This window comes from Saccopteryx bilineata, chromosome 1, assembly GCF_036850765.1.
Source record: "Saccopteryx bilineata isolate mSacBil1 chromosome 1, mSacBil1_pri_phased_curated, whole genome shotgun sequence".
Taxonomy (NCBI): domain Eukaryota; kingdom Metazoa; phylum Chordata; class Mammalia; order Chiroptera; family Emballonuridae; genus Saccopteryx; species Saccopteryx bilineata.
The window spans coordinates 297,928,428-298,072,208 of record NC_089490.1 but is presented as its reverse complement, the minus strand read 5'-3'; the positions used below and the strand labels follow the sequence as shown (position 1 = coordinate 298,072,208).

Sequence of the window (143,781 nt, the reverse complement as noted above, 5' to 3'; positions counted from 1 at the left end):
TTTCCTCTTCTCTCCGGTAGCAGGTCTGGGGCAGCCTCTGCCAGCTTCTGCCATGTACCCACCCAGTCCCTGCAGCACACTCCTCCTCAATGTCTTTGCTCTTTCTTGATGTCAACATCTGCTTTGCCTGTCCAATCGCCCTGACCTCAGCCCCAATGCCAGAGTGGCCCCCAAACAATGATTGCTCCTGCCCCTTTGTGAGTAAATCTGGTATGAGGTCTACATTGCTTCAGAGCATCTTCAACAGGAAGAGGCCCCATTATCCCGTCAGTAAGAAGTACCCTCTATGGGCACCCTTTCCTGGCTGCATGTTCCAAACTCCCCTCGGTCTGCTTCCTAAGATCACCCTCCAAACGACAACTTGCCCTGGCATCCTCATCTCAAGGTCTTCTTTTAACCTGATCCAAGGACTTGCCTTCTATGGTTGAGACGAAGATGAATGGAGTTAGTGTGAGCAGTGCTTGGCACACAATACAAGAGTGAGTGATCTGTATTGTGATTGGCACCTGAGCACTGAGCTCGCAGTCCCAACACTTGATCTGCTTGTCTGCAGTCCACTATTGATGGGAGCCTGAGAACCCCGTGAGCACGCCGGTATTGGCTGAAGCCCTCCTAGGGCTGTTTGCAGAGTAAAATAGGAGAGCTCTGCTGGCACTCTGCCAACTGTGCCGGATTATAGCAGAGTGAGCTCACATCCAGATCGGACAGTTGGAACCAACTTCTCTGGCCCGGCCGCCACCAGGCCCACAGCCCCTGCTGCCCTGGGAGGGTACAGGCATGAGTGGGGGCTTCTCGGCTTGTTAGTTTCACACAACAGTTTTGAGCCTAGCTGAAATTGAGCCCACTATCCGTCCAGCGCGCTGCGCTGTTGAGGCCAAGCATCTTAGAAGTCACAAGGCTTTTATTTCCAGGTGTTTAAATAGATGACTATTAGAGTGGGAACAGTGCCAGGACAGGCTTATAACTACAATGTCCCCGTTGAAGTATTTCTCTTTTATGAATTATATAACAGAAGAGGTGCACTGCACCATAACTGTGCTGCTAGTATTATAATCAAACTAGTCATACGTCATTACTTCATAGCACAGAACCAGTGAAGTGGTTCAGGGCAAGGTTCAAAGTCTTACGAGAATGCGGGATGTTATATTGAAGAGTGAACCACCTTGATTAGCCCTGGGTCTGAGGTCTCAGGCCCGGGTGGCTGTCCCCACCTGCGTGGGGAAGGCCGTTTGTAAAGCAGAGTGTGGGAAGGGCCTTCCCTGGGCCTGTGGGATGTGGGATGTGATGGAGAGAGATGTGGAATTTACTTGAAGACAAAAGCAGCTGTCTGGAATCAAGGGCCTGGAGGCCTGCGGAAAGCCACCGAGACGCTGCTAGGGAGGCGAGACAGACACTCTGAAGGTTTCTCAGCCTCTGATTTTTGGGTTTTCAGCTCTGTGAAATAAAAGAAGTGCAGATAGAATCAACAGGGGGTCATTTTTAAAAATTGAGCATAAGGAATTAATCTAGGCTTCTAGAAGCTTCCAGTAATGGGTGACTTCCCTCAGGGTACTGCTCTGCTCTTCTCTGGAGAGGAAGCTTTTGATTCAGGAAGACAGTTTGCCAAGAACTAGTCCCTGGTAATGCACATTTGTGTATATTTTTCCCCTGAGACATATTTTTCTTCAAAACGTTGAGGCAAGAGTCAGTGAAAGACCATGTGTCCCAAAGTAGCAGATGTTGCTGACAAATGTCATTTTCCTTCCTGTGTCCCATCAGACTGTACCGGATAGTGGGGTGTCAGGCAAATAAGTTTGTAAAATGTGATTTTTTACGTTTGCTCACTTTTATTGTTAAAAATGGCTGTGCTGCCCATGTGAATGGCTCTGCCCAGGTGAGGCTGCAGATTGCCTTCCTGCTTGGGAAGGGCCATTGTTATGCTAATGTGTACTGGAGGAAGGGTTTCCTGCAAAAAAGTTTTAAGGAGAGGAAGGAAGAAGGAGGAGGAAGAAGAAGCAGCCACGATGGAGGGAAAGGAGAGAGAAGCCAGTTTGTGCAGAGAGTAAAAAGCCATGTTGGGAGATGGGTAACCAGAGGTGACTAAGACTGGTGGGGGCCTTTGATTTTAGGAAAACCTGAATGTGTGAGTGGCTTTGGGAGCCCTGAATGGAAAGGGAAGTGTTTTCCCTCTGTGTGTTTCTCGCCGGCTGGGTGCAAGGCTAGAATAAAGGAATGGCTCACAGTTCTCGGTTCCACTGTTTCTTTACCATCTCTCCAAATCTAGTGGGATCTGCATGGCCTGGCTGTGATGGCTGCGACTACTGGGCATACATGGGGACTCTGAAGTGTCGCAGCTTCAACATTTCCATGACTCCTGTGTTGCACAGGGTGGGGGGATTTGTCCGGAAAAGGAAGGGAGAGTGGGCCCCTGCTCTTCAGGTTTAAAGGGCTAGTGGCGGGGCGGAGTCCTTGCTGGGGTGAGGCCCCTACGAGGCTGGCTGGGGCCCTGCCCTCAGACTCTGAGCTCCGCTCCCAGCAGAGGTGGGGCCAGGCTGCTTAATTCTCATCCAAGGCCAGCTACTTGACCTCAAGAACCTCAGTGTCACCAGCAGACACTGAGGACAGTTGTCACTGGATTTAGAACCCACCTGGATAATCCAGGATGACTTCATCCCTAAATCCTTAATTTGTAATTATACCTGCAAAGACCCCTTTTCCAAATAGTGTAACATCCACAGGTTCTGGGGATTAGAACATGAATATATTTGGGGGGGGGCATATCTTAACATTAAATTTTTATTAAATAACTGCCTGACATACTCCAAATACTTTTTTCTACAATTTTTGGTTGCATACTCTTGTTGCTACTCCCTATGACAATAATTTTGTAATTTCATGTTCAATAGAAAGTCAACATTAATCTGTCATGATTGATTTCAATGTGCATATTATGATTTCTAGTCGGGCTGCATATATTTACTGCTTTTAGTGCTGCTATGAATTTCTGCCTTACAAACACAAGAATCAGGTGAATTCTATTTCATGTGATTTATATAAAAAAAAAAAGAAAAGAAAAAGTAAGGTAGTAAATTTGTTTCCTAGGGCTGCCTACAAACTGAGTGGCTTAAAATGACAGATGTGTCTTCTCTCACAGTTCTGGAGGCTAGAAGTTCAAAATCAAGGTGTTGGCAAGGCTGTGCTTCTTCTGTGACCGGGAAGAATCCTTCTTCCCCTCTTCTTCGCTTCTGGTATTGCTGTCAGTCCTGGGCAATTCTTGGCATTCCTTGGCTTCCAGCTGCTTCATTCCAATCTCAGCGTCTGTTGTCACACGGTATTCTCCAGGTGTGCCTGTGTCCAAATTTCCTTCCTCTTACAAGGCCATCAATCATAGGATTAGGGCCCACCCTACTCCAATAGGAGAAAGTATGTAAGTATGACTTGAATTTAACTGACATCTTAATTATATCTGCAGACTCTATTTCTAAATAAGGTCACATTCATAGGTACAGGGAGTTAGGACTTCATCCTGTTTTTTTTTGTGGGGGGGGGGACACAACTCAGGTGCATTTATAATTGTTTATGACATGATTCAATATACACCAGGATAGAGCCTTTATTTCAAACTCAACACCAACAAGAACTTAATCTTCCACTTAGAGTTAAACCCATCTGATGATTGCAAAATTCCCCACAGACTAGCTTCCAGCTCGGGACGTTTATTCTAGTCGTGATTACTCTCTGGAGGGATGGACATGTATGATAAAATTTAGAAGCTCCAAACGAACCCCTCCCCAGAGAAGGACCAAAGAAGAAGACTGTGATGTCAAAATGAGTATCTTAGGTGGACTAATGTTGCCCCTCAGCGGAGGACAAAGAGTGGGTCCTTCATTCTTGAAGAAGTGAAGGGACACGATCTTATCACCCTCCTAACTTGTGTCCAACAGGCACAGACTGTTCTGTTTGCTCGCCCTTAAATCCCTCCATTTGCCAAGATGGGACCTGGCCAGACAGCCCAGCCTCTTGTCCCGGTTTGGCTGCAGGGCCTCCAGCTGCGAATGACTTCATTTACATTGCTATTCAGGAACAAATGGCCTGGCTCAATGGAAAGTCTTTCAGTTCTGACAAGCAAGCCAATCTGTGGCATTTTGCTTTTCTTGACTCCCGCAGATGTTCCTACAATACCAGCAGAATCAGATTCACAGATGAGCTGCTGAAGAGTGGCTGGGCTTCGCTCCTGGGTTAGTCAGTTGCCATGTGGCCTGTGGTCAAGGCGGGGGCAGCAGCTGGGAATTGCATCTGGGAACTGACTTCATGGCTGTGGTCAGAGTCAGAAAGTCCATTTGTACAGCGTCTTCCCTCACCAACTGCAATGAGGGCTCCCCCTGACACAGGGGCTACAGCGGAGGGTCTTGGATAGGAACATCTTATTGTCCTAAGAAGGGTGTGGGTGGCTTGGCTTTCTCTGATTCTGGCGGGGTGATGGGGCAGTGGTGGTTAATGGATGCTCGTTCCCTGGACGAACAACTGCTGATTTCACTGAGGAAGAGGAAGGCAGGGTCCCCTGACCATTAAGTACTCAATGAGGGGGATCTGGACAAATAAAAGAGCTATACAGAATGGGCCCATGATGACTCTGGGAATAGCCATCACCTTGACAAACAGAGACAGATAGAAGCTGGAATTGTAGTTTCATGGCAGACCCATTTTACCAAACCATGACCAGAGAAACTTTCAAACCAGCCAATCAGCTGCTGACTGTAACCACTGAGGTGTGGTCAGATCAACCCCAGGCTCCAGACCTCACATAGACCAAAAGCTCACCCATGACCAACAGTATGCATTTTAGGACAGAAATTCCCACTTTCAAATATGAGTCTCTTTAAGAAAGAGTCTAGTTTACAAATAATGATTAGATCTCTTTGGAGCCCAGGGCAGACCACCCCCAAATTTCCCACAATGGCTGACTGGTTATTTTGAATTAACGTTACTTGAGAAGCAGCCATGTAACAAGGGCACATTGACCCTCTCTCGTCTCCTTGCATGCAGGAAACAAATCTCCCCTGTGACAGGTGCCTCCTTGTTTCAGGGGGACTAAGAGAGAGACGCCCCCCACCTTATCACTCGAGTTAAGGAATCCAGAACTGAAAAACTTTCATAAATAAGCCTTGTCACCCCTTCACTAACTTACTACCCAAACCCAAACTTCATTTAGCTTTCTCACTAATGAGCACCCAAACCCGAATGCCTTTGTCCTATCAGTGCTTCAGAAATGTGTTGTTTCTTTGTCAAAAAAATATAAAAAGCTGGCTGGTTTATCACTTCTGAGCATCATTTATAACCTCCCAAGCACGTGTATTAAATTAGCTTTCATTAATCTGGTCTTGTGCAAATTTTCCTTTTAGTCCAGCCATAAGAACTCAAGAAGGGTAGTGGGGGGAACTTCCCCATCCCCATCAGCTCTACAGAGCAAAACTTTTCTCAAAAAGGACTCAGGGAGCAAGGGACAGCCCTCCCTCTCAGTGGTCTAGCCCACCCTGACCCTTTCTTCATTTTCCCGTGCTCACTCTCGCCCTTGTTGAACTGTAAGGGTGGGGGGAAACCTCTTATATTCCCTTAGGTTCTACACTTGGGGCCTCGGAGGTTAAACTGGCAAAAGAAGGATTAACAGGAGAAAAGGCGTACACATTTTATTTGGTGTTAATATTTTTAGGTGTATGTGGAAGCCTTTGTAGAAAGGAAACGAAGACCCAAAGCAATGCTCAGGCCTGAGAGCCCACATGGCATTGTACCAAAGAGCAATAAACTGGAGATGCAACAGAGGAAAAGGACTTGGAGCTTCTCCAGGCAATAAATTGTTAAAAGGTAAATCTTTGGGAGACACTAATGGAAGATAAAGGTACTTGAGTAAGTTTTCTTATGCGGATCCCTGTCTGTGAGTCTCTGGACTGATAAGAGTCTAGATTCATCTCTGGAGATTCAGGCGGTTCCCACTCAATCTGCTTTTCCTGGTAGGAGAGAGGGGAGGGGACCACCTCCATAAAGGGAGCTCCCGCCCTGCTTTTAGGCAAACAGAAAGGGGCAAATAGAGGGCTTCTCTGTGCCCTATCAAGGAAAAATCAGAGCTGGACAACAATTAAAGTGGTAAAAACAGACTTTATTCAGGACGCTTGCAATAGGGGAGAAGAGAGACCTCAGTCTAGAATAGAGCGGGATTCCACCACAGCACGGGCAGGTGGGGCTGGGTAGCGGAGAAGCAGGGTGGGGCCAGTGGGTGGGAAATTCCCAAAGAGGAAACATCAGTGGTGAAGAGGATTCGTGCAGTAAGCCATGAGTCACCCCAGGAGGTGGAGGAGGACGAGGAACCCGATTAGATACCAAGAGTGACCAGCTATTGAAGTGGGGGGGGGGGTGGAATCTGATGAACTGGACTTGGCATTCTATGTTAAAATCGCGCAACGTGGTGATGAACGTGGAAGTATGATAGTCTAGGTCCGTGCGAGCAGGGGGCTCAGATGCGCTAACTAAAGTTAGGTTAGGGAGAGAGACTCTGTCAGTCTGCTGTTTCCATCGCCTGCAGCCCAAAATAGTCCTTACGCCAAAGTAGCGCATTTGGAGCAGCACGTTCAGGTCCCCTTCGTTACCGTCAGGGAAGTCAGCCTTGCCGGTGGTGGTCACGAGAAAGCTAATGTCTGAGCTGGGCAACGGACACCTTTTAAAGAGTGTCCCCCGCCACCGAGGCATTTGATTGTCATCATTGCCAGAACTCTTAATTACAGAGACAAAAATTCACCACGATTGAAAGAATTCAATAGAAGAACGTATGGAGAGTGACTAATACAGGACCCCAATTATGTATCTTAAAAACGAGTATGCATGCACATGTTATAAATATATTTGCAACTATGCGTTTGATGATGATTAATATCTGTCTCCCCACCTAAGGGTAAACTCTTTGATTGCAAGGGATAGTGTCAGCTGGGACCTGGAGAACAGGAATGATTTTCTGACCAAATGAATAAAAGAGGGGTTTCAGCAACCAAATGTATTGCATTTCTAAGCTATAAAGGGCTTTCTCAAAAACTCCTGACCTCTCAATCTAGATGATGCAGTGCTTTGGAAATATTTCTGATCTTGTTATTTATAACTGACCAACACCCCAGCTGCTTGGAAATCTCCACCATTGGGTTGCCATGGAGACCAGTCTTTCTCTGGACTGCACCCAGCAGATGAGTGAGTGTGGCAGGGAGACTAAGCAGGCCTGATGGGTGACTTTGGCTTGAGAACTCCCCATCGGCCTTGCCAAATTTCCCTTGAAATGAACTGCAGGCTTGAACTCTCCCAGCCAAAGTTCTCTCCTCCCTTCACTCCTTTTGAAAGCAGAGCGACCGTCTGTCTGGCTTCCAGGGTGAAGCACATGGGATCAGCAAACTAAGCGAGAAGAATCAGTGGGTAGACATGGAAATGGCTGTCAGGCACGTGCACGCAACAGAGCCTGTTAGAGTCTCCTGAGCCTCCCCTGGCCCCGGAGGAGCATGGAACCCCCAAGTGTATTCTGTGTCCCTAAGGGCACATGTCAGCGATACCCTTCAGGTGTAAACTTTCTCCCAAGAACTTGTCATCCACCCTGGAAAAAAAAAAGATGGGGAAAGACAGCCTCCTGAAATTGAATTTTTTTTTTGCATAAACGATGCAATTATTGTGATATTAACCAAACATGTCTCATATTGGCAATCTTGCTTCCAGTTCTAAGGGGAATGCAATACAGCCAAGATATGAATTCAGTTTAGGTTTGGAATGAATTTAAAAAGGGAGGTTTTTTTTTTTTTTTTTTTAATTTTTTTTTTTTATTTCTTCCTTTTTTTAGAGAGGAGAGGGAGAGGCAGAGAGAGAAAGAGGAGAGACAGAGAGAGAGGAGGGGGAGGAGCTGGAAGCATCAACTCCCATATGTGCCTTGACCAGGCAAGCCCAGGGTTTCGAACCGGCGACCTCAGCATTTCCAGGTCGACGCTTTATCCACTGCGCCACCACAGGTCAGGCTAAAAAGGGAGGTTTTACAGATAAGTTTTGTGACTTTGAAAAAATAATTTATAATGTAGACACATTTATACTTCTTGTATAAGTCCTTTTTTCATTGAACATTTAACACAATATATTATAAGCATTTTTCGATGTCAATAAAAACGCTTCTCATTTTTAATGGTCATACAGTATTTTGTTGAATGGCTGCACCATCATTTATTTACTCAACCAGTCCTTCTCCTTGCTGGCTGTCATCCAGAGCCTCTCTTTGCTGGGAGCCTTCTCAGCTCCTGAAGTCTCCCTGAAGTCCTTGGTACATTGCCCCCTCCAGCTTTAAACCAGCAATGATGTGTTAAGTCCTTCACACACTTGGAATTTTTCTGACTTCCCCTTCTGCTGCATTTCTCCTGCCTGCACCAACTGAAAGGTCCTCCCTATCCCACATCCATAATCTAAAAAGTGCCTTTTCCACAGAACGTAGCATCTATCTCCTCAGGTTCCAAGGACTAGTGTGTGGACGTCTTTGGGGGCTGTTCTGCCTGCCACTGTGCTTTGCATCATGTGTGCACATTGTCAGGTGCTTTATGAATGTTAATTGCCCTACTTTTCTAGTCATTCAGGTAATGTCACTCTTACTTTAACTGTAGATAACATTATCATAAATCTGCTGGGTTTTTGTTTGTTTGTTTGTTTTTTAACCTGGGTCTCATCTCACCTATTCCAGATTTCCTCCATTTTAGGGTTAATTTTTGTGGGGGAAAAGGGCCACCATTCTAATCTCCATTTTGAAATGGCAGTTACTTCTCCCTGTGCACAAGAATGCAGAATTGAGGGCCAAGAGGAATAACATACCTGGGAAAATCTTGTATCGGGTAGGATTAGGTTCAGCCAGAAAATTTAACTTTTAAGGAGGTAAAGTGGCTTGAACAAGATTGAAGTTTACTTCTTTTACATAAATGAAACTCAGAATTATTCAGGAGCTAGTGCATTAGCTCCACAATAGTCATGAACCCAGCCTAATTGTTTCACTTTTCCCATATGGCTTCCATCTCATGGTACAAAGTAGCTACTTGAGCTCCAGCAATTACACCCACATTCTAGTCAGCCATAAAAGGGGAAAATAAAGACATCAAACATAAGACTCCCTCTTATATCACATTGGCCAGAAGTTGATTACAAGGTTGCCCCTAACTACAAGGGAACCTGAGAAACATAATCTATATCTAAATAATGGTTAGAGTTTTGTGTGTTCCTATTACTAAGGAAGTAGGGAAGAACGAATATTGTGTGTGTGTGTGTGTGTGGGGGGGGTACTATCAGTCTACTGTAGATCTAAATCTAAAATTATTTTCTGGTTTCCTTCCGAGTCCTACCTATTGGCTAGTAGTGATAACCAAAGTGGTCCATGGTAAGCTGCATATGTGCCTAGGGAGGTGTGAAAAACCACAGCGGGGTGTTATTATCCAAATGTTCATTATATAGATCCCCAAATAAGAAACTGGAGGTCACCGATGAACTGACCACAGGTAAACTTTGTCCCCATCCATCTCTCCTGACTCACTATTCTAGCATCTGTCACTGCTCATTCCTTACAACCATTTCCTGCAGCCTCTCCCCGAGTTTTAGGTGATACAACAGAGGGCAAAAACCAGGCAAACCGATTGCAAAGGGACATTGCAAATACTACAACAGGTCCGGGGGTTCATGAGCTCATAAAATGATCTGAGGAAACGTATCACAGTGAAGCCAGAGACAAATGAGTACCTATAATCAGTGAAATGAATTAGCAGTTAAACGGGCCATCAGTAAGGCACTTCAGAAGGGTGTAATTGAATATTTAAAGATTAGGAAAGCATTTGATGAAGTCTGTGAAAATCACCCCTTTTGGATTGTTTTTGTTGAAAACATGGAGGATACTATGTTATGCAATGTTTTTAGAAAGACATACCAAAAATGACAATCCCAATCCTAAGGATTATTTATGTAAAGGATAACACCAGGTCATAGTAACAACCTAAGTAAGTTTGTTTTAAGTGGCATTATTCCAAGATGATTGCCTAATGATTATTCTGAATATTTTCCTCTAAATATTCATTATTTTTAAGGCACAAAGAAAAAAGAATTTTATTAATTGCTTGCATCATAACTTGCAATGGTCCTGGGGACGGGAGAAGAGAGAGTATGACCCGAAAGAGGGGACATCCAACCCACTGTGTGGGATGAGCAAGAGGAACGGGGCTGGTTTCCTGTGGGTGAGGGGACAACAGGCACTCTGGTCAAGGATGGCACTAGGCACATAGAGGGTGCAGACAGAGGCGTGGGACCTGTCTGGTAAGGCGAACACATGGTGGCAGAACTGTCCGTGCAATGTGGTGAATGCTGCTCGCCAGAGGTAAGCTCTTTGGGAGGAGAGGCTCTTGCCTGTTGTTGACTTTGGTGTCCCCAGTGCCTAAGAGAGTGCCTGGTGTATTGAAGGTGCTGAAAAGGACCTTCAACTGAACTGGTTGAAGGAATGGATGCTTTATGAAGGTAAGATTGCCAGCAGGCTGGGGGTCGGCCTCACTAGAGCATGCGATGACAGGTAGAGGTAATGGACATGGGGCCGGGACACAGACAGATCAGCAGGGGACAGCATTTTCATGCTGCAGGAGAAGCTGAAAGACTTGGAGCAGGGAAACATCCTGAACAAGCTTAGATTTTTAGAATGGTAGACTCCTCTGGCACTGTGGAGGGCTGTAGCTATCAACAGGATCAGACTGGGGGCAGGGAACAGAACTGAGAGACCATGGCATAGTCATGGTAACAGATCAGGCAAGGGAGCATTTCTTCATTCTGCAACTATTTATTCAGCATTTACTATGCATGGGGCATTCACGAATGATACTGAGTTCAAAAATCACCTTGTCCTTTCCTCCTTATAAATGTGACCATCATGGGAAAGTTAACGCCTCAGTGCTTGAGTTCCCAGTAAACACAGTGTCCTCACCTCTCCTGTCAGATAGAGGAAGGGGCTGTGTGGGAACACCAGGCCTTTGTGGGGAAGAGGGAAATGGAAGGGTCTGCCTAAGGCCAGATGAGAAGTACTTTGTCCTCCTTGTCATGCTGCTGCAGCAAAGCCTGCCCACAGAGCCAGAGAGTGATGTCATTTAAATGAGGAAATGTGTACATGAGAGGCCTCTGTGGGCAAGCTCATATGAATAGTCACATTCTACATGCTATGGTGTCTTCGAAGGGTATTATTTAATGACATGCCTGACACTCTGATCAGGCACCAAAGAAGGTGGCCACTCCTCATCATGGAATAAGACCCCTGAGAGGCCCAGGGGAGGCAGAGGAGCAGAGCCCAGGGGCTGTGGCAGTTGTGGTAGACCCAGCACATGTCAGAGGCTGGGATGCTGGGGTCTGCGCTGTGTCCAGGCTCACTTCTCATGGGTTGTGGTCTCTGTCATAGGCTGAACTCTGTTCCCCAAAGTTCATATGTTGAAGCTCTAATCCCCAGTACTTCAGAAGTTGACTGTTTGGAGAAAGGGCCTTTAAAGAGGTAATTAAAGAAAAATGAGGCCTCTTGTGTGGGCCCTAATCTACCCTGACTGGTATGCTTGTAGAAGAGGACATTTGGACGTGCACAGATGACTGTGAGAGGACACAAAACGGTGGCCTCCCACAAGCCAGGGAGTACAGCCTCGGGAATAACCACACCTGCGGACGCCTTGACCTCAGACTTCCAGCCTCCGGAACTGTGAGAAAATCAATTCCTGTGTTTTAAGCCACCCAGCCTGTGGTGCCTTGACTTGGTGGCCCAAGCAGACCAATGCAGCTACTAAGAGGGGACCTGGTTAGCATTTCCTGCTTCCCTTCTGCTTTCTTGCACCCAGTCCCAACTTTCATTGTCACCTCCATGTAGCTATAATTCTTTGTTCTCCTGTTGGCCTTCTTCTCTTGACCATGATTCCTTCAGGGGAGGGACTAGGTTTTAGCTAACTTGTGTTTTCAATGCCTGGAACTTACTTCAATGCCATTGTAAATGTTTGGGGGCAGGGTAACATTGGGCACTTTTGTGGCTATCTTGCTGAAGGAATGATCATTCACTCATTTGTTCCGTCATTCAAAATACATTTCTTAAAAGACTGCTTTGTGCTAATAATTATTTGTTCATTTAAAGAATAACACAGTAATGATTTCAACCTCAATTACAGTCACAAGCTACATTTCAGGGACACAAAATGCATAGCATGAAGCTCCTGGCCTAAATGAATGTACAAATTCAGAGTAGCAAATATATATATGTGGTCATGCTATCATGGATGGAACAAACAACTGTGGCCATGCAGGAAAGGAGAACACATTGTGTGCGTCTTCCGCCCCCAGGAGAGAGGGAAGACTCCTATGTGTGCCACCAGGGGCTGTCAGATTTACCGGTGGAACTAGACAGGGCAGCTGACTGTGTCTCATGCACTGTGGCAGGCTGCATGTCAGGGCACTTGTGATTCCAACAGAGGGCTTTGGAAGTCTGCTTTCTGTGACTTAGCACATTGCCTGTGCCTTTGAACTGGACCAACTGCTGGAGAGAGGCAAAACGCCGAGCTAGCCTGCTGATGACATTTCCGTCTCCCCCTTGCTCCGGCATGCTCTGATAGCCAGCCAAACCTCTCTTCCCAACCCATCATTTGTCTTACTTAGGCTTTTGCCTGGGCTGAAGGCTATCGTATTCCGATGAGGGCAGCATTTCTCTGAGAACTCTGGGCTGTCGGAAGGTGTGCAGAGTGGCTGCCCAGGGAGCCAGGGAAACAGGGTGTGGCTACATATAGAGACTTGAGCAGAAAAGCGACTAAGCAGGTCTTCACCTCGCTACTAGTTCCTTCCTCTCTCTCCCTTCCTCCTTTGCTTGCCTGCCACCCTCTGCCCCAAATCAGCAACTTTCAGCTTTTGGTGACAGAATCAGAATTCAAAAAAGACACATAGTCTTTTTTTTTTTTAATATTTTATTTATTGATTTTTTAGAGAGAGAGGAGTGAGAGAGAGAGAGACAGAGAGAGAGAGAAGGGGGAGGAGCAGGAAGCATCAACTCCCATATGTGCCTTGACCAGGCAAGCCCAAGGTTTCGAACCGGCGACCTCAGTGTTCCAGGTCGACACTTTATCCCACTGCGCCACCACAGGTCAGGCCAAGACACATAGTCTTTACAGGGTTCAGGGAAGGTGGGGTAGTAGGTGGAATCAGGCCAGAAAGAAAGAAGCCTCGTGTGACAGCCTCCATTCTTCTCGCTGTAGGAGTAGCTGGAAGCTCCCAGACCTGCTTGGAGCAGACAGGGCCTCTCAGAGGACAGCCAGGGGGCCCTCGTCATTCTCACTACAAAGCTCATTAGCACATACTCCTGCTCACCTTTCTCCTCTGCTTGACTCAGCTTCACACACCCATCATTAGTGATTGTACTAGGGTTCTCTACAGAAATAGAACCAATACATATATAGAGAGAGACATTTTAAGAAATTGGCTCACACAGTTATGGAAGCTGACACACCCAAAATCTGTACAGTAGGTTGTCATGCTAGAGACCCAGCAGAGTCCGTGTTGTGGCTCAAGTCCAAAGGCTGTCCCCCGGCAGAATTCCTTCTTCCTGGGGGGAGGCCAGATTTTGTTCTAGTATGGCTTCAACTGACCGGAGCAACATGCTTTACTCAAAGTCCTCCGATTTAAATGTTAATCTGATACAGAAAACACAGTCACAGATATATCCAGAGTAATGCTTGACCGTGTATCTGGGTACCACCGCCCAGACAAACTGGTACATAAAATTAACCAGTCACATTGCCCACAAGCTTGAAAAGGACTGTAGATGATGCCTATAGTTGCTTTTAGGTAAAAAGACAGTGATTTTAAGGCTCTTGACATAAAGGCTAAGTACTTTTCAAAGTGTGATCTTTGGATCACTGCTTATCACAAGTCAACCAAGTGGTTAGGAGGTGGTATGACAGTTTCAGAAGAAAATAAGTTGATGTACTTAAGTTTCACAAGCTTTGATATGTAAGATAAGATATAATTCCAGAAACACTTGACTTTCTTAATTAGTGTTATACGTTTTAAGGGAACTCAAGATCTACATTGGTCAATTGGGTTCATATTCAGTTAAGTATGTGGTTGAAGTCAGCTGATGGCATTAGTAAGTTATTTCCTGTGCTTGTTAAATTCTGCATTTTTTCATTGTTACTTTTTTGTCTGCCTTATATCCCAATTCATAAAATGCATTTAACTACGTGGACTGGTTCATTAGACTATAAAGGTCATGAATATAAAAATTAATAAGGGAAATTCTACAACCCAGAATAATGTCAAAAATGACAAAAGGTGAACTCCAGTGCAAGCAGTGGATATAAATATGTATGTTCTGGGACAGGTAAAACCATGAGTGTGATAAACATGTACAAGCAACTGTAAGAGAAAATGCGAAGAGGATGCACCATGACAAATACCTAAAACTGTACTTGATTGATTCTGAATTAGTTCAGTTTCCTCTTTCTCCCCTTTCTCGAATTGTTTGTTGTCTGTTGTGAAACCAAATACAAATGGTTTAGAATTCATCAAAGCCTTGCATAACCTTCGATCAAAACAGAAGACCTTTCATGGTAAACTAATTACATTTTCTAGAACAAGTGTGAAATCATGCATTTCCGAGGAAAATGGATGGATAGCGCTCCAAAATTGCAGAGAGGTCTCTGAAGTTCTAGTGACAGTGACCAGGTTAAGTGATATACCCCGGAGTATATTGTTACTTAGAACTGCAACCGTTTGAACAGAACGACCAGATTATGAGGAATGGATATCAGGGGGCAATGAACTCTCTGATTCCAGGGCTGAGCAGCTGTCCCTCAGCTGCTGTGTGTTTCCAGCTGAAGACAGACATGTGCAGATTTTCCCTGCGTATTGGAAAATGTGAGACTTTCATGGGCATAGTTGTCAGAATATTGCATCTGTCTCTGGAGCTTCAATTTAATGGTAAAGCCCCCTTGACTTAGAAAGCAGATCGCAGATGACCCAGCACCAGCTAGAGTCAGTGATTGGTCTGAAGGCTTTGTTCCCTTCTGTGAATTGAAAATCTGTCTATGGCTGGAGAAGGTGAGTCTGAGTATGTTGACAATTTGGACCTCCTTCCCATGCCTGAGCATATAGGCAGAACACATGTAGCAATACTGTGGTCAACTTAGAATCTACCCCTCAGTCCTTAGATGTGAATATGCCAGTCCTCAGATGTGAATTAGGTGTTTCATACAGGGGTCAGCTTCAGCCTTGAATTCCTCATCTTCTCCATCTTTGTGTTGGCTGCCTGGTGTCTCTATCCAGTCTATATGGTGAGAATTTCCAAAGGGAAACTCATGTAGTACCGGCGGGACTCAATGACCTGTTGTTCGCTATAGGACTTGAAGTATAGAGACTTCCTCTTCTACCTTTCCTCTGCCAGCCACAGCACGGGTGTGTGGTTCAGTATGAAGCAATCAGATACTCCCAACCAGGACCTGAATAGGGAATAAATGATAAAAAACAAACAGTCAGTTAAGATTTAGTCACAGTGGGTTTAGGGGTGTCCAGGAGTAGGGTCTGACTCCAGGACAGTGACATTATAGCCTGACAGATCCTCGTGCAAGATAATTGATTAACTTCCCATGTGGAACCCATGCCTTTCTTGCATGTTTTTCAAGTCTGCTTCTCTAGCAGCCAGTCAATTCTACGAGCATCTCGCAACTTTCCAGTGCAACCAATGCAAGCCTTTTCTGCCCAGGACATCCTGAAGTGGCTTCTATTGCTGAATATCCACACCCCTAATCACTACACACACCTTCTGTCTATGTGGGAGCAGTGATGGTGATAATGAAACAGGAGGAGGAGATGATAAAAATGTCATGAAGACATAGACAAAAACAAAAAGAAAACAAATAGAAAGGTTACAAAGTAGATAAAAAATGCAGATTCCCACAGCTGTTTTTAGAGCATCACCTGTTGTCATTGTTTATTTTATCTTTCCACTCTTTTTAAAAATTATTAACTTTGGAGAGAGAAGAAGGGGGGAGATAGAGAGAGAGACATCAATTTACTATTCCACTTATTTATGTATTTATTGGTTGATTCTTATATGTGCCCTGACTGGGGAACCAACCCACAACCTTGGCAACCTTGGCATATCAGGATGACACTCTAACCAACTGGGATACCCAGCCAGGGCTGAATCCTTCCAATTTTATTTTCCTTAAGAGTTATAGAACAGCCTGACCTGTGGTGGCGCAGTGGATAAAGCGTCGACCTGGAAATGCTGAGGTCGCCGGTTCGAAACCCTGGGCTTGCCTGGTCAAGGCACATATGGGAGTTGATGCTTTCCAGCTCCTCCCCCCTCCTCTCTCTCTCCCTCTCTGTTTCTCTCTCTCCCTCTCTCTCTCTCTTCTCTAAAAATGAATAAATAAAATTAAAAAAAAAAAGATTTAAAAAAAAATTTAAAAAAAAGAAAAAAAAAAAAAAAAAGAGTTATAGAACAACAATGACTTTCCTGACAATTTCTTTCTTAACTTGATCAAGAAGACCCTGGAGAGATTTGGCTTAAAATAGATTAAGGATCTGCAGCCTAAGGCAACCATCTGTTTTTATAAATAAAGTTTTATTGAAACACAGCATGCTCATTCATTCTATATTGTCTATGGCTGCTTTCGAGCCGCACTGGCAGAGCTGAATAGTTGACAGAGATTGTATGGCCTGCTAAGCCTAAAATATTTGCTATATCGCTCTTTATGGAAAAGATCTCTGACTGACCTAGAATAGGACATTTGGATCTCTAAGGACTGAGGCACAGAAATATATTTTTCTCTTAGTTTTCACTCCTCACCTAGAAGCCCTTCCTTTCCCAGCTAAACTTTCCACACGTTGAGGGTTAATACCAGAGGCGTGGGTCCATTTGCACCTATTCCAGATGGCTGGGATCGTTTTCCCAGAGGGTAAGAACAAACCAGAGAGAGAGGATGGAAGCAGCTCACCCCCTTTCTCCCTCCCTGGGGGCCCTGCTCTGGGACTCAGAGGCCTGTGTGGGGAAAACATGTGCTCAAGGCCACTCAGCTATTCAAGGATTGCTGAGACCCCAAGCTAGGTCTTCCCAGACTGGGCCTGGTACTCTCTCTGCTGTCACTCTACCTCATCGGGAAGTCCTAATGGAGGTGGTGGGATTCGAGTCTGCTCAGGGGCCTGAGTGAGCTCTAGCCAACCAAAGGCCATTAACCACTCTTCCTTCTGTGCCTAAATGCCACAGAGCAGCATTTCAGGCACTAGGTACACACTGCAGCGTTCATTATGAAGCGTGAATACCACGGTCTAGATGTCAGTAGACCTGTGCTTTAGTTCTGGTGCTGCCACTACCTCACGGTGCTACCTTGGGCATGTTACTTCCCCTTTCTGAGACCCTCTTTGCTCAAACACAGCAGGGTGGAGAAGTGAGATTAAATGGGCTTCAGTCAGCTCTGCTTTTCTTAAAATTGTGGGATGCTCTTGTTGCTCATAAAATATAGGAATTCTGATATACATTCCAGTTAAGTGCCTGAAATCTGGCTGATTTTGCACCCAAATCAATCCCAAATGGGGCCAGCCAAAGAGGCACTCAGCATTTGGCCAGATTTGTGAAAAGGCATGCAGACAAATGAGGCACAGGGCTGTGAGAGATGGAACACCATGTCACACCAACTGACAACAACCAATGGGATGCAAGAACTCATTAGGGGCCACGCCCGGCTCGACTCCTGGTTTGGAATTCAAGAATGCCTTTGGTGTATGGCCTAGTGGAAGGCTTGGAATAAAGAAGTATATTCGGGATGCCAATCCCGGATCGGCTCTCTCTGTGGTTCGGGTGGAGCGTCTGGAAGCAGCATTACTCATGCGGAAACATTCTGCCCTTTGAGACCTCCAGGAGATCCTGGAACAGGCTGTGGTGAACCATGACAGCAGGCAAGACAGAGCTGCCCTATTATTTGCTGAAACAAATGATTAATTTTCAAGGTGGATCAAAAGTTTTATCTGTGTTATTCATAAGTCTGTAGAGCTGCATTCCTTCCAGAGGTTTTTCTGTTTCTGCATAGAAAAGAAATCCGTCTTTATTTTCTCAACTGCATCTTTGGGATGTAAAAGAAATTAATGAAGAATCTTTTTCAGTTACACAAGGTTCCCAGACTATTGACTGAACACCAACACCCTGTAGTACCTGAAGCTGAATTCAGTGGAGGAAAAATTTCTTCTGGCACTTAAAAAGAGAAACTGATATTTTTATTGATCTAAAACCTCTTTGAATACATTTAATGATTCAAATGTATTTTAATTGATTAATCACTAGCAGAAAGCATAATAAACTTTACATTGACCTGAGGTTTTTGTTCTAATGCTTTTTTTTTTTCAGCTCTACCCTTTTTTTTCCCACCCCTGCAGTCTGATTGGCAGTGCACACCAGGTACTCACTATGCTGGGAAGAGACTGCCTTCCCATAGAGCTCTCTCTCTTAATCATCAGGGCTACCCTGTGAAATAGATAGCATTCACCTCATTTTACTGAGGCCTAGAATGTTGAGGTAACATAGCTAGAAAGTTGAGGAGTTGGGATTCAAACTGAGGTTGGATCTGAAGGTCAAAGTTAAAGTTCATCTGTCCATCTGCCCATCCTTGTACCTGCCATCCCATCCATCTGACAGCCAGCCGGTCAGTCTCCCATTCTTCCATTTATTGTGGGAGATTGCAAGCTGACAAAGTCCTTGCAGTTTGAGGCTTAAGGTAAAAGCTAAACCAGGCATGGCCAACAGTTTTTGCCCCCGGGCCAGATCAGAAAGAAAACTTTATTCATGGGCTAGACAAAATATTAAAATTAAAAAATGTTAAATACAAAAACAATTCGTTTAAGTAAACAAAATTTTATTATGTAATTTGTTTATGAATAAATGTAAGTGAGTGAAAAAAATTTTAATATACAGTATTATTTTAATAAAGTATATTTTAATAAAAATATAATTACATATCATATAAATATCCAAACTGTATTGCAATCAATCAAAACAATATTCAATTAATAGAATGAGCTTGAAGGGATTATATCACATATAAAACAATTATTTCATTTTACAAACAGCCTGGACACGTTTTCAGTTATCAACTGCAGCTATTGTCTATGCTACACTGCCACTTGATTCAGCACACTTGACCACAACAATAACGAATTTTTTACCTTGGGTGAGCACTGGCAAACTCTGCCTAAAAGAATGTGGGTTTCATAGCCACTAAACGTCAAACAGTTCATATCAAATACAGACGATTAAAAAAGTTGTAAATCTTTATAATAGAATTTTTTTAAAAAATAAAGAAGTATCGCAAATCCATTTGACCACTGGGGAACAAAATTTTTGTTGCAGTCACAAAAACACTTATTCTTACCTAATTCGAGTGTGCTGATCTCAAATCTGACATTAGTTTTTCTCTGTAAGCTACAAAGTTTTTTTGCAATTCAAGATTTTAGGTTTTCATCTTATTGTAAAATTTTCAACATTTAGTTTAACATAATGAAGTAGAATGTCTTCTTGGGCATCATCTTTGTGAAAATATAATAATTTATATAATGCAGTAAATACACTAATACACTAAAAGATATGATTGCATCAGAATTGGTCTACAATTTTGAAATAGAACATATTAAAACACTTATTTTAATCATAAAATTTGCACAAAACTTATATAAATTCTATTCAGGCAAAAATTTGCGTTTGTAGCTCTTGCATTTGTGTACTTGTTGAGGACAATCTCATTTGACGCTCCAGCAGTAGTCTGCTCATCACTAACAGCTCCAAGATTTTCGGGAACTTACCAAGGTTACTATTCAGGAAGTGAATCTTAATACTCATGTTATATTCAATGTCCCAGAAAGCCAACAGCATCCTTTGAACCAGAAGTTCATAGTTTTCTGCTTTTTTGTTGCCAAGGAAGATATTTGTAACTGCCACAAAAGACTGCCATGCTGTTTTCTCCCCCATATTCATCTTCCTGGCAAATTCTTTGTCACATATGAGGGTTTGAATTTGAGGTCCTTCGAATACATCTGCTTTTTTTTTTTTTTTTTGAATCCATCTGCTTTTATCTTCTCGAAAAACAAGGCAGAAAAAGTATAAATAATATGTTAAAAGCATTCACTTTCTCTATTCAAAGCCTGAATAAACTGCTTCATTAAGCCAAGTTTGATGTGAAGTGGGGGAAAAATGATCCTGTCTCGATTAACTATAGGTTCATTCACAATATTTTGCATCCCTACTTCCAGAGCTTCACGTTTTGGCCACTCCTTCTGTGTCCAGTGTTTCTCCTTAGCTTGGCTGTCCCACAAACACAGAAAACAAGGATACTTCGTGAAATCTCTCTGTTGTTCTAGCAGGAAATTTACCATTTTAAGATCCACACAAATGATCCAGTTATACTCTTCATACTTCAGAAATATGAGGACAATTTTTATGTCATTACAATGTTTTCGCAGATGAGTTGAATAACCAATTGGAACCGCTGCATAAACATTATCATTGTGTAAAACACATTTCAGACTCTGTTTAGAGCTGTCAAGAGATAGCCACCATTCTGTTGGACTGTAAGTGGTAACACCTAGCTGGCTGAGAAGACTACTGATATCATGACAGTAAGCAAAGTGTTTGTCTTTGGAAAATAAGTCCACAAAAATTTGTTCACGCTTCTTGAAATGGGATACTTTAGCTGACTGGTGAAGTACATTCTTTTCTTGAAGCCTGGATGCTAATAACTCAGCTGCTTTCTTTGATAGGCCCAAATCTCTTACTAAGTCATTCAATTTGGGTTGGCTAAACTGCTGAGGGGTTAATGACTGGCCTCAGAAGACGACTCTTCAGATTCTACAACCATTTCCTTATGCATCTTATCAAAACATGCTTGATCACCATGTTCACTTTCTTTGTCCTTAGAAGAAATAAAACCATTGAAAACTGGAACTGGGAGTGTCTCAGAGTGTGGGATAGATCGTATTGCTGAAGGATTATTAGGATATACGATCATATGCCATTTTTTCTTGCTGATGCCCTTTGTATTGATCAGACAGAAATAGCAGTCACTGCTGTGGTCCTTAGGTTCACGCCAAACCATGGGAATACCAAAAGGCATTCCTTTGTGTTTTCCTTTTGTCCAGTCATGAAGCATTTCCTCACAATTATGACACACAATATGAGGAGCCCAATTCTTGTCTTGATTGCCAAGGGGAACTTGAAAATAGGCAATATATGCACGTGTCACAAATGATGAAAGATTGCGCCTTTGACGTTGAAGTGTGTAGCAGCCACATATATAACAGAAGGTTTCAGGACTATTCTTACATTTACGCCTACTCGAAGAAGCCATGATTCAATCTTAAAACAAAATAAGAGGGTGTTTTTATCAGATAATAATTTTTTACATTTAAAAACAAATACAATTATGTAAAAGTGATGTTTGTAAAACATTAATTGCCTAGTGATTATGTTCAATCCAAGAGTCATTGCCCTTTAACTCCAATTTAAAAACCAATGCATGCCATTAACTGTAACAAAAAGAAATTAAAATTGCATAAAAACTAAAGCATGCACCAAAAAACAATTTCAGTGGAATCAGTGATGCAGAAATATATAGAAACAGTTCTAAAACCTCATGCAACAGAAAATGAAAATACATTTGTTGCCCAGTGTTTGGAAATTAACCTTAGATTAGTCACATGTGGAATTCTTTTCTGCATATCACTATCTTCTTAAATATCTTGATTTCCAATACAAAGACGCTTCTGCTTCTGAGTAGCTGAGATTTTAAAGTAGTGGAGAATATTAAAAATTTAATCGCGGGCCGCATAAACTCATTACGCCGGCCGCTCTGGCCCATGGGCCGTATGTCAGCCATGTCTGGGCTAAGCTCTTCCGCCATACCTCCATGTTAGCAAGTTAAAGGCTAAGCTCTTCCCCCACACCTCCATGTTAGCTGTGAAGCTGAGTGTTTCCACTTGTCCAATCCCCCTACCTCACTTGCTTAAGTTGCTAAAGGCTAAGCTCTTCCTCACAACCTCTGATTATTTGATTAAGTAGCTAGAGGCAATTTATACACCCTTTGTTTTTTTTGTTTTTGTTTTTTGTATTTTTTTGAAGTGAGAAGCAGGGAGGCAGAGACAGACTCCTGCATGCACCGGACCAGGATCCACCCGGCATGCCCATTAGGGGGCGATGCTCTGCCCATCTAGGGCATTGCTCCATTGCCACCAGAGCCATTCTAGCACCTGAGGTGGAGGCCATGGAGCCATCCTCAGCACCAGGGCCAACTTTGCTCCAATGGAGTCTTGGCTGCAGGAGAAGAGAGAGATAGAGAGGAAGGAGAAGGGGAAGGGTGGAGAAGCAAATGGGTGCTTCTCCTGTGTGCCTTGGCCAGTAATCGAACTCAGGACTTCCACATGCCAGGCTGATGGTCTACCACTGAGCCAACCGGTCAGGGGCACCCTTTGTTTGTTTTGATGTTGGTTGATTTCAGTTATGCATGGTGGACGGATTCCTGTTTACGCCTTAAGAAAATTCCTGTTTATGTCTCAGATGTATGACTATGTATTTGCATACACTGTGTGAGACTTCCTTATTTGCATACACTATATAATAAAGCAGACCTGAGGCTTTGCCTTGCTCTGGCTTGCTATCAGCTTGCAGAGACTTCCCAATCCCATACTTCTTTTCTCTGAGTTTATTTCTTCATTCCACACCGTTCTCACTCAGGACCTGGATGACTACTAGTCACACTGGTTCGTGGCAACTTATCACCCATCTATCTGTCCACCTAGCCCCAACTGAATTGCAGAGGAAGCTGGGAAATGTCTAGGAAGAGACCAATGCAACAGAAATACAAGGTGCTAGTTCCGCTGTGACAAGTCATGGGAGGCTTTCCTGGGGACAGAGTGGCTGCCATGTGGAGGAGGGTATAGGGATACCTTGGTTTTTATCGATAATCCATCCAAAAACAATTGGCAAAATCCAAAACTGATAAAAACTGAGGCAATTATTTCCATATAAATCAATGTAAATCCAATTAATTCATTCTAAACACTCCAAAATATATACCAAAAACACATTTTATGGAGAAAAAATGTAGTGTTTAATACTAAAAACAATAAGAAATTGCACTGAATACTGCATATCAGTAATCACTTACATGTATTTGTAGTATTAGCCCTCACAATTAAAAAAAGCACGAAAACACTGGAAAGCAATGGAATTGTTTGGCTATGCGTATGAGGTGATGCTCACACAATGAGAAACAACGTCACACTGAGCAGAGTGTGTGGGTCACCCTTTGTTGTCGCAAAGTTAGCAGCGAGGTCACGTGGGCATGCTGACAAAATCTGAGGCCACCCACAAAAACTGAGAAATTTTTTGCGGAAAAAATCGATGAAAACAGAAACCAACGATAACCGAAGTCAACGAAAACCAAGGCATTACTGTACTGCCTCCACAGGAAGTACTGAGGATACCCAAGTGGGGGAAGGGTTTCTGGCCCTCTAAATTCCTGAGCTCAGGCAGACTCTAACTAGCTAGTCTGTATTAATTTGGTGTGCCTTTTTCATTTGTTTATTCTACTACTGGAAGGCCTCTGTGGAGCATTTACTATGTGAAAGTTGCAGAATAAGGCTCTGTACAATAATACACAGCATTGTTTCGCTCAAGGGCCTTCAAATTGATTGAAAAGATAATACAAATATGTAGAGAGTATTAAGTAAAAACATAATAAAGGTGGTGTTGTTTATCAAAGGCACAAACTGTACATACCTATCATCTCACATAGCGAGACAGCTCAGTGGTTTGAAATCAGATGCTCAGTGGCTCAGGGATGCCAATCAAGGAGCAGGTTCTTTACACCTTTCTGTTCTGCCATCTGCAAGTGTAAGAGGGGCAATATTAAGTGGAAGACCAAACAGAACAAGTACATTACCTCTTTTGTATGTCACTTTTTTTAAGTATGAGAAATCCTTCTTCCAAGGACTGCAGAATATAATATTTCTTTTACATTGTGTTATGGCAGTGTCCGTGCCCAAAATAATCACTGGCAAAGGACGACACCACACATGACTTAATCCCCGCAGTGGGGGCTTGCTTCCTTGGAAAGAAGAGCCAAATCAAATTCTCTCACAAGGAAGGAAGGGCCCCAAACAGTGTCTGCCGTGGAGGTGATGCTAAACACTCCACAAGTAGTTCAGACGTGTATTACAACAGCAGGACAATCCACAGTGCTGTTATCTGACTAAGGCTGGCAAAATTTTATGAAGAAGGACGTTCAGCCTTAGAAGGAGCTTTACAGAAAGGAGGCAGTGACCAAGAGAGAGAAACAAACGGGGATTAGTGGGCAGTGGAGGAAGTGTCTGACTGGAGCGGGGACATCTACGGGAGCCTAAGGCAGGCTGCGCTTAGGGAAAGCAGGGTACGCACAGTGAGGTGACCCCCACAGGCCCATCCCAAAGTGCTTATGCCATCCTCCCTGAGGCATCTCAGGATGAGAAAATTATCATCTGGTCGCCAGTCTTACTGAATTGTTCTTTGTGGTTACCAAGTGTGTTCAGCTTTCCTGGGATATTTACTCACTTTTCACAATGAGACCTGTGAGGGTTAATTTCATGTGTCAACTTGGTCAGGCTCTGGTGCCCAGCTGTTTGGCCAAACACCAGTCTAGGTGTTGCTGTGAAGAAATTGTTAAAGGTGCGGTTAACAATGAAATCAGTAGACTTTGGGTCAAGCAGATTATCCTCCATAATGTGGGTGGGCCCCATCCAGTCCGTTGAGAAGACCGAGGTCCCCGAAGAAGAAAGAACTCTGCCTCCACACTGCCTTCAGACTCATGACTGTAACACTGACCCTTGCTGGGATTTCCAGCCTGCTGGTTTACCTTGTCGGGTTCAGACTTGTCAGCCTGTGCAATCTCATGAGGGAATTCCTTCGAGTAACTCCCTCTCTGTGTAGATACACATCCTTTTGGTTCTGTTTCCCTGGAGAGGTCTGACTATTAATGAATCCCTGATTAACAACAACCTCCCATTTCGAGGATTAGCTTGGATTTTAGGATTTTGCTCTATAGCTCAACAAGATCTTTGAGGAAACAACACTTGTGTCGCCTTCACTGTGTGAATGTGGTTTGCCTTGTCAAATGACCAGGAGGCCAGCATGGAGACAGGGTCCTGAGTGTCAGAGCACACGTCTGCCTCGGGCTTCTTCAGGGTCTGGATCAAGCTCTTTTGTCCTCCATTGTCAGGAGTGAGCCTCAGTTTCTGAATGAGGACAATGGGGTAGGGCAGACCGGTCCCAGGGAAGGCCATTAGGTTAGTGTCCAATGTGTAGTGGGCGAGTCACATGAAAGGGAAGGACTCAGAAGGTCGTCTATGAATACTCTAACTCTAATCCTGGTGTAATGGCTGCAATCCTCGGGGAGAGTAAGAAAGCTTTTGTGTAATTGCATTGTTCTCTGACTGAAGAAAGAAGTTATTAGGAAAAATGGAGATGAACTGCACACAATTTATCGAAGGAGAATTCGGACAGACCCCCCTGGATGCAGCCTCTCAGGCCCCGCCCCCGGAACCCGAGTGCCACTCCCAGTGTGTGGGAACAGACCGCTGCCCCAGGTTATAAAAGCTGTGGCAGTGGCCGTAGTCCATCAGCGCAGCCCCAGCCCTCACACTTCACAGCCTTGTGATTCTGGAATGGGGAATCCGCAAATCACTTTTCCCTGTTGTCACCCCGGAGGGGGTGCTGGAAGGGTGGAGGATCTCAGAAGACACTCATTTTGCTCGCTGTTTTTGTGTCATCTGAGCCATGGCCCTTCCCCTCTGGAGCTGTAGTTGGGTCTAGGGTTGGTGTCTTTCTGTATTCCCAGAATTAGGTCATTGCCATCCTGACAGAGGTGCCAGCTTTAGCTGGGCAGTGATCCATCCTTAGTCTCCTGAGCTTCGGCTCTGCCAGGCCCCTTCTTCCAGCTCCAAGATTCTAATAACACCAAGTCTTTCCCTCTCAAGTCTCAGCGTGCTTCCTGCAGTTACTATCTCAGTGCTCGACCCATTCCTTACATTAAATGCCCTCTGTTGGAATACCTGGGGTAGTTTCTGTTTGGACCCTGATTACTGACTCAAATGCTGGTTGATACCAGCCATTAACACTGTTGCCTGACAAATTCCATCACACACGCACACACACACGCACACACACACGCGCACACTTCGTGTTTATCACACATCTCTCTGATTAGAATTGTCTTCTCATGTAGAATTCCTACAGGGAGCATGTGTTGTTCAGTAAACATATAAAACATCTGTAGTCCACTTGAGAGTTAATTTGTCATTTGAACGCTGCTTTTATACCTGAGGCTCTGATAGCCTTCTTGGACCGTGGTCACAGATCCATTCCTGGGACTCTGGCATTGTGTTTCCTGCGCTTGCCTAATAAGGGGCAGACCCTAACCTGTATGACTCCACCAGGGCGATGGCACCCTAACTAGCCAACCAACTCCTCTTGTGTTCTTCCTCCGATTTTGCCTCATATTGGTGCCAAGCATGAAAATATTTTTCTTTAGATGGCAAAGGAAATATTGAAAGACAAGGTTCCCTTTCTGTAAAACAAACAAACAAACAAACAAAGAACACATGTTCCTTTATTCTAATTCTTATCCAAATAAAACTTATCTGGAAAGGATCTGCAAAAAGCTTCAACATCAAGATATAAATGACCCAAACAGCTAAACGTCCTCATCTCAAGGAGTATTTTCATTTTGTTTGCGTTTTAATAAACCTCTAATGTGTTTAGATCAAATGGATGAAGCCTTGATTTTTAGAATCTGACTGAGCTGAGAACAGGGAAGGTTTCTCAGTGGGAAGGGGCAAAAAGAGGCGGGTCATGCTCCGCTACGGAAAATCATGCAAACAGGCAGCCTCCTTTGGCTACCCTTGAAGCTGGCACTGATATAAAGGCATGTTCACTCTCACACAGTTCTTCACTGTCCCTTGCCTGACCATAGCTGATCTCTTTTCTGCCAAAGCCACAGAGGAGCACCCTGGGGGAGGCCACAGGGCACCTACACATCTCATAACAGCTGTCTTTTATGAAGCTAAACAAATATTTGCCTCCGGCTGGCAGAGCTAATTCACAGAGCTGGCTCTGCACACGTTTTCATGTGCACCTCTGCTGCTCACGGTGGGGGCGATGCCAACATTCTGTCTGGACCTTGGGGGCGGCTGAACAAGCAAGAGTCAGGGACAGTTCCAGTGCATCTTAGCAGGCGAGTGTGTCCAGGCATCTTTTGGGAGCTTTCACAGTCAGAGACAGGTGTGCAGAAGTGAGACTTCCCGATTCTAGATGTCTCCAAGGCCCAGCCCATGGGCAAGAAATTATGCCCAAGTCTTACTCACTTCTTTAAACAACAAACGTTGCCAGAGCATGCACAAATGACAAACACAAGTAAGATTTAATAATAAGCCAAACTTTAAAAGGCATTTATTTGGAAGGCCCTGGAGGAAATGAAAAAGGTGTGTCCCGAGCGCCGGGGCATCCTCTCTGGGCCCGTTTGCTACTCACCGTTCGTGAACTTGAACGAGTGGCCAAGTCTTTTCAGCCTGCCATCTCCGTGGAGGCTGGTTTTTCAAGCTTCCCTACATGCTCTCTGTATCGGTTTGCTGGGGCTGCCATAACAGAGTGGCACAAGTGAGGTGACTTCAATAAAGGAATGTATTGTCTCATAGTTCTGGAGGCTAGCCGTCTGAGATCGAGTTGTCAGCAGAACTGAGTCCCTCTGAAGACTGTAAGGGAAGCTGCTCCATGCCCTCCTCCTGGCTTCTGCTGGTTTGCTGGCACACTTTGGCATTCCTTAACTTGTAAAAGCATCCACCCACCCCCTCACCCCCCAATCTCTGCCTTCATCTTCACATGGCATCTTCCCTGTGTGCCTGTCTGTCTCTGTGTCCAAAGTTTTTTCTTTCTACAAACAAAGCCATATCTGATTAGGGCTCACCCTGATGACCTCATCTTAACATGGTCATCTGCAAAGACGTCATTTCCAAACAAAGTCATTCTCACGGGTGCTGGGGGGTTAGGATTGCAATATTTTTTTGGGTGCTACATGTCAACTCACAACTCTCTGACCTCAGATGCCTGTGGGCAGGCCTCTTGAGCGATGACTGGCCTTCTATCTGTGGTCGGCCTGTCATTGGTCTTCCCCTGCCTCTCTGGAGAGGGCAGGGGGACAGATGGAGGCAAAGCCTGATGACCCCTTCCAGCTGTGTTGCACCAGGCAAGTCATTTCCCTTCTCGGATCCTCTGTGTCCTCACCTGTAAGATGGGGGTAACAGATTTACTGAGAGAAGTCAGTGAGCTGAAGCAAGAAAGTACTTGGCTGTCACATGGTAGGTACTCAAAAAATTGTGAATATTATTATTATTTATTCTCACTGAGTCAAGGAGACGATGGGTCAGTAATTTCCAACCTTGACTGCATGTCTTCTTGGTGAACTTTTTAAAAGCTGTTGGTGCCTAGCCCTCACTAGAGAAGCTAACTCAATCAGCCTGGGGCGGGACCAGGCACTGATATATTTAGCAGTTCCCTGGTTGATTTTATCATGCAGCCAGGATTGTGAACCACTAGAACAGATGAAAGGATTGAAGACACCAGTGGAAAGTCTCAGTGAGGTGGAAAGTCAGAGGAGGTTGACTTGCAGCCACTTAGCCAGATGGTCCGGCTATGGAAGCTGCCAGGACAGCTCTTGGAAAACTTATGAATTAGGTGACCTAGATTTCAGAGCCATTCCTTGCTTGATGGTCTCCCTGTGAATTTGTTCCCAGGCCTCCCTGATGAGGGAGCATTCCCACTGAGACCTTGCGACGGGCCTTTACTCACCCGGCAGTGTTCCATCCGCCTGTCAGTGCACAGGACCTCAGCCCTGCCCTTCCCGTCTCCAGCTCCTAGTCTGTCTAAAAATCCCCAGTAACAGTTAAAGCCAGACAACAGCTTGATCGCTGCTCTCCCCCGGGGTATTTGCCTGGAGTGCTCAGCGCAGAATACAAAGAACCCTCCAGTGAGGAAATTTTGGAAAACAAAAGGTAGACGTGTGGAATGGGGCTGGCACGGGCGTCTTACACCCTTACACCCCACCGGATGGAAACAGCCTGCTTCTAATGAGTGTGACTTCCAGGGTCCCTGCATTTGTGAACGGAGACCTTCTATTTTTTTTTTTTTTTTTGTATTTTTCTGAAGCTGGAAACGGGAAGAGACAGTCAGACAGACTTCCACAGGCACCCGACTGGGATCCACCTGGGACGCCCACCAGGGGGCGATGCTCTGCCCCTCCGGGGCGTCGCTCTGTTGCGACCAGAGCCACTCTAGTGCCTGGGGCAGAGGCCAAGGAGCCATCCCCAGCGCCCGGGCCATCTTTGCTCCAATGGAGCCTCGCTGTGGGAGGGGAAGAGAGAGACAGAGAGGAAGGAGAGGGGGAGGGGTGGAGAAGCAGATGGGCGCTTCTCCTGTGTGCCCTGGCCGGGAATCGAACCCGGGACTTCTGAACGCCAGGCCGACACTCTACCACTGAGCCAACTGGCCAGGGCGAGACCTTCTATTTTATAGAATGACTCTCACTCTCTCATTCCATGCCCAGCGTCAAGTCCTCTCAATGCCTAAATGTGACTCTAGACGCAGCTGCTTGGGCAATGGCAGGCGCGATACAGTTTGCATCCAGAGATGGCTTTGGCTGAGTATGGAGGCAGCTGGGAGCAGCCTCCCCACCCCTACCCCCAGCTGCTCGGTCACATCGTCAGGCCCGGCTTCCGCGAGCGCGGGCTTTCTGACAGCGTCCCCTGTCCACTTGGCATCCGGTTCCTGCCATTCACACATCCCCTGTTAAGTCCCTGGGTTTCTTCAGTCCTCCTGGAGGAGGACCGGTGACTTCCTATTATGTGAGTGAACAAAAAATATCAACAAAATATGTAAATAAAAGCAATTTTTAATGACAAATCTATGTAAGTTCTCTTAATTTTATTATTGCAAAGAGGTGAGGACTGAACACTTGCCCTTCGACCAAATGACTACAAGTGTAGCAAACAGAATAAAGAAAATGAGAGCTCTCTCCACCCTGACCACTGGGAGTGGCGTGCCTGGTTTGGCACTTCCCATTCGTTCGATCTCAATCAAGAATATGTCAGAAGGAAGGGTGGCCAGAGACGATCTCCTTTTAACACAAAACTGGGTGTTCTACGTTCATCTGACAAAAAGCCACTCTTGATTAACTTTGATTTACTTTTGGCTTTTGGAAACTCAGGGAAATGCGTTTGCAAACTTCTGGGGAAAATGCATTTGCTAGGACGGGGAAATGCATTGGTTAACCCCAGAGACTGCGTCTGAATCCAGCCCAGTGTTCTGAAATCTCCAACTGCCTGCCTCCTGCTACTGGTGTCCGGAAGGGGAAATAAGTTTCTTTAAGCCAACCACAGGGGGAAATATTAACTTTTCAGAGAAAGTAAAGGAGCTTTCTCTTGATTGCCCTGAATGAGTTTCCACTGTCATTTCAGACAGGATCGGTGCAGTTAAGTCCGGATTTCCTGGCAAGCCCGAGGGATGGCTTTTCCAAAAGGCATCTTAGTCTGCAGAGGCACAGCCTTTCCACGTTCTCCTCACGGCAGCAAACCGCTGGACACACGCTCCCAGTTTCCAGCTGGTCTCATGTTTTCTTCACACTTTAACAAAGAAACGTGCCAAGGTGTGACATTTACGAACCCCAGCAACTGGGAGCTGTGTGTACAACTCCGCTTTGCCTGTGATGTGTGGAAGTGATGAATGGGCCGTTCTGCTCCCCCTCTGGCACGCCTGCAGCCTTATTTATTACACACCAAAGTATAAAACCGCACGGCTGGCTGCAGCTCGCGTCTCCAGCCCTGGCATCTGCCCGAGGAGACCACGGCGCCGGGAGCCCCGGCCGTCTTCTCCTGGAGGCTCCGTGGCTCTGTTGAGAACCATGTTGGGGCAGCTCATCTGTTGGCACCTGCTGGCTTTGCTTTTCCTCCCATTTTGCCTGTGTCAAGATGAATACATGGAGGTGAGCGGAAGAGCTAATAAAGTGGTGGCGAGAATAGTGCAGAGCCACCAGCAGACCGGCCATAGTGGCTCCCGGAGGGAGAAAGTGAGAGAGCGGAGCCATCCTAAAACTGGGACTGTGGATAATAACACTTCTACAGACCTAAACCCCCTGAGGCCAGATGAGCTACCGCACCCCGAGGTAGATGACCTAGCCCAGATCACTCCATTCTGGGGCCAGGTACTCAGAATTCTCTTCTAAGGATTTACTGTGGATGCGGCATGAGTTTTGCTGTTCTTGCTCCTTTTTCTTTTCTTTTTTTCTTTCCAGCTGGGATTCTGAGATGAATGCTTTTGAGCCATTTGCTGAGCTGCTTGTGGGTCTCTTTCTGGGTTGCTCTGTGCCACGGGAGGGATGGTGGGTCTCCGTTAGAAAACCAGCAGAGCCAGCACCGATGTGCTGCGATCAAGGGAGGCTGCAGTGTCGCCCCGCAAAAAGGACAGAGGGGCCGCCAGCTCCCTGCCGTGCTGTGACTCGGTTTCCTTCTTCCACGCTGTGGGAAGGAGAACGGCTGACCTGTGCGGAGAGCCAGAGGGCGATCGGTAATCAGGTGATCATTTGCAGATCATAAGGGAACAAGCCTTTCTTAATCCTTCCCAGCCGGGAGATGCTGCTCTTTGAGTTTTTCGCTTTGATTTAAGAGTTTACTGTGATGTTTCTGCGCCAGACCTCTCGCTCTGATTTACAGCATTCTAGATGGCTAAGTTGCTATGGTCAGCCTGTTTTAAAAAGGACCAGACAGTTAAAACAAATAACAGCCACAAAAAAAGACTGTGTAGATTTAACATACAAACCTTATTGTGTAATTTAATTCCTGATAGCCACAGAGCGTGTGATTCATTTCTCAAGAGTATAAGCTCAGCATTAAGGAAGCATCTTTAACTCTTTTAGGGTCGTATGGGAGTGAGTTAAATTTTCAGTGTGATGAATAGCAAATTGGTAAAACTCAATTTATTTTAAACATTAAGAACAGAAAGAAACGTTTTAATGTCTTTTAAAAATTATTTTCCATTTTTTTTAAATTGAAGTATAATTGACATGTAACATTTTATTGGCTTCAGGTGAGCAACATAAGGAAGAAACAGATTTTGATTTAACTGTTAGATATCAAGCGTGCTGAAGTTAGGTGATAGGGCAGGGGGAGTTACTTTGAATTTTACGATCTTTGAACAAATAGGTTTTACTACAAGAATTCGCTGCTTTGATGCATTTAAATACGCCCTGAAAAAGCACATGCCAGTTGAAATCGAAAACCCTTCTACCGCAGATAGCGACTTTTGCGTTGAGACTGGTTATCTGATCAAGATCACACACAGAGTCACCTGTATATGTGGGAATAACCCGGGACTTCTGACCGCACAAGGCTGTGGGCACTGCCAAGGAAAGGGTTGCTTTAAGGAGCCGCAGAAGAGATGATAACCTTTAAGTGCAACCTCTTTCCCGAAAGCCACTTTCAGAGATGGCCCTTTCACCTGACAATCTTTTGGCTCAAAGGATGATTGATGGATGATACTAAATTGTATTTTCCATAGTGGTGAAGATAATTTCACTTTCGTCCAAGCCTTGGTCTGGACTTTCTATTTCAGTAAACGGGATCTTTGCTGGCCGTGGCAGAATGAGCCCCTAGAAGCCGCAGAAAGCAGATGTAGACTCATCGGTCATTATTTCTTGGCAACCCACATCCCGCAGGCACTGAAATTCGCATTAATTTTCACTCTGCCCCGCATTCTAGTCCCCCTAGGCGTCTAGCATGCTGAAATCAGATGAGCCAGGGAAGAAACCACTTTCAGACTGTTTTTGAAGTCAGGGAGGCTTCCAAATTCCCCTGGTTTCCTAAAGTATTTCCAAACAAATCCCCACCAGGGGATACTGAGGAGATTCAGTCATTGATATCCTAGACATTTTCCAGACAACTCTTCTGCCTGTGGATATGGAGATCCACAATGGATTCAGGATTGTACTGTGATCTTCTTCTTTTCCCCACTTCCTCTACACCTCTTATTTTAATTTTCTTTTCTCCTCATTCATTCTCTCGCCAATTATTTCCTGTGCTTCTACTATGTGCCAAGCTTTAGGGTGGGCATAAATCTACCCAAGCTCCTATGTCTGGTCAGCTCTCAAGATTCTAGTGAGGATAAATGAACAGGTAATGAACTACCATGTGACCAAGTCAATGCACAAAAGGCAGTTGGGGAAAAGTGTTGGAGTGGTGGCTATCCCTAGGGAAAAAAAAATTTTTTTTAATGTGCTGCAGTGAACAGCCTGAGAGAGCTCACGAGGAGTGGGTGTGGCTAGAGCCCCTGGTCTGTGGGAGGAAGATATGGGATTTTAGGGCCAGGCTGGAGGACGCTTTTGACCCATTAAGGAGCTTAGAACTTACTTTGCCAGTAAGTCTTGTTTGTTTCTTTGTTTGTTCATAGCAGGGCAGTGAGGTGATCAGGTTTGTGTTCTAGAAGGATGACTCTGCCTCTAGGGTCCATGATAAACTCAAGTATGCAGAGATCATAGGTGAGCAGACCCAGATTCTCTTTTCCTGCTGTTTTCTTCTCTATAGCTCTTCTATAGCACAGTGGATAGAGCACTGGCCTGCCTGGTATGCTGAGGACCCAGGTTCAAAATCCTGAGGTCACCAGTTTGAGCACGGGCTCATCTGGCTTGAGTGTGGGCTCACCAGCTTGAACCGTGGGTCGCTGGCTTAAGGGTGGGATTATAGACATGACCCTTTGTCAGTGTCCTCTTTTCATTCTGAACACTTGTTTCTCTCTCTTCCTACTTTCCCTTCCTTCCTTTCTCTTCCCTCTTACTTAGGTTAAAAAAGGAGCTATGGACGGCCTTACCTAGAAGTTACTTAAAGGCAGAGTTGAATTCTGAGTAGCTGTTCCTAAGCATCCATCTACAAAATGGACAGGACGTATCTTAGAGACACCTTCCTCCTCCCATATTGCCTATTTGCGTGTCCTTGGTGTTCAGATTTGACTTAATTTTGGGAAAGGAGTTGATAAACTTAAGTGACACACAGTAGCTACCTAATTCCTCCTTACCTAGGAGAAAATGTCTTAATTAACACATCCTGTCCATCTTATTCTAAGAATCCATCAAAAGACTCACAAACATTTGTGCCATTTGACTGAACTTTGAAAACTAGGCCAAAGGGAGGACCATGTGAAATGCTGCAGGAAGGTTCTCAGGAGGTACCCAACTCATAGTAAGCATAAGTCCCTCCCTGTTTCAGTGGCAGCTCTATGCTCTTGGAGTACCCCAAGCAGCTTGGGCAGGCACCCAGTCTTAGTCAACTCTGGTACTGAGCAACCCCATCTCCTGGACTTAATGTCTTGTGCTCAGATACCAGACTTTAAAAACAAAATCTTCCTACCTGACCAGGTGGTTCCACAGTGGATAGAGCATTGGCCTGGTATGCTAAGGACGCATGTTCAAAATCCTGAGGTTGCTGGTTTGATTACAAGCTCATCAGGCTTGAACATGGGCTCACTGGCTTCAACACGGGGTCACTGGCTTACGGGTGGGATTATAGACATGACCTCATGGTCACTGGCTTGAGCCCAAAGGTCTCTGGCTTGAAGCCCAAGGTCACTGGCTTGAGCAAGGGGTCACTGGCTCAGCTGGAGGCGCCCCCTTACCCTCGGTCAAGGCACATATGAGAAAGCAATCTATGAACAACTAAGGTGCCACACTGTTAGTTGATGCTTCTCATCTCTCCCTTCCTGTCTTTCTGTTCCTATCTGTTCCTCTCCCTTTTCCTCTCTATCTCTCTCAAAAAAAGACCAAAAAAAAAAAAAAAAAAACAAACCAAAAACCAAAATCCTTCCTAAGTCATTATTTAAGGCTTTGGAAAAGACTTTAGAATCTTTTTTTGCATCTTAGAGCTGGAAAAAAAAAAATCCATGACCATCTTACACAATCTTCTAATTTAGTGGACAAGATAAAAATGATGTCTGGGAGGAAATGACTTCCCTTAGGTCACACAGAACAGAGATGGGAGTTCATCTTCCAGTCCAGTCATCTTTCTGACATTCTTAACGTCTCAGTATTTCTGTTCTATTCTTAAACAAATGGTCCCCCATCAGGATAATACCTCCTTCCACTCCCTTCTTCTCTAAAATCTATTATTGGCACTGGATTTACTGGAGTTTAAAGGGCTGCATTTTCACATCAGCGAGACCATACCAGGAAATTATGGAATACTTACTTCTCATATTATATCTTTGGATGAGAAGGCGGAGCGATGCTGTGGAGTCTGACTTTCCAAGTGTCTGAAAGCTCTCACCTCAGACCAATTCCTTTGGCTGACTTTCTTTCCTTCCACTTGTTTTACAAAAGCTTTTCATAGAGTCTATTACCCGTGCATAGTTGGGGCTGGCAGACTGCAGACTGGACTAAATCTGAGCTCCACACGGGAGCCCCTGATCCGTCAGGACTTGGGGCTCTGAGCTGGGGCCAGGGAATGCCTAGGCAGCAGACACTCTTTGGCCTTTTCTGGGAATAGATTTGTGGAAACCTTTAGGGAAAATGAATGAGAGAGTAAGGGGAAAGTCCAAGCCCATTTTTGATATAAAAAAGTGAAGCCTAAATGGATGGCAATGTGGAACCTTGACCCATTTTCTGCTTGAATTTCTGATTGATAGAGAAAATGTGAATTTTGCCTTGTTTCTTCCTCCTTCCTTTTCTCTCTCTTTATCTTTCCTACCCTCTTTTTCTCCCTATCTCTTCTTTCTTCATTCCCTCCCTTTTTTAAGCCATTACTTAGCAACAATATGCTGTTTTCAAGAAACCATTGAATTATAGTTGGTGTCTAGGAAAGTTTCCATAAATATGAAGTATTTTTTATGGTATAATTAAAAGTCTAGTTGCCAATTTAGAGGAGATTTCAAATTTTATAAGCAACTCTAACCCTTCTGTGAATCAACTTCCACTAGATCTCTGGCTCCTTGAAGTGAAAGCTCAAATTTTAGAAATTTATCTTCAAATAAGTAAGTGTTTAACTCAGTGTTTATTTGAATGCATTTAGTGTCCATTAAGTATTCATTAAATATTTTTTGATCAGTGTGATAATCACTTTAAATTTCAAAGTGGAGTCATGTTAAATACTTATTAAGAGGAAGTTAAAGTTGTTTCAGAACAACTTCTCTGATTTACGGCTGTTGATGTATCAAATGAAGTTTAATTTTTTAAAATGCTTTTGAGGGGCTCTCAAATAAAATCAAACTTAAAACGAGACAATGTATAAAAATCATTTCCTTGATTTCAAACCTAAGGCAATTAGGTACATTGTGGCTGTTGGAAAAGCTAGAGTTATAGTTGAGAACTTCTAAGAACTCTTAACCCAATATCATGAACACAATCTTAATAACTATGTTTGAAGTTGATAATTCTTATTTGAGTGTCATCCATTCAATCTATTGACATGGAGGCTTCTAGAATTTGGGAAAGAAGAGGCTGTCCCTGCATTTTCCTCTTTTGCTTCATCAGTAGCAACATAAAAGTACTTCTTAGGAATACAGAAATACTGCCCCCCCCCCTCCACTCATAGCCTTGCCTAAGAGTATGTTTTTCTGTTGACCCTCCTATTTCCTTTTCCTTTGACCTTTGGTTCACCTCAGCTACCCCTGACTCCTTTGCCATTGACATCCCCACCCCACACCCGTTTTTCTGATTACCTTCCTCTGAAGCTTCTCTTTGTATCTTTTTAAAGTCTCCACCTTCGGGAGGACTACCCCCAGACTGCAGCAAGTGTTGCCATGGAGATTACAGCTTCCGAGGCTACCAAGGGCCCCCTGGACCCCCTGGGCCCCCTGGCATTCCAGGTAAGCATGGGAGAGATGCACTGTCACTTGCCTAATAGCAGACAGTACCAAAATAGAACCAGGGCTGAACGCAAATGATCTGAGATCACTTGTGTGTGCGTGGAAAAGCCAAAAGAGAGTGGGGGGTAGATGGGTTTATAGAGACAGTAGAGGTGGAACTGTCTACAATAGTAACTATCTATTCCTCTCGAAGGATCCCACAGGCCTGAGACACCCTGGGGCACCAGCTTCCCAGGCTGGAGTCTTCAGCTACGTGGAGGATGGAACTCCCTGACGGCAAGGGGGCCATACTTTTTTTGTGTTTCTGCCACATCATGGTCCCTGTGAGACACCATATCTGACTTTCAGGGAATTTATGAAAAGAGGATGTGAAGGAGAGGAGACTTTACTGGTCTGGGTTGCAGGTATCCCCACCGGGCATTCACTGAGCTACCATCCTTCTGTCAGATTCTCGGGTCAGCTCAATTACTCTTCCCCTGGCTGGAAGGTTTTCTCATTCAGCTATCTCTCAGTTGACTTTTATGCCTCTCTCAGGCTCAAGGGAACATTTTTGCTCTCCCACACCATGAGGTGGCATGGGGAATGCTGTAGAGCTCCACAGTGCCCCTCTAGACCTACCACGGAGCTATCCCCACTCTATTGAGTGGTGTCCTGGGCATATGGACTTTGGATAATTTGCTAGTATCCTGGGTCAGCCAAGGACAGAGTAACCCAGGTCACTTCTACCCTAGAACTTTCAAATCTACCTTGGGGGTGGGGTTAATTGTCTTCTTTCTCCCTATGTCAATTCCTACGGGTTGGTTGGAACTTTTCTTAACATTTGGCAAAAGTCCTCTTGCTCTTCCCTAATTTATACCATTGATGCTAACCTTTATTAAATGAGACTTAATTTATTGACTAAATACATTTGAGTGGCTTCTCGAATATAACCAAATTTAAAATGAGAGAATGTGGCCCTAACCGGTTGGCTCAGTGGTAGAGCATCGGCCCGGTGTGTGGAAGTCCTAGGTTCGATTCCTGGCCAAGGCACACAGGAGAAGTGCCCATCTGCTTCTCCACCCCCCTTCTTTCTCTCTATCTCTCTCTTCCCCTCTCACAGCCAAGACTCTACCCATAGAAGCAAAGTTGGCCTGGGCACTGAGGATGGCTCCATGGCCTCTGCCTCAGGCACTAGAATGGCTCTGGTTGCAAAGGAGCAATGCCCCAGATGGGCAGAGCATCGCCCTCTGGTGGGCTTGCCGGGTGGATCCCAATCGGGCACATGTGGAAGTCTGTCTCTCTGCCTCCCTGCTTCTCACTTCAGAAAAATACAGAAAAAAAGAGAGAGAAAATACCCCTTTATAGTACTGGCTTAGAATTGATGTCATTGGCCATCAAGGATAGCAGGCAACAGGTGCAGTGGTTAGAGGTCAGAGATATTCAGACTATTCTAAAACCTCAACCTCAGATCTAAACTATTCTGAGTTAATGGACATGCTGTCCTTGACTAAATGTTTGCCATCAGGAACAGTTTTGTCACTAGCTCATTAACCTTTAAACACAGTGAAAGTTCATCCATCTGGAAGGATTTCAAGCCTCATATGACACCCTGCCAAAGGTAGCAGGCAAAAAAAAAAAAAAAAAAAACCCCAAAACAACAAAAGAACCTGAAATTCAACAAATATAAATAGAAAAGAGGTGTAGAAATTGTCTCAGTGGCAAAATAAAGTGAAGAGTTGAAATTGTTATCCAAATCTTGCTTTCAAAATTATTCTAACTTTTTCATCCATGATTTTACTTTTTCCCCCATTATAAAAGCGGAACATATCCTTGGTAGACAACTTCAAAAAAACATAAAAGTATGTTGAATGATACAAAAATCATTCATGTTCCATCCATTCAGAAAAAATCACTGTAAACATATTTATGTGATTCGTGCACATACTGTGTGTGTGTGTGTGTTTTCAAGCATAGCATCATGCTATCTCTATTGATTTATAACCTTTTTATCTAAAAATATAATGAATATTATTAATGTTAATTAAACATTTTTGTTCAATATTCTTTTTTGTGACTCTATAACATCATTTCCTGATTGTATCATTTTTAAAAAAATTTAGCCCTTCCAGTACTAGTGGACATTTAGGTGGTTTCTAATCTTTGTTATTGTAAATGATACTTTGATAATCAGTCTTCTACACAATTTTTCATCCAAGTCTTGCTTTATAAGAAAAACAGGTTTTGGATCCTTAAGAGCAGGGGTCCCCAAACTATGGCACGCGGGCCGCATGCGGCCCCCTGAGGCCATTTATCCGGCCCCCGCCGCACTTCTGGAAGGGGCACCTCTTTCATTGGTGGTCAGTGAGAGGAGCATAGTTCCCATTGAAATAATGGTCAGTTTGTTGATTTAAATTTACTTGTTCTTTATTTTAAATATTGTATTTGTTCCCATTTTGTTTTTTTTACTTTAAAATAAGATATGTGCAGTGTGCATAGGGATTTGTTCATAGCTTTTTTTTTTTTTTTTTACAGGGACAGAGAGAGAGTCAGACAGAGGGATAGGTAGGGACAGGCAGACAGGAACGGAGAGAGATGAGAAGCATCAATCATCAGTTTTTCGTTGCAACACCTTAGTTATTCATTGATTGCTTTCTCATATGTGCCTTGAACGCGGGCCTTCAGCAGACCGAGTAACCCCTTGCTTGAGTCAGCGACTTTGAGTCCAAGCTAGTGAGCTTTGCTCAAACCAGATGAGCCCGCGTTCAAGCTGGCGACTGCGGGGTCTCGAACCTGGGTTCTTCCGCATCCCAGTCCGATGCTCTATCCACTGCGCCACCAACTGGTCAGGCCATAGTTTTTTTTATAGTATGGCCCTCCAACAGTCTGAGGGACAGTGAACTGGCCCCCTGTGTAAAAAGTTTGAGGACCCCTGCTTAAGAGTATGTAGGGCTGTTTTCAGTGTCTCATTGAAAAGAGATCCCGTTTGATGGTGTCTCGATGGCTGTATTAGAGATTGTTTCAAACGGTCCCCTTTTACAATTGAGATTGTACATTTTGGGGCTACATTTGTATAAAGCTAGATGGTGAGTGTGAGTGACAGGTTTTCTCACGTGATACTATCTGGTTGTTTTAGGAAACCATGGAAACAATGGCAATAATGGAGCTACTGGTCATGAAGGGGCCAAAGGTGAGAAAGGAGACAAAGGTGACCTGGGGCCACGAGGAGAGCGGGGGCAGCATGGCCCCAAAGGAGAAAAGGGCTACCCAGGGATTCCACCAGAACTGCAGGTAAATCGCCATTGGCACAGGTCCAGGTGACCTCTAAATTGTCCTGAGCGTCAGGGGCCAGGAATCAGAAGGCTGGAATGCATCTTGGGTTCTCACTGGTATTGCATGAATCTGAGTCCCAGTGTGTTTATCAATGATCCAGGATGTGGGCATAAGGTCCTGCTCAGTGTGTTTTGCAATCATTCATGTGGAGAAGAGAAATGTTTAAAGGGCGAAATTCAACTCCCTCAGAAGACCAAATACAAGGCAACCCTGACTGTCAGCTCATCTCCTGTTTTCCAAATTTGAAGATATGCTAAATATCATAAAAATGTTTTTGGCAATGCAAATATATAAACTTCTGGACACATAAAATATTATAAGTGCTCATTTGAACATTCCATTTATTTATTAATTTTGTTACATTTACAAATTTAAATCACATATTGATGTACAATATTGTGTTTTTATCAACTCACATTTTATAGCACAATTTTCCTTTAACATTTCTCAGGATTATCTTCTTTATCACTTACAGATGTACAGATTTCCAGATCAGACTGTGTCTATTTAGATTAAAGTTTTAAAATCCATTTATGAGGCTATAATTGAACATTTTGTCCTAAGTTCAAGTGCCCATTTATCTATTTTTTTTATTTCTCTTTTAAGTGATCTTCAAATTCTTTTGTTGCCAATAACATTTAAAACATGAAAATATGAAGTTAGGTTACCAAGAAAATTAGTAACTCTGAGTTAATTTTTTTTTAGCTAATATTTTTTAACTTGATTCTTCAAGGGATTCCTGTGAACATTGAAAGTTAGCATTTTTTTAAATTAAATGTATTATTGACCTGGTATGTCTTTTTTATTTATTTTTTATTTTTTTATTTTTTTCCATTTTTCTGAAGCTGGAAACAGGGAGAGACAGTCAGACAGACTCCCACATGCGCCCCACCGGGATCCACCCGGCAGGCCCACCAGGGGGCGGCGCTCTGCCCACCAGGGGGTGATGCTCTGCCCCTCTGGGGCTTCGCTCTTTTGTGACCAGAGCCACTCTAGTGCCTGGGGAAGAGGCCAAGGAGCCATCCCCAGCGCCCGGGCCATCTTTGCTCCAATGGAGCCTTGGCTGCGGGAGGGGAAGAGAGAGACAGAGAGGAAAGCGCGACGGAGGGGTGGAGAAGCAAATGGGAGCTTCTCCTATGTGCCCTGGCCGGGAATCGAACCCGGGTCCTTCGCACGCTAGGCCGACGCTCTACCGCTGAGCCAACCGGCCAGGGCCAGTATGTCTTTTTTAAACAGTAACTTTTGCTTAAAGTAATTGAGGGAACATACTATCATATGAGAGATTTTAAAAGAATTAGAATATAAAGCAACTCTTGTCTGAAAGACTAAAGAGGGAAAACTTTACCTTTTATTTGGACATAGATAGTAGTTGTTTGACCCTGGATAAATTACATCATTTCTCTGGACCTTGTAAACTAAGAGGTCCTGTGTGTTACTCTAACTGCTTTTGCAGTTTTGTAACTTTTTAATGAATGCTGGTTCATAATTTTAGCAACCTGACAACCGTGTGCCAGTATTAATTAGTAATAAAGAAAAGGAGACAGATGCCACTTGGCCCTGGTTAGAGGTACCTGATAAGATGGATGTTAAATGTTCTCAAAGTAGAATCTCTTAACTCTAAACTTGTGAATGGATATACCCTGGCTAAGGGCTTCTCAGATCTTTAAAATGCTGATGTGTATTTAATAGGTATAAGTAGAAGATTTCACCAGTATAATTTGACAACAGAATGTTAATATTTCAAAAGGCATTTTAAAATCTAACGTTCCTTGAAACACCTGATCGGCTTAACGGCTACATAGCATGAAAATGTTAGAAATAACTATGATTTATTCAGTTCACTCTCCATAGATTATGTAAGTGATTTCCCATCTTGCTGTTACAAATAATGTTGAAATAAACTTACTCGTATAAAAACCTTACTTTTTAAAAATAAATGAGCTATTATTCAACCTCCAACTCTTTCCTTAGATTGCATTCATGGCCTCTCTGGCCACTCACTTCAGCAATCAGAACAGCGGGATCATCTTCAGCAGTGTGGAGACCAACATCGGAAACTTCTTTGATGTCATGACTGGTAGATTTGGGGCCCCAGTATCAGGTGAGATGTAAAAATAAATGAATTACTGAACTAATCAATCTAGCAATCAAGAAGGAAGGCAGGAAGGGAGATAGGTAGAGAGGAAGGGAAGGAGGCAGGGAGGAAGGGAGGGAGGGAGAGAGAGAACAAAGAGAGGAAGACATTGAGGAATTTGCAAAATGTTTCTAATTCTGCTTAAAACAAACCGCTCATATAAAGACTTCTGTTGAATTTCAAAGTATAGTAAGTGAATTAGAATTTGCAAAGACAAAAATACTTTAAAAATTGATGGCCATGGTCACTAAGATTACTACCTGTCATTTGAACTGAATCAAATAATGCCTAAGAGGGCATAGTTACCTCTGACTCTTAAAGTCCTTAAATCAGGGGTCCCCAAACTGCGGCCCCCTGAGGCCATTTATCTGCCCCCCACTCTGCACTTCCGGAAGGGGCACCTCTTTCATTGGTGGAAGCAAAGTACGGCGTCGCTCACGTACAGTACTACTTCCGGTGACACAGGGTGCACGCGTCACGGCTCCGGAAGCACGTCATATCACTTGTTATGGCTAGCAGTGACAAATATGGAACCGGACATTGACCATCTCATTAGCCAAAAGCAGGCCCATAGTTCCCATTGAAATATTGGTCAGTTTGTTGATTTAAATTTACTTGTTCTTTATTTTAAATATTGTATTTGTTCCCGTTTTGTTTTTTTACTTTAAAATAAGATATGTGCAGTGTGCATAGGGATTTGTTCATAGTTTTTTTTATAGTCTGGCCCTCCAATGGTCTGAGGGACAGTGAACTGGCCCCTTGTGTAAAAAAGTTTGGGGACCCCTGCCTTAGATCATAATTCTCACAGTTTAAATGTGTCAGAACACTATTCTTTCCTGGCTGCCACCCAAGGCAGGTCTGATCCTTTAAAAAATTTTTAAACATTTCAAAAAAGTTTAAGCACTTCTGTATCATTTTCCATTGTTACTTCAACAAATACAATTTAAGAAGCTTAAAACAACACAAAATTACTCTCTTTTTATTTTTGTGAAGAGACAGAGAGAGACAGAGAGAGGGACAAATAGGGATAGACAGACAGGAAGGGAGAGAAATAAGCATCAATTCTTCATTGCGGCACTTTAGTTGTTCATTGATTGCTTTCTCGTATGTGCCTTGACCAGGGGGCTACAGCAGAACGTGTGACCCCTTGCATAAGCCAGCGATTTTGGGCTCAAGCTGGTGAACCTTGCTCAAACCAGATGATCCTGTGCTCAAGTTGGTGACCCCGGGGCCTTGAACCTGGGTCCTCCGCGTCCCAGTTTGATGCTCTATACACTGCACCACTGCCTGGTCAGGCAAAAATTATTCTCTTACATTGCTGGATGTCAGAAGTCCAAAATTAGTTCAGCTGAGCTAAACTCAAGGTAGAGGCAGTGCTGGTTCTTCTGGAAGCTCCAGGGACTTTATTCCACTTTGTAGAGGCTGCCAACATTCCCTGTCTCTTGGCCAAATCATTTCAGTCTCCATATCCATTGTCCCATCACCTTCTCCTCTCAGATTCTGACCCTCTTGACTCTCTTGTAAGGACAGCATGATTGCCTTGGAAGCACCTGGATAATCTAGGATAATCTCCCCATCTCAAGATTCTGAAGTAACAATACCTGCAACGTCCCTTTTGTCACATAAAATAATATTCACAGATGCTGAGGATTCTAGGACATGGGCATATTTGGGGGTCATTAATCAGTCCCCTACTATTTTCCATACTTTCTAGTACCACAAGCTGCTTCAGGCTCAAGTGGCATTGTCCCCTATCCCAGCTTTGGAAATACCACTTTCCCATGGAGCCCTTTTCCTTTCATTGGAGAGTAGTATTTAGAAACCAAGATCTGGGTATGAGATGTGCTCATTGCTACCATGATGTCACTGCTTCTAGATCCTATCAATAGACAGAACTAAGAAATATGTATACTAACCCATGTATACACAGTATCTATATTTATTTCCTTCTCTATAAATCAGTAGTGTGTATTAGAAAACAAACAAACAAGTTCATTCTGATTCATCTGACTTAAATTTAGCACCACTGGGTTCATTCTAGCATTCCCTTTAATTAGCAGTAACTCCTTTCTTTGACAATGAGAAACCTGGCTTTGGTAATCTATAGTGTATTTAATTATTTTTTGAGCCTTAGTATTCAAATACAGTGGTCCCTTGTCCATCGTGGGGATTGGGTTCTAAAATCCCCTGCAATAGGCAAAAATCTGTGAAGTAGCGACCTTATATTTATTTTATTATTTATGTATATTTTAAGGCTTTATAAACTCTCCCCACACTCTTATAAACCTTTCCCACATTGTTATTAACCTTTCCCACACTTATTTTGCTTATTTTATCACAAAAATAATTAAAATAATAAATATATAAAAATACCTATATACCACAAAAATCCCATGATATAGCGAAAAATCTGTAATACAAAATTAGATATATACAATTTAAAAATCTGCGATACAGGGAGACAGTAAAAAGTGAACTGTGATATGGCAAGGGATGACTGTTAAGTAGGTATAAAGTTGCTAACCTGCTTCCCATGAGAAACAAATTTACCAACTAGAGTATAAAGTTTTATGTACAATTCTCTTTATCTTTCCAGTCTTCCTTCACCACACTGTCATACCCTTTCTTCTTCATGCCCTTTACTTCGATCACTTCATTCATTTATAATACAGCTACATTTGTTTGGCAGAGTCTCACAGTGAGTTTCCCTACATTCGAATTGAGTTAAATTCTGTGTACAAACCCTAGTTGGTTGGCTCAGTGGTAGCGCATTGGCCTAGCATGTGGAAGTCCCAGGTTTGATTCCTGGCCAAGACACACAGGAGAAGCGCCCATCTGCTTCTCCACCCTTCCCCCTCTCCTTTCTCTCTATCTCTCTCTTCCCCTTCCACAACCAAGGCTCCATTGGAGCAAAGTTGGCCTTGGAGCTGAGGATGGCTCCATGGCCTCCACCTCAGGGACTAGAATGGCTCCTGCCGCAACAGAGCAACACCCGAGATGGGCAGAGCATCGCCCCCTGGTGGGCATGCCGGGTGGATCCTGGTCAGGCACATGCAGGAGTCTCTCTTTCTACCTCCCTGCTTCTCACTTCAGAAAAATTAAAAAAAAAAATTCTGTGTTCAGAAAAATGGATTTTTTGTGCTGTACATTTATATTGGTTTTGAGAAGTGGATAGACAAGGGTCTCTACCACCACCATATCAGATACTCCATCATCCCAGAGACTCCCTTGTGTCCTTTGTAGTCAACAGCTGTGAACCCTGACAACTACTGATTTGTTTTTCATTTCTATAGTTCAGGAATATTATATAAATGGAATTATTTAATACATAGTCTTTTGGATCCAGCTTCTTTTACTTAGCACAATGTGTTTAAGATTCATCTATGTCCATGCGTGAATCAGTAGCTTGTTTCTTTCTTTTTTCTATATAGCAGGGGTCCCCAAACTATGGCCTGAGGGCCACATGCAGGCCACATGCAGCTTCCTGAGGCCATTTATCCGGCCCCCGCCGCACTTCTGGAAGGGGCACCTCTTTCATTGGTGGTCAGTGAGAGGAGCATAGTTCCCATTGAAATATTGGTCAGTTTGTTGATTTAAATTTACTTGTTCTTTATTTTAAATATTGTATTTGTTCCCATTTTGGCTTTTTACTTTAAAATAAGATATGTGCAGTGTGCATAGGAATTTGTTCATAGTTTTTTTTATAGTCCGGCCCTCCAACGGTCTGAGGGACAGTGAACTGCCCCCTGTGTAAAAAGTTTGGGGACCCCTGCTATATAGTATTCATTAAATAGATGTATTAAAGTTTGTTTATTCATTCATGATTTAAGAAACATAGATTGTTGATTAATTGACCCTTTATCATCATGTAAACTTTCTCTTTATCCTTGAAAATATTTCTGAGGTCTGCTTTGTTTAATATATTATAGCTATTTCACTTTTTTTTATAGTGTTTTCAGGGGTATATTTTCCATCTTTCTACTTGAAGTAACATATATCTTTACATTTAAAGTGGTTGTCTTGTAGATAACATATAGTTTTAATTTTTTTTAATATAATCTGACAATCTCTGTCATTTAACTGGAGAGTTTAGATCATTCACACTTATGTGATTATTGGATATGTTTGGATTAAAATTATCCTCTTGCAATTTCTTATTTTCCCTGCTTGTTGTTTCTATTTTCTCTTTTCCCCCCATCTCTTGGCCACATTTTTATTCCAGCTTAGTGTTATTGACTTGCTTTTAAAACTCTTTTTAGAATTTTGTTTTAGTTGTTGTGGCATTTCCAACATTATATCTAATTAATCACAATCTACTTTCAAATAATATGATTACTTAATGCATAGTATAATGATCTTGCAACAGTATCTTCCTAATTCTTTCCTCGCATCTTTTGCATTATTGTTATTTTGTTTTTAATTTATTTACATGCTCTAAGCATACAATAAATTACTAACATTTTTGCTTTAGACAGTTATGTTTTAGAGTAGTGCTTTTCATTTTTTTTTATTCATTTTTTTTAGAGAGGAGAGAGAGAGAGAGAGACAGAGAGAGACAGAGAGAGAGAAGGGGGGAGGAGCTGGAAGCATCAACTCCCATATGTGCCTTGACCAGGCAAGCCCAAGGTTTCGAACCGGCGACCTCAGCATTTCCAGGTCGACGCTTTATCCACTGTGCCACCACAGGTCAGGCTAGAGTAGTGCTTCTCAATCAGATGTTATTGGTTTAGACTTAACATATTCAATGTTCACCATTAGTCATTTCACCATAGTTTCCCAGACATCTTTTTATTAGCTAAACTTTAACCTCTATTTTCTTAACACTTACAACATTGGTATTCCCCGATACTTCACATTCCATACTTTTTGTGGTAACTTTAGCTGAGTATGAAAACCTTGACTTATATCCCTTTTTTCCCTGTCTTCTGGCATTTGGCCTGGAGAACTCTGAAATTTTTCTTAGCTAAATAACTTAATCATTTTGCTTGACTTCTCAAAGAATTTTTCTTTAACTTTAATTCCAATCATTTTTCTAGGACAAGTGCTGGTCATCCTGGGTTAACTGTTTCTGATATGCAGTGTGTCCTATTAATATACGTGTATAAGCCTTTTTTTTTTTTTTTGTCCAGGAAAGTTTCTATGAGCTGCATTTTAAAATGTAAATATAAATACTGGTTTTTCTTCTCATTGTTGTACTATGGTGGAGTGGCAGCGGGAGCAGTCTGACTTGTGTTAAGAAGCCAGGCAGTGAGGGGTACATTGTCTATATACAATATTTTAAGACTCTAATGAAACCAATTAAAAGTCAGACTTTTATTATTATCACAGGCCAGCAATTCTAAAAAATGTTAGTGATAAAATACTTCCCTGTAGGGTGGGCCACTTACAAGCAACCCTCAAACCCCAAACCCTTCCCAGGGTACCTTAGCACACCTGCTGGTTCACTTCTTTAAGGGTTCCAATCAATTATGCCTTGTTTGCTTTTTTTTTTTTTTTTTTTTTTTTTTAAAGAGACAGAGTCAGAGAGAGGGATAGTTAGGGACAGACAGACAGGAACAGAGAGAGATGAGAAGCATCAATTATGAGTTTTTCGTTGCAACACCTTAGTTGTTCATTGATTGTTTTCTCATATGTACCTTGACCGTGGGGCTACAGCAGACCAAATAACCCCTTGCTCAAGCCAGCAACCTTGGGTCCAAGCTGATGAGCCTTGCTCAAATCAGATGAGCCTGTGCTCAAACTGGCAACCTTGGGGTCTCGAACCTGGGTCCTTCCACATCCCAGTCCGACGCTCTATCCACTGTGCCATTGCCTGGTCAGGCTGCTTTGTTTTTAACTGTTCTTTGTCTTCTGTATCTTTTCCTGCAATCTTCCGGTGCTCTTTATTTCCATTCCATGTTGTTTGCTTTTTCTATCTCTATCCTGCGTGTTCTTAATTGTATCTTCTGAGGGTTAATTCTTTTTGCTACTTCCATTTACTTCTGTCTTGTTCCAATGATGCATTTTTTTTAAACTTTTTTTTCCTGTTTTACATTAGTTGCGATGTCACAGTTTTTAATTCCTCTTTTTGTCTGGCCATTTCTACCATGAGGAAGGAAGGTATGGGGGAATAAAGGGTGATGGACGAAGACTTGACTTGGAGAGGTAAACACACAATACAGTATTACTGAGATGCTTTATAGAATTGAGCACCTGAACCATGTATAATTTTGTTAACCAGTGTCATCCCAATAAATTCAATTAAAAAAAGAATTTAGAATAATTATACCTGCTAAAGTGCGCAGAAATGTCAGCCACTATTTTCTTTCTCCAATCTCATATTGAAGGACCACCCAAATGTCTAGGTGGTAATCTCATAATCTCACCTCCTATTTCCAAGAAATGCTTATGCTCATTTCTCTGCTGTACTGATCTGGCTAAAGAGATCAGTGACATTAAGAGTGACGAGTCAGAATGTGAAACCATAGAAAATATTTATATTGCTTCTCTCCTCTGGCTCCTGGTGATTGCCTAAATGCTGTGAGCCCTGGGAGCATCCTTTGTTCTCATCTCCCACTTTGGCTCCTGACACAGAGCTCCTTAATAGCTTGGATTCCTAGGTGGTAAGAGTGTCTTTGAGGTGACTCTTGGTAGGCTTCTGGATAGCTCTGGATGGGAACTGGTCATCAGAAAGATCAAGGCAGGAGCAGAGGTTCAGAGCTTTCAGCCCCCCTCCAGCTCCCCATCCTCCCAGAAGGAGGATTATTCCTTTGAGATAAAGCCTTCACAAAATTTCCCCAAAATACAGGGTTTGGAGAGGTTCTGCATTGGTGAACATCCACATGTCCAGAGGGTGGCAGACTTTAAACCCCAAGGGGACACAAGTTCTTGTGTTTGGAACCTTATATATCTCTTCATTTGTCTCTTTGCTCAGAACCTTTATTATATCCTTTATAATAAACTGGCAAATATAATAAAGGCGTTATCACATTCTGTTTCATAATGTCCTTTCATAGAGATATTTGCTTCATTAATATATTTTAAACTTATGATGGAATATTTGCTTACATTTTTCATCTACTACATAACAACATTTCCTCTTGGTGCATCTTCTTTGCCTAATGGTAATTTTTGTTGTTCTTTTCCAGTTTTTAAAATTGACTGATGGTTAATTGAGTTGGGTTTTCCTAGACCCATCTATATGCAATCATATAACAACCCAGCCTTGCTAACTCAATGGCACCATGCCCTGCTATCAGGACCCACCGGGTTTTTGTCTTGTTTTGTTTTCTTATGTGTGCTCCTCTGTGTGTGTCCCAGCGTGCTCGCACTTCCTCCTCCTCCCCAGACTGCGTGGGTCCAGGAAGGCTCCTGACACCAGCTTTGCACTTGCCACTGCTCTTGTGTTTAGATTCCTAATTTTTGCTGGCAGGATGGCTTTCCACACTTTGTTATTTATTTAGCAACCTTCTTCCAAAACATCAGTTTTGCTTCATGTCAGCCCTGCTCAGAGTAGTTCTGGTCAGCTCCTGTCCTTCAGAGGGGCTGGGCCCTTCCCGGTCAGGGAGTGCACTGTCCGCACCGTTTGAGTCCGTTGCCAGATGACCTCTTCAGAACGCCCTGCCCCTCCCTCACGTGGCCTCCATGGGACTTTGCCTGTTGTCCGTGACATTTGACAGCGTTTACAAGTATTTGAAGGTTTTTTTTTAATCTCTTGATTTTCTAGAAAATGGACACTTTTTGATGTTTCTTTTCAGTTCTTCTTGTTTCTCCAATGGTATCCAGAAGAAAAAGAACAAAATTCTGATGGATGCAGTGACCATGTTAGATTTGTCCCAATGATTTTAATGTGTGCCTCAATTTATTTTTCTACCCCACTGAAGTCAGAAATGAACTGACATCTGAAGTGACAGAAACAATCTTTCATCACAATTCAATTAGCTTTAAAGCTTCTTTTGTGATTTTTTGTTTTGTGACTTTTCTGCTCTGAAGATTTATGTTATAATTTTCCTATAACTATTTTATTAAGCACTATATTTGCCACAGTTTATATAAATGCTTAGATGAGCCCAATCAATTGCTCTGTTGCTTTCAATGGCTTTATAATTGAAACTTGCAGATTTAGTAATCTTTTAGAACTATTTTGGGCCGGACATAATTCTGATTTTATGTGAATTTATATTCACTTTTGTATTCTTAAGTCTAAGGATTTTGTTATTTACCATCTGGTTTCTTAGTCTGCTCATTCTAAAATGCTTCTGCACTCTGTTTATTATAGTAGTCATCATCTTTTTTCTTTCTTTCATGAAAACACATGTCTTTTCCTGACCTTTGATTTCAGCTTTATCTTCTTGAGGCATTGAAAATTGGTGTGTGTGTATGTGTGTATAATAAGTTTTGTAAAATATGAAAAACTGAACATATTTATATTACTTTCTTTGAGTCCTCTAGTTTTTATCTGCCTTTACTTTTCATTTGTGGACCATCGAGGTGTTGAATGGACCTGGCTGGTTTTCATACTATTTCCTTTATTCCAGCACGCTGAATATGCAAGCCTTGCACTAATGAAGCATTGTCATGCTTCTTCATTTGGTTTAACTTGAATCAGAGAAGGTACCCTTGCAGCTTCTAGTTTACTTGATTGCACCTTTGGAAAAGAGTGTAAAACTATGAAGTACTTTTTAGAAGATGTTTTTCCTTTCATAGAGCCTATTATGGTCTGAATATTTGTGTCCTTCCAAAATCCATACATTGAAAATCTAATGTCCAAAGTGATGGTATTTAGAGGTAGGGCCTTTGCAGGGTGATTAGACTGTGAAGGTGTAACTCTCACGAATGGGATTAGTGCCTTTGAAAAAGAGGCTCCACAGAACTCCGAAGCCCCTTCTGCCATAAAAGGATACAACCAGAAGTCTGTGACTTGGAAGAGGGCTTTCATCTGACCATGTCGGCACTGTGGTTTCAGATTTCTGACCTCTAGAACTGTGAGAAATAAATGTCTGTTTTTTATAAGCTACTCAGTTTGTGCTGTTTTATTCCAGAAGCTTGAACAAAGTAGGATGAGACCATCCTATTAGTTTAGAAATATAGCATGGAAATCAGTAAGAGCTTGGTGATTTATATTGAGTCATCTTTCCAAAATGCACTCTCAAATCCAGGATCCTTTGGAGTGGAGAAGAATTTCCTCTTCTCTCATTTCCCTGTTATTGGATTCTTCTTAATCATTTAGTGAAGGTGTTATCTGTCTACACTGGCATTTTGATTGGATCAGTTTATATTAAGTTGCTTTTAGTTAGGAGCCCTAAAATCTTACAAGGAATTTTCTTCTTTTAAAGTATATTGGCTCTTTTCAAATAAGAATGATTCTTTTTTTTTCTCCCTGCTTCTCATTTCAGAAAAATACAAAAAATAAAATAAAATAAATTTTAAAAAAAAAGGAATGTAAATTTGTGATTTCCACCTTGAGCAGCTGTTCAGGCACCCATTTTAGAGAGAACCCTGATTACAAGTGCCATTTTAACAACCGGTTTGCAGAACTAAACAAAAAAATTAGGTATTGGTTCTACCAAATTGGTGCAAACTGGCTGAATCCCTCTAATGCTATTGGCCATCAGTAAGTCTCCTTTGGAAAGATTTCTACTCAGATACTCTGCCCATTGTTTGCTTCTATGTTTTTGCTATTAAGCTGTATAAGTTCTTTATATGTTTTGATTATTAACCCGTTATCAGATATATAACTTGCAATTTAGTTGGGGATACAGAAACTCAATTGTTGAGAGAAGAATGTACAGTGTAGGTTGCCGTTGTTTGGGGGGTTTTTTTTTGTTCTTTTTCTCTTTCTATTTCATTTATTTATTTTTTAAATTAATTTTAATGGGGTGACAATGATAAATCAGAGTACATATATTCAGAGAAAACATCTCCAGGTTATTTTGACATTTGATTATATTGCATAATCACCCAAAGTCAAATTGTTCTCCGTCACCTTCTATCTGGTTTTCTTTGTGCCCCTCCCCTCCTCTACCTCCTCACTTTCCTCCCCACCCCCTCCCGTAACCATCACACTCTTGTCCATGTCTCTGAGTCTCATTTTTATGTCCCATTTATGTATGGATTCATATAGTTCTTAGTTTTTTCTGATTTACTTATTTCACTCCGTATAATGTTATCAAGGTCCATCCATGTTATTGTAAATGATCTGATGTCATCATTTCTTATGGCTGAGTAGTATTCCATAGTATATATGTACCAAAGCTTTTTAATCCACTCGTCCACTGATGGACACTTGGGCTGTTTCCAGATCTTCGCTATTGTGAACAATGCTGCCATAAACATGGGGGTGCATTTCTCCTTTTGGAACAGTGCTATGGTGTTCTTACGGTATATTCCTAACAGTGGTATAGCTGGGTCAAAAGGCAGTTTGATTTTTAATTTTTGAGGAGTCTCCATACTGTTTTCCACAGTGGCTGCACCAGTCTGCATTCCCACCAGCAGTGTAGGAGGATTCCCTTTTCTTTTGTTTTTCTTTCTTTCTTTCTTTCTTTCTTTCTTTCTTTCTTTCTTTCTTTCTTTCTTTCTTTTTGTGGCAAAGTTATGCTGAGTCAAAGTTGCATCTTTCTGTTTATTTTTCATAATTTTACCTACTTTCAATGTGTAACATGAAAAATTACTGGAACTATTTCTTTAGAATTGAACCCATATTTGCGTTACAGAGCTTTCTGGCCTTTGGCTAAGATGGGTGACAATTGTACTGTTTGTTGCCATCATACTGTTTATTACACTTGGTTTATTTATTTTCTTGGCCCCCAGAGGGCCATGTTTATCATGCAGGCTCTGGACCCATCCCTATGAGCCCTGACACAGGTGTGGATGATAGTTCATCTGGACCTGGAACAGTATCTATTCACCCTAAGCACCCTGTTCAGGGCAGGAGGAGGCAGTGAGATACAGCCAACATGAGGTTGGTTCTGCCCTTTAATGAGTTTGTAATATTATTGGGGACATACAGTGTCCACAGTGAAAAGTCTCAACAAAATGTAAAGCAGTTTGAAGGTGAGAGCTGATACAGGGGCACTTATACAAATAAGAATATCAACAAAAGAAGTAGAAAGTCATGTGGCCTAGCTCCCTGCTGTCTCACTGTCCTCCATTTATATTAGCATAAATGTGAATGAGTACCTGCCTTTTTCAGGTGTGTATTTCTTCACCTTCAGCATGATGAAGCACGAGGATGTTGAGGAGGTGTATGTCTACCTCATGCACAACGGGAATACAGTCTTCAGCATGTACAGGTGGGTATTCTTCTCCATCATAGGGGACATCCACGCCACCACTATTTGCTCAGTGAATGGACAATGCCAGGGGACCACATAGGGAGCAACAGAGCCTGATGTGAATGGACCCTGTCGTCGCTGAAAGCTCCCACAGCCCAATATATGGCCAGATAATAATTACTAATTGGGAAGAAAGAAACCTGATGCACTTGAGCATAAACAGGTTAAGAGGCCTTGAACTAATTACTATAAACCCTCCCCACTGCTAATAATTTGTATTCTTATGTTAACTCACCTCTTTCCTTCTCTCTCATCCTTTTCTCCTGCTTTCCTACTCTCCCACCTCCTTCACTTAGAGCTTAGCCCTGTTAACGACCTTGTCTGCTATCCTGTGGGCTGCTGGGTTGAGAGTGGCAGTAAGTTCTTCTCTTTTTGTGGTGCTACTACTCTGATATTTATCCTAGCAACCTGGCACTAGGGCTCCTTGGGGAAAAAATATTTCAACTTGCTCTGATTTAAGCTTAAGATGTGGGAGAGAGGCAGAGATCCAACATCTTCCCCGTAATTAAATTGGTGGTGAATTAGCAATGAAAAACTTTGGGGCTGTCCTCATTTCCCTGTTATTCCTGTGACTTGTAAGGACTGCCATATTTTTTTCGGGAGCTTGGCCCCCAGGGGAGCACGTGGAAGGAAAGAATGAGTCAGGTACGCGAAATTGTGCTGCAGAGAGATCAGAGTGCAGTGGCTTGAACAACCCGAAGCTCTATTTTTCTTGACCAGTTCCAGGTAGGGGAAGGTAAAAGGCAGAGAGGGAGAAGGAAGGGATTGTGTGCAGGTTGGTGGTGGTGGTGGGGCTCTGCTCGGTTTTTGAAAACATAGTCTGCTGAAAGTGGTTCAGCCTTCTATAAAACTGACTTCCAAATTCTCGCTGGTCATTGTCTTGGCCACAGTCAGAGGAGGAATGAGCAAAAATCTTGTGAAATTTTTATGCATCCAGTATTCAATTCAGAGAACTTTGCCACATTGTTCCTTACCTGATTTCACCCAACCAAGGACAGCAAAGAAGTGTAGAGTAACTCCTATGGAGGAGGGGGTGTGAAGTCTGGTGAACAGCTAGCCTTCTCTGCCCCTCTGGCTACCAAGCATCTGTTGAACCCTTCTTCCCACACTTAAAATCCCTGTGTCCCATCTCTGCCCCCATGGGAAGTACCCTAAACTGCAGTTAATGCATCCCGCTCAGAGCCCAGAATTTCAGAGGATAAGCAGTCCTTTTCTTCAAGGTGGTTTCTGGGCTGCTTTCCTCTTTGGTGCCTGATTTTGTCCTCTGAGAGGGTCCTCCTTGTTTGTTCATCCCCGTGGCCACATTTAAAAGGTGAGTGGGTTCTCCTTGGAATCTTTCAGAGCCTACTTTCTGCAGGTGCATTAAGGCAAAGAGGATTTAGTTGAACATCCAAGCACTTTTGAGGCCAGGTTTTGTGGGATTTTTTTGGAGGGGGGAGGTAATACCATTTTCTCAGAAACTTAGCAGTGTTTTTTTTTTATTTATTTTTTAATCTATTTGCTACCAGTTAGGTATATGTGTTAGTAAACCACACCGGATGTTATTTTCTTGACATATGCCTATGTCAGGGTATATGACATATTTCTTGTCTTCATGTCTTTCTCTCTCAACTTAGTGGTGGCTACCAGAAGACCTTGAAAACAATAGATTTAGGTAGAATGGCAATTTTAAAAAAACATGTTTTAAAGGTATAATTGACATACAACATTGTATTCACTTCAGATGTGCCATATAATGATTTGCTATTTGTATCTATTACAAAATGATCACCACACTAAGTCTAGTTAACATCCATCACCATACATAGTTACAGAATTTTTTTCTTTTCATAACTTTCAAATATGCAATACACTATTGTTAATGAGAGTCTCCAGGCCATGCATTGCATCCTCATAACTTATTTATTTTATGACTGGAGCTCTGTACCTTTTGACTCCTTGCACCCATTTTGCCCACCCCCTGCCTCTGGCCACCACCAGTCTGTTCTCTGTATCTATAAGATTTTTTTTTCTTTTTCATTCCACATGTAATTGAGTTGGTACAGTATTTGTCTTTCTTTATCTGACTTTTTTCACTTAGTGTAGTGCCCTCAAGTTTAATCCATATTGTCATAAGTGGCAAGATTTCATTTTATATAGCTGAATTATATTCCATTGTATACATATACTACATCTTTATTCATGCATACATTGATGAACTTTGAGGTTGTTTCCATATTTTGTACTGCTGCAATAAACATGGGATGCTTAAATGTTTTCAGGTTAGTGTTTTCATGTTCTTTGGATGATTATCCAAAAGTGGATAAGATGTTAGCTCCATTTTTAATTTTCTGAGGAACCTCCATATTGTTTTCCATATTGGCTGTACCAATCTGTATTCTTACCAACAACACACAAGGGTTCCCTTGTCTCCCCATCTTGCCAATGCTTGTTATTTCTTGTCTTTTTGATAATAGCCATTTGAATAGGTATGAGGTAATATCTCATTGTGGTTTTGATTTTTGCTTACCTGATAATTCGTGAAGCTGAGCATCTTTTCATGCATCTGTTGGCCATATGTATATTTCTTTAGAAAAATGTTTGTTCAGATCTTTTTCCCATCTTTAATCAGCTTATTTGGGATTTTTATTTTGCTATTAAATTGTATGAGTTTTAAAAATATATTTTGAATGTTAGCCCTTTATCAGATATATGATTTGCAAATCTTTTCTCCCATTCAGTAGGATGTCTTTTCATTCTGTTGATAGTTTCCTTTGTTGTGCAGAAATCTTATAGTTTGACATAGTCTCATTTGTTTATTTTTGCTTTTGTTGCCTTTGCTGTTGGTTCCAAATTCCAAAAATTATTGCCAAGAAATAATTGACAGGGAGCTTACCCTCTATGTTTTCTTCTGGTTTTATATTTCTTACATTCAAGTCTTTACTTTATTTTGACTTAATTTTGTGTCGGATACAAAACAGTGGTCTGGTTTCATTCTTTTGCATTTGGCTGTCCAGTTTTCCCAACACTACTTATTAAAGAGACTGACCTAGAAAAGCAATATTGCTAATTGGCCAGATTGTATCACTGGTTCTGTCTATTTCACTCAATGAGAAGTCTTAATAGGCCAACATCATCTTTATCTCTTCCTTCTGGGATAAAAGCACTTGGTTGTTCCAAGCCTGTTAGGCCTCAACATTTTTGGCTCTCTCTGCTTCTGCTTCTAACCTGTCAGTTCTTGTCTGAGCTCTAGAAACATCTTTCTAAAAGAAGCAAAGAGTGTTTTGGCTTTTTTGATTACTTCCTTTTCTAGTGGATAAGCTTGGTGGGCATTGGATCTACCTTCCAGGATATCACATGTTTTCTCAAATGCCCTCTGGCAGTAACATGGGTCTCCAGTTTCAAGCCCACAATATTCATTTTTTCACTGCTCTCTGCCTGACCATGAGTAAATGCAGCATATAGACAGTCCCCAACTTATAACGGTTTGACTTACAGTTTTTCTACTTTACAAACGGGTGAAAGAAATATGCATTCAGTATAAGCCATACTTCCAGTTTCATGCTTCTGGGCAGCGGCAGGAACCACAGCTCCCAGTCGGTCACATGGTCATGTGGGTAAATAGCTGATAGTCTACAGTGTATTTATTGTGTCAGATGATCTTGCCCAACTGTAGGCTAATTAAGTGTTCTGAATATGTGTACAGTAGGCTAGGCTAAGGTATGATGTTCAATAAGTTAGGTTATTAAACCCATTTTCGACTTCTGATATTTCAATTTACAATGGATTTATTTGGCCATAATCTCAGCGTAAATTAAGGAGCACCTGTATTTTAGTTTGGGTTACAGTAGCACCCTCTTTAGTACTGAATTCTCAATTAGTTCGGGTAGACTAAACTGCTATAACATTGTCTCAATGTAAGGGTTTGAACATAGTGGAAATTCCTTTTGTTCTCATGATACAGTCCAGAGTGGGTGCTCCAGGCTGTGGCAGACAACAGAGAGTTCAACATATAACTTCCAGGGTCACTCTGGTCATTGTCATTAGCATCCCACACAATCATCATGAGAAAGGATCAAGGAGGGGTGTTTGTGAGAGTTGCATTGGCCAATTCTATAAGTGGCACATTTCATTTCTGTTCACATGTCATTCAAATGAATTCCCTTAATTACAAGACTATACCTAAATGCATGAAAGCTGAGAGAGAGGGAAGGACAGATTGTGGTAAAGAGCAGGCTGCCCACTGCAAAGACTAACTAGTTGGTACCTTGTTTTCTTTCTAGCTATGAAACCAAGGGCAAATCAGATACATCAAGCAACCATGCCGTGCTGAAGCTGGCCAAAGGGGATGAGGTTTGGCTGAGGATGGGCAACGGCGCTCTTCATGGGGACCACCAACGTTTCTCTACCTTTGCAGGCTTCCTGCTATTTGAAACTAAGTAAATATATGAATAGACCAGCTCCACTTTTGGAAAGACTTATGCTGAGCTGGTATTGTTATGATCTGAGGTACATTAGAGTTGAGGGTTCTACATGTTGTTTTTTTTTAAAGGAAATAATTGGTTACATGGCTAATCAAGCTACAGATACAGTAATAATGTGGGATGACTCAGGGGCTCAGAGAAATAAAACACAAAACAGTTTTCTCAGATGACTTTGACTAATATCCTTATTACTTTTATCATTCTTCCCTAGGCATCTAAAAGAGAATTCTCCTCTTGAAACAGGTTGGAAATAATTGTTACTATCAGAGAAATCATTTGCAAAGAGTTTTGGTGGCTCTGTTTTTAATTTAATAGCAGCTTTCAGAAACCCCCAAGATTTGGGGTTCATCATTATAACTTTTCAGCAAAGAGGATGCAATGGTTATTATAGGGCTGAGGCAATAACAGGGGCACTTGCCAGCATTGAGGTACCAGAAACATTGGTAAAGCCTAGACTGGGAAGTAACACTTTGATCCAGTGGGTCAATATTTGTGAATAAAGAATAGATTTTCAAAGTAATTCCTGATAGCTTTTAGGTAACGAAATTATTCACAATGCCCACAAATAATTGATTTATCCTCTTTTTAAAATAAAATAAGGATACTGCTGTAATTAAATCCTAACTTCTAATAGTTTTTATTTTTCAAAATAAAATTTTCTGATGGTACACAGTTTGGTTGACCAGGTCTGGTTTGTCAGATTGGCTCTTTTCCATTGTGCTTCATGGATTACAATAGATCTTTATTGACAGTGACCTGCAGAACCAGCTGAGGTAAGAGTAGGTCAGCATTGTAGGGATATAATCACCTTCTCTTCTCTCAGTTTAAAGTACACACTGACAAGTCCAGTTGAAGGTAGCTGTAGACTCAGTTATATACAGTCAAACTAATGAATACAAAATATAAAGGAATTCCACTTAGGAGATATATAATAAAATCTCAACGTTTTTAAACAAAAATATGACTTTTTTGAGTACCACATTTAACCAAGATTCACAGAGCAGCTGCCACTTGACTTTTGCCTGTTCCTTCCCCTAAAATATGTTCCCCAAGGATTCAGTTGATCACCAAAGCAATATTCATGAGACTGCACCATAGATACTATCTAAAGCCAATATCCAAATAAACCTAATATTGGTATGTTTTAAGCAAAGAAAGCATCATTGGTATGTGTTTACTCTAATGTTGAATCATAGTTAAGATGCCCTGGAGAGAAGCTTAGCTGACAAATAATCATATAATGAATTCCTTGAGAAGTAATAGCTCTTAATTTGTGTTCCATTACAATTTGAACTCCCACAGAGGCTTTTAAACTGTGGGTTTCCTTGATTGGTTACCCCCTTACCACTGGAGAAAATGAATTAGAGCTGCCCTATTAGCTAACAGTGTGTTTCATGCTCAGTTCAGCCTTTGACCCTTTTCTTTCCGTATGCAAATATTTTAAAACTCTTCCTGAATCCACATGCAATGCTACTTAAAAATGAATGTATACTAGCTATAATGTGCTTGACTGGTAATATTTTGGTGATTTTGTATATGTTTCCCACTCTTTACTTTGTCCCCTAGAGTAGTGGGGTCCTGGGGTTGAAGTTATCAAATGTCATAAATATTCTGTAAAAGTGCATTGGCAATAGATATTTAGATATTGCATACTACCCAAAGGAATTCTATATCTAAAGGACGAACAGTACAGTGCAAGTGCTTAGAGGAAGGTATTCACTAGGCTCTAGATCAAATGCAACCAAGAAAAACATAATAAACATTGTGTAAAAAATAAACACTCCTTTGTTAAAGATGTTGTTTTATAATGTTCTTAATAAAGTTGAATAGTTACACAATTGTAAGTCACTAGGATTTGTTAACACAAAGTTAAAACATTTTCATGCAGATGATGTGAAGGGTCATACAATCAATCATGTAGACAAAGAGCAGTCTCTTGTCTACCCAAAACTCTACTTTTCAGTTATTCCATTGTTATAGCTTTAACCTTCTGAGGTTTTAAGACACTGACATTCAATGATATCTGAGTATCTTGAAGGGGAAATGTCTTTCTATGTAGAAGTCTAAACTCTAGCTTTCACCTCAGTAGAGACACCCAAGGTTTGGTTGTGGGCCAGTGGAAAGCATTTAGGGATTGCAAGTAAGCCCTAGGTATAAAGAAGAATGATTAGTAAGGAAGGTGGGAGAAGGCCAAAATAATTGTCAATATTTCACACAGTTTTACTCATGACCAAATTAGATTTGAAAGACTGATTTTACAAACCTTCCTAAAACTGAGGCTATAAAGAGGAGATAGTAGGTAGATGTCATTGGAAATTTAAAGGTTATCATCTAAGCAACCAGATTTTAAATTCTAAAACCCAAGCAAGGCCCTGGCCGGTTGGCTCAGTGGTAGAGCGTCGGCCTGGCGTGCAGAAGTCCCGGGTTCGATTCCTGGCCAGGGCACACAGGAGAAGCGCCCATCTGCTTCTCCACCCCTTCCCCTCTCCTTCCTCTCTGTCTCTCTCTTCCCCTCCCGCAGTCGAGGCTCCATTGGAGCAAAGATGGCCCGGGCGCTGGGGATGGCTCCTTGGCCTCTGCTCCAGGCGCTAGAGTGGCTCTGGTCGCAACAGAGTGACACCCCGGAGGGGCAGAGCATCGCCCCCTGGTGGGCGGAGCGTCGCCCCCTGGTGGGCGTGCTGGGTGGATCCCGGTCGGGTGCATGCGGGAGTCTGTCTGACTGTCTCTCCCCGTTTCCAGCTTCAGAAAAAATAAAAATAAAATAAAATAAAAATAAAACCCAAGCAAAGGCAAACTCCATGAACGAAGCATGTAGATTTTGTAAAGCTGCTCTGCAAAATGATCAGGTTGGGTGATTTTCCAGAGCAGAAAGAGCTGCTGCATTTGAACTTTGAACAATATAGGCATTATATTAAATTTTATTGAGCAAATTGTGAACAAAAGATGAAGTAAAAAATATTCAAGCAGAGGAAAAAATAATCAAATGTAAACTGCAAAGGGCATAGCTGTTATTGATAAAACATCTACTTTGTGCAAAGAAAGTGCACTACTTAAGGGAGCTACTCAGCATTTAAAGTGCAATTCTTTAAAACCCAGATCCATGAGTTTAGTACCTATGTCTTCTTCTATGTACTTTATTGTTTCAGATCTTATATTTAGGTCTTTGATCCATTTTGAATTAATTTTAGTACACGGGGACAGGCTGTAGTCGAGTTTCATTCTTTTGCATGTGGCTTTCCAGATTTCCCAATACCATTTGTTGAAGAGGCTTTCTTTTCTCCATTGTGTGTTGTTGGCCCCTTTATCAAAGATTATTTGACCATATATATGTGGTTTTATTTCTGGGCTTTCTATTCTGTTCCATTGGTCTGAGTGTCTATTTTTCTGCCAATACCATGCAGTTTTGATTATTGTGGCCCTATAATATAGTTTAAAGTCAGGTATTGTAATGCCCCCAGCTTCATTCTTTTTCCTTAGGATTGCTTTGGCTATTTAGGGTTTTTTATAGTTCCATATAAATCTTATGATTTTTTGTTCCATTTCTTTAAAAAATGTCATAGGAATTTTGATGGGAATTGCATTAAATTTATATCTTACTTTGGGTAATATGGCCATTTTAATTATATTTATTCTTCCTATCCAAGAACAAGGAATATTTTTCCATCTCATTGTATCTTTTTCTATTTCTCTTAGCAATGCCTTGTAGTTTTCTTTATATAGGTCCTTTACATTCTTTGTTATGTTTATTCCTAGGTATTTTATTTTTTTTTGTTGCAATCGTGAAGGGGATTATTTTTTTGAGTTCGTTTTCAATTTTTTTTTTCTTTTTTTTTTTTCATTTTTCTGAAGCTGGAAACAGGGAGAGACAGTCAGACAGACTCCCGCATGCGCCCGACCGGGATCCACCCGGCACGCCCACCAGGGGCGACGCTCTGCCCACCAGGGGGCGATGCTCTGCCCATCCTGGGCGTCGCCATGTTGCGACCAGAGCCACTCTAGCGCCTGGGGCAGAGGCCACAGAGCCATCCCCAGCGCCCGGGCCATCTTTGCTCCAATGGAGCCTTGGCTGCGGGAGGGGAAGAGAGAGACAGAGAGGAAAGCACGGCGGAGGGGTGGAGAAGCAAATGGGCGCTTCTCCTGTGTGCCCTGGCCGGGAATCGAACCCGGGTCCTCCGCACGCTAGGCCGACGCTCTACCGCTGAGCCAACCGGCCAGGGCTGAGTTCGTTTTCTAATATTTCATTGTTGGCATATAGAAAGGCTATGGACTTCGTATGTTAATTTTGTATCCTGCGACCTTACTGTATTGGTTTATTGTTTCTAGTAATCTTTTTGTGGAGTCCTTTGGGTTTTCGATGTATAGGATCATATCATCAGCAAAAAGTGATACCTTTACTTCTTCTTTTCTGATATGGATGCTGGGTTCTAAAGAACATTTTATGAACTTGACTCCAATGGCAAGAGAAGTGAAGGCAAAGATAAATGAATGGGACTACATCAGAATAAAAAGTTTTTGCTCAGCAAGAGAAACTGATACCAAAATAAACAGACAGCCAACTAAATGGGAACTGATATTTTCAAACGACAGCTCAGATAAGGGCCTAATATCCAAAATTTACAAAGAACTCATAAAACTCAACAACAAACAAACAAACAATCCAATAAAAAAATGGGAAAAGGATATGAACAGACACTTCTCCCAGGAAGAAATACAAATGGCCAACAGACATATGAAAAGATGCTCAGCTTCATTAGTTATTAGAGAAATGCAAATCAAAACTACAATGAGATACCACCTCACCCCTGTTAGATTAGCTATTATCAAGATGGGTAATAACAAATGTTGGAGAGGCTGTGGAGAAAAAGGAACCCTCATACACTGTTGGTGGGAATGTAAAGTAGTACAACCACTATGGAGGAAAGTATGGTGGTTCCTCAAAAAAACTGCAAATAGAACTACCTTATGACCCAGCAATCCCTCTACTGGGTATATACCCCAAAACCTCAGAATCATTGATACGTAAAGACACATGTAGCCCCATGTTCATTGCAGCACTGTTCACAGTGGCCAAGACATGGAAACAACCAAAAAGCCCTTCAATAGAAGATTGGATAAAGAAGATGTGGCACATATACACTATGGAATACTACTCAGCCATAAGAAATGATGACATTAGATCATTTACAGCAAAATGGTGGGATCTTGATAACATTATAAGGAGTGAAATAAGTAAATCAGAAAAAAACAAGAACTACATGATTCCATACATTGGTGGACCATAAAAACGAGACTAAGAGACATGGACAAGAGTGTGGTGGTTACCAGGGGTGGGGGGAGGGAGGACGCAGGAGGGAGGGAGGGAGAGAGTTAGGGGGAGGGGGAGGGGCACAGAGAACTAGATAGAGGGTGACGGAGGACAATCTGACTCTGGGCGAGGGGTATGCAACATAATTTAATGACAAGATAACCTAGACATGTTTTCTTTGAATATATGTACCCTGAATTATTAATGTCATGCCATTAACATTAATAAAAATTTATAAAAAAACAAAACAAAACAAAACAAAAATAAAGTGCAATTCTTAACCTTCCATGAGTTTTTAACCTGACAAGAGAAGAATTTTGAGATGCCCTAAATTAAATCACAGCAGGCTGGAGGGTGGGAGGAAGAGGTAAGAGAAATTCACTGGTTAACAATCAGGGGCTGAAACCAATGAAAGATTGCTAGCATTCCTGAATGTGTGTTGAAAGTTTGATTCAACTTACAAGAAGCTGTCTTGAAAGAACAGCTGTCTACTAGGTGCAATAGCGTCCTGCTGACACATGAACTTTCCAGGCTATTGCCTACAACCAACACAGAAGCATCAAATACTACTTTCTTATGGACTATTCACCTATCCCAGAACTTTCTTTGATTCACTTTTTCTCTGCCCCCTTATTTATAGCCAGTGTAAATCCTTTCAATGCATTTTATAACTTTCTTCCCCGAATGCACTGTAAAGGATCCCTGTCAACCCCAGGATGTGGACATGTTTGCAATTTCCATCTAGTCCTGCTGTTGGTGGTTTAGAATGCATGCCCCAGGACCAGGTCCTTTTTCTGGCTAGTGTATAGCACAGCGAACCTTTTCTTTCAGGAAAACTTTTTATCTCAAAGGCTTTTGTTGAACAAGCCTCATGAAGGAAGATAGATAAAAGAGGGTAAGTGTACAGATGATAAAGAAGAATGTATTAATAGCCACAGAAGGCAAAGGGGTAGGGCAGGGGTCGGGAACCTTTTTGGCTGAGAGAGCCAGGAATGTCACATATTTTAAAATGTAATTTCATGAGAGCCATACAATGTGTTTAACACTAAATACAAGTAAATGTGTGCATTTTATGTAAGACCAACACTTTTAAAGTACAGCAAGTCTCTGAATTCTTTTTAATAATGTTGTTACGTTGTTGCTAACCAATGATGAATAAAGTACTTCTTACCATTAATGCAACTTCTGGTGCTGCATGGTTTTGCTGATGGCTTTGTAGTCTGGTTGATACGTGGTGAGATTAAGCTTCATGCAGGCGTTGAGACTTCCATCCATTAAACGTGATTGTAGGTTGGTCTTAACGTTCTTTAGATGTGAGAAAGACTGCTCACATGCATATGTAGAGCCAAACATTGTCAGTACAGCAATACTCACACGCTGCAGTGTGTGGTATGTGACGGGAAGTGCGTTCCAAGTTTTGACAATCAGCTGGTCCGCTGGTTGAAGTTTTTTCATTTCTCTCCACTTGTGTTTGCTCAGCAACTCTGCTTGCTGTAGTGCAAGTCTTTCCAAATCTTCATTCAGTGACTTGAACTTATTCACCCACATGTCTGAGGCCTTCAGGTCAGCAGCTTGTAGCTCAAAATCTCTGACAGAGACACCGGGGATGTAATTCAGGTCAGCACTGTCCACTGCACACTCGTGTGGATGGGTGATGAACTTAAAAGATGAGCACGCTCATGGAATTCTCCAAAGCGTGCTTTGAATGACTGCAGGAGATTAGATGTGAAGCCTGCTAGCTGCTGGAGATCAAGATGTTGAGCAGGGTCACTTGCTGTGCATGCATCTTTACACTCTCCCAGTTTTTCAAAGTGTAGTAAACGACCTGTTTCAATGTTGGAGATGAAGAGTTCCAGCTTTTTTTCAAATGCAAACACTGCTTGTTGAAGGGATAAGACTGTATTTCCAATGCCTTGAATTTTCACATTGAGCTGGCTCAGATGTTCAGTCATGTCCATGAGATAGTAGAACTTCGGGAGCCACTCAGTGTTAGCTAACTCAGGATGCTTGACATTTTTCATTTCAAGAAAAGTCCGATTTCACTCAGACAAACCGCGAAATGGCTGAGCACCTTTCCTCTTGACAACCAATGCACATTGCTGTGCAGAAGCAGACCAGGATAATTATTCCCAACTTCATCCAGCAGTGTTTTAAACTGGCGATCATTTAAGGCTCAGGCAACAATAAGGTTGACCACCCAAATGACCAGCGACATCAACTCACCAAGCTGTTCGCCAAATATCTGAGCACAAAACGCCTTCTGATGTAGGATGCAGTGAAAACTTAGGATGGGTTCCTTTTTTTGTTCACGAAGAAGCGCTATAAAAACCTCTGTTTTTCCCCACCATGCACGGAGCACCATCAGTACAAACCGAAATAAGTTTACCCGTCGGTAGAATTTTTCTTTAGCAAACTCAGTGAAAGACTTAAATAAATCCTCCCCTCTTGTTGTCTCTTTCATAGGCAAAACAGCAAGGCTTTCCTCACGTAGAGTGTTACTGACAGCATATCTTACAATCATGCTGAACTGGGATAAATGGCTTACGTCTGTTGACTCATCCAAAGTGAAAGAAAAGAATGGTGCTACATTTATGTCCTTCACTTGTGTTGCCTCAATTTGATTTGCCATCATGATGGTACAGTTCTTGCCAACAGAGGCATGTCTTTTATTCATTTGATTATCTTGTCTTTGTCCGAAAAGTCGTCATAAAGTTCATTGGCAACATCAAGCATGAATGTTTTGGCATACTCCCCATCTGTGAATGGCTTTCCATTTCTCACAATTGCTAAAGCACCAGCAAAGCTAGCCGAATTCCAGTCACCTTGTTGGGTCCAAACATGAAGTTGCTGCTGACTAGCTTGCACTCTGCACAGTAGCTCTTGACATGCTTTCTTCCTGCTGTCCCCCGCTGGATATTTTGATGCAAATGTAGTATGGCGTGTGTTGAAGTGCTGCTTTATATTTGACCGTTTCATCAATGCAATTTTATCATTGCATATTAGACACACTGCAGAACCTGCTCTCTCCACAAAGGCGAATTCCTCTGTCCATTCCTGCTGAAAAGTATGATACTCCTCATCCTTTTTTCTTTTAGCCATCTTCTTTGTCAAAAGGGTTTCTGCAATTAGCTAGCTGACTACTTGATTAAAAGGAGGAAAGTTTACTTCCTGACCTCACAATGACCCATGTACGTTAGGCATTATCCAATAAAAATTTGATGTTGTCTCGGAGGACAGTTGTGATTGGCTCCAGCCACCCTCAACCATGAACATGAGCGGTAGGAAATGAATGGATTGTGTAATACATAAGAATGTTTTATATTTTTAACATTATTATTTTTTATTAAAGATTTGTCTGTGAGCCAGATGCAGCCATCAAAAGAGCTACATCTAGCTCGCGAGCCATAGGTTCCCAACTCCTGGGCTAGGGATTCATAGGAGAAACAACACTCAGCTCACGGCATGAGACAACTGTTGATAGGGTAGTTAGCATTTTATGGCTAGAGACAATTTCATGCTTCATTATGTTTGAAGTGGTTCTTCAACAAATTTTTTTGTCCTTTTTTGATTTTGAGAAATACTGTCGAGCCTGATCAAGTAGTGGCACAGTGGATAGAGCAGTGGACTGGGACGCTTAGGACCCAGGTTTGAAACCCTGAGGTCGCCGGGTTGAGTGCAGCTTATCTGGTTTGAGCAAGGCTCACCAGCCCAAGGTCGCTGGCTACTCCCCGCTCCCCTCCACCCCCGTCAAGGCACATATGAGAAAGCAATTAATGAACAACTAAGGTGCTGCAATGAAATATTGATGCTTCTCATCTCTCTCCCTTTCTGTCTGTCTCTATCTATCTTTTGTCTCTGTCACAAAAAAAATACTGTCAAAATTTTATAAAATACACAAAAGTATTTAGTATAAAGATTAATCATTCCACCAAACATAATACTGTTGCCAAAACAAGACAGGATTTGTTTTGCCTGTCACCCTTCAGCCAATTCCACGAGAGACAGGGACCTAGTGGATATAAGAATGTCCTTTATTTCAAATTGTGGCAATCTGAGGAAACAGTGGACTAACATCCGAAAAACTGTCTTAACAATATGAGTTGCTCACTCATCATATATTTTAGCGAGGTTAGTAACCTACTACTAAATTTTGGTTAGTCCGCGGCAGGAAGTAGGAAGTAGGAGCTCTGGTGAGTAGGAATGTCCTCCAGGATGTTCTCTGCATCAGTGGAGCAATAAACTGGGTGCCCTTGATCTTATTTTTGGCATTCTGGTATCCTGTGTTCCTGGAACTCATCTGCAAACTAACTCCCTATATGCCTTAAAGGGACACAAAATAGAAATTACAAAGTTCATGGGTTAGGAGTCAAAAGTTCATGAGGCAGGAGTATACAACTCAAACTGCTTGCTTCTGAAGAAAAAATATAACACAGAAGCTTTTCTTACTTAAAGTCTATCACCTATTCTATAACTATGTATATTCTAACTTAATGCTTCTACTTTCTATTCTTTATTCAACCTTATCAATATTAGCATTTTGAAGTATTTATGTCAGTCTTTTCCTGCATATCATTATAATTTTTATTTTTAGTAACAAAGTAATAAAACAAAACATTTGATAGTATGCTTTTTATATATCAATATTTTTTTGTATCTTGCTATAGTTATCTTTAATATATAAGTATTAATTTATGTGCCCTTTTCCATTTTGGAAAATGTTTTTGCTGTTTTCAGGTTTATTTTTTCTATTATGAATAATTTGTTCTCTACCACGGGCTCTTAAGACAAAATTCCTAAAACCCTTTTAAATATGGGTACAAGAAGAATCTTCTAACATTAGTTTTTGAGTCCAGTTCCTAAACCCTTTTAATTTCCTTAGCTTTAAGAGTAGGAGAATATTTTGTTCTAATATTTGTTCTTTGAATTCAGTTCTGGACACAGAGTTCCTAAATCCCTTGGGACTTCTTGGGTAATAGTATCTTTTTTTAATGTACTTTTTGTTTGTTTTAAAAGTTTTTTTTTTAAATTTACTTATTGATTGAGAGGGGCAGGGTGTGTGTGAGAGAGGATGAGAGAGACAGATGACAGAAACATCAATCTTTTTCAGTATGTGTCCTGACCGGGGATTAAACCAGCAACAACCCTTGTGTATCAAGATGATGCTCTAACCATCTGAGCCATCCAGCCAAGAAAATAATATCTTTTTCTTTTTTTTAAATAAGGTGATTCTTGGTGGGCTACTGGATGGAGACTGGTCCCAAAAAAACACTAAACCACAATTAAAAGTTTGGAATTTTCAGTCTTACCCTTCCATTTTCCAGAGAGGGGAGAGGTCCTGGAAATGGAGTTAATGATCAATCATGCCTACATCATGAAGTTTCAGTAAAAATCCCCAAAGCGTGGGGTTTACAGAACTTCTGGGTCTGTGAATACATCCACATGCTGGGGGAGGGTGTCACACTGCAACTACATGGGGACAAAAGCTTCTGTCGTTGGAACCTACCTGGACCTCACAGTAGGTATTTCTTCATCTGGTTGTTCCTCAGTATCCTTGATTATATCCTTTGTTACGTAATTAACTGGTAAACATATGTGTTTCTCTGAGTTCTGAGAGCTCTTCTAGCAAATAATTAAATCCAAGTGTGTGTGTCTGGGGGGAGTCATGAGGACTCCAACCTTTAGCCACGTCAGACAGAAGTTGAGGGTAAACTGGGGAGGTATTACTTGCTATCAGAATCTTTTTTAAAATTTATTTTTATTTTTATTTTTTTACAGAGACATAGAGAGCATCAGAGAGAGGGATAGATAGGGACAGACAGACAGGAACAGAGAGAGATGAGAAGCATCAATCATTAGTTTTTCGTTGCAACATCTTAGTTGTTCATTGATTGCTTTCTCATATGTGCCTTGACCGTGGGGCTACAGCAGACTGAGTAACCCCTTGCTTGAGCCAGTGATCTTGGGTCCAAGCTGGTGAGCTTTGCTCAAACCAGATAAGCCCACACTCAAGCTGGCGATCTCAGGGTCTCGACCTGGGTCTTCCACATACCAGTCTGACGCTCTATCCACTGCGCCACCGCCTGGTCAGGCTGCTATCAGAATCTTAATTGAGGGTCAGTCTTGTGAAATTAAGTCCTTAACCTGTGGGGTCTGTGCTATCTGTCATTAGTGTCAGAATTCAATTGTATTGTAGGGCATCCAGTTGGTGTCACAGAGGATTGCTTGGTGTGGGGGGAAAAAGAGCCCACACATCTGGAATCAGAAGTGTTATGAATGTGGTAGTAGTGTGAAAGTAAAAGAGAAACACACAGAAGAAGTAAGTTTTCCTTTCTTTCTCACATGCAAAACACATTTATCCTCTTGTAAAGTCCTCAGAGGTCTCATCCTATTACATAGCGTTAGCTCAAAGCCCAGAATCTCATCATCTGCATCAGATCCAGATGTGCATCAGGCTTTCTGAACGGAGTTCTTCAGTTCAGCTCTTTGGATATAGTTCCTCTTGACCTGTTGATCTGTGACATGAAAGTGACAAGGGATTGCTTTCCCATCTACCCATTCAACACAGTGGGGAGATATGGAAAGGGTAGCAAGTATGGGCATCCCACTCAGAAAGGGGGAGATGGGAGCATTGTTCCATGGCAACTCTAATATCTGGTTGGCCAGATATTAGAGAAGTTACTAACTTTCAAGGCAGTAAACACTTCAGTATGTATCTCAGACAAATGAGGTTTAAAAAAATATTATAATCCCAAAAACAAAATAGTAATTCCTTACTGTCATCTATTATCTAGTCAGTGTTTTAAAATATTTCCAATTGTCTCATAAATATATTCGTATGGTATGTTTGTTTAAATCATGATTCAAAACAAGATTTGATTGATATAGCTAAGCCTTGAAATCTGAAATGCTTTCTCATATCATTATCAGCTGCTTTCCAATGATGTGGAATTTTCTGTTTATACCTGTTGGTGTTATATGGCATAATTTTCTTTCTTTCTTTCTTTCTTTCTTTCTTTCTTTCTTTCTTTCTTTCTTTCTTTCTTTCTTTCTTTCTTTCTTTCTTTCTTTCTTTCTTTTTATTTTTTTAGAGAAGCGAGCCTTTATTTTGTTTCACAAATAAAGCTGGCTGAGCTGGTTGCTTTTTGGAGATTAGTCAAAGAGACCGAATCCCATATCCTCGTCCAAATCCTCCGACTCTTCCTTTGCTTCAACCTTGGCTGGGGCTGCGGCAGCAGCAGGAGCAGCAGTGGAGGCGGCGGCCACAGGGGCAGCAGCCGCAAAGGTAGATGGATCAGCCAAGAACGCCTTGACCTGTTCAGCAAGTGGGAAGGTGTAATCAGTCTCCACAGACAAAGCCAGGACCCGCTTGTACCCATTGATGATAGAATGGAGTACTGATGCAACAGTTGGGTAACCAATCTGCAGACATACGCTGGCAACATTGTGGACACCCTCCAGGAAGCGTGAATGCAGAGTTTCCTCTGTGATGTCAAGCACTTCTGGGTTGTAGATGCTGCCATTGTCAAACACCTGCTGGATGATCAGCCCAAAGGAGAAGGGAGAGATGTTCAGCATGTTCAGCAGTGTGGCTTCGCAGGCTCCCACTTTGTCTCCAGTCTTAATCAGCTGCACATCACTCAGGATTTCAATGGTGCCCCTGGAGATTTTAGTGGTGATGCCTCACGCCTGGAAGAAGGAAGTCTTCTCCGGCCCCAGACTAGTGTTCTGGGTGGGCACAGTGACTTCACATGGGGCAATGGCACCGGCATGGGCAGCAGCTAGTACCTTATTGGCCAGCAGCATGTCCCTGATCTCGGTGAGGTCCTCCTTGGTGAACACAAAGCCCACATTCCCCCTGATATGAGGCAGCAGTTTCTTCAGAGCAGGGTTGTTTTCCAGATGCCCTCAGATGGCCTTGCGCATCATGGTGCTCTTGCCCATCAGCACCACCGCCTTCCCGCGGAGAGACATGCGGATCTGCTGCATCTGCTTGGAGCCCACATTGTCTGCTCCCACAATGAAGCATTTTGGATAATTGTCCAGAAGTTGGATGATCTTAAGGAAGTAGTTGGACTTCCAGGTTGCCCTGTCTTCCCTGGGCATCACGGCGGTGCGTCAGGGATTGCCACGCAGGGTTTAAAGACGATTCACTCCCACGAGGAGCCTGGCAAGAGCATATGGCATAATTTTCTATCCCCTGCATCATCTTCCTCTGTCCTCTGCATTTACCCTAAACAAATTTAATTGCTTGATTAGAAATTTCTTTTTGCAGAAAACTTTATGAGTAGTATTATCTATTGCATAATACCAGGGGACTCATAATGTCTTATTGTCTATTGTTATAATATTAAAATTGATTAGTGGGTTCAGGATATCTCAGTCAGGCCCATGTAATATAAAATCCCCCAATTAACCTCTTGCCTAATGTTTTTAGCAATCACTGATGATTATAACTTAAATTCACTATTTTCGGAGGCAGTTGCAAAATAGTGACATTTGAAAAGAAAGACTTTTTTCACTAGCTGTTTGGTTATCCTGAAATATTGTTCACATGAGAGACAAATGAATGCCTGGTTTCTTCTCTTTTATTTACCAATTTTTAGAATTATGATTTGGTTGCCTTAGCAACCTCCAGAGGTGATTAATAAGTATCATTATTATTAACTGAACATTTCTCATATATTTGATGTATTTCAATCCACCACAGTCATTTGAATTTTTTTATTATTATTACTTTTTCTTTTTATTATTAATTTTAATGCAGTGATATTGATAAATCAGGGTATATATGTTCAGAGAAAACATCTCCAGATTATTTTGACATTTGACTATGTTGCATACACCTCACCCAAAGTCAAATTGTCTTCCATCACCTTCTATCTGGTTTTCTTTGTGGCCCTCTCCTTCCCCCACTCCCCTCTCTCTTTCCTCACCCCCTCTCCCCCTCCCGTTACCATCACATTCTTGTCCATGTCTTTGAGTCTCATTTTTATGCCCCCTCTATGTATGAATTCAAATAGTTCTTAGTTTTTTCTGATTTACTTATTCCACTCCATATAAAGTTATGAAGGTCCATCCATGTTGTTGTAAATGATCCGATGTCATCATTTCTTATGGCTGAGTAGTATTCCATAGTATATATGTACCAAAGCTTTTTAATCCACTCATCCACTGGGCTGTTAGACACTTGGGCTGTTTCCAGATCTTTGCTATTGTGGACAATGCTGCCATAAACATGGGGGTGCATTTCTCCTTTTGGAACAGTTCTATGGTGTTCTTTAGGGTATATTCCTAAAAGTGGGATAGCTGAGTCAAAAGGCAGTTCGATTTTTAATTTTTTGAGGAATTTCCATACTGTTTTGCACAGTGGCCACACCAGTCTGCATTCCCACCAGCAGTGCAGGAAGGTTCCCTTTTCTCCACATCCTCGCCAGCACTTATTCTGGGTTGTATTGTTGATGAGCGCCATTCTGACTGGTGTGAGGTGATATCTCATTGTGGTTTTAATTTGCATTTCTCTAATGATTAGTGATGGTGATGTTCAGCATTTTTTCATATGCCTATTGGCCATCTGAATGTTCTCTTTGGAGAAGTGTCTATTCACATCTTTTGTCCATTTTTTGATTGGATTGTTTGTCTTTCTGGTGTTGAGATTTACAAGTTCTTTATAAATTTTGGTTATTAACCCCTTATCAGATGTATTGTCAAATATGTTCTCCCATTGTGTAGTTTGTCTTTTTATTCTGTTCTTATTGTCTTTAGCTGTACAAAAGCTTTTTAGTTTGATATAGTCCCATTTGTTTATCCTGTCTTTTATTTCACTTGCCCGTAGAGATAAATCAGCAAATATATTGCTGCAAGAGATGTCAGAGAGCTTACTGCCTATGTTTTCTTCTAAGATGCTTATAGTTTCATGGCTGCATTTAAGTCTTTTATCCATTTTGAGTTTATTTTTGTGAGTGGTGTAAGTTGGTGATCTAGTTTCATTTTTTTGCAGGTAGCTGTCCAATTTTCCCAACACCATTTATTAAAGAGGCTGTCTTTACTCCATTGTATGCCCTTACCTCCTTTGTCAAATATCAATTGTCCATACAACTCTGGGTTTATTTCTGGGTTCTCTGTTCTGTTCCATTGATCTGTATGCCTGTTCTTATGCCAGTACCAGGCTGTTTTGCATACACTGGCCTTGTAGTATAACTTGATATCAGGAAGTGTAATACCTCCCACTTTCTTCTTCTTTTTTAAGATTGCTGAAGCTAGCCTGACCAGGCAGTGGCACGGTAGATAGAGTGTCGGACTGGGATGTGGAAGGATCCAGGTTCGAGACCCCAAAGTCACCAGCTTGAGCGCGGGCTCATCTGGTTTGAGCAAAAAAAAAAAAAAAAAAAAGCTCACTGGCTTGGACCCAAGGTCGCTGGCTCCAGCAAGGGGTTACTCGGTCTGCTGAAGGCCCATGGTCAAGGCACATATGAGAAAGCAATCAATGAACAACTAAGAAGTCGCAACACGCAACGAGAACCTAACGATTGATGCTTCTCATTTCTCTCCGTTCCTGTCTGTCTGTCCCTGTCTATCTCTGTCTATGTAAAAAAAAAAAAGATTGCTGAGGCTATTTGTGTTCTTTTTTGGTTCTATATAAATTATTTTTGGAATATGTGATTTATATCTTTAAAGTATGTCATTGGTATTTTAATTGGTATTGCATTGAATTTATAAATTGCTTTGGATAATATAGACATTTTAATGATGTTTATTCTTCCTAATCATGAGCACGGTATATGCTTCCACTTGTTTGTATCTTCCTTGATTTCTTTTATCAATGTTTTATAATTTTCCGAGTACAAGTTTTTAGTCTCCTTGGTTAAATTTACTCCTAGGTACTTTATTTTTTTGGTTGTAATAGTGAAGGTGATTGTTTCCTTAATTTCTCTTTCTGACTGTTCATTGTTGGTGTATAAAAAGGCCTCTGATCTCTGAGTATTAATTTTATATCCTGCCACTTTGCTGAATTCATTTATCAGGTCCAGTAGTTTTTTCACTGAGACTTTAGGGTTTTCTATATACAATATCATATCATCTGCAAATAATGATAGTTTTACTTCTTCTTTTCCAACTCGAATGCCCTTTATTTCTTCTTCTTGTCTGATTGCTGTGGCTAGGACTTCCAGGACTATGTTGAATAAGAGAGGTGAAAGGGGGTACCCCTGCCTTGTTCCTGATCTTAAGAGGATTGCTTTTCATTTTTGCCCATTGAGTATGATGTTGGCTGTGGGTTTGTCATAGATGGCTTTTATCATGTTGAGGTATGTTCTCTGTATTCCCACTTTGCTGAGAGTTTTGATCATGAATGGGTGCTGGATTTTATCAAATGCTTTTTCTGCATCTATTGAAATTATCATGTGGTTTTTCTCCTTCCTTTTGTTTATGTGATGAATCACATTGATTGATTTGTGAATATTGTACCAGCCTCGCCTCCCCAGAATAAATCCCACTTGATCATGGTGTATGATTTTTTCCATATATTGTTGGATCCGGTTTGCTAATATTTTGTTGAGGATTTTAGCATCTATATTCATCAGGGATATTGGCCTATAATTTTCTTTCTTTGTGTTGTCTTTGCCTGGTTTTGGAATCAGAATTATGCTTGCCTCATAAAAGGAGCTTGGAAGTCTTCCTTCCTCTTGAATTTTTTAAATAGCTTGAGAAGGATAGGAGTTAGTTCTTTGAATATTTGGTAGAATTCATTTGTGAAGCCATCAGGGCCAGGACTTTTCTTTTTTGGGAGTTTTTTGATAACTGTTTCAATCTCATTTGGTGTAATAAGTCTGTTTAGGTTTTTTCCAGATTGATTTTTGGAAGATTGTGTATTTCAAAGAATTTGTCCATTTCATCTAGGTTGTCTAGTTTTTTTGGCATACAGTTCTTCATAATATTTTCTTACAATAATTTGTATTTCTGTTGTGTCAGTTGTTATTTCTCCACTCTCATTTCTAATTTTATTTGAGTCCTCTCTCTTTTTTTCTTGGTGAGTCTAGTTAAGGTTCATCTATCTTGTTTACCTCTTAAAAGAACCTGCTCCTAGTTTCATTGATCCCCCGTATTGTTTCTTTAGCCTCTATGTCATTTATTTCTGCTCTGATGTTTATTATTTCCTTCCTTCTACTACATTTGAGCTTTACTTGCTGTTCTTTTTCTAGTTCTTTTAGATGCAGGGTTAAGTTGTTTATTTGAGCTTTGTCTAGCTTCTGAAAGTGTGCCTGTAGTGCTATGAGCATCCCTCTCAGTACTGCTTTTGCTGTGTCCCATAAATTTTGAGTTATTGTATGCTCATTATCTCATTTCTAGGATTTTTTTTATTTCTTCTTTGATCTTATTCTTAATCCATTCGTTATTTAACAACCTGCTATTTAGTTTCCATGTGTTTGAGAATTTTTGAGCTTTTCTGTTGTGGTTCATCTCTAGTTTCATGCCATTGTGATCAGAGAAAGTGCTTGATATGATTTCAATCTTCTTAAATTTGTTAGACCACTTTTGTGCCCTAACATGTGGTATATCCTAGAGATTGTACCATGAACACTTGAAAAGAATGTATATTCTGCTGCTTTAGGGTGAAAGGTTCTGAAGATATCTATTAAATCCAGTTGATCTAGTGAGTCCTTTAAGTCTGCTGTTTCTTTGTTAATTTTTTTTCCTTGAGTGATGTTAGTGGGGTATTGAAATCCCCTACTATTATAGTATTGCTGTTGATCTCACCCTTTATATCCATCAAAATCTCCCTTATCTATTTAGGTGCTCCTATATTAGGTGCATAGATATTTATAATAGTTATATCTTCCGGATGGATTGCTCCCTTTATCATTATGTAGTGGCCTTCTTTATCTCTTACTATATCTTTTGTTTTAAAGTCCATTTTGTCTGATATAAGTATTGCTACCCCAGCTCTTTTTTTCACTTCCATTTGCATGAAATGTTTTTTTCCATCCTTTTACCTTCAGTCTATGTGCAGCTTTTGTTTTAAGGTGTGTCTCTTGTATACAGCATATGTATGGGTCCTGTTTTCTTATTCATGCACCTACCTTATGTCTTTTGATTGGATCATTTAATCCATTTACATTTAAGGTTATTATTGATATATATTTATTTATTGCCATTTTATTCTTTAAAGCTGTATTCCTCTTTTGCTATATTCTTTTCCCACTTTGATCTGTTTACAACAGGCCCCTTAACATTTCTTGCAGCATTGGTTTGGTTGTAATGAATTCTTTGAGTTGTTTTTTGTCTAGGAAGCTTTTTATTTCTCCTTTGATTTTAATTTTTTTTTTTGTATTTTTCTGAAGTTGGAAATGAGGAGGCAGTCAGAAAGACTCCCGCATGTGCCCGACTGGGATCCACCTGGCATGCCCACCAGGGGACCAGGGGGCAATGCTCCACCCATCTGGGCTGTTGCTTCGTTGCAACCAGAGCCGTTCTAGCACCTTAGGCAGAGGCCATCCTCAGCACCTGGGCCAACTTTGCTCCAATGGAGCCCTGGCTGTGGGAGGGAAAAAGAGAGACAGAGAGGAAGGAGAGGGGGAGGGGTGGAGGGGTGGAGAAGCAGATGGGCACTTCTTCTGTGTGCCCTGGCCAGGAATCAAACCCGGGACTCCTGCGCGCCAGGCTGACGCTCTACCACTGAGCCAACCGGCCAGGGCTCTCCTTCGATTTTAAATGATAGCCTTGCTGGATGAAGTAGTCTTGGTTGTAGGTTCTTGTTCTGCATTACTTTGAATATTTCTTGCCTTTCCCTTCTGGCCTCAGGCGATTCTGTTGAGAAGTCGGATGTCATCCTTATGGGGGCTCCTTTGTAGGTGATAGCTTTTTTTTCTCTTGCAGCTTTTAATATTTTCTCTTTATCATTTAGCTTTGGTATTTTAATTATGATGTGTCTTGATATAGGTTTTTTTGGGTTTCTCTTTAATGGAATTCCTTGTGCTTCTTGAACTTGTGAGAGTTTCTCCTGCATTAATTTAGGGAAGTTTTTAGCTATGATATGATTGAATAAAGTCTCTATCCTTTGTTCTTTCTCTTCTTCTTCTTCAGGAACTCCTATGATGCAGATGTTATTTCTCTTCATGTTGTCACAGAGCTCTCTAAGAGTTTCCTGAGACTTTTTGAATCTCTTTTCTTTTTTCTTCTCTGCTTTCAAGCCTTCATTCAACTTGTCCTCCAACTTGCTGATTCGATCCTCAGCTCCATCCATCCTGTTTTTAATTCCTTCCATTGTGGTCTTCATTTATGATATTGTATTTATCATCTCTGACTGATTTTTTTTTTAATATTTCAATATCCTTTTTTATACTTGCTATTTCTTTATTTAGGTGTTTGTAATGACCATTTGTTGTTGTTCTAAGGTCCCTAAGCATCCTTACCATCATTATTTTGAACTCTGCATCTGGAAGTTTGGTTATTTCCATATCACTCAGTTCATTTCCTGGAGGTTTCTCTTGTGGTTTCATTTGGATTGCACTTCTCTATCTTCTCATTATGTCTGTGTGTTTGGGTGTTTTGTTTGTAGAGCTGGTTGAGTTTAGGCTTGGTGTTGTCTGTCTCCAGTTTTCAATTGTGTTATTTCTAGGTCTTCTTGGGTTGGCATCGGCTATTATTTGTAATTCACTTTCGGATTTGGCTGCTTTGAAGTCTTAATTTTTTTGTTTTCTTAACAGGTGATAGTCTTGTTTACTGATCTCAGCAGGGGGCTTATTTGAAACTGTATCCAGGAATGCGGTGGGTGTAACCTGAGACTCTGAAGGCCTCTTCTGCCAGTTTCTTTCTCTCTCTGGGGGCAGGGTGATTTCTCAGCTTCAGTAGGGAGAGGTGTATCTCAGATCTCCATGGATACTTGAGTTACTGCCCCTCCTCCCCATTTCTTGTTTTCAGCTGTGTCTTGTTGCGCTGATTGGAGCTGGAGAGATGTCTGGAGATCTGTGACCTGGAAGCACTTTAGTCTTTTGTTTTGTGGAAGGATCAGCCCCTCCCCCAGCCATGGCTGCCTCCAGCAGTGGATGAGTCAGCTTCTCAGGTTGTCCCCTGCATTCCTCTTCTCCTCACCATCTGTCTCTGTCTCTCTCTCCCCTTTCTTTTTGGAAGACAAGCTGGCCCTTTCAAAACACCTTGTTTCCTGGTCGCCAGGCAAGTGACTGTGAGTAGTATTTTCCGCTCTTTTCCTTGAAGTGAGAGCCCTTCTGGGCTCTCAGCTTCACTCTCCCTCTGTTCCTGTAAACAGGGGAGAGTCAGGTGCTCCCTACCAGGTTTGTTGTGGCTTCTTCTTTGCTCCTTGGTTTTTGAGAACTGTTCTTGTAGTCCAGAGTTGGTTTTTCATGCTGATTGTTCCTAAATTAGTTTGTAATTCAGTTCAGTAGTGAAAGCTGGGAGTCTGTGTGTCTGCCTACTTTGCTGCCATCTTCAGGGCCCAGTCATTTGAATTTAATGGTTCCATTTTACTGGGCAGAGGAAAGCCCTTTGAGTTAGTTCCTCCATCATTTTGAGTCAGACTCTGGCTGGTGCAAATCTCCACAGCAGGGCAGAGGTGAATGGAGACTGTGAAGACCTGTACCATCATTGGACTTTTATGTTATGACCCTGAATATGACTCTAGCTGCTGGAGTCCTGCCAACTGTTGACTTCGGCTTTCTCACGCAATTATGTAAGCTACCTGACCTCTTTCCAATGAGTTCTTTTTTTATTATTTACGTCAAGATCTAAGAGTAAGGAGTAGAAATGGGGAGACAAGTTACCATAGGATGAAGTATAAAAGCAAGTTCCAAAGAGTAAATGCAATGTAATATCATGTAGGTAAATAAAACCCACAAAATAGCTATACTTTATTATACTACAGATATAAAAAACTGTGGACCATATATCAAAATGATGGGAGTGCTGTGTCTTAAATAGTAGGGTGAAGGAAGCCAAGAAATGTAGTTTTGGGTAGGAGTTGTTAGAGAAGGCTTTAGTTATTAAGGAATTAAAAGCAGCTGGCCAATGATCTATTTACTCCTTTTAGCACAGGGATATCCTAGGAAGCCAAATAAAAAGGCAGGTGGCTTTCCTTATCAACTGTATCTTGGATAAATAGATAAATAACATTTGCCAAGAGGAAGAGAATTGATCATTTGAATTTACTTAACAGGATATTCCTGGTCACAGAATTACTTATGCTAAATAAACCTAGAATCTAGGAAGCATGGTTCCATAGCTAAGTAACTATCTGGGATGCAAAATGATGTCTCCTAGGTGACCTGAGAACCTCATTAGAGACCTCATCTATAATTGTGTCTCAGATGGTGTTGTAGTAATATAATGTTATAATAATTACATATATAGAAATATTAAAAAATATGGAAGATATATATAAAAGTAATTAAGATATAATATTAAAACTAGTTAAAGAAATTAAATAAAGCTATGCTGTCTGGATAGAATTAATATAGTGTGTCCAGATGTGATAAACAGACTCTGATTTTTGAGCAGGGCCCAGTTAGTGTGTGTGTGTAAAGTTATACATAGATAAGAAGTGGCTTGATGTCATAACTCTGTAAATTAATATAAACAAGAAGCTTCTCTAGGAACATCTTAAAAGTGGCCTGATGTGACATTTCAGTAGATTGACATAAAAAGAGCTTTCTGCGAGGAACTCCGGAAAAGGTGGTTTGAGGTGATAATCCTGTAGATTGACACCTGTTAGAAGGTGTTGGTCAGAAAAGGTACTAAAGGTGAGGGGCCCCCTGCTGAGGTAGTTGCCCAGACTCCAATGTGAACGTGGACTGTCTCCACGCAGATCTGAGCTCTGACCAAAGACAGCTGAGAGGAGCACGCTGACAGGGGCCCCTTAAGCTGTACCCAGGCACGCCAAAAGGCTTTGTGAGTAATAAATTGCCTGTGTGATTCTTGCAACTAACTTGTGCGTTGGTTGTGTTTTTCCTCCAGTGGCAGTTTGTGTCGGCACTGATGAGTAGCATCCTCATAGTCACCTCAAGAGTAGTCTCAAGCACGGGAAAGTTGAATCAAGGACACCTGATCAACATAGAGCTTGGGCTTTACTTTGACAGATGGTATATTAGTTTGCTAGGGGTGCCATAACAAAATACTGCAGATTGGATGGTAAACAACAAAAATTTATTTCCTCACAGGTCTGGAAGCTAAAAGTCCAAAATCAAGGTGTAGGCAAATTTGGTTTCTCTGAAGTCATTCCTTTTTTTTGCAGATGGCTGCCTTAGGCTGTGTCTTCACACGGTAATCCTCAGTCTGTGTTTTTTGTGTTCTAATCTTTTCTTCTAAGGACACCAGTCATACTGGATTAGGACTCACTCGTATGACCTCATTTTACCTTAATTACCTCCTTATAGGCTCTCTTTCTACATACAGTCCCATTCCAAGGCACTGAGAAGACTTCAATATATGAATTTTGAAGGTACACAGTTTAGCCTGTAACTGAGTGGATATGTCCAATGGAAGAAGACCTGAAGAGTCTTGTGGATTTCCCAGACCTGAGCATCGTCTGATCCTTCCTATGACCTATGTCTCTGAACTTATCAGTAAAACTGGAGGCTGTGTAAGATTTCTGATTCATGTGAATCTTATCCAAGGTAGTTTAAGCTATATCTGAAATGTTTATTCTTTAGAAAAATAGGTGGAAAGCAAATATCAAAGATAATCAATGTGTCAGTCTGGATGTCTGCTATATCATTTGTCATTTTTTCTTTCTTTTTAAGTTTGTCAAAATAAAAACAAAAAAGAAGGCACTAAAATATCTTATGCCTGAACAAAGAGAGGAACGTGGGATAAAGAGGGATAAAGAAGTGTTAAGTTAATTAAATGAGAAGGCTATTAGATTGAGGTGGCTCAAAGCTGTGGCAGCCTCCATAAGCAAACCAAAATCTAAGCCTGCTTATAACTCAAGATTACAAAGTCCAAACCTGAGAACAACCAATCACAGACAGCCAAGTATGCTTCAAGCTATAGCTCATCAATAATTTCCTTGCTTTTCTTCCTCCTTTTGTGGGAGTAGAAATAATTTTTTATATATTTTAGTGACGATTTATTTACATGTATATACACATTATCACCATAATGAGGAAAGGTTTAGAAAGTTGTTTTTGGTTTGGCTAGTAAGGGGAAAATGTGCTACGTTCCTTTTTAATAATTTTATAAAATAAAAGTATAATTTGATTATAGGGGAAAATAAGTATTTAACATTTACTTACTAAACCAGTGGTAGTCAACCTGGTCCCTACCGCCCACTAGTGGGCACTCCAGCTTTCATGGTGGGTGGTAGCAGAGCAACCAAACAGTGCTGCGATTACATACTAATCGACTAACTGTTGAACAGTCAAGATCAGGACAGCGGTTCGAATCTGTTTCCCAACAGGTGTTTCCCAACCTTTTTTGTGCCATGCCCCACCTTAACTTTTCTATAATTTTTATGTCCCCCCCCTATGTAACATACATAATTTTTAACATTAAAAAATTGATTTGTTCACTTAATAAACATAAATGATAGGTTCTAGGAAGAAATCACTATGAAATTGTTAACAAAACACAGTAAGTAAAATTTCAAAACATATAATGAAAAACAGAAATTTAAATTCCAAATAATTTTAATACAGATTTTTCTATATTAATTTATTATTTTAATTTAGCATGATCCTTGTGCTTGATGCTTGCTGCACAGAGACTTTATATTAGGTTCCAATTTGGTTAGCTTTAGTCTCAAGTCTCCACGTTGTGTTATATCCGGCCGATTTCTTTTTTTTACCAGTAAATCATTTACAGCACTAAATCCACATTCAGCTAAAAATGAAGATGGAAACGGTAGCAATAGTTTTCTTGCACATTTGGTTGAATTTGGGTATTTGATTTCTGTTTCCTCACAAAGCCATGCCATCGCTCCTTTGATATTAAATAAAGCTTTAACTGACTCATCATTTTGCAATTCTGCGAGTTCTTCTTGATACTGCATATTTGATATATCAGACAAATCCACTAACATTGGCTGCATCATCCATGTTGGGAAATCAATTTGTTTTAAATCAGAAAAATCTTTCTTTTAAATCAGCCGATAGAATATTCAAATGATTGACAATAACAAGTAAAGCGGTATCAGTTACTTCACATTTTTGGAGCCAATGAAACTGTTTAAAGTTTTTGTTGTTAATATGTTTCTGACATAATTCAATATTGGTAATGAAACCAAATATCTTTGCTTTTGCATCGACAAGAGTTTTATTTGTTCCTTGAAGTTGCTTATTTAATATATTTAGTTTTTCAAAGATATAGGCTAAATAACTCACAAATGCTTTACCATCTATTGTTAACAGATACTTCATTTCAGGTTTGTCGCTTAAAAAATCACTAAGAGTATCAAACAGTTCCATAAATCTTTTCAAACAGTTTCTTTTAGATAGCCATCTTACTTCAGTATGAAGTAAAAGTCTCACATGGTCTTCATTTTGTTCTTCACAAAATAGCTTGAAAAGACGCTCACATTTGGCACTAGCTTTAATAGCATTAACACACTTTATTACTGTATGTAATACTTCATTCAGAACAGGTGAGATGTTTTTAGCTAACAAGTTTTCCCTATGAATAACACAATGCACAAGAATCATTTCTGGATTCGCATCTTTCATCAATTTTAAGCAGCCATTTTTCTTGCCCATCATATTGAAAGCACCATCTGCAGCACAAGATGTTATATTTTTCATTGGTATATCATTGACATCTAAGTAGTTTTTTAGCTTATTATATATATCTTTGGAGGTAGTGGTGCATTCTAATCTTTTACAGAACAACATTTCTTCAGCAAAATGTCCTTTATCAATATATCTTACGTAAGTTATCAATACTGCCTCACTGCCCCTCAAAGTTGATTCATCCATTTGCAAGGAGAATTTTCTTTTCAGCTTTTCAAAAGTTGTTTTTCAATGTCCTCACTCATTTCGTCTATTCTTCTGCTAACAGTATTGTCACTGAGTTGCATAGCTTTTACATCTTTGTCATCTTTTTCAAGAACCGTTTGAAGAAATGCTGATATTGATGGTTTTATTAAATTCTCTCCTATAGTGTGATTTTCTCCAGTTTTAGCGATGAATAAAGAAATTTGATAACTAGCCTCAAGAACATGATTATTAGTTGAAGTATGAGCAGTAAATGGAGACTTTAATGTTGTTCTTTTTTCAAAATTTTTCTTTAAAGTTTTAAAGTAACTCAAATCTGAATTAATATGAGCACTATGTTTCGCCTTCAAATGCGCCTCAAGATGACCTCATTTCATTGATTCGTTGGTCAAGCATTGCTGGCATAAAAGACAAAAAGGAATCCGCTCATAATGAACAGCGGGTATGAACCCAAATTTTAAATATTCCTCCGAATATTGATGAGTTTTTTTCTTGCTTGCACCACTCATTTTACTATGGGCTATAATAAAAATAAGATCAATTAAAAACTAATATTAAAATATGTGTTAAAATATATTCAATGTGACATAGAGTAAACGTATACTAAAAGTTCATATTTATTTAAATGTATATAAAATATTTACTACACTACCACCGCAAATCAAAAGGTATCTATATTTTTTTCCACTTGACAAAATTTTCTGGAAAGTTATGCTTCTAAAATTAAAATTGTCATGCATGCACTATTATAGCCCCAATAATATTTATAAAATATTAGCGCTTTCTAGCCCCGATGCAAGAAGTACATAATAAAGAGTTTAATATTGATAAAAATCAAATCAAATACTTACCAATTATATCTATGAAATATATATATATGTATATTTATTAAATCAACGAGCTTTTACAACAGTTTTGACTGACACTTATTTCAAATTAACACCAACTGAATGATGTGAAACTACAGAAGTTGCGATGGGCCAATTAGGTGAGAATAACTGTGTTGTTTAGCGAGTTTTTAAAACATCTGGGGTTCCCCACGGCAGATGGCACGCTCCCCGGTGAACCCAGGACGAAGTTTACTTGAGGACGCCAATCACCCAGTTGATATTTTGGTCTCGTCAAATGAAATTATACTTAATAATTATTTACCGCAATCATTTAAAAATTGCATTTTTTGTTAAATTTGGCACCGATATCTAGCATTGCATTTAAATGGCCTGGGGCGAAAGAGTTAAAGTCGTGTCGAGTCCATTTTCAAATTGCCCCCCTTAACTATCGAATTGCCCCCCTGTGGGGCATGGGCCCCACGTTGGGAAACACTGGGTCAGATTCTGTTATAGGGCATTTGTATTGGGTCCGCACCCGACCTCTTCCACGACCACCTGGACCACATCCACGAGCAGCCAGGTACCTGACCCCGGGTCCACACCCGCTGCCCGATCCGGCAGGCAGTTTATGACCGCTATTGTCACCCAAAATTAGCAGTTCGTCGTTTTATTACCCCATAGACAAAGAACTCCATGGTTCAACGCTTCTTTCTATGACAGAAACTGCCAGACAATGGAGACACCAATTAACTCATATTTTCATCTCGATTCCCAGATTTTAGGGTAATAGGGTAATCGGGCGCCAATCGTGGTGCCGTTTGGTTGCTCCACCACAAAAGCTGGAACGCCCACTAGTGGGCGGGAGGGACCAGGTTGACCAGCACTGCAAAAGTGGACGGTTTTTATAAAAAGGTTTGCCATCACAGCCCTAAGTGATAGCGACAAATTGATGAAATGGCAGTTAATGTTGAAAACAAACTTAAAAGTATTCTTCAAAACTCTTCGTTTTCCATGCAATTGGACGAATTTACCATTGCAGATAATGATGCTTTATTGATGGCATATGTACGCTATTTTGATGAAAGCAATATATTACGAGAAGAAATGCTATTTGCAATAAATCTCATCACAGATACAAAAGGATTATCTATATTTAATACTGTGAGAACATACTTTACAAAAAATAATATTTCTTTGAATAATATTGTTGCATGCGCTACTGATGGAGCACCATCAACGGTATGTTGCTATCGTGAATTTGTTGCTTATTTGAAGCAGGAAGTGCCAAATGTTTTATGTATTCATTATGTGGTGCACAGATAACATCTTGTAGGAAAACATCTAAGTACAAGTCTCCATTCATCATTAACTATAATAATTCGAGCCATAAACAAGATCAAATCCAATGCAAAGAATGATAGGATGTTTCAGCAACTTTGCCAGGACAATAATAAAGATTTTGTTAAGTTACTTCTGCACACAGAAGTTTGGTGGCTGTCAAAGGGTACATTTTTGACTAAATTTGTAGCATTATATGATAGTGTCATACAATTATTTGAAAGTAATAATGAGATCAATCTGTGTCAACAGCTAAAAACAGTAAAGAACGATGCCTTTTACTTGGCAGATATTTTCAAGAGATTTAACAGTGTCAATCTGCAGCTTCAAGGAGCTAATAAAACTCTTATAGGTTGCCAAAGTATTTATTGACAAACTTGAACTACTTTGTCATAATCTATTGGAGAGAGAATTTCATCAGTTTCCTCAGTTATCATCTATAAAAGATGATGTAACTCCAGAGGATATTGACAGATTTAGTAGCCACCTGAATGAACTTAAATGGACATGGAAAAATGATTTGAAGATATTTTGAAATTGAAGAGATATGACTGGATGAAAAATCCTTTTATCTCAAATATTGAAGAGGCTGATACAGCTTGCCAAAGAAGAACTGTTAGAAATTAGATATGATGAAGAAAGTAAACATAAATTCGACAGTGGTGGATATGAAAACTTATGGCAAAATAAAAAAATGCCAGTCTTTTTTTTTTTTTTTTTATAGAGGCAGAGATAGACAGGGACAGACAGACAGGAATGGAGAGAGATGAGAAGCATCAATCATCAGTTTCTCGTTGCGCGTTGCGACTTCTTAGTTGTTCATTGATTGCTTTCTCACATGTGCCTTGACTGTGGGCCTTCAGCAGACCGAGTAACCCCCTGCTGGAGCCAGTGACCTTGGGTCCAAGCTGGTGAGCTCTTTGCTCAAGCCAGATGAGTCGGCGCTCAAGCTGGCGACCTCGGGGTCTCGAACCTGGGTCCTTCCGCATCCCAGTCCGACGCTCTATTCACTGCGCCACCACCTGGTCAGGCAAAAAAATGCCAGTCTTATATCCAAATATGTAGAAAATGGTATTCAGTTTATTGATACCTTTCTCTACCTCATATTTTGTGGAATCAGGATTTAGTGCTGTTAATCATATTATGATGAAAGAAAGAAACCGCCTGAATATTTCCGAAAGGGGAGACCTTCGTTTGTTCCTCACAAAAATTGAACCGGCTATTCAATATTGTTTCCCAGCATCAGCCTCAGGGATCCCATTAATAATTCATTAACTAATATAATTTCTATGTATGCTAAGTATAAATAAAAAGATAGATTTAAGTATAGTAAGTTGTTTTATAAAGATTTATTCTGTCAAACAGTGAAAATCCAACATAAAGTACTTGGTAAGTTATTATTATTATATGATTTAACTTGCTGTAACTCTGCTTTATAAATTTTATAAAGTAAAGTTACTTCCCTACTTTATAAATCACCATTACTGTGGAACCGGTGGGCGGTTAGAAAATTTTACTACTAGCAGAGATACAAAAGTGGGCGGTAGGTATAAAAAGGTTGACTACCCCTGCACTAAATCAACCAAAGAGATAAAATGTTCATGCTATCCCAAAAATGAAAAACACATGACAAATCTTAATTATACCACAAAGTCTAGAAAGTTATGTAAAAAAGTAAAGGCATTTGTGGATTTCTTAAGTTCCAAATAACCAGACAGAAAATGCAAGTCATCACCTAAAGAATAATTTCTGTTTTTATGAACTAGGCACTCAAACACTTTATATATTGTCATAGTATCAAATATCCTCTGCATTAATAAAAAAATGGTTTGGAATTTGAGACAAAATTTCTTTCTGAAGTATGGGTGTGCTAAGTCTCTTCTGAGAAAGTTCTGAAAGGGAGTATACCTCACTACTATCTATTTGAAACATCTGCTTTGCCTTCTCCTCCTCTTATTCCACCTCACTGGTCAGAATGTGAATTTTGTCCTTTAGGCTCTAAATACTCCCAGTCACTGACTGTATGGTCTGTACTATTTTATCCACTTCTTCCTGCAATAATGCCAGACCTTCTTCATTAGGTCTGCGATGCGCCCTTTCCAGTTGCAGTAGACTTGATGCATTAGTTAAATCTTTCAGTTTCTGTGAGCCGGTTCAATTTTTAGGGTTTCATGAAGTTGTAGGCACTTGAGATATTGAATTTGTTCATTTTCTCTACCTTTGCTACTCAAAGTTGCTATTATTACCATTTCCTTTACAGTTTGCAAATGCTTTCTGCTACTCTTGGAAGGAGGCTGCCAGGATCAGGATTTTCTCTTGTTGGATGCTAGCTTCACCTGTTTAGACTAGTTTGCTCTGTTTGTCCTGTCTCTTCATTAGACAGACACTTTGGATGATTTTTTTTTCACTGTGTTTCTCACCTCTTTCTCTGATAACTCCAATTCCTCATCATTGATTTTTCTTTTTGAATTTCTTTTTAACTGTTGAGACCTCTTCTAGGAAGCATTTGCTTTGCTAGACATCTTGATCTAAATAGAACAATTCTAACAGTGCTTCAAAAAATCTCTTGACAAATGACACCTTGGAGGGCGATGCCCCAGACTGCAGTAACCTCAAGGCCAAAGGCGCTAATCTCTCAGGCTGAACTTCATCCCATGACTGGCAACCACTCCTCTGGAACCTTTCAGAAGCCGCGCCCAAACAATCAAAAGCTGAGCAGACCCCACTTCTTCCTTTATTGTTTGTTTGTTTATTTATTTATTTTTATTTCTTATAAAAGTCTCTCCTTAGCTCATGTTGGTAGGGCTCCTAACCACATCTTGTTTGATGCTGTCAGATTGGAATAGATTTTTGTTCTTCTAAGTTCTTAAAAAATAATAATAATATGCCTCAGTATGTTTTTCAACAGAGGATGTTCAGAGATGGAGGCAAAGAGAAGGTGTCTGGGTCAAGTGGGAGGCAACCCCTGGTAGGGAAAGCCACAACCCTGAAATAAATTCTACGGAAATAAATTCAAAAACCCATCAAAACGACTTTAAGCTTGCCTAAAAGATCTTGATCACATTGCACCAGATGTTGCCTACACTTTCATCAGCTGCCTCGGTTTATATAATCCTTTACGTGTCGATGGATTCGCGCAGAGATTGCCGGACACTCTCTTCTGGCTCTGTTAAAATTCCAGACCAGTCAAAAATGGTCAGGCCAGCTACACACAAGCCACACAGAGCCAAGGGGAAACGATTTGTAAATGTACTAGGGCTATTTATGATGCTTATTTTTGTACTTTAAAAAGAAAAAAATGATTGTGTATTAATACTATAAGCTCGATCTTTATCCGTGGAAGTGGCAGGTGAAAGATAAAAAAGATTTTTAAAGCTCTCTTCTGACATTACCTTTGCACATATTCCTTAGTGTTACTTGAACTTTTTTTTTTTTTTTTTTTTTTTAAGGCATGGAATCCACAAAGTTTATCTCTCAAAATCGAGTGCCTCTAGAAGGGATCTCAAGCCACTTGGCTAAGAAGTAGGTGCGGTGACGGGGGACAGCCTGCAGACTACGGTTGAAAATAGCGTCGTTTTAAAATATTTATTCACTTTTTATCTCTCCCAGACCGGGCCGATGTGGGCGCCCGAAGGGCACAATGGCTGGGATCAGAAAGGTGAGAATGATTAGAATTCTCAAGGGGAAGCACGGGAGGTACTCTCCGGCTTGGCAGCGAGAGGACAAGAACCATAGCTCAGCGGCCACCTGGCTCTCCGCTCCGGGGGCGGGGCCGGGCAGCGCGCCACTGCGCAGACTCCGTGGCCGTGCGCAGGCGCAGGGGGCGGGACGGCGCTCGGGGCTGTGTGTAGGACTTGGGACGGGAGGCCAGTCGGCCTAGTTTCCTTCCTGCCGAGCCTAGCGCAGCGTGTCATGGCGCTGCGGGGCATCTCGGTCGTGGAGCTGGCGGGCCTGGCCCCGGGCCCGTTCTGCGGTATGGTCCTGGCAGACTTCGGGGCGAACGTGGTGCGTGTGGACCGGCCCCTCAGCCTCGGTGGTCTCGGCGACGTCAGCCACTTGTCCCGCGGCAAGCGCTCGCTGGTTGTGAACTTGACGACGCCGCCGGGGGTGGCTGTGTTGCGGCGCCTGTGCGCCCGGGCGGACGTGGTGCTGGAGCCCTTCCGCCACGGTGAGCCCCGGCCCCCCGGAGCTTACACCGTGGCTTTGTTGCCACAGGAGCCATTCCTGTCCCCCGTCTTTCTAGACCTTTCTGTTTCATTTGATGTGGCTGAACACCCACCTTCCTCCCCCGCCCACGAGGTCATTTTTCATATTTGGAAGATTCTTATACCTCTCTTCAATTTACTCCCAGGTTTCTCTTTTTTCTAAATACCCATTTATAGCTGCCCTCTTTATTTGAGCGTCATTGTGGGGTTGCTGTGTTAGGCTTGCTGGCTGGTGTACCAGCTGCAAGCACTTTGCTTGATGAGCGTGAGCACTTGGCAGAGGCACGTGTGCATAGCCTATATAAGGCTATGGGTGCTTGTGCTGGAGAGCGATGAGAGATAGTGGGTTGCCTGCCCGGCACTGTGAGGGGCCATTTTACTGTTTGTTTGCCTGAGAGGCGGTTTCCCCTGCCTGTGTGCTTGTCTGCCTTGTGAGACTTCATGAAACGAAATGGCCCAGCACTCTTCCAGCTCTGCAGTTCTTCTACCATCTGCGGGACTCCAATGTGAACGCCTAGGCCACCAGCGTTACAGTCACGAACTCTTATGAAAGACTCAGATGAAAGTGATAGGGTCTCTCCCAGGAAAAAGGCATGGACTGTAGGAACACACAGGTCCTGTGTACCTCCTTCACCCGATTGTCCCCTGGGCACTGCAATCTCCATAAATCCCAAACCCAGCCTAACATCTTTCTTCCTAAAATGGCATCTCTTCTGCCTTGTTTATCTCAGCGAATGGAACCAATATCCACCCAGTTCCCTTAATCAGAAACGTGTACTTCAGTACTCCAAATATTTCTTTCACTCCACCTTTCAGTTATCATGAATCCAGCTATTCTCCCTCTTTTCTACAACTCAGGAGTCTTTGGCTCCATACCTGCTGTAGCCTAGTTGACACTGCTGTAACAGTGTTTCTGAAAGAAAGGTTTGGATCTGGCCCCACTTGGATCCATTCTTAGCTGTCCAAGTGATCTTGCTCAAGTAGAGATCCAAAGGTTTGCCTGGAATACAGCAGGAAGTCAGCAAATGTTTAGTGAATGAATTGAATATCTTTGAGGCACTAGGCATATGTAGGTGTGTTAACTCATTTTCTCTCACAGCCAGATTTGAGGATAATTGGGATTATATCATAATTTATAATGCTCCCTTTAAATATGAAGGAAGCTCAAAGTGGTTAAATAATTAGACTAGAGTCTTGTAATTAGGAAGGAAGTAGAGAGGTGACTTCAGATGTAGCTGCCAGGTAACGGAATTGTGGCTGGTGTTTATCCAGCAGGAGAGCTAGATTTCTTTTGTATTTTATCACAGCCTTAGGAAGGCTATAACAGTGAATGTATTATGCAATCTTTATTGCTTTTACTTCCAGGAGACTTTAGGTCAGTTATCTGAATTTTGTGCAGTAAATATTGTTCTTGCTGATAACTTAAGAACTTAGATGCTATTGTAGCTAACCTCTCTTTCTATGGGTACTTACTGAACCTTCTTGTGAAGATGCTATGCTAGAAGCCTTGGAGGCCCAGTGTGGAACCAGGCAGGAATCCTGCCAGAAAAGCTGCTGAGCTGAGGGGGAAATGGAAGACACACATATCTACGTACATTATGTGTTGGAGGTGGCAGGCGCTGATGCGGGCCTCAACAAAGAAACTGTCCGGCAAGGAATAGCTGCTTTCAAAAATGAATGTTTGACCAAATAAAGACCCAGGGTAACTGTTCCAAGAGAACAAACCATGTCTAATAAATTACAAAGGAGAGGATCTGAGAAGCTATAAAGGGAATAAGGTGATGGAATGCCTACTATAGGGTTGAAGAGGCATGGATGTGGCTGAAGGGAAATGGGGAAGGACTGGGAGGAAGTAGCATTCTGGGGCGGAAGCCACACATTCCAGCAGCGGTAGCCTCACTCTTGGGGTTCTTAACTACTGGAAATGTGCTATAAACCCGTAACAAGTGTTACTAGTATTACTTACAGGAGTGCTGTTTTATATGTTTGCCACAGTAGAGGGACTAAACCGATCTTCAATTCATGCTCTCTTAAAAACAGTTGCTACTTTTCTCTTAAGGTGTCATGGAGAAGCTCCAGCTCGGCCCAGAGATTCTGCAGAAGGAGAATCCAAAACTTATCTATGCCAGATTGAGTGGCTTTGGCCAGTCTGGAAGATTATCTAGGGTAGCAGGCCATGACATCAATTATTTGGCTTTGTCAGGTGTGTTGCAAAAATAATTTCTGTACACTTTTAATTTTGATTACAGTAAAGATCTACAGTTACACTAATTAATTATAAAGAATCTTTAAGGGGTTTGGGGTAGAGGAGTAAAGAGGGACAAATATATGGTGATGAAAAATGATTTGACTTTGGGTGATGGGTACACAACATAATCAACAGTTCAAATGCTATAGAGATGTTTACCTGAAACCTATGTATTCTGATTGATCAATGTTACCCTATCAAATTTAATTGTCTAAGTAATATTTTTAAAAAATCTTTAAAGGTGAAAATTTAAATCAACAAGGAGAATATGGTTGTTTAAAAAGGGTTGGCTTGTCTTGGAACAGTCACTTGCAACCTTTTTGCCTGTCGTAACACATTTGATAGGTAATATACTCTGACTAGTAACGTAATTACTACATTTGTGGGGTCACTTCTCAAGTAAGCCTGTGCTAGGAAGTCAGGGACTTGGTGGTAATAGGGATAGTTGTTCTATAGTTTGAAAATGTTGAAAATGTTGATATAGTTTGATTCTGACACCGTCTTCCCCCACCTTCATTGTGAATCTTTGCCTGAGTCACCATTTCAGACTTCTGTGGATACTAGACAAGTGTGGTTTATAGATTGAAATACCATTTTATTATAATTTTTGCCCGTGAGAGTATGTCTTAGAATGGCTTGATTCTAGAAAAAAGAACTGTGTGTTGTTGAGTAAATTAAGTCTCAAGAATAGAAATGCATTACACTGTTGGTAAGCCATAAACTAAATTCATAACATTGTTTTTCCTCTTGGAGTCATTTTTCTCATTTTACTCAGTAAGCAAAAACTTAGAAATAAAATTCTGAATATGTTAGGTGGAATTAAGCCTTAGAGAAGAAACAAAACAAAACAAAAAACAAGGACTCTTGTTGGAAGGAAAGCTTGTGTATAAATAGGCTGAATATACTTAAAATTTGGAAAGTATGTAATGTAATAGTCTTCACTATGTCAGCCACTAGGGGATTGGTTATTCTTCTATGATGTTTGTATATTTAAAAGAGATACTACATTTACAGTTAGTGTTTCTGATTTTTTTTTGTAGGTGTCCTCTCAAAAATTGGCCCAAGTGGTATGAATCCATATCCGCCCCTGAATCTCTTGGCCGACTTCGGTGGCGGAGGCCTCATGTGCGCACTGGGCATCATGATTGCTCTTTTTGAACGCACACGCTCTGGCAAAGGTCAGGTCATTGATGCAAACATGGTAAGTGTTAGTTGGGTGAGATGATAATCCTGCCAAATGTTTCTAAGTATAATATATGGCTGCCTTCATTCCTTTCCTGGACAAGACGAGATCAGAGAGATTTGAAATGTGAGTCCAAGTTATCAAGGATACGTTTTTTAAAAATAGCCTCATATCCTTTACGTAGTCGGAATGTCATACCTTGATCATGTATTTGTGGAGTTCATTTTCTAAAATTTTCATGACTTTCCTGATTCCTGTGTTTTATTAATTTTCCTCAATCTGTTTCTTGTGATTAAAATATGGTTTTCAAGAAGTCCTCATTCAGAACCAGGCTTAGGTGTCTTCCTTAGCAGAGAAAGGAGTCTTAAAGATGCTAAGGTAAAATGGACCAGTCTAGACCTTCCTGCAGCATCTTGTAGGGGAGACTTTGACATAATTCTTCGGATTTTTTTATATTCTCATGTGCCTTGTGTGGGTGTTCAGCAAGGTACTTTTCCTGTGTGGTTTCTGCTAATTCAGTGTCATTCAGAGTACACTGTTGTCTTAAAGAGGAGGAGAAGCTGAAGTGTAGGAACCTGCCCGAGGTCTCACAGCTCGCTGGTAGGAGCCCAGTCCAGTGACACTGTGTGTTTGCATTTGGACATACCTCTGGAGGTAGGACTGGGAAGGGACTTGAGGCAGAGAGATGGTTCCTGGGTTATTGCCAAGAGGTAAGAGCACATGCTAAAGTACTAACGTAGTTAGAGTAAAATGGGTCTGGATGTACGGGATATTTGAGATGGAAAATATGAGTATTTCCCCATGTATAAGATGCACCCTTTTTCAAAAAATGTGGGGTCTAAAAACTGGGTGCGTCTTACACAGTGGTTGCAGATTTTTTTTTAACTTTCATTTCCTGCTTTTTCACACGGATGAGGAGTTGTATGAATTTTATGATGAATAAAACTTGAGTTCAATACATTTTTTTTTCACATTTCGGGCCCCAAAATTAAGGTACGTCTTATACATGGGATCGTCTCAGACATGGGGAAATACAGTAGCTGGGGTTTGGCGATGCATCGGCAGTTAGGGGAGAGGGGGGAATCAAGGATGGCTCCCTCGCCTGACCAGGCGGTGGCGCAGTGGATAGAGCATCAGACTGGGACGCAGAGGACCCAGGTTTGAGACCCCGAGGTCGCCAGCTTGAGTGCAGGCTCATCTGGTATGAGCAAAGCTCACCAGCTTGAGCCCAAGGTCGCTGGCTTGAGCAAGGGGTCACTCAGTCTGCTGTAGCCCCCCGGTTATGAGAAAGTAATCAATAAACAACCAAGGTGCCACAGCAAAGAATTGATGCTTCTCATCTCTCTCCCTTCCTGCCTCTCTGTCCCTGTCTGTCCCTCTCACTGACTCTCTCTGTCTCTGTCACCAAAAAAAAAAAAAAAAAAAAAAGGAAAAAAAGGGTGGCTCTCTTATTTCTAGCTTGGGTGACCTGGTGAATGATGTCACTGGCACCCTGGGGGAGGGTTACTGAAAGAAGAGGTAATGTGGCACAGTGATCAAGTATGCAGACTGGTGGCCGACTTCCTTTGTCCTAGCTCTGCCATTTTCTAGCTCTGTGATCTTGGTTAAGTTACTTAACCACTCTGTGCCTTGGTTCTTTGTAGAACAGGTAAAAATGGTATGTACCACATAGCATTGCTGGAGAATTACATGAGTTCAATGTTCAGTGAGTAAACAGTGCCTGGCACTCTGTAAGAATTTGTTGCTGTTATTATTATTATTATTATTATAAGAAGAAGAAGAAGAAGAAAAGGAAAAAGAATTTGGTTTTGGTCACTTCAAGTTTGAAGTGCCTTTGATATATCTCAATGGAATTCTTGAAATTAGAGATTGGTCCCTGGCCGGTTGGTTCAGTGGATAGAGCGTCGGCCTGGTGTGTGGGTGTCCTGGGTTTGATTCCTGGTCAGGGCACTCAGGAGAAGCGACCATCTGCATCTCTCGTCTTCCCTCTCTCCTTTTCTCTCTCTTGCCCTCCCACAGCCAGTGTCTCGATTGGTTTGAGCATCGGCCCAGGTGCTGAAGATGGCTTGGTTGGTCCAAGCATGTGTCAGCTTCAGGTGCTAAAAACAGCTCAGTTTATTTGAGCATTGGCCCCAGACGGGGGTTGCCAGGTGGATCCCAGTTGGGGTACATGTGAGAGTCTGTCTCACTATCTCCCCTCATCAAAAAAAAAATACTTAGGAAACAGGTTTTGTTCATTGGGGAGCCACGTGAGTCTGTGGTCTGCTAGGGAAGGGTACAGAACACCAGCATCTGAGAAGTGAGCCGGCAGAAGAGAAGCAAGGGCTAAGGAGAACTAAGTGGAGGACCAGAGGATATCCCCCCCTGGTCAAACAAAGGAAAGAGAAAGCTCTAAGAAAAAGGAAGTGTCAGGGGTCATATGTTGGTAGTGACCTCAGGAGTTTAATACCAAGCAATACTATCAAATATAAGCGGGATTTGTCATCAGTGATGTTTTGGAAGCTGTTTTCTACCAGAGCCACTCCTCTCCGAAACCTTGACTTGCACCTCCTTCTCTGAGGCCGATCACCCGCGGCCCTGCACTGCTTATTGCCTGTGATGCTGCCCTGAGGGTAGATCTCATACTGTCCATTGTGTCCACTGATCTCTGTCTCAGGTCCTATCCCAGTCCCAGCATGCGCTAGTAGCAGCAGGAGCGCCAACTTCACTTACAAGGCTAGGTGCTTTGCATATGTCCTCCTTTGATCCACACAGCTTCCTGAAGGGGGTGTGCCCACTCCCATTGGCATTTGAAGACTTTCAGACTTGGAGAGGCTAGCTGAAAAGAAGTCTAAAGGGTCGGAAGCACTGCACTCAGGCGGGCTGACACTGAGCCCAAGCTTTCAGTTACTGCCCTCTACTGCCCTCTACCGGTCCCTGTGATCCAAAAGGACTGAACTAAGGACAAACATGGGCCTTGGGAGTTTTAAGGAGAAGTTAAGGCTAAGTACTTATTTTAAAATAATTTAAATAATTTGCTAACAGCATGTAATTGCTTATTTAAAGTCAATTATAAATAGAAGGTAGTTGCTACTTTCATCAGACTGTGTCTAATCAGAATTTCATGATGATGAGGAAGATGGTGAGGTTTTAGTGATGTGAGAATGTTGTAAGCTCTCTCAGGGCTGTGTTTGCACCAGGGTATAGTGAGTGTTGGCTAATTGCTCAAGGCCTAATGGATCAGGAAAGCATAACATTCCTTCCTTCCCCCATCTCTGGGAACCTGTGATACATGTAGTTGTGGAAGCTGAGTACCTTATTATTTTAGGCCAGTAGCTTTCAAATGTTTTTAGCACTAGAATCCTTGACGCAAGCAGCATGTGATGACGTGGAGTTGTCTCTTCCTAGTACTGTTTCCCTGGAAACTGTAGAGTTCAGGTAACTGTGGAACATGGGGTGCGTTTTGCTGCATTTACCCCTGATGTTGGGGAGTGCACCTGACCTGGGGTGCCATGCGTTGGCATGTAAGCCCTTGGTCTTCATAATGAGAACAATGTGAAAGGTTAGGAAATTGAGGCTGCCATTTCCCTGTGTCACAGGGCTCTCCTCTGTGGCCACGTACACTGTGTGGGGGGTCAGGAGACGAAGTGGGGGCAGGGGGCAAAGGGGCCATGTGCCTGGGGAGCTTATAGGATGGCAACTGTTGTTTCTTGTCCTGTGTCCTCCCTTGGTGCTAAGTAAAGGTGGGATTAGATTAGAGCATGTTTGTGTCCTGAGTGGGCCAAACTGGAATTTAACTCCATTAGTGCATCCTTTTTCAACAGACTCATCAGTATGTGCATTGTGTAAGAGGTTATATATGTAAATGTATATGTGTGATTGTGTATATCACTATAAGTATACATATGGATGTGCATATGTGTAAATGTGGGTACTTTTTAAGACCTGTGTAACATAGATTCAAAAAATTGTACCACTGTAGGCTGCTTATACAAACTTCACTATTTGGTGGTGTCAAGTATCAGAGCCATAAGTTCAGGTGTACATGAGATTTCAAGGGAAAAGGGAAAACTGGGATGCATCCAAAGTGATCATTTGTGTTTGTCTCACAGCTAGTAACCGAGAAATTCCATGCTCACAGTGGGAATGGGCCCTCTGTGGGTAACCTCAGAGACAAGGACACTTGGATGGCTTTCTTCCTGGGGAGCTGGAACCATTAGGATGGGAAGTAGGCTTCTCTGAAGGGCCCAGTGCATGAAGCCTGAGATACTCATAATTCAGGACATGAATCTGTTTCTTTTACTTCAAGACTCTGGGAAGTTGGCATTCCTAAACTAGTTTGTTTGGACTCAGAAAACCCGTATACATGACACCCATATTGTTACGTTTACAGGCATACCTTGGAGATGTTGCAGGTTTGGTTCTAAACCACTGCAATAAAGTGAATATTATACGGTAATTAAGTGAGTCTTTGGTTTCCCCGTGCATATAAAAGTTATGTCCACACTATACTGTAGTCTATTAAGTGTATAATAGCATCATGTCTAAAAAACAATATAAATACCTTAACTTTTAGATTTTTTTATTTTTAATTTTTTTTTAAATTTTTTATTTATTCATTTTAGAGAAGAGAGAGAGAGAGAAAGAAAGGGGGGAGGAGCAGGAAGCATCAGCTTCCATATATGCCTTGACCGGGCAGGCCCAGGGTTTTGAACCTGCAACCTCAGCATTCCAGGTCGACACTTTATCCACTGTGCCACCACAGGTCAGGCTATTTTTAATTTTTTTAAATGGGGGGGGGGGGGAATAGAGTCCCATATGCACCCTGGTGGGGATCCACTTGGCAACTCCTGTCTGGGGCAGATGCTCAAGTCAGCTGAGCTATCCTCAGCACCCGAGGCTAACGCTCGAACCATTCAGGCCATGGCTGTGAGGGGGAAAAGAGAAGGAGAGAGGCAGGGGGAGAGAAGCAGATGTGTGCCCTGACCAGGGATTGATCCCAGGATGTCCACTTGCCGGGCTGACGCTCTATCCACCGAGACAACTGGCCAGGGCCCTTAACTTTTTAATTAAAAAATTCTTTATTGCTAAAAATGCTAAGCATCATCTGAGCTTATTGGTAACAGTAGACTTGCATGGCTCAGGGTTGCTACAAACCTTCAATTTGTAAAAACCACAGTATCTGCAAAGTACAATAAAGGGAGATTTGCCTGTATTTGAAACTTCTTAGTGATCATTGAAGTTAAGATGTAGTAAATACTAAAATATAGTTTTCTTAGGCATGGAGTCAAACTTAGAATAAGCTAAATTTTACTGTCATGTGATTTACCCTTAGAATGTGATACGTTTCATATATCTGTGTGAATGTATTTATAGGTTTTGAGATCAGAAGATGGATTTTTAAAAGCCTTTTTGCTTTAGTTTTTTATCCTGATAGTTTTTAACATATACAAAAGTAGAATATATTGTAAATGAACTTCTCTATGTATACTCACCCTACTTCAAAAATTATCAACATTTTACCAGTCTTCTTTGAAAGGGAGAACAAAAGTAATACCTTCTAGTTTTCTGAACACTGTTTCCTGAACTGAATAGTGTAGAAAACGCACTCCACCATCAACCTATTCTAATTCACTTTCTCAAAATACCAAAGTTGTATAATGGAACATAATCTTCCTATACTCTTAAGATAGACATTTTTGCATAACTATTAAAAAAATAAAGCAAGTAGAAAGTAATCATGCTTTTCCAGTTTAATAAACTGGCTTGGATTGAATTCTGCTTCTTTCAAGGTCGAAGGAACAGCATATCTCAGTTCTTTTCTGTGGAAAACACCGGCATTGTGGGAGAAACCTCGAGGAGAGAACATGATGGATGGCGGAGCACCTTTCTACACAACCTACAGGACTGCCGACGGGGAGTTCATGGCTGTGGGAGCAATAGAACCCCAGTTCTATGCACTGCTGATTAAAGGTAAGTCACTTTCACCCTCCCCCACCACCTTTTTTTGTGAATGTTCTTTAGCTTCTATTTTGGGGCCTTTTGCAATTCATGATGTCTTTTTTTTTTTTTTATTTTATTTTATTTTTTATTTTTTATTTTTTTATTTTTTTTTATAATTTTATTTTTTTAATGGGGTGACATCAATAAATCAGGATACATATATTCAAAGATAACAAGTCCAGGTTATCTTGTCGTTCAATTATGTTGCATACCCACCACCCAAAGTCAGATTGTCCTCTGTCACCTTCTATCTTATTTTCTTTGTGCCCCTCCCCACCCCCTATCCCTCTCCCATTCCCCCCTCCCCCCCGTAACCACCACACTCTTGTCAATGTCTCTTAGTTTCAGTATTATGTCCCACCTACGTATGGAATAATACAGTTCCTGGTTTTTTCTGATTTACTTATTTCGCTTCGTATCATGTTATCAAGATCCCACCATTTTGCTGTAAATGTTCCGATGTCATCATTTCTTATGGCTGAGTAGTATTCCATAGTGTATATGTGCCACATCTTCTTTATCCAGTCATCTATTGATGGGCTTTTTGGTTGTTTCCATGTCTTGGCCACTGTGAACAATGCTGCAATAAACATGGGGCTGCATGTGTCTTTACGTATCAATGTTTCTGAGTTTTGGGGATATATACCCAGTAGAGGGATTGCTGGGTCATAAGGTAGTTCTATTTGCAGTTTTTTGAGGAACCACCATACTTTCTTCCATAATGGTTGTACTACTTTACATTCCCACCAACAGTGTATGAGGGTTCCTTTTTCTCCACAGCCTCTCCAACATTTGCTATTACCTGACTTGCTAATAACAGCTAATCGAACAGGTGTGAGGTGGTATCTCATTGCCGTTTTGATTTGCATTTCTCTAATAGCTAAAGAAGATGAGCATCTTTTCATATATCTGTTGGCCATTTGTATTTCTTCCTGGGAGAAGTGTCTATTCATATCCTCTTCCCATTTTTTTATTGGATTGTTTGTTTGTTTGTTGTTGAGTTTTATGAGTTCTTTGTATATTTTGAATATTAGGCCCTTATCTGAGCTGTTGTTTGAAAATATCATTTCCCATTTAGTTGGCTTTCTGTTTATTTTGTTATCAGTTTCTCTTGCTGAGCAAAAACTTCTTAGTCTGATGTAGTCCCATTCATTAATTTTTGCCTTCACTTCTCTTGCCATTGGAGTCAAATTCATAAAATGCTCTTTAAAACCCAGGTCCATGAGTTGAGTACCTATGTCTTCTTCTATGTACTTAATTGTTTCAGGTCTTATGTTTAGATCTTTGATCCATTTTGAGTTAACTTTTGTACAGGGGGAGAGACTGTAGTCCAGTTTCATTCTTTTGCATGTGGCTTTCCAGTTTTCCCAGCACCATTTATTGAAGAGGCTTTCTTTTCTCCATTGTGTGTTGTTGGCCCCTTTATCAAAAATTATTTGACTATATATATGTGGTTTTATTTCTGGACTTTCTATTCTGTTCCATTGGTCTGAGTGTCTATTTTTCTGCCAATACCATGCTGTTTTGATGGTCGTGGCCCTATAATAGAGTTTGAAGTCAGGTATTGTTATGCCCCCAGCTTCATTCTTTTTCTTTAGGATTGCTTTGGCTATTCGGGGTTTTTTATAGTTCCATATAAATCTGATGATTTTTTGCTCTATTTCTTTAAAAAATGTCATTGGAAGTTTGATGGGAATTGCATTAAATTTGTATATTGCTTTGGGTAATATAGCCATCTTGATTATATTTATTCTTCCTAGCCAAGAACAAGGTATATTCTTCCATCTCATTATATCTTTTTCGATTTCCCTTAACAATGGTTTATAGTTTTCATTATATAAGTCCTTTACATTCTTTGTTATGTTTATTCCTAAGTATTTTATTTTTTTTGTTGCAATCGTGAAGGGGATTATTCTTTTGAGTTCCTTCTCAGTTGTTTCATTGTTGGCATATAGAAAGGCTATTGACTTCTGTATGTTAATTTTGTATCCTGCGACCTTACTGTATTGGCTTATTGTTTCTAGTAGTCTTTTTGTGGATTCTTTGGGGTTTTCGATGTATAGGATCATATCATCTGCAAAAAGTGATACCTTTACTTCTTCTTTTCCGATATGGATGCCTTTTATTTCTTTGTCTTGTCTGATTGCTCTGGCTAGAACCTCTAGTACCACATTAAATAAGAGTGGAGAGAGTGGACAACCCTGTCTTGTTCCTGATTTAAGGGGGAAAGCCTTCAGTTTAGTGCCATTTAATATGATGTTAGCTGATGGTTTATCATATATGGCCTTTATCATGTTGAGATATTTTCCTTCTATACCCATTTTGTTGAGAGTCTTAAACATAAAATTGTGTTGTATTTTATCGAAAGCCTTTTCTGCATCTATTGATAAGATCATGTGGTTTTTGTTCTTTGTTTTGTTGATATGGTGTATTACATTAACCGTTTTACGTATGTTGAACCATCCTTGAGATTCTGGGATGAATCCCACTTGATCATGATGTATTATTTTTTTAATATGTTGTTGTATTCAATTTGCTAGTATTTTGTTTAGTATTTTAGCATCTGTATTCATTAGAGATATTGGTCTGTAGTTTTCTTTTTTTGTGCCATCCTTGCCTGGTTTTGGTATGAGGGTTATGTTGGCCTCATAAAATGTGTTTGGAAGTATTGCTTCTTCTTCAATTTTTTGGAAGACTTTGAGTAGAATAGGAACCAAGTCTTCTTTGAATGTTTGATAAAATTCGCTGGTATAGCCGTCAGGGCCTGGACTTTTATTTTTGGGGAGGTTTTTAATGTTTTTTTCTATTTCTTCTCTATTGATAGGTCTGTTTAGGCTTTCTGCTTCTTCTTGACTCAGTCTAGGAAGGTTGTATTTTTCTAGGAATTTATCCATTTCTTCTAGGTTGTTGAATTTAGTGGCATAAAGTTTTTCATAGTATTCTACAATAATTCTTTGTATATCTACGGTGTCCGTGGTGATTTCTCCTCTTTCATTTTGGATTTTGTTTATATGAGTTCTTTCTCTTTTTTCCTTGGTAAGTCTTGCCAAGGGTTTGTCAATTTTGTTGATCTTTTCAAAGAACCAGCTCCTTGTTCTATTAATTTTTTCTATAGTTTTTCTGTTCTCTAATTCATTTATTTCTGCTCTGATTTTTATTATTTCCTTTCTTCGGCTGGTTTTGGGTTGTCTTTGTTCTTCTTTTTCTAGTTCCTTAAGGTGGGAAGTTAAGTGGTTCACTTGGGCTCTCTCTTGTTTGTTCATATATGCCTGAAGCGATATGAACTTCCCTCTTATCACTGCTTTTGCTGCATCCCATAGATTCTGATATGTCGTATTGTCATTTTCATTAGTCTGTATATATCTTTTGATCTCTGCACTTATTTCTTCTTTGACCCATTCATTTTTTAAAAGTATGTTGTTTAGTTTCCACATTTTTGTGGGATTTTTTTCCTCTTTTTTGCAGTTGAATTCTAGTTTCAAGGCTTTATGATCAGAAAATATGCTTGGTACAACTTCAATTTTTCTGAATTTGCTGATGTTGTTTTTGTGGCCCAACATATGGTCAATTCTTGAGAATGATCCATGTACACTGGAGAAAAATGTATACTCAGTCACTTTGGGATGAAATGTCCTGTAGATGTCTATCATATCCAGGTGCTCTAGTGTTTTGTTTAAGGCCACTATGTCTTTGTTGAATCTCTGTTTGGATGACCGATCTAGAGCCGTCAGCGGTGTATTGAGGTCTCCAAGTATGATTGTATTTTTGTCAGTTTTTGTTTTAAGATCAATAAGTAGCTGTCTTATATATTTTGGTGCTCCTTGGTTTGGTGCATATATATTAAGAATTGTTATGTCTTCTTGATTCAGTGTCCCCTTAGCCATTATGAAATGGCCATTTTTGTCTCTGAGTACTTTTCCTGTCTTGTAGTCAGCATTATCCGATATGAGTATTGCTACACCTGCTTTTTTTTGGATGTTATTTGCTTGGAGTATTGTTTTCCAGCCTTTCACTTTGAATTTGTTTTTATCCTTGTTACTTAGATGAGTTTCCTGTAGGCAGCATACAGTTGGATTTTCTTTTTTAATCCATTCTGCTACTCTGTGCCTTTTTATTGGTGAGTTTAATCCGTTTACATTTAGTGTAATTATTGATACTTGTGAGTTCCCTATTGCCATTTTATATCTTGCTTTCTGTTAGTTTCGTGTCTTGTTTGATCCTTCTCTTTTGTTTTTATTTGGTTGTATTCCATACATCTTTCCTCTGTTGCTATCTTTTTTATCTCATGTGCTTCTGTGGTGGTTTTTTCAATGGTGGTTACCTTTGAGTAATGAAAAGGGTCCCTACCCTGTTCATTGTAGCGAACTATTTTGTGAGTACTTTTGCACTCCATCGTCCTTTGCTACTGTTAATCTCCGTCTTCTCCCCCTCTTTCTTTTTGTTGTTGTCACAGTTTAAATTTGGTTTTATTGTGTTCTTCTTGGAGCTTTTACTTGTGGCTCTGTTTTTTTTTGTTCTTTGTATCTGATTGGAGAACCCCCTTTAGTAATTCCTGGAGTGGGGGTTTTCTGATGATAAATTCCCTCATCTTTTCTGTATCTGTGAATGTTTTTATTTCTCCTTCGTATTTGAAGGATAGCTTTGATGGGTATAGTATTCATGGCTGAAAGTTCCTCTCTTTCAGGACTTTAAATATTGGGGTCCACTCTCTTCTAGCTTGTAGAGTTTCTGCTGAGAAATCTGATGATAATCTAATGGGCCTTCCTTTATATGTTATATTCTTCTTTTCCCTGGCTGCCTTGAGAATTTTTTCTTTGCTGTTGGTTTGTGTCAATTTCATTATGATATGCCTTGGAGTAGGTTTGTTGGGGTTAAGAAAACTTGGAGTTCTGTTTGCTTCTTGAACTTGAGGCTTTAGTTCTTTCCACAGGCTTGGGAAGTTCTCATTTATTATTTGTTTGAGTATGTTCTCCATTCCATTTTCTCTCTCTTTTCCCTCTGATATACCTATTATTCTTATGTTATTCTTTTTGATGGAGTCAGATAATTCTTGTAGGGCTATCTCATTTTTTTTAATTTTTGAGTCTCTTTCTTCTTCTCTCTGTTGTGCCTCAAGTTGCTTGTCTTCTATTTCACTAATCCTCTCTTCTATCTGACCTGTTCTATTAGCTAAGCTTGTTACTTCGTTTTTCAGCTCGTGAATTGAGTTTTTCATCTCTGTTTGATTTGTTTTTATAGTTTCAATTTCCTTGGACATATATTCTTTGTGTTCATTGAGTTGTTTTCTGAGCTCCCTATATTGCCTTTCTGTGTTTTCTTGTATATCTCGGAGGATTTTTAGGATTTCTATCTTGAATTCTCTGTCATTTAGCTCCAAGGTTTCCAATATATTAAATTTTTTCTCCATAGATTTTTCCTCATCTAGCTGTGTTACCTCTCTTTCTTTTGTATCCATGATATTCGATTTTCTCTTCCTTAATGGCATCTGAGGGTGGTTTTGTTGATAGTATTAATGAGATTTAATAAAGAATAAAAAGTTAAAAAAAATAAAAAAAAAATAAAAAAATCGAAAAGAGTTGTTTTTTTTAAAAAAAATTAATAATGAAATAAAGAAAAATAAAATAAAATAAAAATTTTTAAAAAAAGGAAATTATTCCCCCCCTCCTTTTTTCCTCTCCTCTCCTCTCCCCTCTTTCTTGAGAAAATCTTGTGGTGGACTGTGAGTTATAACAAACAATGCCTGTGATGGAGGGCCTGAATTGGGGAAAAGTAATAAAGGGGCAAAAAAGAAAAAAAGAAAAAAAAAAAAAAAAAAAGAGTGTATGGACCCACAAAAAGCAAATAAGGAAAAAATTTGGGTCAAGAATAAAATGATTTGCTTTTAGGTGTTGGTTGTCTAAGAGTTATGATGAGAGGAATAAGAGGAAAACGGAAAAATGGGGGGACAAATTAAAAACTTACTATTGTATTTAGTGGAACAAGAACTAGATAATATGGAGAGCCAGGGATGGGAGCACTGCTAGTGAGTTAAAAAGGTGAAGTAAAAACCCCCCAAAATGCCACAAACATAGGTTTGAGTCCCAGATAAGATAATTTGTTTGTTATTGAGGTTTGAATGAGAGGAGATGTAAAGGAGAAAGGAAGAAACTAATATAGAGGGAGAAAAGAAAGAGAGAGAGAGAAAAAAAAGAGGGAACCACTAAAAGAAGAAAAAAGAAAGGAGAGAGAGAGAGAGTTAAGGGTTTTGGAGTGCAACCCTCATAGAGAGAAAGGAAGAGAAGAGAAAAGATAATGGGAGATGTAACACTTATGGGTAGTGTAGTTCAAGGAGAGGAGAGAGTAAGACCTGTAGAGAGTTAATCGGCCAAATTGGAGGAAGAAAAAAAAGTATCAAGAATGAAGATAAGAGAAATAAACGAACAAATATAATAAAATGTGATAGGTTATAAAGTCTGCAGATTATTCTTGATTTTGAGAGGTTATCTTCTTGCTTTTTCTTTTCTCTCCCTCTTCCTGGTCGGTGACTCTGTACCCCGGGTTCTGCCCCTTTGGCACGCTCAGGTAGAGGCTTGCAGTTGATAAGTCTCTATGGCAATGTCATGTATTGTGCTTTAGTCTCGTGGGAGTCGAGGCTCATTAGCATTTATAGGCTCCGACAGTGAGAGAGTCCGTGTTCCTGGAGCCTTTCTCCTAGTCTTTCCTTCCTCAATTAGTAGCCTGATAATCCAGCTATGGGGTTGCTGCTGCCTCTGCCTGGATAGTAAGAGGCTCAAAGAGCTGGCAACTCCCCACTCTATTTCCACTCAGCACAGGGCTCTGGGTAAGGCTCAGTCAGTCAGAGCTGCTAGCATAATCAGGCGGGCTTTCCGCCCACTCAAAGACCACTGGCTCTGCCACTCTGTCCGGTAACACAAGCGGGCACCCACTTCTGGGGGGCGCTTGGAGGAAACTCTCACTCACTGTCTGCGACCAGGATATCCGGCCAGCAGTCTCACGCTCTGAGTGAAACCCCCAACTGCAGGGAAAAGTTGCAGCGTTGGAATTGAGTCTCGCTCCGTCCCCATGCGCGGCTTTTGCAAGGCGCTGGGGCGGCTCAAGATTCCGCTTTGGCCCACACAAAGGCCCCTGACTCTGCCCCTCTCTGCGATAACACGGGCGCGCACTGCGGAGGCACTCGGAGGAATCGCTCACTCCTTATATGCGCGCAAACCAGGATATGAGGCCGGCCGCGGTTCCCTCTGAGTGAAACCCTCACCAGCACGGAAAATCTCCACCGTTGGAATTAGTTCTCACTCCCTCCCGTGCGTGGCTTTCCCAGGGCGCTGGGGCTGCCCAGAGACTCTGTCCTCGGCCCACAGAAAGGCCTCTGACCCTGCCTCTCCGTGGGGCAACACGGGCACCCACTCTCGGGGCCTAGGAAGAAATTCTCGCCCACTAACTGCGCACCGACCAGGAGACCGGGTAAAATGGCCGCTCCGCTTGTCTTTCTTTGTTTGGGTTTGGCGCGAGTGTTAGCTTGTATTGCCCGGGTTGCCACAGGATCAGATTTTCCTCGGCTTGGATCTGTGTGACACAGCCTGGTTCGGCCGTTTGTGCCGCGGCGGCCTGGATCTATTCACCCCCTTTGCCCGCCTCAGTTTCTATATTCACAGTTACCAGAGAAAGCCGCCCTGTTTAGGTTAGTGAGGAAGGCGGAGCATTTCTTACTCCCTTTTTCCTTCGGGGTTTGGTTATATATTTAGCCCATTTTTCACTCACTCATACCTTTGGGTGTATTGCGAAGCATCTGGAAGCTCCAAGTATAGGTTTTTCTGTTTCTGGTTGAAGATCTTGTTGAGTTTTGGGGGAGATTTATCGGTATCGCTTCCTATCCCGCCATTACTCTGACGTCATCTCCCATGATGTCTTTTATTACACACCCACTTTATGATTAACCTAATCATAGCCATACTATTGTGGGGTATTTCCCCATCTTTTAAATTGACATGTAATTTTACAATCCTATAAAATCGCTCAGGATTTTATTTATTTATTTATTTATTTGTATTTTTCCGAAGCTGGAAACAGGGAGAGACAGTCAGACAGACTCCCACATGCGCCCGACCGGGATCCACCGGGCACGCCCACCAGGGGCGATGCTCTGCCCCTCCAGGGCATCGCTCTGCCGTGACCAGAGCCACTCTAGCGCCTGGGGCAGAGGCCAAGGAGCCATCCCCAGTGCCTGGGCCATCTTTGCTCCAATGGAGCCTTGGCTGCAGGAGGGGAAGAGAGAGAGAGGAAGGAGGGGGTGGGTGGAGAAGCAAATGGGCACTTCTCCTATGTGCCCTGGCCGGGAATCGAACCCAGGTCCCCCGCACGCCAGGCCGACGCTCTACCGCTGAGCCAACCTGCCAGGGCCTCGCTCAGGATTTTAAAAAATAATAATCTCTCTTGTGGGAGTTCATTGTTTTTATTATATTTATGCTCAGTAGCATTAGATACTTATCTTGTTCTTGTGTGCTGTTATTTTATACTTTCCTAGAAATGACTTGCTAGTCATCCTGTTCCTTGATAGATGTCCCTAATGACACTTCAATTCCAGGGGTCACCAGAGCACCGAGAGGCTTTGGTGAATGAGATTTTGTTGGAATGTGTTATTCTCACTTGATGCTACTGCAGTTTCCCTTTTCTGCAGATTCCTGTCTTATTAGCATGCTACAAGTTAGCAAGAAAATTGCTATCCCTTCTTCCCTAATTAAATGATTGAATTGAAGTTATTCATTCCTGTAAAATGTTTGAATTTAAAGTTCACTTTATAGGTAATTTGGTATCTAAGAAGTTTTAGCATATATACTGTGAAGTGTTGTGACAAACTGGTCAAGGTGCATTTATCTTTCAACTTTAAATTTAGAGCTTCACTGTTATATATAGTAGTTTTTCAGATGCAATGCACTACTCCAAGCTATTTGCATATAGCTGAAATGAGTCTGCAAGCATCAGAGAGCATTTTATCATCAACTATGTTTACTTCACCAACCTTAAATATAGTTGGAAAAACTATATAACAGAATGGTTTGTCTGGATCACATAGATGACTTTTTGTCCAGAAATTAAAACTAAGAATAAATTAATTAAAAATTACGGACAGAATATACCTTACAGAGGGCCGAGCGGTGGGAGCAATGCTCCTACTATGGCAGCGGATAGTCCTGGGAAGCAGCAGGAACAAAGCACAATGCAGTTTACACCTTGTACATTTATGCATTATGTATAGAGAATTTAAATATAATACTAAAACTGACCATCCTTCAGCCAGCTGTTTATTATCATCAGGCTCGGGCACTTGTAAATGACAGTGATAAAACATACTCACTGAAAAATTTCTGTTGCTTTGAATTCCCAACAATTTCTGCAATCAGTTACTGTTCTAATAACATCTTAGCATTATGAGCACATTTTAAATTACTCATCCCTTAGTAAACTTTGCATAGAAGTTATTCAGAGAACTTCCAATTATACAGTTGCACCCAGATGTTCTTTTGAAGAGTTTTAGTTTCAATGCTCACAAGTATGTCTCTGATCCATTTTGAGTTTTAATTTTTGTATAGGAGGTGAGGTGGAGATCCAGCTTCATTCTTTTGTGTGTGGCTATAGTTTTCCTAGCACCATTTGTTGAAAAGACTATGCTTTCCCCATTGAATGGTTTTGGACTCTTAATTCTGTTTCACTGATCTATGTGTTTTATCCTTATACCAGTGCCACACTGCCTTGATTACTGTTGCTTCGTAGTAACTTTGAAATCAGGAAATGTGAGTCTTCTAATTTTGTTCTTTTTCAAGATTAATTAGGCTATTTAGGGTCTCTTACATATTTATATTAGTTTTAGAACCAACTTGCCAATTTCTGCAAAATAGACAACTAGGATTTTGCCAGGAGTTGTGTTGAGTTTGTACATCAGTCTGGGGAGTATGGCATCTTAACAATCTTAAGCCTTATTATCCATGAATATGTCATGCTTTTCATTGATTTAGGTCTTCTTCACTTTCTTTCAGTGACACTTTGTAGTTTTCAGTGTACAAGTCCTATATTACTTTGATTCAATTTACTCTGAAGAATTTTACTCTTTTTGATACTGTAGATGGTACAATAACATTTTCAGATTGTTCAGATAGAAATACATGACGTGTAGTGATTTTTGTATGCTGATCTTGTTTCCTGCAACCTCCCTGGGCTCCTTTATTAGTTCCAGGTGTGGGTCTCTTTGAGTTTATCTTGCTTGACATCCTTGAGATTCTTGGATATGTAATTAACACATTCCATCACATTTGGGAATTTTTAAACATTATTTCTTCAAGGACTTTTTTTGCCCTTTCACTCTTTCTTCTGCTCTGAGAGTCCCTTAATGAACGTTTTGGTATTTTTCTGATGATGTCCCACAGGTCTCTGAGGTTCTGTTTATTTTCATTTATTTATTTTTTTCTTTTCCTCAGGCCGGATAATCTTAGTTTACCTCTTTCAAGCTTATTTTTAAAGTTGTTTTAAAATTACAAAGTATTATTAAAAGAGAACCAGAATATAACAAATGTTAGCAAGGATGTAGAGAAACAGAAACCCTATGTATTACTGGCGGGGATGTAAAATTTTGCAGCCACTGTGGAAAACAATATGGTGGCTCCTGAAAAAGTTAAATATAGAATTACCGTATGATCCAGCAATTCCACTTCTAGGTAAATACACAAAAGCACTGAAAGTGTGGACTTGACCAGATATTTTTACACCCATGTTTATTAGTATTATTTACAATAACCAAAAGGTGTAAGCAACCCAGGTGTCTCTCAATGAATGAATAAACAAAATGAGGTGTGTATACACAAGGAAATATTATTCAGCCTTAAAAAGAAAAAGAATTCTGACATTTACAACATGGATGTACCATGAAGACATTATTCTAAGTGAAATAAACAAGTCACAAAGGCCACACATTGTATGATTCCACTTATGTGAGATGCCTAGAGTAGTCAAATTCATAGATACAGAAAGTAGAATGGTGGTTGTCAGAGAAGAGAGGGATGGAGCATTGGTGTTTAATGGATGCAGAGTTTCAGTTTGAGAAGATGAAAAGCTCTAGAAATGGATGGTGGTGATTTTTATTGTCCTAGATTCTAGGACCTAGAACAATATAAATGTTCTTAGTGCCACAGTGCTGAACACTTAAAAATGACTACAATGGTAAATTTTATGTATGTATGTATATTTAACATAATTAAAAAACATTTTAAAAATTCCAAAATAATGTGGTTTTTAGGAAAAATACTAAGCATTACAGAATTTATTAAGTAAGAAGTAAAAATTCTTTCTTGTCCTTCCACTTGGGGAAGTTTGGGATGTGGCCTTCCAGTACTCTTTTTTTTCCGTGCACATACAAACACAATTATTTTATTTTCTTATAATTTATATGTAATATATACAATTATATAAAATTATAATTAGTAGCTATTACCTTTTAAAACAGTATAACAAAGACATCATTACTTGTCAACTTGAAAGGTCTTCACCCTCACCCTTTTTTTATAGTAGCTGTATGATATTCTGTGTATACCTGAACTAAAATTTATTCATCAGTTTTTTATTCAAGTTCATTTATGTATCCATCCAGTTTTTTATTAAAAAATGATATTTAATACTAATAAACATTAATCTTTGCATATATATCATTGCATTCTTGTAACATGAATTTTTGGCGCCTTAATATGTGCTTAATACTGTGTAATAGAGCAGTAAAGTTTCTTATGTGTACTTAATAAGTATTTTGTGTAATTGTAGATGTATGTGTAAGGTAGTTTTTTTGGAAATTAAAACACTTTCCCAAGTTTTAAATAGTGCTTGAGTCCTAAGACCAATCCCTGAAAGTCTATTTGATGTATAATAGCAGCAATTTAATATTGGTTGTCCTGTAAAAACCAGCCACAGTCTGTAATTGTATATTTATAGTGGTCAGAGCTTCATAAAGGACCGTTGAAAGAATAGGAAACGGCCCACCCTGAACTTACACTGCTAGCTAACCCTGTGGCCTTGGTCAGGGCCGTGGACAGGAAGCGAAGGGTGTGCTGAGAAAGGGTGACAGGACAATGAGGGAGCTGGGGTGCCAGTGTTGGGGGCACCTGGGGCCTTTTGATTTTTAGCATTTCTCAGTATATAAACTATGACCTGTGTATTCTCAAGTATAAGGTTTATTAGAGAACATATTGGCTCCAATTTTACTTAGTGTTGTGATTCTCATCACATTTTGATTTAAAAAATGTTTTTAAAACATGCAAAAAATGTTTTCAACAGTAGCTATTCTATATCACTACTTTTGGTTAAGCATCGTCTTTTTTTTTAATATTTTATTTATTGATTTTTTTAGAGAGAGAGGAGTGAGAGAGAGAGACAGAGAGAGAGAAGGGGGAGGAGCAGGAAGCATCAACTCCCATATGTGCCTTGACCAGGCAAGCCCAAGGTTTCGAACCAGCAACCTCAGTGTTCCAGGTCGACGCTTTATCCCACTGCGCCACCACAGGTCAGGCCTATATCACTACTTTTGGGACAAACAGGAAAGAGAAAGCAAAGTGAAAGATTTCCTTAGAAACTTTTCTTTATAGATTACAGTAAAAAAATTCAAACTATGGGTTCATCTTTCCTGGTATCTAAATGGGACAAGTGGCTACAGAGAAAAATCTGCTTACATTTCTCACAGGTGTCTTTTCACAACTCTCCAGAACCTGTGAGTTCTCCTTATTTCCTTATATCCCTCAAAACCCTAAAAAGCTCCTGCAGTGTTCTTGTCTTCTTACCTCCATGGTGGCGGCATCTGCAGGGCAGCTTGCAACTTAGCAACACTGTTCTTCATCATGGTGGGGATGGAAAGGATGATCAGAATGAGAATTATTTGATTAACTTGGCTAAATTTACACAAAATAGGAAAAAGGAGATTTTATTGTTATTATCTCACTCTTAAACATCCACACTTAAGAACGCTGTCCTATGAGAGAATAAATGACATTCACACCAAAGCCTAGTAAGGTGGCCCTTTTGGGTGGAATTTAATCATCAGGGGGAGGTGCTTGTGGAGGAAGCACAGAGCAGGCTGTGAGTGGGGGAAGCCATCCTTCCTCCCACTCCCAGCTGGATGCTTCTGTCCTTTTTGCACTGTGTGGATGGGCCTTCTGGGGCCCTTCATGCCTGAGAGAAAAGTCTGCATGTCCCACTGGTGCCTAGGTGGCTGACGACTTTCTGTCCTGTTTCTGTAAGAACAGTTTGCAGGCCATGGCTGGGTAGCTCAGTTTGTTAGAGCATCGTCCCACTATGCCAAAGTTGTGGGTCCAATACCTGCTCAGGGCACATACAAGAATCAACCAATGAATGCATAAATAAATGGAACAACAGATCCATGTTTCTCGCTCTCTCTTTCTCTTTTCCTTCCTCTTTCTCTAAAATTAATAGTAAAAAAAAGGACAATTTACAATGAGTCTTTGATTACCAGTTTTTTGTTACAAGTTTACGGCAGTGTTTTTAAGAAGGTAATAAAGCAAATATCCCTGCCCTCCTAAAACTCTTTCAATTTGCTGAAATACAGAGAAATGAATATTATTTATAAATTTACAATCTTGAATGTAATCATTATCATTAGACTTCTTCCTTGAAAACTGAAGTAAACAATTGTAAGTTTTTTAAAAATTTATCTTTTGTAGAGTTTGGGAGTGTTATATACAATATGAGGTTATTTTAATTCAATATGTCAGATAATAATATCATGAGGAAGTTTCTTTAAGAAAACCTACTCGAAGGGAAGAAATAGATTTCTGGAAACTAGACCATTAAAAGTAGGCTACTGGCCCTGGCTGGTTGGCTCAGTGGTAGAGCGTCGGCCTGGCGTGCAGAAGTCCCGGGTTCAATTCCTGGCCAGGGCACACAGGAGAAGTGCCCATCTGCTTCTCCACCCCTCCCCCTCTCCTTCCTCTCTGTCTCTCTCTTCCCCTCCCACAGCCGAGGCTCCATTGGAGCAAAGATGGCCCGGGCGCTGGGGATGGCTCCTTGGCCTCTGCCCCAGGCGCTAGAGTGGCTCTGGTCGCAACAGAGCGACCCCCCGGAGGGGCAGAGCATCGCCCCCTGGTGGGCAGAGCGTTGCCCCCTGGTGGGCGTGCCGGGTGGATCCCAGTCGGGTGCATGCGGGAGTCTGTCTGACTGTCTCTCCCTGTTTCCAGCTTCAGAAAAATACAAAAAAAAAAAAAAAAAAAAAAAAGTAGGCTACTTTTGACAATGTGTAAATAATAAAACTTGGGCATGAAAAGTCTGTTTTGAATTTTGCTACTCCTACTACCTCCGCCCTCTCCAGCCCTGGGCTCCACATGCAAGCTGAGTCTGAATTTCTTCTCTTGACCCAATCAAAAAGCCCCGATAGAACATCCTATTTGGGATAGTAAATTTAAAACTCATTTTCATGGATTATAATCATTCCACCCAAAGAAGAATATTTTAAGAAATTGTGTTTTTTATCTCAGGACTTGGGCTGAAGTCTGATGAACTTCCTGATCAGCATAGCATGACTGACTGGCCAGAAATGAAGAAGAAGTTTGCAGATGTGTTTGCAAAGAAGACAAAGGCAGAGTGGTGTCAGATCTTTGATGGCACAGACGCTTGTGTGACTCCGGTTCTGACTCTTCAGGAGGCTGCCCAGCATGGTCACAGCAAGGAGCGGGGCTCATTTATCACTGATGAGAAGCAGGGTGTGAGTCCCCGCCCTGCACCTCTGCTGTCAAACACCCCAGCTGCCCCTTCTTTCAAAAGGGATCCTTCTGTAGGAGAGCACACTGAAGAGATACTTAAAGAATTTGGGTTTAGCCAGGAAGAGATTGATCAGCTTAATGCAAATAAAATTATTGAATGTAATAAGCCGAGAGCTAATCTCTAAAGCCTAGGCCCCTCAGTTCAAGTGAATTTGAATATTGCATTTATAATAGAGAATAATACATACAAATGTGCATATGGAAACATGAAAGATCATATCACAACATCTCAACTATTTAGGACTGTTTTTAGTTTACCTAAACTAACTTGGGGCAGTTTTTCTGCCTTCCATTTACTTGATAGATTATATTTGTTGATAAGACACTTAAATATTTATAATGTACTTTAAATGAATTAATACAATGATTTTTATCAAATAAAGCTTTCCCTTCCTAAAGTTTACTTGTGAGCTTTAAAGTCTGAAAAGCTTTCCAGAAAATCCTTCAAGTAACACTTAAATAGCATTTCGTGACTCATTGAAATATTTTTGGCTCTACCGTTTACCAAAATGAATGTTCTTAGAAAAGCCTGATCCTTTTAATTTGATAAGGAAATTATTCAACCAGTGTCTTTGAACTGGAATTTTAGAAAATGTTCTTGACACTTCCTTAAGCTAACTCCCCCCTTTCATCTAGGCCACTCTACTGAGAGGCTGACTCCTCTGTGCAGCTGCCTAGGGCACCATCCAGACCTGTCTCCTTCTGGGTAAATTGCACCGTCATCCATTTGATAGGCCCTGTAGATGCTTCTTCCTCTTACCAATTTCCAGTTTCCATTCCTATCATGTCTCCTCTGCGTCCAGCTGGCCCCTGCGTCCAGCTGGCCCCTCACTTCACTTAGGCCACTGTCCAAATGTTATCTTACAGAGAATCGTTTCCTGACTCCTTTCTGACAGTACAGCCCCTCGCTGGCCCCTCACCAGTTTTATTTTTCTTCACAGCACATATCACTACTGACATTATATTAACTCCAGCCCTCGCTCCCTCTTAACCAATGCACACGAGAATTATAAAGGACTTGGTAGGTTTTATTCATTGCTAACCCCCCACCCTGTTCTGTTCCTAGAATAGTGCCGGGCCCATCATGAACTTTGGTGAATATCTATTAAAGGAATGAAGCTCAGTGATGTTGTGCTGTCAGCCCCATCACCATGGTGCCCATATCCATCCTGCCCGTCTCTCATTCACTCAGACCCCTCCTACTTCTTCCCAGGACTGCTGCTCAGCCTCCCTGCTGACGTAAATTTCTGGTATCATTACCTTGTTTTTTTTCATCATGTTTTTGACACCAAAATGGTCTTTTCAGTCCTGTAAAAGTCTTCAGTGGTCTTCTATTTTCCTATAGAATAAAATATTGACTCATTTATAAAGCACATCAATCCTTCATTTATAATAAGACTTCTACTGTAGCTGTCCCGCCTCATCCCTACCCCTCAGTTCCCAGCACTTTATACTGGACTGCCTAAAGTTTCAAATATACGTGCTGTGGTCTCCCCTGCGTCCATTCCCTTCCTTAGGCTGCAACATTGTCTAGGGCTGGCAATACTCCTGGCCCCTTTTGCTCCAGCACATTGATCTAGCAAACTCAGACTTGACGCAAACACAGTCTTCTTGTGAAACCTCCTTCATTTCTCAACCCTAGGGTGGTTTTGTACAGGGATTATGAACTCAGGAGCAGAAAGGCCTGGCTTCCCATCTCACTCTATCATTGTGATGTCTTAGGCAATGCCTGTGATGAGCTGGAATGTCCTAGGTGCCAGTTGTTGTTAGCTCCCAGGCTTAGGAATTAACTCTTCCTATGTTCCCATTGCACTTTGTATATATCTTCAAGGATAGTAATTGCTTTTAGTGTAGTTAACATAACTCTTCACCAGGACATGAACTTCTAGCACACAAAAGAATCATCTGGGGATAGGGTTAAAATGCAGATTCCCGAACCCAACGCCTAGAGATTCCAATGCAGTGAGTCTAGGGTAGGACCCAAGAATTTGCATTTATAGCAAATTGATTATAATGCTTCTGGTCCAAATGCCACACTTTAAGTAGCACTGTTCTCATGGAATAGAATCAAGTAATTTTATCTTCTTATTGTCATAAGAGGTGCTAAAAAATCTTGAATAGATCGCTGAGGAAAAGAGTAAAAAGTTAGCAGAAATCTGTAAATAGATAAGTTAGCTTAGAATATTAATTTCTGTGATTAACTTTATACAAAATGTTTGAGAAATTGAGTTTTGTAGAATGTGAACCTTTATTGAGTAAATATATGTAAATTTGTTAGTGACCCGTACTTTTCCTCTGATAAGTGCGGTTGTCCCTCGCCATATCGCAGTTCACTTTTCACGGTATCACCGTATTGCGGATTCTTAAATTGTATATATCTAATTTTGTATCACGGATTTTTCGCTATATTGAAGGATTTTGCGGTATATAGGTATTTTTATATATTTATTATTTTAATTGTTTTTGCAGTAAAATGAGCAAAGTAAGTGTGGGAAAGGTTTGTAAGAGTGTGGGCAGGGTTTATAAAGCCTTAAAAATACATAAATAATAAATATAAGCTTGCTACTTTGCGGATTTTTGCCTCTCACGAGGGGTTCTGGAACCTAACCCCCTCGATAGACGAGGGACCATTATAAGACCATGTGCAGAAAATGCTATACTTTTCCTTTTTTTAGTCACCTTTTGGCAAACTCTAGATTTAGAAATAGGTGAGGGGACAGGTAAGGAGATGGAAACTCTAGTGAAAGAGGGATTCTTTCTTTTTGTATTCACTTCATTTTATAAATTAAGTTTTTTGGGTAATATTTTGTTAATAACATTATATATAAATTCAGGTGTACAAGATCATAGTTTGACATCTGTGTACTCCATTGTGTATTCCCCACCCAGAGTCTAGTTTCCTTCCATTACCATAGATTTGACCCCCTTCACCCACTTCAGCCCCCTTACTTTTCTGCTCTAATAACCACCCTTCTGTTGTTTGGATCTGCATTTGTTTTTATTAGTTTGTTACTTTTGTTTTTCATATCACAGATGAGTGAAAGCAAACAGTTTTTGGTCTTTTTCATCTCATTTACTTAGCATAATGTTCTCAAGATCCATCCATGTTGTTGCAAATGGCAATATTTTATGGCTATATGTACCACCACTTCTTTCTTCGGTCATTGATCACTAGACAAGTATAGGTTGTTTCCACATCTTGGCTATATTGTAAGTAATGCTTCAGTGAATATAGGGGTACATATATCTTTATGAATAAGTGTTTTTATGTTTTGGGGGTAAATACTAGCAGAGGAATTACTGGGTGATAGTTCTATTATTAATTTTTGAGAAGACTTTATACTGTTTTTCATAGTGGCTGCTCTAATATACATTTTCCTAAGGGGAATCATATACTTGAATACTTAAGAATTATATTCTTGAATATATAATTCAGTACACATTTATTTACACTCTTTTGATCCTACAATGTAGGAAGTGATGTGGTGCTACCAACTGTAGGGTAATAAAACAAGTCCCATGGAACAAGGTGACAGATTGCATCAAGGCCTCTTAGCTCTGGGTTCATGTCTTGCCTCTAAAAGACATCTCAGGTTCAGTCACAACTATGTTGTTGTACTTGAGAATTTGCAACATTCTTTTACTTAAGTCAAGTAAGAATGTCTCGAGCTGCAAGTAACAAAATGCAAAACAAAAGTTTTGGCTCACACTCCTAGAGTCCAGAGGACCGTGAGTTTTTGGGTTGCATGAATCCAGGTACCCAGACTGTTTCTCTGCACTTTCCTGACCGCCAGCCAGCCATCCTCCATGTGTTGACTTTATCCTCAGCATGGTAGCGAGTTCTGGGTCCTGTATCTATACATTAACATCCAGAAGAAGAGAGGGTCTTAAGAGTCCTCAGCAAACATCTTGTGTTCCCTTAGAGGGACTAAATCAGAAGCCAGTCCTACCCCTGTCTTTGGCAGGGAAAGGTAGGATTATTCTCAGGTAGAGCCAGCCTGCTCCTGGAGCTGCCCTGGACTCAGCTTCCTGGAAGCACATGGGTGTGAATGTTTGGGTGGGTGGTTGGGGGTTGAGTCTGGAATCTAATCTAGGGTCCCTCAGAACTGGGACAGTGGAGAATGGTTGGGTAGGCAGCCACTGACAATAACACCCATCACATACAATATTTCCATTGCTTTTCAACAATCACAGGGGAAACTGAGGCAGGTGTCATCATTTTTCAGATGAGAACAGAAGGCTTGGATGGTCCTAACCTTCCTTTTTAGTTCACAATTCCCTTAGTGTCTCAGTAATTTTTCATGGGCCCCTAGGTCAAAAGAAATATCTACCATCCTATTTATAATTAAATCCCAACAACTTATATACTTATGTCCTGACAAGTAATTAGCTTTTTGAAAAATGTAATACACATAAATGGAAAGAAGTCATATTTTAATATTTATTTCCTTCTTAATCCCAATTACTGGCGGGTCATATGCCCCTGTATTACACTACATGGCTGTACCTGTGTTGGATTTAGCGTGGACACTGGCGCTCTCATTTTCTGTAGTGTGGTCTTAGGTTGGAAGTGTGAACTACCTCACAAGTAGGTCATGTGGTGTCTAAGAGATACTGAGTTTCTTTCATTTTACTAAAATCTTGCAAATATCCTGAGACACCCTTGTGAATTCATTGCAGTGCCCCAGGGAGTCTTGGTACACAGTTCGGGAAACAGCATTTTCAGTGATTTGCCCAGGTCACTCACTACTCCTAGTAAGAGGTAGGGCCAGAATTGATACTTGAATTTTCTTACTCCTGACTCCAGCTCTTGCTCCTGAACCATGTTTAGGGCCCTTCCTGTAAGATCATGCTTCCCCCGGCACTCAGCCTTTTCATTTGAATCCAGGTCCAGCAAGGAAAATAAGACCCACTTCCGGGTCTTTAAAACGGAGGAAATCTGATACAGAGACTGGAGAGAAAAGAGCTGAGAAGCCGAAAGGACGTGAGGCACCCAGATAGGAGCAACGCTGGGAAGCCAGGGCCACCCCTGCGTTGCAGGGACAAAGGGAAAGGTAGCTGCCAGAACCCAGAAACTAAGCTTCCCTAGTGGAAACTGGACCTGAGGGTACAAGCAGCTCCTTTCCGAGACTCCTCAGGAATGACAAAGGGCGAGCGGGGTGGGATTTCTTCCCTTCTCCCGTCCGGAACAGTCAGAGAGCAATGGAACCTGGGAAATGTAGTTTCTTACAATGCAGAGTGTGGGGGTGGGGGAGAGTGAGGACAAGCATCTGAGCGAAGAGGCTGCTGGCTGGCCTTACAAAATGTAGCGCGTATACTTAGTAATTCCGTTAGCCACTATTTATTGAGGGCCTACTACAGGTGCCAACTGTGCTAGCTGCTGGGGGTACCATAAGGAACAAAACGGTCCTGATGCCTGTTCTTAAGGGGATCAGAGACTGATTCACATAGGAGAACGAGAACAAGTACAGAACCATCTAATCATAAAGTGTGTTAAGTGCGATGAAGGAGTATCCCAGTGCTGGGACAGCTCGTGATTTAGAGGATAGGTGCAACCCTCTCCTGTTCTAAATCTAGTTAATTGACCTTTCAGGTGTGTGTGTAGAAAACTTGTGTTCAGGAGAGAACAGAATATATCTAGAAAAAGTTTTTAAAAGATATCAACCGATTAATATTTTGACTTAACACCTGCCTATAGGGCTTTCCTGTCTCAAAGCTGTGTGTGTAAGTGTGTGTAAATAGAGTGTGTGTGCTAGGGAGAGAGCCAGACAGAGAGGGAAAGAGCATGGTGCAAAGGAAGATTCCTTAAAGGACCAGGGGGCTGGCAGCAGCTAATCCCAGCAGGCTTTCTAGGCCCCGCCTCCCTGCCCTCTCATCATAACTTGTGATCTTGGAGGCATGAAAGAATTGGAGCCCTTCCCCCAGCCTAACCATCTCTCTTGACTGCTCAGCCAGGCCCGAGTCAAATCCGGCTCTCACACCAGAGGGGCCCCGCAGGAGGTGGTGGGCTTGCGGGCAGGTTCCTCACCCAGTGTCCATGGGCGGCAACAGCGGACAGCCTGGCACCCACACTTATATGTCCCTAGCTGAGGATGGTCCCTTTGGTTCTGTGGGGCCACCCAGAAGACCCACAGGCAGGCTCATCATGCACAGCATGGCCATGTTCGGTCGGGAGTTCTGCTATGCGGTGGAAGCGGCCTACGTGACCCCTGTCCTGCTCAGCGTGGGCCTGCCCAGGGGCCTGTACAGCGTGGTGTGGCTCCTCAGCCCGGTCCTGGGCTTCCTGCTGCAGCCCGTGGTGGGACTGGCCAGTGACTACTGCCGGGCTGGCTGGGGCCGGCGCAGACCCTACATCCTCACCCTGGGCGTCATGATGCTACTGGGCATGGCTCTGTACCTCAACGGAGACACCGTTATATCAGGTCAGTGCACTGTGTGGGGAGGGGGGGGGGCAGCTGCGAAAAGGGGCCGGCCATGCAACTCAACAGGAGTGACTCAAATCTCTTTAGGTGACACTTAAAAGTTGGTTAGAACTATTTAATTCTCCTAGGTTACAATGAACTTTCAACTTTGAATGACCCACATTCTGTGAGTTGGGGAGCCTTAATTTTAGAAACATCAGGATGCATTTTAGTTTATTTTTTGTGTGTGAGGAATTTAAAATAGGATTAAATTTGTATCTATTTTATTAAATATTTTCACATAGTTTTTCATCGCAGTGTTTTTGAACCCCTTCCACCTTACTTAGTACTTTGTCAAATTAGCCGGCAATAATATTTACAGTAAATTGCTTGTGTGTCCAAATGAAGGTTAATTCTGCCCAGAGCTTTATGTGGAGCCTCTTAGTGGGTATAGGGCACCCGTCTGTCAGCTCACGGGGACATGTGACACTGTAGGTTCTGGACAGAAGCAAACCTGATAGTGAGCACTTTTTCTCACCATGAATCAATAATTTGTGGTAGTAGATAAAAAGTTGCACTGTAAACAGGATCTTAAACATAAAAAAAGCACACAGTTTCAGGCCTTTCACTCTCAAGTTAGCTAGTATGATAAGGAGGCAGGATAATTAGGTGTCATTTACATATATTTAAATGGCATAAATTCATAAAGGTAGGATATTTCTGGAAGAATCACAAAGTGCTTGATAAGAATGTTGCCTCCAGGGAGGGGTGCTAGAGGCCTGGAGATGAGAAGTGGGAGAGAGGCTTATTATTCACTTATTTTCATTCTATAATTTTTAAAAACGTGCATATGTTACGTATTATTCTTTAAAAAGTTAACTGAAAGCAAGGGGAAATAGATAAGATTGGATGGATGAATTGTGGCATATCTCTTGAATGATTCATGTTTAGCTGTTAAAAATTGTGAAATTGCTCTTCATTAATTAAAATGCAAAGATAGGAAGAGATTTGGTTATAAATGAGCACATAGACCTGCTCCCATTAGTCAGAGCTTCTCAGAGTGTGGTCTTCTGACCTAATGCATCGTGGGGCTCTTGAGATGCCAATTCCCAAGCCCTACCTCAGGCCTCCTGAGAAATCATGGGAGAATCACGGGAAATGGAGCCCAACAATTCATTTTAACAAGCCATGCAAGTGGTGGCTAAGCGTACTAAGGTTTGCGAAGCGCTGCAGTAAGGCATGGATGTGCACCTTTCTCCAGATGTGTGTAAGTGCATAAAGGGAGTGAAGCATTTCCTCCAGCTTTTCTATGTCGTTGGAATGGTTTACAATAAGCACATTATCATTTTTAAAACCACTTTAAAGAGGAATGATTCACTATCATAAAAGTCACCGTTTAAAAGTGTGCAATGCAGTGATTTTTAGTGTATCTGTAAGGCTGTGCAACCATCTAATCCCACAACATTTCCATCATCCCCAAAGGAAAGCCCGTAACCATTAGAAGCAGTCACTCCCCATTCTCTCTCTCCACCAGGACAAGGAACCACTCCATTAACTTTCTGTCTCTATACATTTGCCTTTGCTGGACTTTTATTTACAGAATTTTTAAAACCTAAAAGAAATAATGAAGTCTTTATTTGGAAAAACAAAACAAAATGAAAGCAAAGGGACACTAATTCGATGACAGGAAGTTTTGGTGGGAATAAAAATGCGAATCATTTCCAACCAAGATTTAGGTAACCCGACGTTGATTTCTCTTTTAGTGTTGATTGCTGACCCAAAGAAGAAGCTGGTTTGGGCCATAACCATCACCATGATAGGTGTGGTGCTCTTTGATTTTGCTGCTGACTTCATCGATGGGCCCATCAAAGCCTACTTATTTGATGTCTGCTCTCATCAGGACAAAGAGAAGGGCCTCCACTACCATGCCCTCTTCACAGGTAGGGAATATTCCAGAAAGTCTCTTCTTCAGCTGCCGGTGAGGGAGGCACTTCTGCAGAAGCCGTCCAGTTTCTGTGCACATGCATTTTTTTTAATGAATGGATCAGTTGATGGAATGCTCCCATCACGCGGGCTCTGTCTCCCAGTGTACTTCTCTAAACAAAGTCAGCTTGTGACCAGGCTGCAGAGTCTTGCAAAGGAAGTTTGCCCAGGAGCGTTCTGAAGAACGTTTGTGGAGACATTTACATCCGAAATGAAAAGAGGCCTTGTGCACTCTGTGTGTTTTGCTTTCTGGTTTCTTTTCTTCAGATCAGTAATGTAGCATCAGCCTTACTTCAGAGCCTGTTAAAAATGAGGTTTCCTGGGCCCCTAGTCTAGTTCATTTGATCCAGTGGATTTGTGGTGGGAGCCTAGACATTTGCATTTTTAATAAGCACCCCAGGTGATTCTGTGGCAAGTATCCCAAGGACCACATTGAAAAACAAAAATAGAAACAAACCAAGCAGATAAAACCCCTTTAGAGATTTCTAGTTACATAAAGAGTTGGCATTTCCTTGGCCTCCTGCTTTGAAAGCGGCTATGCCAGGACAATGGAGCTGTTCCCTTGGGCTGTTGCTGGCCTCCTCTGACTGCTATTGGGTCATTTAGTTAGAGCTATGCTGCTAATGGCCAACAGGCGTTCATAGAGCACCTGTTAGGACTCTCCTTGGGCTGCGGGGTTATAAATGAGGCTGTAGCACCATCATGGCCCATGAGGATTTTTCTAGCTAGTTGGGAGAGGAGACTCTATCAGTCTACCTTATGTGACTGTCTTCATAGCCCTACCAATCTATTTATTTTATATTTGGACATATTCGGTGGCCTCTCATGACTAGATAGGTCCCATGAGAAGTAGGATCTCAAGTTTTGTGGTTTATGTCTGCGTAGCCAAGTGCAGGGCCTACACATAGAAGCCATTGGGTCAGTATTTGTTTGAGCAAATGTTTCAGTGCTGACACAGTGCAGTTCCTCTTCGTTTGAGGGGAGATGAGCAGGAGTCCATCCCTGTCTGTCATGGGCCCCTAACCATGGAGCTTCAAACTGCATTCTCCTAATTTAAGTCCCATAATTCCTTCTGCTGAAATTAATTACAACAAAGTCATGGGAGACTTTTTGGCTTTTGAACATGACACATTGAGAGTTCTTTTGTTCTAAGGTACCTAGGACAATGTGGCTACCACTTGCCAGGGTTAGTCTTGGCCAAACAATCTCTGCTTTGCTGCTTGTGATAATTAGAAGATTGAACTTCTATGTTTTGGAAACTTTTCCAAGGCTAACACATGATAGTGTTGCTATGAGTTTGAGAAAATATTTAGAGGTTTTCTGTGGATATTAGCATAAGGTATGGTATCAACCAGTTAGCTCAGTCAGTTAAGAACATTGTCCTGCCATGACAAGGTTGTAGGTTCTATCCCCGTTCAGAGCGCACACAGGAAGCAACCAAAGAATGCATGACTGAGTGGAACAACAAATTAATGCTTCCCTCCCCCACCCCTCTCTCTTCTTTCCTCTCTCTGTCTCTAAAAAAATAAAAATTAAGCCCTGTCCGGATAGCTCCGTTGGTTGGAGCATCATCCCGAGCTTGGAGGCTGCAGAGTACATACAGGAGCAGCTCAGTGTTCCTGTCTCTCTCTCTCAAAAACAAAACAAAACAAAACAAAACAGAAACACGACATTCATATGGTCCATGTGCACATTAAAGTTTAAGAAGCACTGCCCTAGCCTGACCTGTGGTGGCACAGTGGATAAAGCGTCAACCTGGAAACGCTGAGGTTGCCGGTTCAAAACCCTGGGCTTGCCTGGTCAAGGCACATATGGGAGTTGATGCTTACTGCTCCTCTCCTCCTCCCCTCTCTATAATGAATAAATAAAATCTTAAAAAAAAAAAAAAAGAAGAAGCACTGCCCTAGAATGATATTTTAAAAATCAGGCACTTAAGTTTTATTTTTTGCAGATTTAAGATACATGTTTCATCCCCAATACTTGTTGCATGCCACACCAGGTCACTGGTAAGCCCGGGTCTCCATCCTCGGAGAGATCCAAGATTCTATCGCTGGGCCTAGAAGGATAAGTCCTTTCATCCACCTCGAGGTGAACTGTGGCCCTCAGTGCAGCACAGACAGTCCCCGACTTTCAATGGCCTGACTTAAGAGTTTTTTATTTTACGCTGATGTGAAAGCAGTTTTACCCAGTAGAAGCTGTACTTCAGATTTTGATTTTGATCTTTTCCTGGGCTAATGATATGTAGTAGATACTCTTCTGTGATGCTGCGCAGCAGCAGGAGCCCCAGCTCCCAGGCAGCTACCAGATCAGCAGGGTAAACAACCAGTGCTCTACAGGGTGTTCATTGTGTTCGGTGATTTTGCCCAACTGTAGGCTAATGGGATTTTTCCCAAATGTAGGCTAATATGAGTATTCTGAGCATGTTTAAGGTAAACTAGGCTAAACTGTGATCAATGTCATGTCAGCTTACTGTTTTTCAATTTACAATGGTTTATTGGGACATAACCCCATTGTAAGTCAAGGGGCATCTTTAGCATTCTCTTTTGCTTCTGGGTGAGGCTTTGAAGTTCGGGTTTCTATAGGAAGGAAGTCAGCTGATCGCTGGGTTTTGGTTCTGGTTCTGCCACTACATGTGCTAGTGCTTTCCGGTTATTATCACGTTAACCCTCATGGACTCTCATGAGGGGCATCACCAACCCCGTTTCTCCAAGGAGGAGTGCCCGTAGTCACGTGACAGAAAGCACACAGGTGGGGCTGGAAACCAGGCATAATTCCAAGCCCCTTCATTTCATGCTGTCTCTCTAACCACTGTGGCCAGTGGCTTTCGACCTACTTCAGCTTTCTGAGCTCCACACATCCTTCTGCCTCCACAGACCTTTGGATTCACTGATGTATTGAACTCATATTAACATCATTGTCAATTAAGAGGCATCCTAAAATTATTAATCAATATCATCTCGCTGCCATCAGCTAAGCACCAAAAATAAACTCTTCAGAACTCCTCTCTACTCTTTAGGCACCCAGTTCACTAATCTAAGTTATTATTTATTACAGGTTTTTGAAAGTAGTTGTTTACTTATCGTTTCTCTCACTTGGAATTGCCTTCTGAGGAGGAGGGAATGGGGAACTGTGTCTTACTTATGTTTCTGTCCCCAGACACTAGTGAAGTCCTTTACATATATTTAGTGCTCAATAAATTTTTATTAAAGTACACTCAACTGGTAGACATAAAACTGGACTAGGGCCTGACCAGGCGGTGGTGCAGTGGATAGAGTGTCGGCCTGGGATGCAGAGGACCCAGGTTCGAAACCCCAACATTGTCAGTTTGAGCGTGGGCTCATCTGGGTTGAGCACAGGCCTCACCAGCTTTAGTGCAGGGTCGCTGGCTTGAGTGTGGGATTATAGATGTGACCCCATGGTCGCTGGCTTGAGCCCAAGGTCACTAGCATGAGCAAGGGATCACTTGCTCTGCTGTAGTCCCCCGTCAAGACACATATGAGAAAGAAATCAAGGAACAACTAAAGTGTCACAGCAAAGAATTGATGCTTCTCAACTCTCTCCCTTCCTGTTTGTCTGTACCTATCTCTCCTTCTCTTTGTTTCTCTGTTACAAAAAACAAACAAAAATACCAAAAAAACTGGACTAGGGAATCCTGTAATTATAGAACTCAATTGATTTAATATAAATCAATCATTATACTTCTATCTATATGTTTATTTTCATTAACAAATCACCATTCCATCAAACTGGGTGATTTATTATACATGTCATTCTTTCAAGTGGAAAGGTGTCTTCTGTTCTGTTTTCTCTGTTCAGAGGAACAATAGATCTGAAGGAAGGATGCATAAATGGTAGAAGAATTAAGTGACAATATGATTAAGCAACCATTGATCTGGTTACAAATGAGGAATAGCTTGAAAAAAGAAACGTGTAAGTTTTTTATAGGGTTAATTGAGGTCAAGGGTTCTCAACTGGGAGTTATTTTGCCCCACAGAGGACATTAGGCAATGTCTGGAGATATTTTTGGTTGTCGTAACCGGTGGGGAGGAGTTGAGAGATTGTTACTGGCAACTCGTGGGGAGGAGCAGAAGATGCTGCTATACATCCCACAGTTCTGGGGTCAGCCCTGTGTGGCCGAATGATCCAGCCCAAAATGTCAGTAGTGCCAACACCTAGAAACCCTGACTTAGATAAGCCTTTGCATAGTGCTTTGCTCTTAATGTGTTCTTGGTTGACTGCCTGGCTTATCACATGGCCACTGACACCTTGGGCATCCCCATGGCTGTATAAAGAGAGTCCTTGTCTAAGAATGATCCAGAGGCGCCACAAGTCCCAGGACTGCCTTCTGAATCAGCAACAGATGGTGGTGCCTCGAGGGCCTCCTCTCCCTCTCAGATCCCAGACTCAGGCCATCCAGGACAGATACTTCCTGTGCCATTTGTCTGTTTATGTATGCCCGTAGCTATAACTAGACCATATATGCCCGTTGGCAGAGAACGTGTGTTTTTTACTTTAGTGCACACCACTGACTACAATTTCCCATAATTCTACCTTAAATACATTTTGGTACTCAGGGCATGATAATAATATTTTATTTTGTAATTCAGTGAATCTGTAAATATCTTCTATAGTAAATTGCAACTAACCAGAATGTGAAGTGACCAGACTCATCCATTCTCCCACCAGTCTGGATCAATTAAGATTCATGGTACTTGTCATTTAGATTTGCGATCTTGTGGTCAGGATGTATGTAAATTTAGGTATTTAGAGTTAGAGACAGAAAATGTCTTAAGTTTTCCTTTCTTCCTTGATTTCCTGGTTTGTAAGGATGTGTCATTATTGGGGAAATAAAATGAAGACTTCATTCACGCAAGAAAAACAAAAACAAAAAGAATCTGATTTGTTCAGATAGATATTTGTGTTTGGTAAGGCAGCATGCGAGGTTAACATTTAATGGTATCTGACTTAAGTAGAAGGTTTTACATCCCCGTCCTGACTTCTGGGACCCCTCTGGTCCCATGATGTGCTCCTCCTTCACCACAGCGTCCTTGGGAGCCACCAGTCTGCCACCAGGAGAAGCATCAAGGAACACTTACTGTTCTGGTGCTGCGTAGTATAAAGTCTCATTAAAAAAGTAAAATAAGCCTGACCAGGTGGTGGCGCAGTGGATAGAGCGTCGGACTGGGATGCGGAAGGACCCAGGTTCGAGACCCCGAGGTCGGCAGCTTGAGCGCGGGCTCATCTGGCTTGAGCAAAGAGCTCACCAGCTTAGACCCAAGGTTGCTGGCTCCAGTAGGGGGTTACTCGGTCTGCTGAAGGCCCGTGGTCAAGGCATATGTGAGAAAGCAATCAATGAACAACTAAGAAGTTGCAACGCGCAACGAGAAACTGATGATTGATGCTTCTCATCTCTCTCCGTTCCTGTCTGTCTGTCCTTGTCTATCTCTGCCTCTGTAAAAAAAAAAAAAAAAGTAAAATAAGATAAAAATAAATTCTTGTCCATACCAAGAGCACTTGCATTTTAAAACAGGAACAGAAAAGAATGAGTCACTAATAACAGGATTTCCAACATTACTGTATTTCCCCATGTATAAGATGAACCTTAATTTTGGAGCCTGAAATTTGTTTTGTTTTGTGGGGTTTTTTTTGAGGAAAGGAGAATTTATTCTTTTTCTTTTTTTTTATTTTTTTAAATTTAATTAATTGTGTTTACATAGATTCTAGGGTTACCCCGAATGCATCCCCCTTCCCCCCTATTCCCCTCAACATCTCTCTTGCCCCCCTCCCGATAGCACCCTCCCCACTTCCCTTCAGGTTTATCCCATCCTATCATCCCCTTTCCCTCTGTCCTGTTTTCCTCTGGTCCCTTTGATCCCTCCTCTGTCTCAATTCTGTTCCTCAGTTCTCATTATTCCTTGGATTCCAATTGAGTGAGGACATATGATATTTTTCTGAAATTTGAAAAAAAAAATGTATTACATAAAGTTATTGAACTCAAGTTTTATTCATCATAAAATTCATACAACTCTTCATCACTGTCAAACTCCCATCCATTAGGTTGTCCTAATCTGTGTCTGATGATGAATCACTGTCTTCATATATTGCCTCACCCTCAGTTCCATCTATGGCATTTGAAATCTATAACCACTGTATAAGACATATCCAGTTTTTAGACCCCAGATTTTTTGAAAAAGGGTGCATCTTATACATGGGGAAATATGGTAGACCGTTAGGTAATAATAGGGTTTTTAAAAATTCATGTTTAAATTTTAGTTCTTAGGATTCTGGTTGCTATCAACTGGGACCAAGAACCTCTAGCAGCAAGCTTCTGATAGAGGAAAGAAGACAGATTCCAAGGCTGTTTGATCTTCGCAACCATGCATCGCCTTAGATACCTTATTAATAGATATATGATAATACAAATAATTATTTTTATTGGTGTCAGAAATTGGTTTTCTTTGGGGCTCTTTAAGGTCAGGTATTTTAGTTTTTAAGCAGTGTAGACAGTATAGTTTGGAAAGGCCACAAGAATTCCTTTGGTTTGTTTGCTTTCTTTTCTTTCTTTTTGTTGATGTGTTGGGGTGACACTGGTTAACAAAATTATACAGGTTCCAGTAGCAACAAGAATTCTGACAGTGGCTGCATTTACCAGCCCGCCCCCATGCCTGGCACCGTTTTCTAGTTATGACTGTATACTCATAGTTTTATCATCCCCATAGTATGCGTGAAGAAGTCCAAGGTCACAGCAAGTACATGCTAGAGCCAAGCCCTGAATCTACCTGTCCTGGCTGCATGTGTTTAGCCCCTCTCTCTTACCTCGCCAGTCACAACCAGGCACCACTGCTGTATTCCCACTGAAGGGCAGGGCCCGGGCATAGTGGACAGGGAAGATGGTTTGCTAACTATGCTAATATAGCTTTTCCTTGCTTTCCAGGTTTTGGTGGTGCCCTGGGTTACCTTTTGGGTGCCATCGACTGGGCCCACCTGAAACTGGGAAGAATGCTGGGCACAGAATTCCAGGTCATGTTCTTTTTCTCCGCCCTGGTCCTCATCCTGTGTGTTACTATTCACCTGTGCAGTATCCCCGAAGCCCCACTCAGAGATGCCACAAAGGCCAATCTCCCACAGCAAGCCCCCCAGGCCCCTCCCTTGTCGTCGGACAGAACACATGAGTATGGGTCTATTGAAAAAGTTAAAAATGGTTATGTAAACCCAGAACTGGCCATGCGGGGAGGAAAAAAACAAAATCCCACTGAACAGGTAAAGATGCAAATTCTTTTTTATTTTTTTTACTTGGAAATACATTCTTATTCTTGTCCTTCTAAGGTTGTTTTTCTTTTTTTAATTATTCTTTGTCTTTTTTTGTTGTTTGTTTATTTGATGTTAGGAGTTTTATGAAGTATAATTGACTTCTCAAATCCCCAATTGCTATTATCCTTTAGAATCGAAACTTTACACCTCAGAGAAAGTGTGTACATTGTCCTCTGGTTCACCTGTCTCTTCCTCTTTTCAAAACGTCTAACCAGGAAAAATGAAGCCAGGTGCAAAATGTTAACCATAAGAGAAGCCTGGGCTATCCTCAGGCCAAAGAGATATCTTCAGTTCTTAGATGAGGATCATACATTTGTTTCTGCAAATGACAGTAGCCCTGGGTCGGTAACTGGGCTGGGCATGTTGAATTTGTATTTCATAAGTTGATTAGATAATCCTTTTAGTCCATTTCTAGTAAACTGCTCACTGAATTAATTAGCTTAAAATTTTAAAGCAAATTTTATTAAGTGCCAGAAATGGAACCAGGTTAAGAGAAAATGGTCAAAAAGAAGAGACTAGAGCAATGCTGACCAATAGAATAGCAACTAGTCCCATAGGTCTAGTAATTATAAATTAAAATTCATTAAAATGAAAACTTTGGTTCTTTGATTGCATTAGCTGCATTTTAACTGCTCCACAGCCCCATGAGGCTAGTAGCTACTGTATAGGGACTGCAGAGATAGATCTAGTAGCTACTGTATAGGGACTGCAGAGATGGATCTAGTAGCTACTGTATAGGGACTGCAGAGATAAATCTAGTAGCTACTGTGTAGGCACTGCAGAGACAGATCTAGTAGCTACTGTGTAGGCACTGCAGAGATAGATCTAGTAGCTACTGTGTAGGGACTGCAGAGATAGATCTAGTAGCTACTGTGTAGGCACTGCAGAGACAGATCTAGTAGCTACTGTGTAGGGACTGCAGAGACAGACCTAGTAGCTACTGTGTAGGCACTGCAGAGACAGATCTAGTAGCTACTGTGTAGGCACTGCAGAGACAGATCTAGTAGCTACTGTGTAGGGACTGCAGAGACAGACCTAGTAGCTACTGTGTAGGCACTGCAGAGACAGATCTAGTAGCTACTGTGTAGGCACGGCAGAGATAGATCTAGTAGCTACTGTGTAGGCACGGCAGAGATAGATCTAGTAGCTACTGTATAGGGACTGCAGAGATAGATCTAGTAGCTACTGTATAGGGACTGCAGAGATAGATCTAGTAGCTACTGTGTAGGGACTGCAGAAATAGATCTAGTAGCTACTGTGTAGGGACTGTAGAGATAGATCTAGTAGCTACTGTGTAGGGACTGCAGAGATAGATCTAGTAGCTACTGTGTAGGCACTGCAGAGATAGACCTAGTAGCTACTGTGTAGGGATGGCAGAGATAGATCTAGTAGCTACTGTGTAGGCACTGCAGAGACAGATCTAGTAGCTACTGTGTAGGCATGGCAGAGATAGACCTAGTAGCTACTGTGTAGGCATGGCAGAGATAGACCTAGTAGCTACTGTGTAGGCACTGCAGAGACAGATCTAGTAGCTACTGTGTAGGCACTGCAGAGACAGATCTAGTAGCTACTGTGTAGGGACTGCAGAGATAGATCTAGTAGCTACTGTGTAGGGACTGCAGAGATAGATCTAGTAGCTACTGTGTAGGCACTGCAGAGATAGATCTAGTAGCTACTGTATAGGGACTGCAGAGATAGATCTAGTAGCTACTGTGTAAGCACTGCAGAGATAGACCTAGTAGCTACTGCAGAGGCACTGCAGAGATAGATCATTTCCATCATTGTAGCAAGTTCTGTGTCCTCCTTCAAGCTGAGTTTGAATAGCAACATGGGGGGGGGGCAGAGAACAAGGATTCCCTTACTGGTAAGAGGTTGTGGGAGACTTGATTTTAAATTTTGGCTCCTCTAGCTGGCTGACCTGTGCTCCTCATTCAGAAAATAACTCTCAGGCACTTGCTGTAGGTAGCTTAATGATTAAGAGCATAGGTATTAAAATCCTGCTTCTTCCACCTCTGTGATGTATAACATTGGGCATCTATTATACATTTCTGTAGAATGAGAAAGGAATTTATGTACCTGTTAGGGTTTTGTGCAGCTTATATGAAATTACTCATGCATAGTTACTTAGAATGGTTCTAAGTAACTTTGTAAAATGCTAAATATACAGTACGTGCTATTATAAGTCTGGTAGAATGCTGAGTGCTCTAAGCACAAATAGGAAACAGACTTAATCTGTACTCTAACAGAAGTTTTACACAAGTTTAGTGTATCTCATGTCCTCTATGAGCTCCACTTCTCTTCCTGGGGCAAGAGCTTTGGAACAATCAAGTTAGGATTTCAATTTGGGCTCCTGCATGAGTTAGTTTATAGGAGACCCACATTACGTTAAACAGGAAGTAAGTTAATTTCTCTCTCTTATAAAGGTTCAGATGGATGGATTGGGGCTACCCTCCTGATTCCACAAGGGAGCTGGACCCTTCTGTTTTGTTGCTTGCATTTTGAACATGGAACTTTCATCTTGAGGTCCAAGATGGCTTCTCCAGTTATCATTATTATGTCTGCATTTCTGCCAGCAGGAAGGAAGAAAGGGGAGGACAGGAGCCTTTCCTTTTAAGGACCCAACTAAAAAGCTGCAAACATCACTTCCGCATACCTACTGTTGACCAGAATTTAGTCACATGACCACACTGAGCTGCAAGTAAATGGAGACAATAGCATGATTTGAAAGCCCTACACCTGGCTGAAACTTCCATTACTCCTAAGAAAGGCAGAACAGGCATTGGGACTGTTAGTCTCAGAAAACTCACTAGCACCTAATCCTAGTGACCATATAAGCTTGGTGAATGAACCTAGCTAAGCTCTCTGGTCAGGGCTCATGGGGGAGTCTGTCTCTGCCTCCCCTCCTTTCACTAAATAAAAAAAAAGAAAGAAAGAAAAAAAAAAGTAAAGAAAAAATAATGTCACAGTTTAAAGAACAAAACAAAGTAGGGTTTTACTAAGGAAAGGAGCTATTACCCTGATAGATTATAACTGTCTCTCTGCACCATTTATTGTGACTCAGCAGAGGCTGTTGTGAGGAGCAAATGGAACAGATAAATGGGAGCCTTTTGAAAAGCATAAAACCCTCCACACTAGTAAGAAAATAAAGGCATCAAATACAATTCACTTTCTCGTACATGCCACATACACAACACCGTAGGCTCTGATTGGTTTTATTTGGTTTAAAGAACAAAATTAAAACAAACAAACAAGCAGAGTAACATATCCTACACTCAAAGCCAGCATCTGACCCTTCTATTCCAAATGTGCATCTCGGGAGCCTCCCCCGAGCAATGCAGGTCTACAGCATGTCAGGGCCAGGGCCCTGGCCACCATTGTTTGTCAAGGTCATTACTTCCCAGAATGAGGGGGGATGTGCTGTTTGAGAACTGGGATTGTTTTTGTATAATGATGAAAGGCTAGAATTGTTTCAGATCCCATAAAATCCACCAGTAACTCTGCCCTGCCATCACTACTTGCTTCAGTATCTCACTAGTCCCCGTTTGAGGACACTCTTGTGAAGGTCCTTTCCCCATTGAGGCTCTGTGCCTTTTTCACTTACAAATCTGTCACCACCCACTCTCCAGTGGACAAAGGCACACACTACATGCAGAACTCCAGCTCCTGGGGCTCAGAACCACTGAAAGGGCTGTGCCAAGGGAACTGGTGAGTCAGAGAGATGCCAGCTGAATTTTCCTTCTGACTTAAAATACTGAAAAGAGCTTTGCACATTTACATTCCTGTCTTTTGCAGAAATATTAGGCACAGTTTGAAAACCTCATGTTTATTTTTGGAAGAAAGGAAAAATTAGGGTAACAATGAAAGCAGGCTGAAAATCATATATGAGGCAGAAGCACAAATTACTATTTGGAATGAAGCTGATTACCTGCTGGCCAGATTCACATTTTAAAATTTTGTATTTTGGAAAGAAGCGAAAGAAAGCGAAAATAAATCACGTAGTCTGTGGTATGAATTGGGCTGTTGTTCCTCAGTCTGTACCTTTTCTGCTGCTTCCTGTGGGAGGGTAGTACTTTGGCATTAAGCTTCTTTTGTGCACACCATTTATTTTGACAGGTACCATAGTTCACATTCGGAAAGCAGTTATTTTTCTTAACTCCAAGGAAATACCTATTCTTTTAAATACTGATTAAATATAAGGAAATCCATTCAGTCGTGGTCAATAGATTAAATACTATAAAATTGACTAATTAAAAAATCAATTTATCCAACAAACCTACCATGAGTAAATACAATTTCCTGCAACAAGGAACTAAAAAACGTTTTCATGTAAGGTTAAGAGGTATAAACAGCCCTGGCCGGTTGGCTCAGTGGTAGAGCATTGGCCTGGCGTGCAGAAGTCCCGGGTTCGATTCCCGGCCAGGTCACACAGGAGAAGCGCCCATTTGCTTCTCCACCCCTCCCCCTCTCCTTCCTTTCTGTCTCTCTCTTCCCCTCCCGCAGCGAGGCTCCATTGGAGCAAAGATGGCCCGGGCGCTGGGGATGGCTCCTTGGCCTCTGCCCCAGGCACTAGAGTGGCTCTGGTCATGGCAGGGCGATGCCCCAGAGGGGCAGAGCATCGCCCCCTGGTGGGCAGAGCGTCACCACCTGGTGAGCGTGCCGGGTGGATCCCGGTCGGGCGCATGCGGGAGTCTGTCTGTCTCTCCCCGTTTCCAGCTTCAGAAAAAAAAAAAAAAAGAGGTATAAACACAATATGCTGTTATAATTAAAACAAAATCTCATGAGACCATCTTATAAATAAACTAGCCAATATTCAATTTCATAACATCAAGATTTAGAATAAATAAAAATCTGACAGGAAAGACTCATGCCCCTAGCGTGGTTGATGTTTATAGTCTCAGCGTCTTCAGGGCAACTGACCGCTCTGTATTCCTGAGGTTTCTTTCTTCTCTTATATGACAAGATGTTACAGGCTATTTTATTCTTGGTATTTCAAAATAGCTGTGTCAATAGTTCAAAATTCTTTTATTCTCTCAAGGCTCCTGATATTAGAAAATTGGAGCCTCTGGTTTTTACACAATCTTAGTCTAAATTAAATCCTTTTGGGCTGTGTATTCATGTGTGTGTCCATGTGTTTATTTCTTCTACAGTGTTCTCACCTCTGATTCAGCATAGGGTTCATTTACATGTGTTGGCTGAAGGCGGGATTCATGGGAATAAACCTGGCTGAGAGCAGGGAACCAGCTGGCTCTCTGTGCTGGTTTTCTATTGCTACCTCACAAATTACCACAAATTTAGCAGTTTAAAACCATAATTTATTATCTCACAGTTCTGTAGGTTAGAAATCTGGGTGGGCTCAACTGGGTTCTCTGCTCAGGGCCTCACAGGGCTGAAATGAAGGTGTCAGTGGAGCTGTATTTCCATCCTGGGGGAGGAATAGGCTCAGCTGGGGGGGAATAGGCTTCTAAGCCCATTCAGGTAGAATCTAATTCCTTACGGTTATAGGACTGAAGTCCCTGTTTTCTTGCTGACTGTTGGCTAGGAGTCCCTCTTTTCCCTTAGAGATCATGCTCATATTCTTTCCACTTGGCTACCTTTACCTTCAAAATTAGCAATTTTTGTGCTTTGAAATGCTCTGACTTCCCCTTCTGCTCCCAGCTGGAAAACATTCTCTGCTTTCTTAAAGGGGTCATGTGATTTCATTAGGGTTGCCCAGATAATATCTCTTTTGATGGACTCAAAGTCAACTGATTAGTAACCTTAATTTATATTTGCAAGATCCCTTTGCCATGTAACGATATGTAATCATGAGGCAATACCACAAGTTGGAAATCACAGCCCTCTGTAAATTTAGTCTACCACATTTTCATAGTCAAGAAATCTAAGAATTATAATAATCTGTGAGCTCTGTCCTCACGTAGTGGTTCTGTCATTCAAAGATAAGATGGTAGATGTTTCTTGCATCTTAGCCCAAAGCAAAATAAATCCAATATCCATTCCCATTCCCTTTCCCCTCAGGTCCCCAAAGCCCCATTCTGGGCCTGAAACTGCTAAGCATCTACACATACTTAACATTACACCTCCTAGAGACCACTCTCTGGAAACTTTAGTGCTACGCCCCGAAAGTGGGACCCTGTGTGATGGTCGACATGATATGTAACATGGCTGAGTGCTCTGGCTCCCACCGCTGCCCATGTGTCTTCACTGAAGGTCACACCTGTTTCATGTTTATTCCAGACTCAAGGGACAATGACCATGAGGTCACTGCTGAGGGCCCTGAGGAGTATGCCTCCCCACTACCGCTGTCTGTGCATCAGCCACCTCATGGGATGGACTGCCTTCCTGGCCAACATGCTGTTTTTCACAGATTTCATGGGCCAGGTAATGAGCATGTCTGTGCACACACTCATTGACTCGCATGTTAATCTTTCAGTCAGCGCCTGTGGAGCTTGTTCTGGGCTAACCTCTAGGACGGGCACTTAAGAGTGTCAGAAAGAGGACCTTTAAGGAGCTGGCTTCCAGACAGGTTCCAGAGGCAAGTTACTATGCCCTAGTCAACTGGAGGATACTATGAAACTTGATCAAATGCAACAAACAGGGAAAATCTGTGTGAGCTGTAGCAGTCATGGCAGGCTTCATAAAGGGGGTGCTATGATCGGGGCCTTGAAGAGTGAGTTGGAGTTGGAGAAATAGAAGAGAGGGAGAAAATAGTGCATGTAGGAATAGGAAAGGCACTTGTGGAGATGAGTCAGAAGCCTATTGGCTGCACCAAAAATGGATGGCAGGGTAGCCTAAGTTGGGTGGGGCCAGATGTTAGGTGAAGCAGAGGTGTGAAAGGATGAGACGGGTGACATGGTCAAGGGAGGATAGGATCGATGTAGCTCCCCAGGGATGGAGAAACATAGCATACAATAAGGGGTCCCTACCATCCTGCATCTATATCTCAATAGCCCCAAATCTCTCTTTCAGATTGTGTACCATGGGAATCCCTACAGTCCACACAACTCCACAGAGTTTCATATCTACGAAAGAGGCGTCGAGGTTGGATGTTGGGGCTTGTGCATCAATGCTATATCTTCCTCCCTCTATTCTTGTAAGTTTCCTCCTTCTAAGAGTATCTTCTAAAACAGTTTTTTAACCACCAGTCTGCAGAACAATCTGCCAGAAATTGCGTGCCACCTTGAAAGAGTCAACCACCTTGATGTTGTGTGAAGATTACAGACCCAACGGTCTTAGTCAAATTTGCTTATGCTCAGGGTAATTTCTGCCTTAGTGGTCCCCAAAATAATTCTCCTATTTTCACCAGTCTCCAAGTGTAAAAAGGTTCAAAACCACTGGTCCAAAGCACTCTGGTCTAGCAGAATGTTGGATTTTATATTTCTGTATTTACTTTTTTATATTTTGCTTTTTAAAATACCAGATTCTTGATAAATACATGGGGATGATGTGTTCAGTTACAGTGAGGAATAGCAACACCGAGTACTGAAATATAGCCAATTGTTCATATATACACTACTATTCAAGCTTCTGCTTAAATCCATCACTTACCTCCAGTCCTCACTAGGGGCACAGTGAGGATATGACCACTACTGGGTATCAGACCCAGCACAGGGCAAGTCAGCTTGGCCCTTAGACTTATTAATTCTTCTTCATGAATAAAGTGCCAGACAGACTCAGAGTCTTTGTTCTGAAGTTGCTCATGATTCCAGATACCTCCTTCTCCTTGGTTCTCTTCTCCTTGGCTGGGCTATCCTCTTTGATTAAGATCATTCCTCTAATGAATAGTGACCATATCTTTTAGGTATTGAGATACCTTAGATTATATTTTCTGCATAAATATAATCACAAAGCAAACAGTGATAGACTTAGCTTTTTTCTTTTTTTTATTGAGAGAAGGGGAGATAGAGAGATAGAATCCCACATGCACCCTGACCAGGATCTACCCGGGATCCCCTGTCTGGGGTTGATGCTTAAATCAACTGAGCCATTTTCAGCATCTGAGGCTGACACCTAGAAAAGTAGAGCCACTGGCTGTGGGAGGAGAAGAGAGAGAGAAGGGGGAGAGAAGCAGATGATCGCTTCTCATGTGTGTACTGACCAAGGATCGAACCCGCATAATCTGCACATGCCAGGCCGATGCTCTATCCACTGAGCCAATTGGCCAGGGCCAATAGACTTAGCTTTATACTGCTTTCATTCCCAGCCTTTACAACAGCCCTCCAGGGATGGTCTGAATCTAACAGAGGAAGCAATGTCACACACTTGTCATTTTCAGAGATCCATCTTCCATGGATGGCTTGCTACCATGTTTAGTTTCATAACTGATTCCATGTAATCCAGAGTAGGTTTCTTGTCTGTGCACTATAAGCCCGATATTTATTTGGAGGGATTTGGAAAATCTCGCTCCTGAACAGGCACATTCCCAGTATCAATCATTTATCCTGAGGTCACGTGTTCCGTTTCAGTGGGGCAGGGGAAGGATAGGGAATGTACAGATTAAAAACAACTGATTGAAAAAAGAAGATAAAAGCTTTTAGGGATTTTTCCCTTCCATAGTGAAAGACAATGTAAAACATTTTAAAGCAGAGTTTTCAATTTTTAAAAATGAACTCGCCTGACCAGGCGGTGGTGCAGTGGATAGAGCGTCAGACTGGGATGCAGAGGACCCAGGTTCAAGACCCCAAGGTCACCAGCTTGAGTGTGGGCTCATCTGGTTTGAGGAAAAGCTCACCAGCTTGGACCCAAGGTCGCTGGCTCCAGCAAGGGGTTACTCGGTCTGCTGAAGGCCCGCGGTCAAGGCACATATGGGAGGGCAATCAATGAACAACTAAGGCGTTGCAACGCGCAATGAAAAACTAATGATTGATGCTTCTCATCTCTCTCAGTTCCTGTCTGTCTGTCCCTGTCTATCTCTCTCTCTGACTCTCTCTCTGTCTCTGTAAAAAATAAATAAAATTTAAAAAAAAATGAACTCTGCTTTAGTACTTTTCTGAGCAAGCCAGGGTTAGCTGTTGGGCAGGGCCCCAGGTTCAGAGTCAGCCATGTCCAGCCAGCCAGAGGAGTTTGTTCCAACAGTGATGGCAGCCACTACCGTAACTGGTGTCTCCTATGTGCTCAGCCAGGGCTGGCAGGTCGGGGGAGTGTCTGCAGATCATGCACGCCTTTTCCTTCCTCCTCCAGTGTGCAGACGGTGGTCAGGAGTGGGCGTGGTGGGGAGGCTCAGAGACTGGATGACTTGGATTGTTCTGTGAAATCTGGTTTAAATTTCTCCCAACCTGATTTTGGGCCGTGGGGCCACGAGAGGCCTGGGTTGTTGTTTAGGTCCTGTTGGGCTAGACCCCGGTGAGTGAGAACGACTCCCACTTTCTTCCACGTCCTGCACCCCAGGGTCCAGAGCCAAGGCCGCTTTGCCCACCTCTTTTGCCCTGTTCCTATTCAGCTGTCTGCTAAATGATGCCCAGTCCTTCCCTGTGGGGAAGGTCAGCCTAGCAAGCAGTTTCCAGCTCTCCTTTGTGCAAGAGGTTTAACACTGGTTTCAAAAGTCAGCTTTTTCAAGCACAGATAGGAAGGTTCTTTTTTTCCGGACTTGGTATCAGAAGAAAGGCTTCTTTTTTAAAAAAGAAGTGAACTTGAAAAGAAGGGCTTGTCTGAAATTCTTAGTGTCGTGAGGCCCTGCCAGCCATAATTTCTCCCTCTTGTCTTCCCACAGACTTCCAGAAAGCTCTGGTCACCTACATTGGATTGAAGGGTCTGTACTTCATGGGGTATTTGCTGTTCGGCCTGGGCACAGGATTTATCGGGCTCTTCCCGAATGTCTACTCCACCCTGGGGCTCTGCGCCTCCTTTGGCGTGATGTCCAGCACCCTGTACACCGTGCCCTATAACCTCATTGCCGAGTACCACCGCGAGGAGCAGGAGGAACAGGTGCGTCGTGTGCTCTGCACGGGGTGACCCCTGACTCACCTGCGGGCTGGGGGAGTTGGTGGGAAAGTGTAGGGCAGAGCTGGGGAATGGGGGTTCTTGAAACAGCAGCACTAAACACCTAGCCAGATGTAGCAAGGTCTGGCCAAGCCACGGCCACCCGCCCGGCCTACGCCCACCTCCTCTTTATCCGGGAGCCCTGTGCACCTGGGAGCAGGGGTGCAGGTATTTTTACCCCCATCTGATTAGGAAAGGGGCTTTCGGTCATGCTGAGAAATCAGCCCACAAAAACAGAGACAAGGAAAGGGGAGCCCAGGGTTTCTGACAACTGCCCCACCTGTCCAGTGCACCTGTGGCATTTCTGGTGCCCAACCACCACAGAGGTGCCTGGAAGGATTTCTGAGGGAAGTCCAGGTATGGGTACGTCTGACCCTGTGGACATGGAGGAAAGCTGGTTGCAGGTGGTGCTCCACCAGTTGCCTTGAGGGAGGCCTCCCCCATCTCCACCTGGAGCTCAGGCCAGAGGGCAAGGCCCTGAATGGCTCTAAAAGAACTCCAGGGTACAGATTTCCACTCGAAGATTATCACATGTCCTTATCAAAATCTGCAACTTTTCCCCCATGAAAGTAGGCTTACAGTTGTTTAACTGGAGCAGTGATATAAAAGCTGGAGAAATAATTTGGACTTGAATCCATCACAGCCTGAAATGCGAATCACATCCATGTGGCCACAGTGCTGTCCGTCTTTTCCATTATGTGACCTGGCAAACGCCACAGCAGGATGGTTTCACTAAGAGTTAAAACCTTTTGAACCAGAGTGGTAGCTGTCCTCATCCCCTGGCAAACGTTGTCACCAGTGTTCCAATGCATGCGTGCGTTTTGCTGTTAAAGAGACAGCTATAATACAGAACCGTCCCTCCGAGGAGAGAGTTAGGTGGTATAGGGCAGAAACGCATAAACTTTGTACTCAGAGAAACCTGGATCAAATCCTGCCTCCCCCACTTGTCAGCTGTGTAGCCCTGGGGATAGTTGCTGATTGATTAAATATTAAAGTCTGTTCACGAAGGTGCTGTATCCACATGGTTCAGTGATCACAGTGACATAGAGAAGGGTGCATTGAGACTGGCTCCCACCACTCCCTCCTCTACTCCGACCTCCGCTGACCCTTACATTTAACCACTCTTAGGTTTTTGTTTATATTTCCTGCATATTTTAATGAAAATTAAGCAATAGGAATCTGTTTTCTTATTTTTCCTCTATAGTCAAAGGATAATGTGCATTTTTTGGGCACAATTTTTTTTCTTAATAGTATAGGAATTATTCAAATTCTCAGTCTCAGTTTTCTAATCAATCAAATGGGTATTATATACTATACTTACCTTATAGAGTTGTTAGAAAATTAAATAAAATATCTATAGCATAGGTAACCTGCCTAGCATACTGCCTAACTAGAACCTGCAAAGACTAGATTGTATTTATTGACTTGAGATAATTTTATATACATTAACCATTTAGCTTTCGTAGATGCTAACACTGGAATTTGTGAGTTTCTGGCAGCTAGGAAAGGCAGCTTAAGGAAGAGGTGGAGATTCTTGGTGACCTTAAATCAGGCTGGCAAATATGGCCAGCCACCTGCTTTTATACAGACACTGAGCAAAAAGTTTTTTAACATTTTTAAATGATTTAAAAAAAATTAATAGAATGCTAATATTCTGTGACAGATGAAAAATACATGAAATTCAAATACCAATGTCCCTAAAGTTATATTGGAAAGCCAACTTGTTTATGTATTTATTGTAGTTGCTTTTATGTACAGTGTGTCCGTAAAGTCATGGTACACTTTTGACCGGTCACAGGAAAGCAACAAAAGATGATAGAAATGTGAAATCTGCACCGAATAAAAGGAAAACCCTCCCAGTTTCTGTAGGATGATGTGGCAGCATGTGCGCATGCGCAGATGATGACATAACACCGTGTATACAGCAGAGCAGCCCACGGCCATGCCAGTCGAGATGTGGACAGTACAGAGGAAAGTTCAGTGGCTCGCTAAATTCGAATCCATGACCAAAGTGCAACATGAATATCAGCGTGTTTATAACGAAGTGCCACCACATAGGAATAACATTACTCAGTGGGATAAGCAGTTGAAGGAAACCGGCAGTTTGGTGGAGCAACCCCCTTCTGGTAGGCCATCAGTCAGTGATGAGTCTAGAGGCTATATGGGATAGCTACCTAAGGAGCCCTAAAAAATCTCTGCGTGAGCCCACATCGAACTGCACTGAATAGGTATGAAACTTGGAGAGTTTTCCTTTTATTTGGTGCAGATTTCACATTTCTATCATCTTTTGTTGCTTTCCTGTGACCGGTCAAGAGTGCACCATGACTTTACAGACACATTGTATTGTTGCTGGCAGAGGGTTGAATAGTCGCAACCAAGACCCTGTGACCCACAAAGTCAGCAGTACTTACAACCCACTTGCTCCCTAAAGAATGTTCTGTGCAGATCAAACCCTGTTCCTGTGTTTCCCTTGCAGAAGCGGCAGGCCCAAGCAGGGGGCCCGGAGAGCAGCGGGCGAGGCCAGGGCCTGGACTGCGCCACCCTCACCTGCATGGTACAGCTGGCTCAGATCCTGGTTGGAGGTGGCCTGGGCCTTCTGGTGGTCATGGCCGGGAGCGTCATTGTCGTGGTGATGACGGCCTCTTTGGTAGCACTGATTGGCTGTTGCTTTGTGGCTATCTTTGTTAGATATGTGGATTAGCTCAATAAAGAGACATTGGCCCTCACCTCCGACACAACATCGTGGAGCACATGACAGAAAATCAACCTTCCCTTCAGCTCTGCGCTTTTTGGGTCGGCCCGGTGTCTACTCGGTAGTATGACTGGCTGCAGTCATCTGCCCGCCCCTCACTTTCACCCCGCCCTCTGCAAGACAGCCCAGTATTTCGGGCATCATTTGTCTCAGAAGACACTGGGCTATCCCTCCATTTAGTGGGGAATAAGGGCAAGTGCAGGTGACAGCAGCGACATGCACCTTTCTCACTGTGTCTCCGGGCAGGGGTCAGGAAAGGCAGGATGTCTTCCACGGCACAGTTCAGGTCTTGATGAACCTGAGCATATTTCATTCATATTAAACCACTCCCAATTAATTCACATGAATTTATGATATCCTTGAGTCTGCTTGAGCATCTTGTGCCGAAGGATTTACCACTTTATAACAGCTCATTTCATGGACACGGTGAAAATATTTCTCTCTAACCTGCACCTTTGCTCCATCCTCTGGAATCCACACAAAAGCCTTTCAAAAACAGCCTTCTGTCTCCAACAGTTTTTTTCTCTAAGTGAAGCAGTTTTTCTCTAGCCCCCCCCCCGGCTTCTCATGCGACCAGGTTTTCAGCAGCCTTGAGAGGTGGCGTAGTTGAGTAGACAGACCTCGGGCTTTCGAGCTGGACTGGTTTTGAATCCTGGCTTTGCTGCTCACCAGCAAACTACTGAATGTCCCCAACACACACTTGTTCATCTGTTCACTGGGGTGATAATTCCTACCTTGGAGAGCTGTGACCAATAATAATGTATAACACATATAAGATGCTTACCACTTTTCAAATGTCCCACCTCTGTGAACACAGCAGTCTTGGAAGTGGTTGCTGGTGCTGATCTCCAGTTCGCAGGTGCAGAAACTGAGGCAGAGAGGCATTATGTAATTCATCTGAAGCTACACAACTGGTAAGTGGCTGAGCTGGGCTTTGAACCAGGCACTGAGTTTCTGCTGTGTCCTGTAGAGCAGCGCTTAGCAGGGAGGCTGGCGGTTGGACTGCGCCCCATGAATGATAGCTCCCGTCGCTGTTAGTAAGGCTCACCATCCTGTTTCCCCCTGCCAAGACCTGCCCCCATCCCTCATTACTGTTTGTCTACACAGCTACAGATGTGGCCGAGCAGGGCATACGGAGACTGGCCCACAAGGTTTTACAAGTTAGGAAATGTCTGTGGTTCCTTTTCCCGCCTCATCTTAGAGTCTGGTGATGTGTAGTCATTGCCTCAGATAAATGCCTAATTTACTCAAACCTTGAATGCTGGAGGGAATTCGGAGAAAAAAATGAGCTGCTTTTGAGAACATAGACATTGGGATTTGTTCTGTTGCTTCCACT

The 143,781-nt window shown here is 41.7% G+C and overlaps 3 protein-coding genes and 2 pseudogenes across 6 annotated transcripts; 3 read left to right on the top strand and 2 right to left on the bottom strand.

Annotated features, from left to right (window-relative positions):
• Positions 1-30,963: 30,963 nt before the first annotated feature.
• C1QTNF3 (C1q and TNF related 3) lies at positions 30,964-58,870 on the top strand. 2 transcript variants are annotated; one of them, XM_066253622.1, is made up of 6 exons: positions 30,964-31,118; positions 36,868-36,979; positions 40,092-40,246; positions 42,260-42,389; positions 53,593-53,692; positions 57,997-58,870. In XM_066253622.1, the coding sequence occupies exons 1-6, from the start codon at positions 31,038-31,040 to the stop codon at positions 58,154-58,156; spliced, it is 738 nt and encodes a 245-aa protein (XP_066109719.1). In that variant the 5' UTR covers positions 30,964-31,037; the 3' UTR covers positions 58,157-58,870. The 2 variants fall into 2 exon arrangements, with proteins under 2 accessions (XP_066109719.1, XP_066109718.1); XM_066253621.1 differs by having other exon boundaries at positions 30,964-31,337.
• Positions 58,871-70,595: 11,725 nt separating this feature from the next.
• LOC136320437 (large ribosomal subunit protein uL10 pseudogene) lies at positions 70,596-71,657 on the bottom strand (annotated as a pseudogene).
• A 15,741-nt stretch (positions 71,658-87,398) lies between these two features.
• Positions 87,399-88,123, bottom strand: LOC136319527 (centromere protein Q pseudogene; annotated as a pseudogene).
• A 1,306-nt stretch (positions 88,124-89,429) lies between these two features.
• AMACR (alpha-methylacyl-CoA racemase) lies at positions 89,430-116,297 on the top strand. Of its 2 annotated transcripts, none has more exons than XM_066244269.1 (5): positions 89,430-89,769; positions 91,866-92,009; positions 93,095-93,255; positions 99,009-99,189; positions 113,739-116,297. In XM_066244269.1, the coding sequence occupies exons 1-5, from the start codon at positions 89,514-89,516 to the stop codon at positions 114,146-114,148; spliced, it is 1,152 nt and encodes a 383-aa protein (XP_066100366.1). In that variant the 5' UTR covers positions 89,430-89,513; the 3' UTR covers positions 114,149-116,297. The 2 variants fall into 2 exon arrangements, with proteins under 2 accessions (XP_066100366.1, XP_066100367.1); XM_066244270.1 differs by having other exon boundaries at positions 89,432-89,574.
• A 3,659-nt stretch (positions 116,298-119,956) lies between these two features.
• On the top strand, positions 119,957-142,419 carry SLC45A2 (solute carrier family 45 member 2). 2 transcript variants are annotated; one of them, XM_066253619.1, is made up of 7 exons: positions 119,957-120,445; positions 122,188-122,364; positions 129,342-129,667; positions 135,953-136,096; positions 136,685-136,808; positions 139,425-139,639; positions 142,170-142,419. In XM_066253619.1, exons 1-7 carry the CDS (start codon positions 120,061-120,063, stop codon positions 142,392-142,394), a joined length of 1,596 nt encoding a protein of 531 aa, XP_066109716.1. In that variant the 5' UTR covers positions 119,957-120,060; the 3' UTR covers positions 142,395-142,419. The 2 variants fall into 2 exon arrangements, with proteins under 2 accessions (XP_066109716.1, XP_066109717.1); XM_066253620.1 differs by lacking the exon at positions 129,342-129,667 and having other exon boundaries at positions 142,170-142,244.
• Positions 142,420-143,781: the final 1,362 nt, after the last annotated feature.

What these genes read in the sequence shown, in the direction of transcription:
- C1QTNF3 (XM_066253621.1), top strand. Translation starts at nt 31,038, where the DNA reads ATGTTGGGGCAGCTCATCTGTTGGCACCTGCTGGCTTTGCTTTTCCTC. An exon ending in TCACTCCATTCTGGGGCCAG is followed by an intron (nt 31,338 to 36,867) that starts GTACTCAGAATT and finishes ATCTTTTTAAAG; the next exon opens with TCTCCACCTTCGGGAGGACT. An exon ending in ATTTGGGGCCCCAGTATCAG is followed by an intron (nt 42,390 to 53,592) that starts GTGAGATGTAAA and finishes TGCCTTTTTCAG; the next exon opens with GTGTGTATTTCTTCACCTTC.
- AMACR (XM_066244269.1), top strand. Translation starts at nt 89,514, where the DNA reads ATGGCGCTGCGGGGCATCTCGGTCGTGGAGCTGGCGGGCCTGGCCCCG. An exon ending in AGGTCATTGATGCAAACATG is followed by an intron (nt 93,256 to 99,008) that starts GTAAGTGTTAGT and finishes GCTTCTTTCAAG; the next exon opens with GTCGAAGGAACAGCATATCT. An exon ending in CTATGCACTGCTGATTAAAG is followed by an intron (nt 99,190 to 113,738) that starts GTAAGTCACTTT and finishes TTTTTATCTCAG; the next exon opens with GACTTGGGCTGAAGTCTGAT.
- SLC45A2 (XM_066253619.1), top strand. Translation starts at nt 120,061, where the DNA reads ATGGGCGGCAACAGCGGACAGCCTGGCACCCACACTTATATGTCCCTA. An exon ending in CTACCATGCCCTCTTCACAG is followed by an intron (nt 122,365 to 129,341) that starts GTAGGGAATATT and finishes CTTGCTTTCCAG; the next exon opens with GTTTTGGTGGTGCCCTGGGT. An exon ending in GCGAGGAGCAGGAGGAACAG is followed by an intron (nt 139,640 to 142,169) that starts GTGCGTCGTGTG and finishes TTTCCCTTGCAG; the next exon opens with AAGCGGCAGGCCCAAGCAGG.